Genomic DNA, 144,179 nt, shown 5'->3' with positions numbered 1-144,179 from the left:
TGCTACTCAAAGTATAGTTCAGGACAGGCAGCCTCAGCAGCGCCTGGAAGCTTGTTAGAAATGCAAGGTCTTAGGCTCATTGCAGACCTGAAACTGAATATTTATAGCAAATTAAACAGAGGGGCCTACTGTTCACCTGACTTGACAACAAGTAACAAAATAATTACTTCTCATCTAGTAATAATAATAATTCAGTGTTTCCAGGCAATGGTATTTTTAGTCCAACAGTCTGGACTTAGGCTATCTGCAATTCTAACGTGGTCTCTAATTTATGTAATATATTTTCATCATGGTTGGTTTAAGGTTTTTCTTGCCCTAGTGTCATTGGTTTCTAACTGTCAGGAGTAGAAGTCTGAACATCTCTGCCCACTGCATCTTGGTAATGGAGTGGCCAAGGAAAACACATGCAATCAAGCACAGGGTGGAATACGGCTTCACTCACACAGAGAAGAGAGCAAGATCAGCTTCAGTAGTGACCACAGGCCCCCAGGGCCAGGGGGTCTCCCTGGCAGCCGATGCAGGGGAATTGGCTGGCATGCACCCCTCATTAGCTGGAGCAGAAAGGCTCCATCCCTTCCCACAGGGACAGATACAGCAGTGGGGTTGGCCAGGGAACATAAGGCACACAAATGTAAGCAGAACAAAGGAGTGTACACTGAGTGTGCAGCAGAAGAGTATTCCCACACAAGGTGGCAGGTCCAGCACAGGCTGGGATGGCCTTTTATCTCCTTGAAAGAAAGTGTTCCAGGCTTGAGGTCCGTTCTTACCTGTCTGCATGGAGGTTGAAGGACTGCATGCATGAGATTCTGTAATTTCAGTATCCCTCTGTCTTACAGGAACTCTGTATAAAGCCATGGCATTTAATGGTGCCCTAAATTGAGAAGGTTCACATACTGAGTTAAATTCCATTTTCCCTCATTACCTTGGCCCAGGGTTACCATTTCTGTTTCTCATGAATTCTGACCCAAGAACTACAGCCTTTTGAGATAAAGTAATGGACTAAAAAGACTGCCTGAGTCTTTCAATGCCATAAGCCTTATACTGGCTCTAAGAAGGGAAACAAGTGAGTTCTTTCATTGAAATCACATGCATCATTCTTTGACCAAAGGTTAGGTTTTGCTTTTAGTCTTTCTTCCACTGGGTGGGTGAAGTAGGACAGTAACTGCTGCTCTTGGCATTATGAAATATCCTCATAGCATTTCCGATGACTGGGATCTCAGGGCCCCAAGTCTGTTGCTGGAACACTGGCTCCGCCATGGCCTAGCCATGTAACCATGTAACCATTGGTGGCACTGAATGGCTACACACGTAGAATAATTAACCAAGAAAAATAAAAACAAACTGGCAATTGTAATGCTTCCAGTGGGATGTAACAAATCTTACCAAATTGATCTTACTTTTCACACACTTACAAGGACTCTAAGGATAGTATGATTGTGCTGTGTACCCTAACTTTGTCGATGAACAGAAATCCTTAATTTTATTGTAATAAATTTATCAGTTTGGTCTGTAGTTTTGAAGTTGTGTTTAATAATTCCTTTTCCATCTCTTAGTTCCAAAGATGTTCTCTTGTACCATTTTCTATTATCTTTATACTTTTGCCTTTCAAATGTAGATATTTACCCCCCACCCCCAGTGTCCTTTTGTATGGTGTTATACAGAAATAATTTACTTTTTCCATAGTAAACTGGTTTTTCCAACAATTTAGTAGTAAGTAATCTGTCCCTTCTCCATTAATTTGTGGTACCACTTTTATGGTATATTTGGGTACCATATACACACAAGTCCATCTCTAAGCTCTCTCCTCTGTTCTATGGGCTATTTATCTGTTCCTTGGCTACTAATACCATTTTAAAATTTATTTCTGTGGTTTTGGAGTATGTCTTAATATCTGGAAGGGCAATTTCTCCCTCTTTTCTTTTTAAAGATGGGCTTAATTATTTACGGACCTCTATATAAAGTTTAGAACAAGTTTATCAGTCTCTCAACAAAAAAATCCAATTGGAATTTGGTTTAGGATGGGGCTAGATTTAGAGATTAATTTGGAGATAATTGATACTTTTGTAATGTAAAGGTATTCAATCTAAAATCATGGGCTATCTTTCCTTTTTTTTAAATTTAAATCATCTTTTATTTAAGTGTACATCCTTTATCTCATGTCCTTCCCATATAGTGTTGGTCAGGACCTCAAAATACTGTACTAAACAGTAGCAGTGATGTTGGGCATCACCTGTCTTGTTTACTATCTTAAAGGGGATCTTTAAAAATTTTCCATTAAGAATAAGGTTTGCAGTAGTTTGGGTATATAAACTTTATTATATAAAGGATGTTCCCTTCTATTCTTAATTTGCTCTGGGTTTTTTTCCCCTAAATCACAAATAGCTATTGAGTTTTAATTTTTTTTACTGCATCTACTGATGATTATATGGATTTTCTCCTCAAGTCTGTTAATATATTGAAGTTTATTAATTGATTTGCTTAACGTTAGTCTGCTCTTATATTCCTGAAATAAACTCAACTTTGTCATCTTCTTTATATGCTGCTGGATCCAATTTGTGAATATTTGGTTTAAGATTTTTGACATCTTATTCATGAGTGAGACTGGCCTGCCATTTTCTTTTATCTAACTGTCTTTATCTGGTTTTACTATTAGGTTTATACTAGTTTAACAGAATGAATTAGAGATTTATTTCCTCTTTTTTTTCCAAAGGAGGTTTTATAAGTTTCAAGTAATCTATTTCTTTCAAGTTTTGGGGGAACTTGCTTTTAAACTGGCCAGATGCAGGTATTTTTCTTTACTTAAAAAAAATTATATATAAGAAAATAGATATGTATATGTATATATATATATATATATATATATATATATATACTTACTGAAGTATAACATACATCTGAAAGAGTGTAAAGGCACAAATATGTACCTTTATTTTCACAAAGTGACTTCACCCATCCTCACCTGACCTTAAACTACTTGTAGTCACATGATAGAGAAATGAAACGTTACCTGGGCACCCCTTCCCAATTTGTTTGCTATTATTGTCTTTTTAAATTCATTAGACATTAATGTTATTTAAAAAAATACAGATAGTGTGTGTTTATATTAGTTTGTATTTACTGATTTCTTTACTTATTCTTGCATCTCAGACTTTCATTTTCGGGTATCATTCTGTAAAGAAAATGAAAGTTCCTGTGGCTGGGATTCTCACCTGACCCTGGTCGGCTTGCCCACCGCACACATGTGGGCAATATGGTGTTATTGACTCTATATAAAGAGGTCCACCAAGTGCTCTGGGCACACAGCTGTAGGAGAGCAGAGGCTGGAGTGATGGCACATGGCACACCAAGGACAGAGACTGAGACAGTCATGGCGACAGAGAGGCCCAGAGGCAGAGACTGGCTTGCTGCATGCAGAGCTGCTCTGAGTGGATGGGTTTCTAGCTTTTGACTTGCCACTGTGGGAATAAAGTTGGGTATAAACATTTCACCTTAAGAACAATCCATTGTCATTTTTCAGTCTCACTAAATCAAGAGTGAACTTGCCCAGAGCTGAAACCCACTGGCAAGACATTTTGTCTATGAGTTCTTGTTAGTATTCATTAGAGATAATCTCTTTGGCTTTAATTAATATGGAAATGTCTTTATTTTTGCCTTTTTTTGAAAGATAGGCTTGATGGTACATAACTCAGGTTGACATTTTCTCTCAGACTTTGAAGTTGTTTATTCCACTGTCTTCCAAATGGTTGCATCAAGAAGTCTGCAGTATATGGAATTGACATGTCTTCAGAGAAATGATAACATGATCTGCCCTTTCTCTATGGTTGGTTTTAAGATATTTTTTTCTTGGATTTCTGTGGGGAAAATGGAAGTTCCTATGGCCAGGATCCTCACCTGACCTTAAACTACTTGATGATGTAACTGGCCTACTGCTAGGTTAATGCTTCCACACCTGTAGGCAACAAGCTATTACTGACTGAGTCACTATATAAAGAGCTTTGCCCAGCGCTCTGGGTGAGGCAGAGATGGAGGTGAATTACCGGCCTGCGGACTGTTGGATGCTGATGTGGTTCTGGTGCTTGACCTACTGCCAGGAGAATAAAGCTGGGTATAAATCCTTTTACCCCAAGAACATTCCATTATCATTCCTCTGTCTCACTGAATCCATAGTGAACTTGCTGGGGGCTGAAACCCTGGGGCAAGATAACTTCTTACTCTGCAATTTCACTACAAAGTGTCTACATGTAGATTTCCTTTACTTCATCCTGATGGAGAGTCACTGAGGTACTTAAATTTATGGATGGGTATATTTTATCATTTCTAGAAAATTTCTGCCCATTATCTACTTGAATGTCACTTTCTTCCATTTTCTCTTTTCTCTCCTCTTGTATTCCAGTTCAGTGTTTGTTGAACATCCTCCTTCCAGATTTCATGTCTCTTACCTCTTTTCCATATCCCCTATCTTCTAGTGTCTATGCTGAAATCTCAGCAATTTCTTTAGAACTATCTTCCAGTTAACTAATTCCCTCACCTGTGTCTAGTTTACTTTTTAATCTGTTTTATTTTAAATATCCATGGTTATATTTTTCATTTAAAAATTTTTTGTATGTGTATTGTTTTTTATATCAACTTCAATTGTCCCTTGTTATTTTTTTAATTTGGTCTTCATTTGATTACATTTTAACTATATCCTAGTTATTTTATATTCAAATTCTGATGAAACCTGAGGCTTAAATCTGTTATTTGTTGTTTCTATGACTCTTGATTGCAGATGATTCCTGTGCGTTTGGTGAATTTTTTTTTTTTTCAAAATTGAGAGTTCATATTTGACTAAAGTTAACCTGTGGGAATCCAGAGTGCCTAGTCTGGAGTTGTTTTCCTCCAAGAGGGCGTTTGAGTTTATATCCACCAGGAACAGGTGTTACTACAAACAGGAAATCACTTTAGTTTGGTTTGAGGTGCTTGGCTAAATGGGGGAGGGGAGTGCTTAGGTTGGACTACTTCATCATGCAGTGGGCACAAGCTAGGCTCTGAATCATAGTGATGTCATTTACTATGTACAACTTCCCTTTGTTTTCTACTCACCAGTCAGCTTTCAACTCACTATCCTTTTAATATCTTTATTTTCCTTGGTTCCCAGTTTATTGGGTGGAATAGCTTCCTCACAGTATAAAGTACAGGACCGTTTCCTCTTCCTCACAGGGTTAAGACCTTATTCTGCTTTGTTTTGCTTTGTTTTGATTACATCTGAGTTCTCCAACCATGGATTGAGAGAGGGTACTTTCCCCTTCCTCTGGAGGAAAGAAAGGTGGGGTGGTGAGGCAACAGTAATATAATCAGAGTGCTAATTCCTGGTAGGAGCTCCTGTCCTCCATCAAGGAAAACAACAGAGGGTTGTTTTTGTTACTGTTTCTGTTCGTGTGAAAAACATGGGAAATTAAGCCAAAGGTAACCACTAGTGATGTTTGATCTTTTGTTTCAAAGGTCTGTTTATTGTCGTAAGGATGCATACATGATTACTGTAAATGAGAATCCCATCCCAGACTATAAACACAGGTTGAAAGAATTTAGAGACTGACCACCTCGCCATCTCTGGAGGTACTGACTTAATGGATGTAAGGGACTGGTAGCTGATAAGTCTATTTAGGATTTTTGAAATATACCTTGTGTGTAATATGGATCCTCTTTATCAAGCTCTTTTTATTTGTTTTAATTTTTCTTGTTCTGTTGCAATGATCCTTAATAATATAAAATCCTCCTGGGTATTGTCAGTTGCTTACCACATGTTTTGATTCAATAGCAAGGTAAACTGAAATATCTGACTTTTAGGGCTTTTATTGAGGCTACCGCACCATCCTCAGTCTAGTAACTACCCCCACCCCCACCACCTCCCTTAGCAGTATTCAATGAGTCTTGAGTCCTTATTATAACAGTAACAGCTAACATTAACAGTCCTTATCCCAGGCTTGATATTATGAATGAGGATCCAGTAGTGAACAAGTCAGGAATGGCCCCTCCTTATTCTCACTGAGCTTAATATTGTCTCTTCTTTTTGACAATCCCGCTCTCTTATTTAACCTCACTAGAGGTACTCAAAGTAAAAAATGTTTGCCCCAATCTTACTATAAAATACTGCCTTTGAGAAATCAGACTGGCCCTGAATTGAGGGGTAGGAGAAAAGGCAATATTGCAAATGGAACACTTTTTCATGAATTTCTATGAAACCTGAGGACCATAGATATCGGCTGGGTTGTCTCAACCAATCTGCTCCCACCCTCTCCCAAACATTGTGGCAGCTGCCTACTGTCTGTTCTGTTCAAATAAAGGCATCCAGGTTTATACAAATACAGTGATTCTGGATGGGTACCTGGCTCAGGCAGGTTCTGATCATTTAGAATTGGGACCAAGAGACTATATTCTCATTCTAGAAAGGAAGAGAAAAAAATCAGAGAAAGGGGCTGCCGTGCTCTGCCTACATGGACTGATAGGCAAAGAAAGCTGCTGTGCTGTGAAAAAGAAACGTTGGCAACCAGGAAAAGGTGGGAAGATGAGAAACACTGAGGCTCCTGTGGAATTGGAGCCACTGATTCTGGTTTATTCCTGTAACCTTACAGCTTCCCTGCTCTGATGGCCCCTGAGTCACTCCTGCATCCTTATAATATGTTCCTGCTTCAACTAGTTCAGGTAGATTTCTATTAATTCTGCACTAAGACATAAAGCTGGAATAGGCAAGTATGCCTAAGGGAGATGCTTTTCTGTTTGCCAAAGGCTTAAAAGAAGATTAAAACTAGAAACATTTGTTTCTTGATCAATTATGGACCCTCTAAGAACCATTAACATGCTTAGTAATTTTGGCAAAAGTCCCTGCTTCATGGGTCAAAATGACCTGTGCAAATATTGCTTTTCTGCCTTACTCTATTTGTATGCCCACCAGATGAGTCCCTACCCTGAGAGAACCCAAAGAAGAACAATAGGGAATAACTAATCACTTATTGCAGAACAACTTATACAACTTAGGGTTAATTAAACCTATGTTATGCTTAATACATTTTGCTTCCTGAGTCTGAACCAGCAATGGTATAAATATCTTGGAGGATATTTCCCTTCACATTCTCCTGCTACCTGGAGCACCAGAAAAATTATTCACGGTTGCTTTCACTATTCACCTCTACTACACTGTTTTTACTATTCTAAACAGGAAATATCTTATCCTCAGCCAGGGCAATTGTATTATCCTAACTGCTCACAAGGTGATTTTTGTAACAGGATTGTAGGACATTTTGCATCATGGGTTAGAAAGTGCTTGGCATAAAGTCTACACTGTCATTTATTTGTTCAACAAATAGTTATTAAGTGATTACCATGTATCAGGTGCTATACTTTGTGCTGAGGATATAGAGGGGACAAATCAAATGAATATTCTCACCCCCATGGAGCTTACATTCTAGCTGAAAAGAAAGGAAATAAGCAAGACAAGTAAAACATGTAATATTTTAAAATAATACTAAAGAGAAAATAAAGCAGAGAAAGGGGAGAAGTATCAGGGCAAAAGGGATTACAAGTCTGGACATGGAAGGTGTCTTGCCAATGGATTTCAGCCCCAGGCAAATTCACTATGGATTCAGTGAGGTGGAGGAATAGCAATGGAATGTTCTTGGGATAAAAAGGTTTATTACCTAGCTTGTTCTCCCGTCAGTAGGTCAAGCACTGGAAGTACGTCTGCATCCCGCAGTCTGTAGGTCTGTAATCCTCCTCATCTCTGCCTCTGCCCAGAGCACTTGGCAGAGCTCTTTATACAGTGACTCAGTCAATAGTAGCTTATTGCCTGCAGGTGTGGAAGCAGTAGCCTAGCAGTAGGCCAGTTACATCATCAAGTAATACAGGTTCAGGTTAGGATCCTGGCCATTGGCACTTCAGTTTTCCCCACAGAAGGCTCATTGAGAAGTTGAATTTTGAATGAGTATCTGAAGAAGGTGACGGAGGAAGCCATGTAGATACTGGAGAAGAGAATGCTAGGCAGAAGACAGAAGTTGCAAAGGCCCTTGGTGGAAGCTGGCTTAGTACTTTGAAGGACAGTGTCTTGCCAATGGGTTTCAACCCTGGGCAAGTTCGCTATGGATTCAATGTGATGAAAGAAAATTGACAGCAGAACGCTCTTTGGGGTGAAAGGGTTTACCCAACTTTATTTCCAGGTGGCAGGTCAGTCACTAGAATCCCATTCACTCAGAGTGAGTTTGTATGGAGCAAGCCAGTCTCTGCCTCTGGGCCCCTCTGTCCGCACAGCTGTCCTCTGGGCTTCTCTGCACAGCCATCCCACACAGCTGTCTTCTGGGCCTCTCTGCCTGCACAGCCATCCTGCACAGTCATCCTCTGGGCCTCTCTGAACAGCCATCCCACACAGCCGTCCTCTGGGCCTCTGTCCTCGGTGCTGCCACCACTCCAGCCTCTGCTCTGATCTCCTGCAGCCTTGCAGCCCTGCCACCATGTCATGTCATGCCCAGAGCACTGGGTGGAGCTCTTTATATAGACTCAACAGCCATGTATTGCCCACAGGTGTGCAGTGAACTAGTCAACCAGGGCCAGGTGAGAATACTGGCCACAGGAATTCTCATTTTATCCACAGACAGCAAGGAGACAAATGTGGCTAAAGATGAATGAACCAAGGAGAAAGTAAATGGAGATGAGGTTAGGGAATAAGGGAGTCGAGTCCATAGCCTCACAGGTCACTGTAAACTCTGGGGCTTTTATGATGAGTGAGAAGGGAGTCCTTGAAGGGTTATGAACAGAGAAATGACATGATCTAATGTATGTTTTAACAAGACTACTGCAATTGTTTTGTTGAGAAAAATTAAAGACAGGTGAGGAAAGAAGCAGGAAGACTGTTAGCAGACTCCAGATGAGAAAGATGGTGGCTTGAACTACCTTAGTGGTAGTACTGAAAATGGTCAGGGGTGATCAGATTCTGGTTGTATTTTGAAGAAAGAGCCAGCAGGATTTTGCTGTTGGATCAGATTGGGGTGAGAGAGAAAGAGAAAAGACTATAAAACACTGATGATCGTGACTTAAATTACCAGAAGAAGGGAGTTGCCATCTCCCGAAATGGGGAAGATGGCAGGAAGAGCATATGGGAGCTCGGATATTCATTGGATATCAACACCAGTGTGCCAAGCAGGCAGGTGGACAGGTGTCTGGAGCTGAATGAACAGGTCTAAGCTGGAGATATAAATTTGGATGTCACTCACATATAATGGCATGTGCAGGGACTGGAAGAAATCGCCAAGGGAGTAAAAGCATATGACAAAAGAGAAGACTGTCTTTAGAGGTCATGGAGATGAGGGAGAACCACCAAAGAGCCTGGGAGGGAAGAACCTAAGGGGTGGGAGGGACAGCAGGGGAGCAGTGTTCCGGAAGTCAAGGGAAGAAAGGGTTTCAAGGAAAGAGTGTTCAGCTGTGCCAAATGCAGCTGTAGGCCAAGTACATGAGAACTGAGGCTAGACCTTTGGATACAGAGTGATATAGAAGTCAGCGGTGAGGTTAAGAGTAGCTTTGGTCAAGTAATGAAAGCAAAAACTTCATTAGAGTGGGTTAATGAGAGAACAAGAGAAGCAGAACTGAATATAGCAAACATAATTATCTCGATGCATGTTCTGTGAAAAGACATGGCAGAAATAGGATCAGGAAAGTTTTTTAAAAGATGTGAGTAATTGAGGGGGAGCCAAGATGGCGGCGTGAGTAGGGCAGCGGAAATCTTCTCCCAAACCACATATATCTATGAAAATATAACAAAGACAACTCTTCTTAGAATAAAGACCAGAGGACACAGGACAACATCCAGACCACATCCACACCTGCGAGAACCCAGCGCCTCGAAAAGGGGGTAAGATACAAGCCCCGGCCCGGTGGGACCCGAGCACCCCTCCCCCCAGCTCCCGGTGGGAGGAGAGGAGTCAGAGCAGGGAGGGAGAGGGAGCCCAGGACTGCTGAACATCCAGCCTCAGCCATCTGGACCAGAGCGCAGACACAGTGCATGCGTGGGGTCCTGGATACTAGGGAAACAGGGCAGCAGGACTAGTGAGCGGGTACTGGAGGCCAGCGCCGGAGGACAAAAGAAAAGTGAGCGGCAATTTGTTGTTGTTGTTGTTGTTGTTTTGTTCTGGCGAGTGCTTTTTGGAAGTCTTAAAGGGACAGGGACCCCAATACTAGGGAAACAGGGCAGCAAGACCAGCGAGCAGGTATCGGAGGCCAGCGCGGGAGAACAAAAGAAAAGCGAGCAGCCATTTTTGTTGTTGTTGTTTTGTTTTGGTGAGTTCTTTTTGGAAGTCTTAAAGGGACAGGGACCGCAATACTAGGGAAACAGGGCACCAAGACTGGTGAGCAGATGCCTGAGGATGGTGCCAGAGAATAAAGACAAATGAGGGGCCATTTTTTTTTTTGATGGGCGTTGTTTTGTTTTGGTGGGTGCTTTTTGGAAGTCTTAAAGGGGCAGGGCGGGACACTTAGTCCAGAGGTAGGGAATCCAGGGATCTCAGGGCACTCTAATACCCTGGGCTGCAGGGAGCACGGAGGCTGCTTACGGAGATAAATAGTCTCCCAGCTGCTCCCCTCCAATGCGACTCCACCATTTTGGAGCAGCCGCCCGAGCCAGGCCACGGCCACAGCAACAGCAGAGATAAACTCCATAGCAGCCGGGCAGGAAGCAGAAGCCCTGTCTGCGTGCAGCTACCCAGAACTAGCCACTAGAGGTCGCTGTTCTCCCAGGAGAGGAAGGCCACAAACCAACAAGAAGGGAAGTTCTTCCAGCCGTCACTCATCCCAGCTCTGCAAACTATTCCTATCGATGAAAAGACAAAATTACAGGCAAACCAAGATCACAGAGACACCAGAGAAGGAGACAGACCTAACCAGTCTTCCTGAAAAAGAATTCAAAATAAAAATCATAAACATGCTGACAGAGATGCAGAGAAATATGCAACAGAAATGGGATGAAGTCTGGAGGGAGATCAAAGATGCCAGGAAGGAGATTACAGAAATGAAATAAACTCTGGAAGGATTTATACACAGAATGGATAAGATGCAAGAGGCCATTGATGGAATAGAAACCAGAGAACATGAACACATAGAAGCTGACATAGAGAAAGATAAAAGGATCTCCAGGAATGAAACAACATTAAGAGAACTGTGTGACCAATCCAAAAGGAACAATATCCGTATTATAGAGGTACCAGAAGAAGAAGAGAGAGGAAAAGGGATGGAAACTATCTTGGAAGAAATAATTGCTGAAAACTTCCCCAAACTGGGGGAGGAAATAATCGAACAGACCATGGAAATACACAGAACCCCCAACAGAAAGGATCCAAGGAGGACAACACCAAGACACATAATAATTAAAATGGCAAAGATCAAGGACAAGGAAAGAGTTTTAAAGGCAGCTAGAGAGAAAAAGGTCACCTATAAAGGAAAACCCATCAGGCTAACGTCAGACTTCTCCACAGAAACCCTACAGGCCAGAAGAGAATGGCATGATATATTTAATGCAATGAAACAGAAGGGCCTTGAACCAAGGATACTGTATCCAGCACGACTATCATTTAAATATGATGGTGGGATTAAACAATTCCCAGACAAGCAAAAGCTGAAGGAATTTGCTTCCCACAAACCACCTCTACAGGGCATCTTACAGGGACTACTCTAGATGGGAGCACTCCTAAAAAGAGCACAGAACAAAACACCCAACATATGAAGAATCGAGGAGGAGAAATACGAAGGGAGAGAAGAAAAGAATCTCCAGACAGTGTATATAACAGCTCAATAAGCAAGCTAAGTTAGGCAGTAAGATACTAAAGAGACTAACCTTGAACCTTTGGTAACCATGAATTTAAAGCCTGCAATAGCAATAAGTACATATCTCTCAATAGTCACCCTAAATGTAAATGGACTGAATGCACCAATCAAAAGACATAGAGTAATAGAATGGATAAAAAAGCAAGACCCATCTATATGCTGCTTACAATAAACTCACCTCAAACCCAAAGACATGTACAGACTAAAAGTCAAGGGATGGAAAAACATATTTCAGGCAAAACAACAGCGAGAAGAAAGCAGGGGTTGCAGTACTAATATCAGACAAAATAGACTTCAAAACAAAGAAAGTAACAAGAGATAAAGAAGGACACTACATAATGATAAAGGGCTCAGTCCAACAAGAGGATATAACCATTCTAAATATATATGCACCCAACACAGGAGCACCAGCATATGTGAAACAAATACTAACAGAACTAAAGGGTTAAATAGACTGCAATGCATTCATTTTAGGAGACTTCAACACACCACTCACCCCAAAAGATAGATCCACAGGGCAGAAAATAAGTAAGGACACGGAAGCACTGAAAAACACAGTAGAGCATATGGACCTAATAGACATCTATAGAACTCTACATCCAAAAGTAATAGGATACACATTCTTCTCAAGTGCACATGGAACATTCTCCAGAATAGACCACATATTAGCCCACAAAAAGTGCCTCAGCAAAATCCAAAATATTGAAATTCTACCAACCAATTTTTCAGACCACAAAGGTATAAAACTAGAAATAAATTCTACAAAGAAAACAAAAAGGCTCACAAACACATGGAGGCTTAACAACATGCTCCTAAATAATCAATGGATTAATGAACAAATTAAAATAGAGATCAAGGAATATATAGAAACAAATGACAACAACACAGCCCCAACTTCTGTGGGATGCAGCGAAAGCAGTCTTAAAAGGAAAGTATATAGCGATCCAGGCACACTTGAAGAAGGAAGAACAATCCCAAATGTATAGTCTAACATCACAATTATCGAAACCGGAAAAAGAAGAACAAATGAGGCCTAAAGTCAGCAGAAGGAGGGACATAATAAAGATCAGAGAAGAAATAAACAAAATTGCGAAAAATAAAACAATAGCAAAAATCAATGAAACCAAGAGCTGGTTCTTTTAGAAAATAAACAAAATAGATAAGCCTCCAGCCAAACTTATCAAGAGAAAAAGAGAATCAACACAAATCAACAGAATCAGAAATGAGAACGGAAAAATCATGACTGACTCCACAGAAATACAAAGAATTATTAAAGACTACTATGAAAACCTGTATGCCCACAAGCTGGAAAACCTACAAGAAATGGACAACTTCCTAGAAAAATACAACCTTCCAAGACTGACCAAGGAAGAAACACAAAAGTTAAACAAACCAATTACGAGCAAAGAAATTGAAGCTGTAATCAAAAAACTACCCAGGAAAAAAACCCCTGGGCGGGATGGATTTACCTCGAAATTTTATCAGACATGCAGAGAAGATATAATACCCATTCTCCTTAAAGTTTTCCAAAAAAAAGAAGAGGAGGGAATACTCCCAAACTCATTCTATGAAGCCAACATCACCCTAATACCAAAACCAGGCAACGACCCCACCAAAAAAGAAAATTACAGACCAAAATCCCTGATGAATGTAGATGCAAAAATACTTAATAAAATATTAGCAAACCGAATTCAAAAGTATATCAAAAGGATGATACACCATGACCAAGTGGGATTCATCCCAGGGATGCAAGGATGGTACAACATTTGAAAATCCATCAATATCATCCACCACATCAACAAAAAGAAAGACAAAAACCACATGATCATCTCCATAGATGCTGAAAAAGCATTTGACAAAATTCAATATCCATTCATGATAAAAACTCTCAACAAAATGAGAATAGAGGGCAAGTACCTCAACATAATAAAGGCCATATATCATAAACACACAGCCAACATCATACTGAACAGCGAGAAGCTGAAAGCTTTTCCTCTGAGATCGGGAACTAGACAGGGATGCCCACTCTCCCCACTGCTATTTAACATAGTACTGGAGGTCCTAGCCACGGCAATCAGACAAAACAAAGAAATACAAGGAATCCAGATTGGTAAAGAAGAAGTTAAACTGTCACTATGTGCAGATGACATGATACTGACATAAAAAACCCTAAAGACTCCACCTCAAAACTGCTAGAACTGATATCAGAATACAGCAAAGTTGCAGGATACAAAATCAACACACAGAAATCTGTGGCTTTCCTATATACTAACAATGAACCAACAGAAAGAGAAATCAGGAAAACAACTCCATTCACAATTGCATCAAAAAAAATAAAATACCTAGGAACAAACCTAACCAAAGAAGTGAAAGACTTATACTCTGAAAACTACAAGTCACTCTTAAGAGAAATTAAAGGGGACACTAACAAATGGAAACTCATCCCATGCTCATAGCTTATAGGAAGAATTAATATTGTCATAATGGCCATCCTGCCCAAAGCAATATACAGATTTGATGCAATCCCTATCAAATTACCAGCAACATTCCTCAGTGAACTGAAACAAATAATTCAAAAATTCATATGGAAACACCAAAGAACCTGAATAGCCAAAGCAATCCTGAGAAAGAAGAATAAAGTAGGGGGGATCTCACTCCCCAACTTCAAGCTCTACTATAAAGCCATAGTAATCAAGACAATTTGGTACCTGCACAAGAACAGAGCCACAGACAAGTGCAACAGACTAGAGACTCCAGACAGTAACTCAAACATATATGGTCAATTAATATTTGATAAAGGAGCCATGGACATACAATGGCGAAATGACAGTCTCTTCAACAGATGGTGCTGGCAAAACTGGACAGCTACATGTATGAGAATGAAACTGGACCATTGTCTAACCCCATATACAAAAGTAAATTCAAAATGGATCAAAAACCTGAATGTAAGTCATGAAACCATTAAACTCGTGGAAGAAAACATAGGCAAAAACCTCTTAGACATAAACATGAGTGACCTCTTCTTGAACATATCTCCCCGGGCAAGGAAAACAACAGCAAAAATGAACAAGTGGGACTATATTAAGCTGAAAAGCTTCTGTACAGCAAAAGACACCATCAATAGAACAAAAAGGGACCCTACAGTATGGGAGAATATATTTGTAAATGACAGATCCGATAAAGGCGTGACGTCCAAAATATATAAAGAGCTCACACGCCTCAACAAACAAAAAACAAATAATCCAATTAGAAAATGGGCAGAAGAACTGAACAGACAGTTCTCCAAAAAAGAAATACAGATGGCCAACAGACACATGAAAAGATGCTCCACATCACTAATTATCAGAGAAATGCAAATTAAAACTACAATGAGGTTTCACCTCACACCAGTAAGGATGGCTGCCATCCAAAAGACAGACAACAACAAATGTTGGCGAGGCTGTGGAGAAAGGGGAACCCTCCTACACTGCTGGTGGGAATGTAAATTGGTTCAACCATTGTGGAAAGCAGTATGGACGTTCATCAAAATGCTCAAAACAGACTTACCATTTGACCCAGGAATTGCACTCCTAGGAATTTACCCTAAGAGCGCAGCAATCAAGTTTGAGAAAGACAGATACATCCCTATGTTTATCACAGCACTATTTACAACAGCCAAGAAATGGAAGCAACCTAAATGTCCAACAGTAGATGAATGGATAAAGAAGATGTGGTACATATACACAATGGTGTACTACTCAGTCATAAGAAGAGGGCAAATCCTACCATTTGCAGCAACATGGATGGAGCTGGAGGGTATTATGCTCAGTGAAATAAGTCAAGTGGAGAAAGAGAAATACCAAATGATTTCACTCATCTGTGGAGTATAAGAACAAAGGAAAAACTGAAGGAACAAAACAGCAGCAGAATCACAGAACCCAAGAATGGACTAACAGGTACCAAAGGGAAAGGGACTGGGGAGGATGGGTGAGTAGGGAGGGATAAGGGGGGGAAGTAGAATGGGGGTATTATGATTAGCATGCAGAATGGGGGGGTGGGAGAAAGGGGTGGGCTGTCCAACATAGGGAAGACAAGTAGTGATTATACAACATTTTGCTATGTTGATGGACAGTGACTGTAAGGGGGTTTGTTGGGGGGACCTGGTATAGGGGAGAGCCTAGTAAACATAATGTTCTTCATGTAATTGTATATTAATGATAAAAGAAAGAAAGAAAGAAAAGGGAGATTACTCCCTGATAGGATAAAATTAACTGCAAATCACTGATTAATGCATGCTTTAAATATCCTTAATTTTGATCACTTAAAGGGTGTCAGATGATCAGCTATGGAGGTACACTTTTCTGATAATATTCCTTTCTCTTAAAAAAAAAAATAAGCAGTTCCTGTGTGGTGATCTCCAATAAGTTCTACACAATGGTATAAAGGGCATATCAAAGTGTGGGCAAAGGGTCTGTTTGTGTTTATACAGAGGATCAAAGCCTGATTTGGCTACCCAGAAAATGAACTAAGATATGATATGAAGAAGAACTTCCAACAACAGCACTCTCTGGAAGAGTCATACCAGAAGATGATCATCAAAAAACCTCAACAAAGATCCAGGCGATGCTGCAGTGGTAGCTGCATTCATCCCACCAGTTCCTGGACTTGCCATTGGAATGAAGAAGGAGATATCTAAGCTGGCCTGTGCATACGGTAAAACAACACATTTGACTGGATCTATACTGTTGGAACTCAACGAAGAATTAGGAGAAGTGCAAGTTGTAGCGCTCCAAAATCTTACAACTACAGACTATCTACTGTTAAAAGAACATATGGGATATGAATAGTCCCCAAGAATGGGTTGTTTTAATTTGTCTGATTTCTCTCAGACTGTTCAAGTTCTGTTGGACAATATCCACCATATCATAGATAAGGTTTCACAAATGTCTAGGGTGCCTAACTGGTTTTCTTGGTTTCACTGGAGATGGCTGGTAATTATAGGTCTGCTTTGGTTATGTAACTGTATTCCTATTATGTTAATGTGTGTACGCAATTTAATTAGTAGTTTAAAACCTATACATGCATAATTTACTCTACAAGAAGATATGTCAAAGAAATAATCAATCTTCCCATGTTTTCTTCCATCTGCTACTCCTATAGCTTTTCTTCTTCCTTCCTAATTACAATCCTTAAATAGAATTCATGCCTCAAATCGAATTTACTGAGTATAATAATTCTTCCAAGTGATAAAGATACCTCAAGACAAATACTGGACATAAAAGCCACAGGGCATAAATCTGCAAAGAAGTAAAAAGCTAACCTTTTCAAACAATATTGCCTCTCTCTCACTTACCAACTTTACATTTCCCTGTATGGCCCCGGAAGATGACTGGTTAGCCAGAGACGGGTAAGATTCGTCAAGGGAGGAACAACCTAAGACAGGCACAGTCGCAGGGGGGCCATCAGGTGAGAAATTGGGGATCAACAGAGGTGAGGCTTAGAACCTCACCCCCCTGTTCTGAGAGAAATCTTCTGCATACGTGGATGTTTTATTGCCCTGGTCTAGCTTGGATTAACACTTAGTCTACAGGCACACACCTGATCATCTACATTTGCTCTCTTACAGCACTAAACTATGTTTTCTACCTTTATCTTGCATCTACCTACCACTTCAGCATTTTATTTAAAATAATAATAATAATAATAAGGGAGAAATGTGGGATTCACATATAAATCAAGTATAAAAATCAAACAAATATCCATATTTGACCTGATTGTTTATAGTTCATAATGCATGATCAAAACCAAAAGTTTCTGTGATGACTGCGCTTGTACTGTTCACCATGTAAGAACTTATTCACTATGTAAGAATTTGTTCACCATGTAAGAACTTGTTCGTTATGCTTCAGAAGATTGGAGACTGATGAAAATTAGGCTTGGGGCAGATTAATGATTGTGCATTGAGTATTGACTCCCCTATACAGAATTTTATTGTTGTTAACAACCATTTGATCAATAAATATGAGAGATGCCCTCTCAAAAAAAAAAAAAGAATTTTGATGTAAAACTTATAAAAAAATAAGCCTATTGACATTCAAAAAAAAAACGAATAATGAATCAAGCAGTATAAGTATTAAATAACGTAAGCACTATTTGTCTTCCATTCCTATAGAAATGCTTAAATGCAGGAAGGCACAGAGTTCTTCACAATGTACACCATGGCCCTTACAATGCATCTTTAACTTGCATATTTAAGCCAGTTGCCACTCACCTCAAAACAAGGCCAGTGAAGTCAATATTCACAGCAGTCCTTCCAGTTCTTAATTCCTCTCTCTGTTAATTCATTTGCTATCCTATTTCAGCCCCATTGGACTTGATGGTTGCCTGTGGGATCTTCAGCTACTCCTATTTCTCCTTACTTTGAATATCTCTGGTAAACTTGTTCTCATCAACTACTTGGGAACCACATGTCCTGGCTCATTTTGAGGCCATAGAGCAGTTCTAAGATGAGGAGGCATATCAGAAGTTCTTAATAATGCTGGCATAAATTACCCCAATTACAGAAAAAGAATCAAATGGTGGCATAATTTGTAATGAAAATAATGTAAAAAATAACAAAGAGATATTACCAAAAGATTGAAGCCCAAACGATTACAAAATATCTGCATAATAATAAACTGAATAGTAATTGTTTTATTTTCTATTGTGTACTAGGTACTTAGGATATAGTTCTTAAAAAGAAAGTATTTGTTGAACAAATGAATGCAAATAAACTCCAGCAAGGGCAGATTTAAAGGATTTGCGCTTAGAATATAATTAGGAACCAGTTAGGCATCATCACGAATTTTCTCAGTACTTAAAATTAGTCACTGAAGGATCTCTTTCTTAGGAATAGTCTCCAAAGTGTGGAAGAGACTATTGTGTAAATGAAATAATTAAAGCTATAAAGTTACCAGAATGGAATTAGCTCCTAAAATTGCAATGTTCCCCCCAAGAAAAAAAGAAAAAAGTTTAAAAATTCCAGAAAGGATGGAGAAATTAAAATCTATCTTTAAAATTAAAAAAAAAAAAAAGATGTGAGTAATTGTGGCATGTTTTTATATATTGATAGTATAAGTCCATAGAGCAGGAAATTAATCATGCTGGGAAGAGATGAGAGAATCTTTAGAGCAATGCCCTTAGTTGGCAAAGGGAATAGGGCTGGTGTGTAGGGGAGGAGTGGAAAACCGGAGGGAAGGCCGGGCACATGAGCACAGGTGTAGGCTGGTAGGTAGACGTGGGGGTGAGAGACATATGGCTGTATTTTGTTTTTTGTATGCTCTTTGCAAATGACAAAACATTTTTGGTTTCAAGTGTGATGGCTGAGATGCTCATTTTGGAATGAAAAGATTGTCTTTAAAATTTGATAAGTTCTAATGTTGCTGCAGTGAACACTGAGACGGATGGTGTACTGGTATACCAAGACAGTCTTGAGACTTTTCTCCCAATTAGTTCTCTCTGACACCACTATCTGGATGTTTTAAAGTGTTTTCTGAATAATCAAATCTATTAAAATAGCTCCACAATAATTAGTTCCCTTCATTTAAACATCAGCTATTTGTTAGTTTGGAACTTTGAGTCAGAAACTTTTGCTTGTTATTATTTTTGTCAGAATATACTACATTTCTATTTCTTGGGCATTATTATATGTAGTCTAGTCTATTTTAAAAATTGGTAAAGTATGGTTACTGATTGCTCCATTTACTCAATTTGCAATTTATAGCACTTTCCAGTTTAGACTGTTAAATGTGGGAACACAGGATAATGGGCCATTTATTGAGTTGCTGACATCGATGCTCATATTGAAAATTGGGAGGGATAATTCTAAAATTTTTAAAATATGTTAGAAAAAAGGCTTTTTGTTGGTTGGTTTGTTGGTTAGTTGAAGGCTTCGTACAGCTCTGTTTTTTAGGTGGAATTGATGAAAGTCAATATTGAGAAATTCTTAAAAATCATCTGGCCCAATCATTAATATGATGCTCAAACTCCCCCATCACAGCCCAGTTAAGTGCTTTTTCTTTGCTATGGTGCCGAGGAAGTGACTACTTTACTCTTCTACATCATGGACATCAACAAACAAGAACACATTAGTAGGCTGCTATTTAAAATTACAGTTGACCCTTCAACAACATGGGGCTTCAGCTCACCAACCCTCCTCAGTCAAAAATCCACTTATAATGTTGGACTCCCCAAAATTTAACTAATAGCCTACCATTGACCAGAAGACTTACGTTTAACACAGTTGATTACCACATACTTTATAAATGTATTATATAGTGTATTCTTACAATAAAATACCGAGAGAAAAGAAAGTGTGTTTTCAAACTGTTGCAAATCTTCAAAAAATTTTCCAGTTTATTGGAAAAAACATGCATTTAATAGTGGATGCTCACAGTTCAAACCCACGTTGAAGGGTCAACTGTATTATGAACTTCAGGTAACTTTTCAAGACAGTTTCCAGTTGTTACTCAAAAAATATAAATCAGAGTTAAACTTTTTGTATAGATGAAAGTGGGGACATCCAGGAGGCATAAATACCTGTGCCCCAGGCTGAGGTACAGAGAATCCCAAGCTAATTCTGGTCTTTAGCACTAGTCACCTTGTAGGTGAGGATACAGAATGATGTGGGAAGTCTGAGCTGTTGGATGGTGTTCCAAAGCTACCCAAGGGAGGTCCTGTATTTCAATTTTCTTCCATAATCTTGTGGTGCTACAGACACTTTCTTTTCTGACTGAGTCCAAGATACCTGGATTGCTGCCAGATTTAAAATCCCACCCTCCTGGTTCAGAATTTCAGTCAGCAGATTGAGTTGACAATCAGTAATGTTTAATAAGTTTCCTGGACATCACTATGTATCAATTTCTTTCCCTCTTGAAAGCACATCATGCAGATGGAGTGAAGAGAAACTGTTTCAGGTTAATGAATATGATGTTTCATTTTGTTTTAATCTCCGTGGTTAGAATTAATTCCAGCTGATAATGGACTTCTCCATTTATGACATAAACCTTAGGGCAGCAAAGTGTGTTAAAAAATTACTTCACTGGGGAGAGAAGAATGAACAGGTGGAGCACAGGGAATTTTTAGGGTAATGAAACTATTCTAAGTGATCCCACAATGGTGGGCACATGTCACTACACATTTGTCAAATCTCATAGAAAGCATAACACCAAGAATGAAACCTAATATAAACTATGGACTTTGGGTGATGGTGCTGTGTCAGTGTTGGTTCACTGATGGTAACAAGTGTCCCATTCTGGTGGGGAATGCTGATAAAGTAGTGTAAGGCTGTACATTTTGGTGTGTGTGTGGGGGTAATATGGGAATTCTGTATTTCCCACTCAATTTTGCTGCAAACCTAAAACTGCCCTCTAAAAATAACTTCACAAAGCTTTCAGGTTGAAATGTAAGTTTTTTGATAAGCATGACTTCTAATTTCCAAAATGTTCTTTTGTTATTAAAACTCTCAGAGCCATTGTTGATAAATTAGTAAATTTTTATACATGGCAATTTAAAAACTACAATGAAGGCATTTGATAAGAGAACTCCTTTGTTATTTTGTACAGTGAAATCACTCCAGTTTACTTGTATGTAAATCCAGGAATGTCTGAAAAGAGCACCACAGACTAGAAGCATCAGATTTTAAGACATTTTAAAGAGAGAACCTGAACACTGTGGGGAAAGATACTCTAAGTAATTGAAAAGTAATTTCTGAAATAACAGTATTTTCTCTGGGCTTTCTGATTGCTTTAACCCAGTGGCAATTGCAGACTGGTAAAAATAAATAGTGTTTCCTAAGATATAGCTAGTTGATTTTATTATGTAGCAGAATGGAAAGCGAATCCCTGGAATTGTGGAAGAAAGAAGTGTAAATGACCTGTTTCGTTCTTGGGGGACTAGAAAAGTGGAAGAGCCACCTGCTGGTGGTGACTGCTCCTGGAGGTGACTATAGACAGTCACAAATAGTGAGAAATCTGTGGGATTCCAACCCTAGGAGGCATTAGGTAAGAAGCAGGTAGTGCCTTTCAGAGTGTATGCTATGCTTATATTCTTTTTAGAAAAGAGCACAGTGTTCTTAGGTCACACTCTAAATGCGGGATGGTCATCCTGCTCCAGTAGAAGATCCTTGAGGAATTATGCATCCATCAGAGATCATCCAAAGTCCCTAAGTAGAGCAAAGGAAAAATAAAAAATGGGAACCAGCAAGTATGTGATACTTTTAAGGCCAGTGGACTCCAGAGCTAAATCAAGATGCAGGCGAGTGAGAGAGAATGCTGCTCAGCAGGCCCCAATCCTGCCCAGCTGAGGCTGTACAATGAAAGGCGGACTCTCCTGGGGGTCGGTGCAGGGAAGAGGGGGCAGCAGGGTGGCAGTGGAGAAGGAAGTGTGAATGTGACCCTGGGAGAAGCAGCACAAAGCAAGAATGAAGCAACTGACTCTCTACTAGACTCATACTAGACTGAACTCAAGAAAGAGCAACTCAATTTGGAGAAACTAAACTTCTGAGGTTCCCAAAGATTGGGGTACAGACTGACATGAGGGAAGAACACAGTCCATGCCAGCACAGAAACCCCTCCAGCAGCCACTTATGCCCAGCAGTGACCTCTGCCTGTCCCCATCTGCCACCCCACCTCCACGACCTTGTCCCTCCCATCTTGTGATATTCCTATTTACACTGTAAACACTTCCTCAGTGTTAGCCCTCCCTGCTGTGTGCCCTGTGCCCCGTGTGGAGTGGGTTGAAGTGGGAAGAGTGAATAGAAGTTGGATAGTCTCCGTATGCAGAGTCGCACAGACCTTTGTGACTATGTGAAGTCTTTTGCATTATAGATATTAGATGGGAGGATGAAGTTGGCAGAACTAGGATTCTAGCTTTCCCAATTATTTAATTTAATAGAGTTTTCCCTGATCACATTATATACTAACTTCTAGCATAATTCTATAATATATTATATAAAAGAAGGCTTTATCCAAACTGTATATATCACTATGTAAACTCCCTTAGAAATGGAAATAATTCTTACTCAAGCTTTCATGCTGTTAAGTGGAAACACTTAAGACTGTCACAGCTGAGTAAATATTAAAGAAAAACAAGTGCTTTGGGTAGGTAACTAAATAGCAGGCCACAGGCCAGCCACGTTCTTTCATTTTAATTACTTTTAATCCCTATTACTTGTCAAAAGGGAAGGGAAGAAATTCCCTCTGAAAAATTCAGAAATCCTATGATCAAGCCAAAATACCCTTTATAACTAAATTGCAGGTGGAAATCCACTTTTAAAAACATTGCTGTGGCCAGTTGTTAACACATCAATGCTATCTACAAATAGCTGTTTAAACATTTTTAACAGACCACCATTACTCAGCAGGTTCACTGATCCCAAGTCAGCTTGCTATCAGAGTGAAAACTATTGGTGTTATTAAGTTTCCACCCCATTACCTTGACTTTTATTTAGAACCATTCATCAAGGATTTCCTCCTTTATTGGAAGTCACAAGTTAACCAAGCCAAAAAAAAAATTTTTTTAATCAAAAAAACACAATGCATTTTATGATACCTTGGAAATTTAAATAGTGCCATTTTATTAACTCACAAAGTATCTTAAACATTACAGTCATCTACTCAAAACAAATTTCCAGCCTTTTTTCAATACCATTCTTGAGAAAAAAACAAAAGTCCTGAAGTAATGGATTTTCAGTCATTGGTCTCCTGTAACTTCCTGTGTCTTTCTGATGGTGCCCAAATACACCTCTGTTTAAGGAACTGTAGTCCCTTGCCTAATGACAGGCTGCCAGTTTAATCCTATAGCCTTCTCCAGGAATGTTTTGTCCAATGAAGCCACTTCCCAGTTGTCCACAGAAAATGTTCAGGGACACCACATCCTGGATTGATTCTGAGATAGATGTCTCCTAAGATAAACCGAGATCCTAAATAATATTAACCAGTCAATCAACAAATATTTACTGACTACTGTTCATAGGAACTGAAAGGACCACTAACAAGAATATAGTTTAAGAAGAGAGAGTCCTCTAAAATCTTATACTTAGATGTCCATGATTCACATATACACAGGAAAAGCTAACTCCTAATACAGAGCAGCAGATTGTTAGAGTTAAATGAATGTCATAGGCAAGAACAGCTACAGGACTCTGGATGACTCCCTCTGGAATATGGGATGAGACAATTAAGGCATCCTCTTAGAGTAGAGGAAGACTTAGTGGAAAGGAGGGGAGGGGAAACAAAGGGGTGAAGAGGGCAGGGGAATCATTCATATTTGAGAGCAAAATGGAGTGAATCTTCAAAAATATGTCTGTTTTTGTGCCAGTGTGACCACATTTCAAATATAAATAAGATTGCTCTTCATTTAAGAACATTTTGAAAAGGTGAAGCACCCTGGGTCATCCAGGGCTGATTCTGTTTGTCTCCATTAAGAAACACGGGAAATACAGTCATGGCTGGCCCTAGTGGAATTACCATCTGTGCTAAGATAGTTTCTCTAGGTTAACTCCCTCCTTTAATCTGTCCCAAGCAAATCCATTATAAATGATCATTGTTTGCAGTGAGGGAGTTATGCTGGTTGACTTAACAGCTGGTCCTGGTCCTTCTCAGATTAATAGTTCTGCAGGCCCATAAATACTTCCATTGGAAAAATATAATTAGTTTTTCCATAATGTATTTTCAGGTAATTAGGCTCATCTCATCCAGGTGTTGTTAGTAAATCATAAACTATATAAGCTACATTAGGCATATCATTGCTTTTTCTGGGCTGCCAGTGTCCTGATGTGTGCTTTTCAGTGTTCCACATTCAGGACATCTGTGATGACTTAATGAACGTGTGAATATAAGCTGAGCTTAAAAAAAAAGTGTGAACAGAGTACCTGAATAAAAACACGTCTTCCTGAAGCAAACATCTGTTGCTTTTGTCTGACCACCATCCCTTCCCTTTGTATTAGTAACTGGAGGTTGCAGCACTCACTATTCATTAGTGTAACTACCTCTTGCTCATTCCCTGTGGTTCTGTAGGTTGTCAATCAAGGTCTTGCTCCCTCCCAGCAAGGTAAACTCTGAAGGAATATGAATTTTGATAGAAGGGACAAAGGACTAAATGCAACTGTAATTGATCCGTCTGATGGCAGTGCTCTGGAAAAGACTTTACTTAGAGTCCCTGAATGCTGTCCTGAGGGACTCACCTTTCCAGAGTGAAATCTTCTTGTTACTACTGTAAGCTATTCCACATTCTCTTTTTTTAAAATTTAGCTAAAGTTGGTTTTTGTGGCTTTCAATGACAGGCGATTAGTGTATGAACCTTCTTTCCTCTGTTACAACTTCCAACCACAGTGTTAGGGATAGAGAGGTTTAAACTGAGCATTACCAAGGAGCTCTGCAGGAAGCAGGGTGACGTCACTTATTCTTTTAACAGCACTGGTCAGTGTAGCTGATTTTAGGGAAAGCAAAGGTAAAGAAAGAGGCCAAGGTGAGGGAACAAAGAGGAGAGCAGTCTGTTTTCAAAGGAACAATCCCTTCATACTGCTCACCACAATTAACACCAAAACAGATCCTGACAAAAATAGAAAAGTAGAGAATACTGCCAAACTCATTCTATGAGGCCAGCATCACTCTAATACAAAACCCAGACAAAGACAGTGCAAAAAAAGAAACTACAGACCAATATCCCTGATGAACATAGATGCAAAAATCCTCAACACAATATTAGCAGACCAAATTCAAAAATATATCAAAAGGATCATCCATCACCACCAAATGAGATTTATTCAAGGGATGCAAGGATGGTACAATACTCATAAATCAATCAATGTGATATACCACATTAACAACATGAAGGATAAAAAACATGATCATCTCAATAGATGCTGAAAAATCATTTGACAAATTTTGATATCCATTCATGATAAAAACTCTCAACAAAATGGGTGTAGAGGGAACAAAAATCAACATAATAATGGCCATATACCACAAACCCACAGTTAACATCATAGTCAATGGTCCAAGGCTGAAAGCTTTTCCTCTAAGATCAGGCACAAGACAAGGATGTCCACTCTCACCACTTTTATTCAACATAGTACTGGAACTCCTAGCCATGGCAGTCAGACAAGATAAAGAGATAAAGGGCACCCAAATTAAAGGAAGAAGTGATACTGTCACTATTTGTATATGACATGGTACTATATACAGAAAACCCTAAAAATGCCACCAAAAACTATTAGAACTAATAACTAGATTCAGTAAGTCATAGGATACAAGAATTAATATGCAGAACTCTGTTGCATTCCTATACATACTAATAGCAAACGACCAGAAAGAGAAATCAGGAAAAAACTTCCATTTACAATGGCATCAAAAACAATAAAAAACTAGGAATAAACCTAACCAAGGAGGTGGAAGACCTGTACTCTGAAAACTATAAGACACTGATGAGAGAAATTGAAGAAGACACAAATAAATGAAAATCTAATCTATCCTGTGCTTGTAGATAGGAAGAATTAATATTGTCAAAATGGCCATCCTGCCCAAAGCAATTTACAGATTCAATGAAATCCCTATCAAAACACCAATGGCATTTTTCAAAGAACTAGAGCAAATGATCCTAAAACTTATATGAAATCAAAAATGATTCTGAATAGCCACAGAAATCTTGAGGAAGAAGAATAAAGCTGTGCGTATTATACTCCCTGACTTCAAGCTATACTACAAAGCTACAGTAATCAAAACAGTACAGTTCTGGCACAAGAACAGACCCATAGATCAATGGAACAGAATAGAGAGCCCAGATATAAACCCATGCACATAAGGTCAATTACTATACAATAAAGGAGCCATGAATATACAATGGGGAAAAGACAGTCTCTTCAATAACTGGTGTTGGGAAAATTGGACAGCTATATGCAAGAGAATGAAACTGGATTACTGTCTCACTCCATACACAAAAGTAAATGCAAAGTGGGTTAAAGACCTTAATGTAAGACATGAAACCATAAAACTCTTAGAAGAAGAAAATATAGGCAAAAATCTCTTGAACATAAACATGAGCAATTTTTTTTCTGGACACATCTCCCTGGGGCAAGGGAAACAAAAGTGAAAATGAACAAGTGGGACTGACTATATTAAACTAAAAAGCTACTGTACAGCAAAGAACACCATCAACAAAACAAAAAGGCAACCTATAGTAGGAAGAATATATTCATAAACGATTTATCTGATAAGGGCTTAATATCCAAAATATATAAAGAACTCATACAACTCAATGTCAAAAAAACACATAACACAAATAAAAAATGGGCTGAGGACCTGAGTAGATATTTTTCCAGTGAAGACATAGAGATGGCCAACAGGCACATGAAAAGATGCTCCACATCACTAATCATCAGGGAAATGCAAGTCAAAACCACAATGAGATAACGCTTCACACTAGTTAGATTGGCCGCTATCCAAAAGACAATGTTGGCAAGGATGTGGAGAAAAGGAAAACTCCTACATTGTTGGTGGGAATGTAAATTGGTGCAGTCACTATGGAAAGTAGTATGGAAGTTCCTCAGAAAACTAAAAATAGGAATACCATATGACCCAGTAACTCCATTTATAGGAATTTACCCAAAGAAAACAAAATCTCTGATTAGAAAAGGCATATACATTCCTATGTATATTGTCACATTTTCACAACAGTCAAGCTATGGAAGCAACCAAAGTATCCATCAGCAGATGAATGGATAAAGATGAGGTAGTACATAAATAAAATGAAATATTATTCAGCCATAATAAATAAAGAAATCCTGCCATTTGTGATTGGCCAAATTCATTTATATGTGGAATCCAAAAAAAAGACAAAATAAACAAAACAGCAATAGACTCACAGACACTGAAATGTGATGGGTGGTTACCATGGGGATGGCTTAGGGTAAGTGAGTGAAATAGGTGAGGCAGATAAAGAGGCACAAAATCTCAATCATAATACAAACTAGTTGTGGGGAAGAAAGTACAGCATAGAGAATATAGTCAATAGTTCTGTAACATTTCTCCATGTTGACACTAGTTGTGGTAGGCATTTAATAATGTGCATAGCTGGAGTCGCTATGTTGTATACTTAAACCCATATAATATTGTGTATCAACTACAGGTCAATAAAAAATTTTTTAAAGAATATTAGTAAGACTTTTATTAAGTAATCTTTCTATAAAAATTGTTCCTAAAATATTTAGCTAAAAAAAGTAGATCCCTTCCTATATACTAACAATGAACTAATAGAAAGAGAAATCAGGAAAACAATTCCATTCACAATTGCATCAAAAAGAATAAAATACCTAGGAATAAACCTAACCAAAGAAGTGAAAGACCTATACCCTGAAAACTACAAGACACTCTTAAGAGAAATTAAAGAGGTCACTAACAAATGGAAACTCATTCCATGCTCCTGGCTAGGAAGAATTAATATCGTCAAAATGGCCATCCTGCCCAAAGCAATATACAGATTTGATGCAATCCCTATCAAATTACCAACAGCATTCTTCAGTGAACTGGAACAAATAGTTCAAAAATTCATATGGAAACACCAAAGACCCTGAATAGCCAAAGCAATCCTGAGAAGGAAAAATAAAGTGGGGGGGAGATCTCACTCCCTAATTTCAAGCTCTACTACAAAGCCACAGTAATCAAGACAGTTTGGTACTGGCACAAGAACAGAGCCACAGACCAGTGGAACAGAATAGAGACTCCAGACATTAACCCAAACATATATGGTCAATTAATATACAATAAAGGAGCCATGGACATACGATGGAGAAATGACAGTCTCTTCAACAGATGGTGCTGGCAAAACTGGACAGCTACATGTAAGAGAATGAAACTGGATCACTGTCTAACCCCATACACAAAAGTAAATTCGAAATGAATCAAAGACTTGAATGCAAGTCATGAAACCATAAAACTCTCAGAAAAAACATAGGCAAAAATCTCTTAGACATAAACATGAGTGACTTCTTCATGAACATATCTCCCTGGGCAAGGGAAACAAAAGCAAAAATGAACAGGTGGGACTATATCAAGCTGAAAAGCTTCTGTACAGCAAAGGACACCATGAATAGAACAAAAAGGTATCCTATAGTTGGGAGAGTGTATTCATAAATGACAGATCTGATAAAGGGTTGACATCCAAAATATATAAAGAGCTCACGCACCTCAACAAACAAATAGCAAATAATCCAATTAAAAAATGGGCAGAGGAGCTGAATAGACAGTTCTCTAAAGAAGAAATTCAGATGGCCAACAGACACATGAAAAGATGCTCCACATCACTTGTCATCAGAGAAATGCAAATTAAAACCACAATGAGATATCACCTCACACTAGTAAGGATCACTAACATCCAAAAGACAAACAACAACAAATGTTGGTGAGGTTGTGGAGAAAGGGGAACCCTCCTACACTCTTGGTCGAAATGTAAATTAGTTCAACCATTGTGGAAAGCAGTATGGAGGTTCCTCAAAATGCTTAAAATAGAAATACCATTTGACCCAGGAATTCCACTCCTAGGAATTTACCCTAAGAATGCAGCCGCCCAGTTTGAAAAAGACAGATGCACCCCCTATGTTTATCGCAGCACTATTTACAATAGCCAAGAAATGGAAGCAACCTAAATGTCCGTCAGTAGATGAATGGATAAAGAAGATGTGGTACATATACACAATGGAATATTATTCAGCCATAAGAAGAAAACAAATCCTACCATTTGCAACAACATGGATGGAGCTAGAGGGTATAATGTTCAGTGAAATAAGCCAGGCAGAGAAAGACAAGTACCGCATGATTTCACTCATCTGTGGAGTATAAGAACAATGAAAAACTGAAGGAACAAAACAGCAGCAGACTCACATAACCCAAGAATGGACTAACAGTTACCAAAGGGAAAGGGACTGGGGAGGATGGGTGGGAAGGGAGGGATAAGGGCAGGGGAGAAAGAAAGGGGCCATTACAACTAGCATGTATAATGTGTGGAGGGGTACCGGGTGGGCTCTACAAGACAGAGAAGACAAGTAGTGATATTTCAGCATCTTACTATGCTGATGGACAGTGACTGTGAAGGGGTATGTGGGGGGGGACTTGGTGAAGGGGGGAGCCTAGTAAACATAATGTTTTTCATGTAATTGTAGATTAATGATACAAAAAAAAAAAAAAAGATCCCAACAGACATCATTCTGAATGAATTTGGATACATGGTGTCTCATGAAAATCACCTGTGAATTCCAATTGCACTCACTAAGATAAAAAACCATTTATCCCCAAAAGTTGTTTGTCAGGCTTGTGAGCTGAAAATAGAGGATATTGCTGCTGTTACTTTCTGGATTAGGTAACCAAGAGGACAGAAGCTATCTGACCCTGCATCGGAATTCTGTGCCTGCTTACTTTCCATCAACTGACCACTCAAACTATTCTTCAATGACACATCCTGAAGGGCTCTAACTATAAGCCATGGATTCTGCACTTGATATCTCAAGCACCAGAGGACCTGAGATCAAAGACCCATTAAAGGACCTGAGATTTTATAATAAGAAAATGTATAATCCACTCTTTTTTAACAACAAAAAATTCTCAGGATTTTTAATAACGCAATCCCAGAATGTGTGACCAGTAATTTCAAATGCAGCACACAAAACAAGGCATCTTGAGAAGAGTCCACTACACTGGATTTGACAGGAAAGAAACTTCAGTAGAACGAGAGAAAGGGGAATGGGAGGATCAAAAGCAGAGGTTTGGCAAAGAAGAGAGGAGACATGGAAAGGTAGTTGGAAGAATCAGGCAAAAATTCTATTTGTTTTTAAGCTAGGAAAGAGCTGCTTAAGAGGAAAAGGACTGACCAGACCTGCAGTCAACCAGGGCTCTGTGCCTAGAAGGGCACTGCACTTGGTTTAATGCTCTGTAGTCACTGTCTTGACATTTTTAGAACCAGGACCCTGCATTTTCATTTTGCACTAGGCCCCATAAATTATGAATAAGTGCTCCAAAAGGAATAAAGCATTATGTGTAGGCTGATTAATGTACCCTCACCAAAAAACCCCCATAATCTGTGTGTTACTCTTTATGGCAAAAAGGATTTTGCAGATGTGATTACCTTAAGTATTTTAAGATAGGGAGATTATCCTGGACTACCCAGGATATGGGTACAATGAGATCACAGGGTCTCTATATCTAGGAGCAGTAGAGTTAGGGCCAGAAAGAAAAGGCATGTAACAATGGAAGCAAAGGGGCCAAGAGGTGACACTGTGATGCACAGTCGTGACCTAAGGATGCAGATCGTCTCTAGAAGCTGGAAAATGCAAGGAAACATATTGTGCTGGAAAGCCTCTTGAAGTAATGCAGCCCTGCTGATCCAAATTGGATTTCTGGCCTCCAGAACTCTAAATTTGTTTTGTTTTAAGCAACTAAAGTTGTGGTAATCTGTTATAGAGGTGATGGGAAACTAATGTACACTACATTAAGTGTAAGGTGATGTATTACTAGTTTTCTAGAAATCAAGGATATTAATAAAACTAATAGCTATCGTTTATTTAATCCTTCCTTTGCGCTATGTAACATACTAGACGCTTTAGTATATAATCTTACGTAATCATAGGACAATTTTTGAGGTATTATGGTACTCACAGATGGACAAAAATGAGGTTCAAAGACGTTAACTAACGTGTCTAAAGCCACAAAACAAACTGGAATGTTTTAGAGTTGAGAGCTGAACCCAGTCTATAGTCAGGCTTTTTTTTGTTCATTTATCCCCACCCCGCTATTTCATTAAAAACTTTGGTGTTTCTTCCCATTCTTTAAAGTGCTTTGTACCAACGCGGGAGTGGGACAAAAAAGACGATAACATGCACGTCGGGCTGTAAAAAATCAAATAGCTGAAGCCACCTCTCCAAGTCTCAGGTGGTTTGCGTAGCCACCCGCAGAAGATGCGAGGCTACAGAACTGTGAATGAGACAAAGAGCTTCAGATTGAAAGGGGAAGATCCCGCAACATTTGTTCTCAGTTTGCGTAGGTGCTGCACCAACTCTGGAGCCGGGCGGCCTCAGAGAACAGCCTTGATTCCAGGAGCAACTGCCCGGGGAGGGAAGCAGCGACCGGGCCTGCTAGAGGGAGGCCGCCCCGTCCCGCAGTTGCACCTCCTTTCGTTTTGGAGGCCTGCGTGGTTCTGCCCCATTGGCCGCCGTGGAGCCTGAGGACCAGGGAGACGGAGCAGCCTCCGAAGCCTTAGGCTCCCGCGTTTCTCGGCCCCAGCCCCGCCTTCCTGACGCAGGCGCCTCCGCGGCGGCACTGGACCACAACTCCCACAAGGCCGCGCGCCCGGGGGCGTGGCCGAGGAAAGGGAAGCCGGGGGCGGGCCGCCTAGGGGATGAAGTGGGGGCGCTCGGTGCTCTGTCCTCACTCGCAGCTGTCGGGAGCCGGGGAGCGTGCTCCCCGCCTCCAGTCAGGCGCGCGGACCTCGGACCCTGGAGCCTCGGCCGCTGGGAGCCGTCCCCAGGGGTTGTCGCCTGGGCCAACTGCGTTCTCCGGCCCGGAGGGGCCTGGCCTGAAGCGGTGGGGGAAAGGTCAGCATGAGCCGGGGGGCCCGGCGGGCTGGCGCAGGGCAGGTGGCCGCAGTGCAGCTGCTGGTCACCCTGAGCTTCCTCCCGAGCGTCGTCGAGGCCCAGGTGAGCCCGAGTAATGGTGGGGCGGGGCGCCAGGCCGAACCCCCCGGCAGCCGCGAACGGGCCACGGCGGAGGCGCGGGAGGGCTGGCCGGACCCCGAGGTGGTTTCTGGCCAACTGAAAGGACAGAGGGCTGAAAGCTGACAGCCAGTCGCCTCAAGTATGCGAATCGCTGGCGGTGTGCGGGGATGGCGACGCTGTGGGGCACGCGTGGAAAAAGGGAAGATGGTGACGGTGCCCTGAGGTGTTTTCGTTTCTCTCTGATTTTATGAGCGGCCGGGAGTGTGGCGGGAGATGGGATGGGAGTGGAAACGTAGGCTGTTTTGCGAAGAGAGCCCTCCTAGATATGGTGAAGCTCTCCCCTTCTGGAAGGGAGGTGGCGAGCAGGTGACAGGCCCCGGGAGCCCTGCAAACAGCGGGCAGACCGGGAAGGGGGACGAGACTTAACTTCCTTGGACTTCTGGACTAGAGAGGCCCTCGGCTTTTACCCTTCCTCGAGCACCTTCCCCTGCTCAGGACTGCTGCATTTTCCCCAACTTGTACTATGTCTGCTAAGTGGCATCGCCAGATGAGCCCATGTAAGAGACTTGGGGTGGGGATGCGGGTCTGTGTCTGGAATCGTGGCTCTACCAGTAGAGAGGTGAGGGCTGGGGAGTAAATTAGAGTTGGGGATTGTCTTTCTGAAACGTCTATTACAGGAACATTCTCAGTTTGCTGGAAATCGGAGGCTTCGCAGACCAGAGGCTTTAGCCTTAAGAGAGATGTTAGCTTCTTTTTTATACAGTAACATTTGAATAGACTTTCAGGTGCTGCTGTGTCTTGTCTGCACCTGCTGCAAAGTGGCAAAACAGAGAGAGAGAGAAAAAAAGAAAGTGTCTCAGGTGGCCCAATAATGAGGGGAGATGTCATTTGAAGCAATTAATGCTCATTGCTAAGAAAACTTGAAGCCAGCTGTGAGTGTAATCAGTAAACATGTTTTTAGAATTCTATTTAGTCACTTTTTTCATGGCATCTTGGTGTTCTGCACTAAATCCCAGAATGCCTGTATATTCTATTTGTGTCCACCTTTGACTTGTTTTTAAATGAGTGATTTGACAAAAGTCAAAGGGGCAAACTTTTGGTTTTGGTATTGTAGAGCATGTTAAAATGTAGATTCTTTGGGCCCACCACCCGATATCCTGATTTAGTGAATTTGGATGTGACCCAGGAGTCAGCATTTTAAACAAGCCTTGCAATTAGTTATCCGTTGAACTACCTTCTAAACTGCACTTGAAGAAGGTAGAGGAAATCTGGGTACTGTATCTACCAGATTTAAGAAAAGTAAATTTTCCAAATTGTCTTTGGCAAAATTATTTTCTAGTTACTAGTTGGTTGTTTTTGGGTGGAGTTTTACATTTAGGTATTTTTCTAAAATGAGATTTTTCTCATTTCCTCTTTTTCTTTTTATATAACATATATTAATTATATACTTTGTCACCAATCTAGAAACTTCATTTTAGGTTTCTTCACCTACCCCTAATTATGTATATTAATGTTTTATATGTGTCTTAAATTTTATTATATCCAGATGAAGTATGTCATTTTAATTTTATGATGTCCACATGAATAAAGATTTGTGCATATTCAAAGTAGCATTGGCAAAGGACCCTCAAAAGTGAACACATTTGGTTTTTGTTTTCAGTGATGCTTTCTAATACAGTGTTTGTATTTTAGATAGTACTTTAATTGGTAACATGTTTAAAAATGCATTTTCCTTTTATTTGATAGATCTCTCAGAAGTGGGGTTAATGAGGTAACTGAATTTCAGAGAGCTTACATGACTGTCACACTTGTTCAGTGAACAAGTTTACTTTTGGCCCCTTTCTGGTCTGTACACATGGCAGTATGCTTGCTTCTTTGGTATAGAAATAAAGCAGAGGGAGACTCAAGAAAATAAAAAAGTGGAACTAAAACAGTTCTTTCACTTTTCTTTCAAATATTAAATTGGAAAAAACCCAGTATGTCATAAAGGGAAAAATTAGATTTAAAAAAAACCCTCTGTTTACAAATAAAGCGTTTATGGAAGGGATTGTATTGAGTATATGTCCTTGGAATAAAACCATAAATTATTTTTGAGCACAGAAAGTGATAGGCATTTGTATATGTCATACCTATTGTCTTACAAATAAAATACAATACTTTGGAGTATGGCAGAGCATTAGGAACTAAAGACGTAACACTCACAGTGATATGACAAGTTACTCTTCTTGTAAAGAAGGAATTTCAGTTGGATATATTTAAAAATCTTTCTAAATGTATTACTGATGTGGCAGGAAATCAAGGAATATATAGTCTGTCCCCCCACCTCCCCCAAGCCCCTGCCAAAGCCAGATCCTTGACATCCTAACAGTGCTGTTTCCAGTCCATTACCCTGAGGATTTTTCTCAAACCCTGAGCTTATGCTTTCACAGGTGTGTGGGGTACAATGGGAAAGAAATGGGCCCTATGTCTGCCCAAAAGAGGAAACTGAAAGACCTCACCACAAAGGTTGGATCCCACAGAGCTACATCTTTAGTATCAGGGTGAATAAAAAATGAATCCCACCACAAGTAAGGGGAAAGTAAAGAAACTTGATAGGGGAGGGGGAAAAACCACCTTGAGAATTTGTAATGATGAACCAGTTCTTGTACACGTTTACTGGCCAAATTCGTGCCACCCGTGCTGGGAAAAGCTTCAAATGGAAAATTTCATTTTAGCAGTCCCAGGCTGATAGGCCCCCAGCTTACTGATAAAAGTAAATATTCATCTCTTTTGGAGGAATTTACTTTTGACCCAAGCCCTAATGTATTCTCAAAGATAATGTGCCAAGAAGAATAAGCAACTAATAGTAAAATATCACAAAGCGCACAAGGCATCATGGATGAGGTACTAGAAACATGGACAATAGAAATAGACCTGTAATGACCTTAGATTCTGAAAATATCAGACCTATTTTAAAAATCCCTATGTTTAATGTATTTAAATAGAAAGAGGAAGAGAAAAAGGCAGGCACTGACTTCAGAGTGTGGAAAAGTCAAGAGATCTTAAAGAATAACCAAAAAGATGAAAACATAGTGACATAGTGAGACTGAAGTTCTGGAAATGAAATTACAAACTCAGTAGATGGTTTAAATAGCTGATTATTCACAGCAGAAGAAATGTTTATTGAATGAGACAATCATTTTGTATCCTCCACATGATAAATATTCCTTTTTTTTTTCCTTCTCCTGTAAGAATGGAAGTTCCTGGAGGGCAAAGGTTTTGTCTTTCTCTCTTTATCTCCTTCTCTCTCTCCCCTCTCTCTCTCCTTCATTCTCTGTCTCTCTCCCCTTCTCTCTGTTTCTCCCCCCCATTCCCTCTGTCTCTCTCCTTTCTTTGCCCTCTCCTCTTGTCTCTCTTCCCTTCTCTCTTTCTCTCCTTCTCTTCCTTCCTTCCTTCCTTCTAATTCTGTATTTGCAGCACTTAGTCCAAGGCTTATGTTAGGTCTTCAATAAATACGTTGGATGAATGAATACATAAGTAAATGGAAACTAAATGCATGTAAGTTATTCAAATGAAGGCCAGCAAGATAATAGGATAGTAAATTTTAAAGAGAGCTTAAGAGACATGGAGAATAAAGTAAGAAATCTAATATGTCTTATTGGAGTTTCAAAAGAATAGAATAGGGATACAGCAGTATTGATTCCTCCATGTCAATATGGAAGAGATAACCCAGTAGAAAAATAAATAGACAACATAAACAGACATTTCACACAAGAAACAAACATAAAACATAAGAACATTGCACCTCTTTGGTAGAAAAAAATCATACCCATTTATGCTTACTAGAGTGGCAAAAATTAAAACAGATTAATAGCAAATATCGGTGAGGATATGATTCAACAGTAACTCCCATCCACTCTTGGTAGGATTGTTAATTGGTACAACTGCTTTGGAAGCAAGCTATAGTGATTTCACTTGTCAGCATATAACCTGGAGGAATTGTTACATATATTTATCAGAAAATTGTACAAAAATGTATATAGAGCATTGTTCTTTAGCTAAATCTGGGAATAACCTAAATATGGATTGTATTAGTTTCCTATTGCTGCTGTACCAAATAACCACAACTTAGTAGTTATTCACAATGCAAGTTTATTATCTCATAGTTCTGTAGGCCAGAAGTCTGAAAATGGGTTCTACGGGGTTAAAATCAAGGTGTCAGTAGGGCTGCAGTTTCTTGTGGAGGCTCTAGGAGGGGGAATGGTTTTCTTTCCCAAGAGGCTGCTGTGTTCCCTGGCTTGTGGCCTCTTCCTCCATCTTCAAAGCTATCAGTGTACCATCTTCCAGTCCCTCTCTGACTCTGACACTCCTGTCTCCTTCTTATAAGGAACTTATAAATATTGGGTCCACCCAAGTAATCCAGTATATTCTTACCATTTCAAGATTCTTACTGTCATCTGCAGAGCCCCTTTTGCCATGTAAAGTAACATATTCAAGGTTTTAGGGCATGGACATCTTTGAGGGGGCATTATTTTGCTTACCATACAGATCAACAGTAGAACAAGTAAACTGATATATCCATATAATGTACTCTTACAGCAGGGAAAATGATTGAAAATATTATAAAACATCTTGGATAGCTGTCAAAATGTATAAGAACCCTATCACAGTTCACACATTAGATTCCACCAATATTAAACTTCAAAACAGAAAACCCTCTATAGTGTTTAGGGATATATCATATGTGATGAAATTACAAAGAAAAGTAAAGGAAACAAAAATAAGATTTTTTACCTCTAGGGGGAGTGAGATAGATGTAATTAAGGAAGGACTTGGAAGATATTGGCAGTATTCATTGCTACTTTTGTAAATTTTGGTGATATACAGGTTTTTGTCTTAGTAGTAGTATGCCAGGGTTAGAAATATGTGCACACATAATTCTGTAGACCATGCCCCAGCCCCTACCACAATGAAAATGTGTGTGTGTGTGTGTGTGTGTGTGTGTGTGTGGTTTACTGTTAACACTTAAAAAATTATAAGAAATAGCAATCACTGGATAAAATATTTTTTAAAACCTAGGAAGTTTTTTGCTTTGTATTTTTTTCCTATTATGTGGAATTTGAAGTTTTGTAAGTAGTAAGCTAGAGAGCAGTGAAAATACATTCAGTAGAGTGACAGTCTTAGTAATTCATAAGTAGGATACCAAAGCATATGGAATTCTAGAGCCAAAATTCTTGCCAAGATTCCTTGTTCTTTATCTTGAGATAATAGAGCTCTGTTTGTTGTAGGCAGTTTGGGAACACATTTATGCCCCTAGGGAAAAAGTGTGAAAGAGAAACAACTGGGAAGGACTGGTTTCCATTTTCTGACCATCCTTTGCATATATTCCTCTTACGGATCACATGAATAACCTTTAACAGGCTGGGTCTCGTTTTTGTTTATAAATTTAAATTTTAATTGATATAATTGTAGTTTCTATATCTATACACTTGTAAGAAATAACAGAGAAATACCCTGTATCCTTTATCCACTTTTCCCCAATGGTAATATTTTGTTAACATATAGTGCAGTATTATAGCCAGGACATTGACACTGATACAACCCGTAGATCTCATTCAGGTTCCTTGGTGTATATACAGGTATTATTTCTGTATGCGTTTATCACACGCATAGGTTGGTGGACCCACCAGCACACAGATACTAAAGACTTCCATCACACAAAGATCCTTCTTGTTGCCTTTTTATAGCTACACCTACCTCCCTTCCGCCCCACTTCCTCCCTGCAGCTCCTACTCATCCCAGGTAACCAATAATCTGTTCCAATTTCTAAAATGATATATAATTGAAATTGCGCAGTATGTAGCCTTTTGGGATTAGCTTTTTTCACTCAGTGTAATCCCCTGAAGATTCATCCAAGTTGTGGGTGTCAATGAGTCCCAGTTTAAAATTTAGCTGAAGGATGTTTTATGGAGTTTTTAGACTAAGAATTCACTTTGCATACGAGTTTCTCTTCTTTGATTAGCGTACACTTTGAATAGTGGGTAAAAACTTGTATTTTAAAGTGCGATGGCCTTGGGACTATTCTACTTTGGAAAAGTTATTTTAACCTTGGTAAACCTTAATTTCCTTATATGTAAAATGAGGATAATAATACCTATTTCACAGAGCATTTAAACAATACATGAAAATATAATATGTTCCATAAATGGCAGTCTGAAAGAAAGATAGGGTTACTACGGCAGTATCACTGTGCTTTGTGACTTCTAGGTTAGTTTTAGGAGAAACTGTTTTAGCATTCTAACAACTACTTGGATTTTATATATGTTGAGGTAATGGAAGGAACATTCAGTATCTTTCTTTTTGACCACTAAACAAGAATATTTAGTTCTTCAGAATGGGTATATCTACTCCTACTGTTTTTTATTTAATTGACCATAGTAAAAAGTATGATTGCTTTAATGTATCTTAATCAGCAAATGCTAGCTAACTTGAGTGAATAAATTATATTTCTATGTGATAGTACAGATTTGTTAAGATTGAAACATCAGTAATTTACATATTTAAAATTTTATGTATATATTTTTTTCTAGGTCACTGGAGTCCTGGATGATTGCTTGTGTGATATTGATAGCATAGATAACTTCAACACCTTCAAAATCTTCCCTAAAATAAAAAAACTACAAGAGCGAGACTATTTCCGTTATTACAAGGTATAGTTAATATTTTTTATAACATTGGTACCAAATATTTTTATTAGTTGTTTACAGATGTGACTTTGTGACCCTTTTGAAAGCCCATTTCAACTCTTCTAGTACCCTACGTATGTTTTTTTAATCATTGGCATGTATTAAGTATTGTAGTGAAAAACTTCAATATTTTTGAATGCTGAGAATCTGAGCCCTCTTCCTATGCTTGGGGAATTCTTCATCTTTCAGTTTTGATTTTGAAGCACACTCCTTCCTCTACAGAAGGTGAAAATGCCAGGAACTTGCTTTGTCAGCCTCCCTTGTAACTTAAGCTCTGCACCTGGACACCTGCCGAGGTTTTGAGTTTGCTGACAGCCAGCGACATATGCTGGCATAATGTTAACAGGTCAAAGTACCACAGTGGCAGACATTTATTGGGTAGCTCACTGGAAGGGCTGGCAGATCAGGCCGAGGATACAGGCAGAACACCATCCATAGTAACTGCAGAACTGATCCTTAAATCTAGCAACAGCCTGCTCTAGACAGTTACAGAAAACCAATGGTAATTTAAAAGCAGCAGCAATAAGGCAGTATTCACAAGAACAATATTTTAAGTTTAAGAGCAATGTTTCAAAATTATGCTGTTGTGCTTTGCCTCCACTCTTGCTCTCAGTTAAATTGGGTTTATAATTTCTTTGATTTTCATTTTTAAGTTTATTTTAAAAATTGAGCATAATTTCCTCTTCATTCTGATTCTGTATAGGCTATCTTAGAAATTTAAATATTTCTGAGGATTAAAAAATTAGAGCACAAACTAATGGCCATTCTCTTTTGGTACCACCAAAATTTTGGATCAAATTGACCATTTTCCCATATCTTTGCAACACTTTGTACAAGAGTCAAGTTTCTGGAAGAAAGGGTTTAATTGCCTCAGTAGGGTCATCTGATCCCTTGACCATAAGAGGGAAAGACTTTGGTTAACAGTCCTATTTGCATAAATGTAAGGGGAGTCATCATTTCTCAAAGGGATGTTAGAGAAGAAGGAAGAATTGAAAGTTGATTAGGCAAAAATAACAATGTGGTTTTTGGCTAGCCAACATACAATTTGTCCTTCTTATACATTCAGTTAAAGAAAATCTTCCAACTGACTTAATGAAATTACTCCATGTGTCACCAGAATAGAGTCACCCTCTCCCAAAGGAGGGTAATGCAGTGATCTAGTTAATGCAGTTACCTCCAAGTCTTGGGATATCTGGTGACACCTATTTTTCTAGTTCTGTCAACCTATGAATAAATGAAGAGGAAATTTAACTACCACCAGTCTACTTGTGGCAGAAAAGGAAAGCTAAGAGGTTAATTAAAAACACACATACATACTTATGATTCTTCAAGCAAGGAAATATAGGTAGAAACAACAGTCTACTTCTGTCAACTGGTCAGTTGGTCGCTATAGCTAATGTTTATAATTTCACTCTTGTATAGTGCATTCCATTCCTTTATTCACCAAATATCTGTTGAACTATTATTTGTAGCAGGCCCTGTCCTACCTAGGTGCTATGGATGAAGCAGTGACTAACACAAAGAGCATACAGTGGAAAAGAAATCCCCACTTAAACTAGCAATGAAAAAAGATATATAGGAGTAAATGTATCAAAAAACAAGCAAAACCTAAAGGAAGAAAGCCTCAATACACTCCTGAAAGACACAAAAGGAGGCTTAACAAGTGGACAGATGTCTTTTAGCACCAAGATATTAATTCTCTCCAAGTTAATATATAAATTTAATATCCTAATAAAAATACCAACAGGGTTTTTTTTTCTTTTTCTGGAAACGGACAAGTTGTCAGGGCTTAATTTCCTGGGGAAGTAGATTCTGAGACAGTGATTAGTGCTCAAGAGGCTAATTAGGGACTACCCTTAGAACCAAGCAAGGGAAGGAAGACGAAGGAAGGAAATGAGGATTAGACAAAGGGAGAAGTAAAGACGATGCAGCCTTAGTGGAAACCTCAGGTGACCCTTTGGAGAGTTCTTAAGATGAGATGACCCTCCAGAGCTGTCTGCCCTTGAAGAAAAGGTCTAGTCCTCGGATGAAAGCCATGGGAAGGGGTAGTGTGACCTTGGGCAAAGGGGCTCTCTCCAGCTGAGGTGTGGCAGCCTGCAGGGAGCTGGAATGATAAGGCCTTTATCCAGAAGGGTGATCTGGGATCATGGGGCAGTGTCCACCATGGTCCACAACTTACACTGTTGCTAGTTCTTTATTGCTGCATAACAAATTAGCCTAAACTTCAGCAACTTAAAACAGCAAGTGGAGAAGGCAGCATTTGAGGACAACCTAACGAGAATGAAAAAACCATGTGGGTATCTGCAGAAAGAAGAAAGAGGACAGCGAACGAAGGGCAGAGAACAGGGAACCCAACTATGTAAGGTATTCTTGGCCATTATCAGGACTTGGATTTTGAACTGACCCAATTTTTAGAGGGTATAGTACGTGGAGTGAAAGAGGAGTCAAGGAAGATGCCAAGATTTGGGGCTGAAGAATGAGAATAAAAGACTTGCCATTCCTGGGATGACTGGGGCAGTTTTGGACCTGGTAATAGTTTGAACTGCGTGTGGCTGTCCCACTGACACATCAAGGAGTCAGTTGGATTTATAAGCCAAGAGCTCAAGGGAGCCTGCAGTTCCCAGATGTGCCATGCTGTTTCAAGCTGCTTTGTCTGTAGATATCCTGATCCCTCTGCCTAGAAAGCTCTTTCTCTAGGAAACTTCTGGTCACACCCATTTTACATGTTACTGACAGGAGGCCTTCCCTGACAAGTCTGCAGTCAGAATTGACTAGTCTCTCCCGTGTTCCCAGGCTGTATCTATTTTTGTCTCCTCCACTGTGATGTAGGTATTGTTTACTTCATTAACACATTTATTGAGGTGTCTGTTGTGTGTTCTAGGTGCTGTGGATAAAATAACGAGCAAAGCAAAAGCCCAATCCTTACAGTGGGGGGTGAGGACAGTAAATAAGTAAAGAAATAATCGGGTAGTGCTAAGTGCTGTAAGAATATAAAACTATGTGTGGGTTGCATCTGGAGCACTAATTAGAGCATCTGGTCAGGGAAGGTCACTGCTCAGGTGATACTTGCGAGAGTCCTGAAGGAGGTGAAGGGAGTAAGCCACGGAAAGATCTGGAGAAGCACCACTACAGGCAAAGAGAGCAGCCACTGTGAAGGTCCTGAGATAGACAGGAGCTTGGTGCATTTCCGGCAGGAAGGCCAGTGTGGCAAGAGGAGTGTGGTAGTAGATAGGCCAGAGGGTGGGAAGGGGCCACATGGTGGAGGGCCTCTTGGAGCTTGCTGCGGAGTCGGATTGACTCTCAAGGTGATGGGAGCCACAGGGTGGTTTTGAGCAGAGACTGATGTGATCTGCCTTGTGTTTCAAAGAGATAATTATGGCTGCTGTGTGGAGAGTAGATGGTAGTGGAAGCAGGGAGACTTGGGACAGTCTTGGTGAGAGATGAGGGGTGCCAGTGGACATGGGGAGAAGGGTGGGTAGTGAGTTGTTTGAAGGGGATACAAGAGGGAGGAAACAAGAATCAAATGATTGATTTGGGGCTTCAGAAATCCCTCTGGAAATCTTACTGAATTACTGTCTTCCTGTCATGTTTACAATATGAAAATCCAGAGTTTTTACTGTGGTTAAAATGATCTGGCCCTTCCCTCTATCCCTCATTCCCTGCCACCCTTCCCCTTCCCCACTAAAAGTCAGCTAAACTGGAGTTTCTCAGTTCCCAGAACTGTTCACACTCTGTCACCATATCTAAATGCACACTTCTTCAGAGGCCTCCATGCACCAGCCCCATTATTTTCTGTCACAAAACTCTGGATTTTCCTTTGTAGCACTTACCAAGATTTGTAATTAAATGAACATACAAATACATCATCTCTGTTCCTCCAGTAGACTTTAAATTCCAGGGGAGAAAGCAGTTTCTGTCTCTTTTTCTCCTGGAGCCTACTTAGTGCCTGATGCCTAGTGGGTGTGCAGTGCACACTTGTTAGGTGAATGGGTGCCTGAGCAAGCCCTGGCCAGTGAGGTAGGAGTATGGGGCTGACACACATCAAAGTAGTCCTATAGTGCTTTCCAGGGGCTTCAAATGGCAGTGTATGTGACTTCATTCCTTTTTGAAGTGTCAGAGGATTAATAGCAGTCATTTATTTTTAAAAATTAATAATACATCTGGGTGTCTGAAAAACTGCTGTAATTTTAAATTCTGAAGTGCATAGGTGCCACAAGATAGGAAGCTGTTCCTTCTTATTCACCACTGTGACACGGGTGTCCAGCGCAGTGACACTTAGAGAACATTGCAGAACTGTGACACACCTTTACTCTTGTTTCCATCAAGGTTAATCTGAAGCGACCATGTCCTTTCTGGGCAGAAGATGGCCATTGTTCAATAAAAGACTGTCATGTGGAGCCCTGTCCAGAGGTAAAATAAATTAAAATAATGGAAAAAATTGCATTCTCTTGGACTTTTAGATAATCATGACTGTATTTTAGGCTAGTGTCAATGGAGTTGGACTTGTCGTCAAATTAATATGCTCTCAGCTCTCTTTTAACCAGGTTATTGAAGATTTATTGTATATTTGTCACCAAAATAGATTTGAAGACACTCTTGTATCTAGTGGTGTTGATGATTGGATGTGGGAGTGTAGTCTGATTCCACAAAATGAATGGGAAATCAGAAGCCTATTCTAGAATGATCTACAACGGGCTGACTCTTTACTTCATGCTTTTTTGAATCTGCATTTTGTTTCATAGGCAAAGTAAAAGGCTCTGAACCTTAAATGTCAACTTTAGAGTTGAAGTGGGGAAATTTCAGGCTTAGAATTAAGTCTTTACTTATATTTTATATTGTTTTTATATTTTATATTGTTTTTTTGACACCTAACATAATTATATTCTTGTTAAACAGTGATTAGTTCTAAGCTATGTTTTCACTTTTTGCTTTTCTTACCCAATTAGTCTAGTTTTTTTGTTCTTAAAAATAGGAAAAAAACCATCTGAACCAATGTCCTTCCTAAAGGGACAATTAAAAAGAATTATCTTCATTTTTCTTTGAGAATAAAATTGTTTTAACTTTTAAGTTTGAAATAATTTCAGACCTATGGAAAAACTGCAAGAATAATACAAATAGTTCCCATATATTTATCCAGACTCCCTAAATTAATGTCTATCTAACATTTGCTTCATTATTCTTTTTATTAGTATTTTCTGAACCTCTTCTGTATAAATCACCAACATGATGATCCTTTACCCCTAAATACTTGAGTATATATTTCCTTAAAAACAAAATTATTCTCTTACCTAACTACAGCATAATTAACAAAATCAGGAAGTTAACTTTAACATAATACTAATGTTTATAGACTTCAATCACATATTGCCAGCTGACTTACTAATGTGCCTTACAGCAAAAAAAAAGTTTCTCATCCAGAATCGTAAATTATATTGGATGTCATGTCTCTAGTTGTCTTTTAGTTGGACTAGTCCTCAGTATTAATTTGCCTTTTGTTGCCTTGACTTAAACTTTTTTTCTTTTCCTTCTTCCCTTCCTCCCTCCCTTCCTTCCTGTATGCCAGTTATTTTATAGACTACTCATTTTGGGTTTTTCTGATGTTCCCTAATGGTGAGATTCAGGTCATGTATTTTTGGCAGGTATACTACATACAGAAGTGAAGTGTCCTTGTGTCCTTCTCAAGGTGTCATATCTGGAGAGGTACATGATACCATTTTGATTACTTGGTTAAGGTCGTGGTTACCAGATTTCTTCACTGTAGAGTCAAAAAAATCTTTGAGACTGTGAAAATATCCCATTTTTAATCGTAATTTCACCGTAATAGTTTTAGCATCCATTGATTATTCTTGCCTGTATGGTTTATATGATGGTTGCCAAATAGTGATTTCCTGAGTTCACTTTTTCTACATTTATTAGTTGGCGTTAGTCTACAAACAAAAGTGTTTTCTTGTCTTTATTTACTTAATTGTATGTTCATGTCACTGTGAAATTGAGTGATTATTTTTTTCATTATCATTACTTTTTTAATTTAGTGAGCATTTACTATGTGACAGGTACCTTTTCAAGAACGTTACTTGTATCAGTCCATTTGATTCTCACAAGCCTTTAAGGTGTATATTGTTACTATTTAAATTTTTATAGACAGGGAGATTGAAGTGCAGAGATGTTGAGTACCTTACTTAGATCACAAGAGCTAGGGCAAGGATTTAATTTTAGGCAGTCTGATTCCAGGTGCTTTGGAGCCAGAAAATGTACCATACTCTCCCCACCCCAAAATAATTGCAGTTAATTTCAGGAGGTTCACAGACCCTTCCCCCAAGCATAACTAGAGTCAGACTCTCTGACTGGGGCAGGGTCAGGGGAAGCCCATGGACACCCCAGATTAAGAACTCCAGGTCTGAATGGTACCTATTCTGCTACATTTCCCCATCCAGACATGTGTACAATGAGATGAGCTTTATTGTTTTTTTATAACAGCTTTATTGAGATATAATTTATATTCCATAAAATTTACTCTTTCTAAAGTGTACAATTTAGTGGTTTTTAGTATATTCACAGATTGTGCCACCATCACCACGGTCAAATTTTAAAACATTTCAACACCCCCAAAAAGAAATCTCTACCCATTAGCAGTCACTCCCTATTTCCTCCTCCCTCCAAAAGCCGCTGCTCTACTTTCTTTCTCTGTGGATTTGCCTGCTATGGAAGGTTCATGTAAATAACACCATAACATCTGTGCTCTTTTGAGACTGGCTTCTGTTGCTTAACATAAAACTTTCAAGGGCCATCCATGTTGTAGCATATATCGGTACTTAATTCCTATTCCTGAATAAATATATCATGGTATGAATATACCTAATCTTGTTTATTTGTAAGTTGATGGACACTTTGGTTGTTAACACTTTTTGGCTACTACGAGTAATGCTGCTGTGAACATGAAAGTGCAGTTTTTGCATGGTCATGTGTTTTCAGTTCTCTTTGAGTATGTACCTTGGAGTGGAATTGCTGGAGCAAATGGTAACTGAGAAACTGACAAACTGCTCCCAGTGTGGCTATACCCTTTTACATTCCCACCAGCAATGTATGACAGTTCCAATTTCTGTTCATACTTTTCAACATTTGGTATTGTGTTTTTTATTTTAACCATCCTTGTAAATGGTATCTCATTTTGGTCAATAATGTTAATCATATTTTTCGGTGCTTATTGGCCATTTGTAGTATCTTCTTTGAAGAAACTTCTATTCAAATCCTTTGCCCATTTTTTCATATTGAATTGCCTTTTTATTACTGAGTTGTAAGTTATTTAGCTTGGTACAGGATGGATTTCTGTATTGTTTTTATGTTAAAATAATCAGGCATGTATTTATTCTAAATTATCCTCTTCAGTCTTAATTTCTAATAAGAATAAATTCTTTATTTGTATGTGAATCCCCAACATAAGAAATATAACACTTACATGCATTTAAAATTCCTATCCCCTTCCCAATCCATTCATTCCCTTTCTCTCCAGAGATAAAAACTATCCTGTCATGCTGGTTCTTTTAAGTAATGTAAGGATATTTGTATTTCTTTTTGGGGGGAAAACTCATTGGGCATTTCATACTGAACTCAAACTTGTTACAATTAAGAGGATCAACCTATGATTTTATGCTTTCAGATATGATTTTTGTTTAAAATTGTCTTTGACAAATCAGTTGTAATTATTGATAGGTTTGCTTATTAAAGCCTAAAACTAATCATTGGCTTTGAAGAAAAGAAAGTTGAACCTACATGCAGTTCTTCTATTGGTCAACTGTAGGTTAATCTTATGGGCCTAAGAGCTTACTAGTATTAACCCAGAATTGCTTACACTTTAAATATCAACTTGGAGCAGAAATTAAAATTGAGCATAATGTATTTCAGATAAATTTGGAAATTTTTAAAAGCTTCTGTTGCTGTGGTAAGAAAGTTTATGGAAAAAGTTATTTAGTTAGGCTTTTCAACCACAAAATTATATAAACTGTTAAATACTGCATTGAAAATTTAAATTAGAGCTGATTTTGATGCTCTGATTTTATCATTCAATTTTCTATAGTCTTACAAGTCTGTAAATTAGTATGACTCTTTACCTTTTACTTAAAATAATGAGTGAATGTGTATTTCTTCTCATAGAATAAAACAGCCTTTGTATTAGAGTTTATAGCATTACTAATTTGTGAAGAAATCAGAAAATAAATACAAAGATCACTTTAAAAATTTTTGTTTGTTACTGTTTTTTTAAGAGTAAAATTCCAGTTGGAATTAAAGCTGGAAGTTCTAATAAGGTGAGTCACTTTCTTCTTTGACTATTTCTGCTTTACATAGCAAAACATACCATTTACTGCTGACAGTCGTTGTAGAAAAGAATCATAACATGGTTAGTTAGGAATGGACTCATCTTGCTCAGAATCCCAAATTATGATTCTTGCAGCAGCAATAGTATATTTATATGATTCGTTTATATAGCTTCTTTTGAGATACTTCAGTTCTGTTTTTGGAACCTCTACAAGAACTATACAGTGTAACTACAGTATCAGATGGACCTAACTCAGCAGGTGTTTTTCATGCACAAATTTTTAGTCTTCTGTTTCAACTAGTCAACCTGTCATATTCAGAATTATGTTGTATGGTGTAAACAATTATCAAAATATTTAAAGCATAGTACTTTTAAATGGCATTAAAATATTCCTTTATTAAAGATTACCCTTTTCCTTTTATAAGCATGCCATAATTAATTTTGCCATTCATGTTTTTGGATAATAATTTAATTCTAGTTTTTCACTATAGTACATACATAATAAAGATGATACCCTCTCTCTGCTCCCTTATGCATCCTCTCTGTTTTCTTTTTGTGCCATTTCCCCAGTGTTGCCTTTGGTTTGTACTCAATATTAAGATCTAGATAAATAAGTAAACAATATAAAGACAGTGAAAATTCCTCTGGACTCCTTCCCAGTCCTATCCTGTTCCCTCCCTCCCCAGAGCTAGCCACTTTCTGAAGTTGATGTATATCCTTCTGCAATACTTTTCACTTGCATTGCACATTTATCCACAAGTAAAATACTGATGTCTTACTATGAAATTTTAAAATATTAAAATATTATATTTTTGTATCTCTTCAGATTAAAACCTTTTTTCAGTTTTTATTTTTACTCTGAATTATGCTTTTGAAATTTGGTCTCTGTTGATACGTGTAAATTTTTTAATTTTAGCAGTTGTATAGTATTCAGTTGTATATCCATGGGTTAGCCCTTTCTCTATTCATGGACATTACAGTTCTCAGTTTTTTGCTAATATAAACAAAAATGCAGTAGCCTCTTTGTGCTTTGTCTCATTTTGCACATGAGTTTCTCTATAGAGTTCTGTGTAGAAGTACATTGCTAGGCCATAGGGTATGCCTATCTCAACATTACAAGATAGTATCAAGTAACTTTAAGTGGTTGTACTTCTCTTTTGTTTTTAAATGTTGCTCGGATATGGTTTCAGCTGTAGGACTGCTCTTTCATGGGCTTAATGCATTTTTACAGCTCTAAATAAATATTGTCACATTACTTTTCCAGAGGGTTTTCTCAGTTCACATCATCACTAACATACCAATGCTAATTTTTTTTACTTTTCCTGTCTTTACTTATTTAGTTACTGGAAATTTGTGACTTATTTTGATTTTCTTAATTATGTTAGGGATCTTTATAATAATAGGTTGTATTTTTTAGTATATATCATTATTAACAGATTAACTATTCTGCCAGCACAACCTGAAATAGAGAGGTAATAATTATTACTAAACTTATTATGAACTTCCTTTCAGTATTTGAAAGTGGCAAACAGTTCCAAAGAATTAGAAGATTGTGAGCAAGCTAATAAACTGGGAGCAATTAACAGCACATTAAGGCAAGTTTTATTTTAGTATTATTAAGAAAACATTCTCTTATTTAGTTTATGTCAGAATCTTCTGTTTGGGTGCCCTGCTGGAAGAAGTTATTCTTTATCCTAGATTCCTTGGTAGCTTTGCTTACCCTTTTTGGCTGCTTTGTTCTTAAATTTCTAAGTGTATCATTAATAGTGACTCTTATAAAAAATAAAAATGTAGATCACTGAACTAGCAGGGCTTATGGGTCCATTCTTCCTGATGTTAAAAAAGGAACTTGATTCTCTAAGTAAATAGATAAATAGTAATTCAATCTATATGTTAACATTTTGAATGATAAAAGTTACTTTTAACATAATCTTTAACTTTCAAAAGTTTTTCTGTTGACTTTTCTATATTTGCTTTAAGTATAAACCTTCCTTTGAAGGCCAACATAAATAATTAATAAACGGTTTCAGATTATGCAGTATAAAATGACTGAAAATATCTATGGTTGGGGAAGGAGAAGGGAATATTACTGAAATTCTTTTTAATTTCCCTATTCAAAATTGTAATTGTTAAAGACTTAATAAAGCTAGCAGTCTTATTTATTGAAGAAAAATTTTCATATAGAAAAGTAGAAAGGAGCTACAAGGAGGCCCGTGTGGCTGGAGTACAGTGATCAGGACAAGCAGTAGAAGACCAAGACAGAAGATGCTAGGATAGGCCCAGGGGTAGGACAAGGTGGAGATCTTGTAGAGCCTTGAAGACAATTATTATGAATATTGCTCTTAAACTGAGTGGAATGAAAAGTCATTGAAGGATTTTGAGACAGTGCATGGACAGAGCCAGGTATTACATTTGCAAGACTGGTTATGTGAATTTTGTGGTAACCCAATCATCCAGTTTAGCTTAGACCAGAGGCATAGCAGTGGAAATGCTGAGTAGTAGTCAGATTCTGGATGATTTTGAAGGTAGAGCTGACAGGATTTGCTGAAGGATTGGATGTATGAGGTATGAGAGAAGATAAGAGCTATAAGATTTGGAACTAGAAAAATGGAGCTGCCATTTACTGCACTGGGGACAACTGCAAGAGGAACAAGTTTAATGCAAAATTACAGTTCAATCTTGGACTTGTTAAGTTTGAGCTGCCTGTGAGACATTCAGCTGGAGATGTTGAGCAGGCAGTTGGATATACAAGTCTCAATTTCAGGGGAGAGGTATGGGCTGGAGTTAATGTGAGAGTCATTCAATGAATATGATATTTCAAAGCTATAAATCTGAATGAGATTACCAAGGAAAGAATATAAGTAGAGAAGGGATCCAGGGACTGGGCCTTAAGTCATAAACTTTTTGAAGTAAGTTGCGTTTTCATATTCTTAATTTTGCTATTGTTTCTCCATGGTGGTGGTGGTCGGGGGGAGGGCTTGCATTTTTAAATTATTATTAATTTGTAAGCATTCTTCATATAATCATAAAATAATTCTTTGTTGGTTATATGGGTTGTTAGGACTTGTCTTTTGATTTTGCTTATAGCTATGTTGTTGAACAGAAGCTATTAATTTTGAAAACCTTAAGTATAACACATATGTAATAAAATATACAAGTCCTAAGTGTGATGGTCATTTAAATTTTACGAAGTGAACCCAACTCTACAGCTACCATTCAGGACAATCTACTTGCTCCCCAGATGATTGCCGTGTGTACTTTCCCAGTCACTACTGCCCTCCAAAGTTAACCATTTTGAGTTATGTTAGCAGAGTTTAGTTTTGCCTGTTTATATAAATGGAATAATACAGAATGTATTCTTTTGTATATGGCTTCTTTAATTCAACATTTTTCTCTGAGATTTATTCATATTCTTTAACTTAACAGCACATAATTTTTTTCATTGGTGTATATTTTTCCATAATAAGACTTCCATGTTTCCATCCTACTGTTGATAGTTGGATGTTTTCTCCTTTGGAGCCATGTCAGAAAATATTTTGGTACTACATTTGGATGGTCTATGTAGAACTCATTACTGCCAAATGGTTTTCCAAAATGACTGTACTAAAATCATGGCCCCTGGTATTGTACAGTAGTTCCTCATTCCACAACTTCTTCAATTGGTACTATAAATTTTAAACAGCTTTCTTGAAGTTTGACATTGTACTTATTCAAAATTTGCAATTTGATGTTTTGACATGTGTGTACTCATGAAAATCAGAATCAATATAGCTGTCATATTTATCACCCCCAAACTTTTTTCCTGCCCCTTATTAGACCCTCTACCCCATTCCTTCCTCCCCCTATGTTTCCCACATCAAAGACTTGAATTCATAGCATCATCTTGGCCCTGGGTTAAGCCCAAGAAATTCTTATGGAAGTAGCAAGGCATCCATCTTCAAACTGACTTATAGAAAAGCTGTACTAGGTAATTGCTAAGGTTCCTTCTAACTCATTTATAAATCAAACTGGACTAGCTCTATTACCAATGTCCATTAGCATTCTGTATCTTCTCCACTACCATGACTTAAGGCAGGGATTAGATTCACCAAAACCTCATGAAAAAAAGGATGCTGAAAGAAGAAAACTCCTTTAAGTTAGTCATATTGCTAACAAGAAAATAGGAGTTTATCACCATTGCTTCATATTTTACTATTTTCAACAGAAGACTTATCTGATTAAATATAACTATTGTTATTTTAGCTGTAACTGAAACTTAGACCTTCTTGTTTCATGGCTTCATACATTGCAACTGAGTCAACTATGATGTAAATTTTTCCATTAACTTTTATTAGTAGGTTAATTATATATCCCCATAGGAGGAAAAAAAAAATCACAAAAAAAAAATCACACAGTAAATCGAATTGGAAAAACTTATTGATAAAGTTGATGTGGTGCAGCCAGACTTATCTACTTCTTGTAATGGCTGTGTTATGCAGCAGTTTCTTAAATACAAAATAAATTCTTGCTGTGACAATACCACATTTAGGAATTACCTGTTTTATACCTGGTACACAAATATTTTTACATTTTTTTTCTTTTGTGTAGTGAAAAAGGAAAGGTAATTAATACTTACAGATGCTGTCATCATATATTTAAGACAGAGAAGGTCTGAATATAGGTTAAAGTAAATGTAGGTCAAAGTTTTTTTGGATGAATGTCATTGTTCCTTTATCAGTTCTCCAAGTCAGAAACCTTGATCATAGATTTTGTTAAATGTGAGGTAGAATATAAAATAAATGATCTACCATGATAAAAATGAGATTGGTGTTACCAGTTAATAAATACCACATTGGATAAGAGATCCTAGAAATGCAATTCTGGGGTTTTGGGTTCTGTAAGTACAGAAACAATTTGAATTGAAAGAATTATGAAAGTAAAGTCCTACTTTAGTAAAAAATAATAAATATTTACTATAATTTCTAAGTCATTGAAATTGAAAAGGCCAGCTTGAATTCTGTGTTTACATCACATATATTTGTAAAATAATTTTCTAGTCAGAGTAATTATTAAACTAGGGCTAATAATTTATAATTAAGAAATAGGCATCACGGAGGCTAATAGCTTTGTTTTTCATATAATTTGTTTTTATAATTCTTTCATGTAACTAACTGAATTTGTGATACCATCTAAATACTATAGAAGTGACTCCAGATTATTTTTTTTTATTTATACTAGCTATAGCGTTAAAATTTTCAACTCGAACTATAATCATTTTTTTTTTTCCTTATTCTTTCCCATAGTAATCAAAGCAAAGAAGCTTTCATTGACTGGGCAAGATATGATGATTCACAGGATCATTTTTGTGAACTTGATGGTAATAATATAAACTATTGTAATTAAGTTATTTTAACTTTCATCTTTTTACAGGACATTAAAGTCAGTGAAAATATTACCAGTTATAGCTTTAATACACTGGATGTTGCTATGGCATTTATTGAGCGCCTGTGTTTTAGGTCCTAGGCTAAGTGCCCTAAATACATTATTTCTGATCTTTACATTTACCTCATTAGGTATGTCTTACTTCATACCTGAGGAAACTGAGTTTCAGAAAGACTGAGTAACTTGCTTATGATCAGTAGCAGGATCAGTCCCACATCTGAACCCAAAACCTATATTCTTTCCATATGACACACCATCTCCTATGGACCTCCAATTCAAGCCACTTAGTTATAGGTCTGTGAACCTATTATGAAGATGTTCAAAAAAAGAAATTGTGAAAAAAAAAAAAGAAAGAAAATGTTCACACTGGAATAGTCTGCAGGTCTCAACAAACTAACATAAAGATGTTTTCCAATGTAGGGGAGGACTCTAATTTGATTTTCCCACAGCTCTTGCTTCAGGAGCCCCCTGGACTAGTACAAACAGAGCACTGCTTGACAGTAACTACTACTCTTCCAACAAGATAATTGAAGTGACTCAGGTTTTTAATCAGTAGAAAAATATTCCCAAGAATTGAGTAGGCTTAAATCATTCATTTGGCCTCTCTTCACCTTTTACCTTAGTATTATTAATATTTTTGGTGGTGGAAAAAAAACAGTTTGGGGTTCAGGCATGCATACTTGGAAATGATGAGTTCTTCTGAACTCTTAAAGCATCTAAAGTGACACTTCATGCTGCTTTCTAAAGCCTTTAAAAAGATTTGTATATCAAATTGTGCTATTAATCCAGTCTGTATTGGAATAAGTTACAGTGAGCTACAGTAGTATGGTAAATTGAAAAGATGCTGTGAGATGGGTTTTTATTATTATAGGTATATGGTTTCAGCAAAAATTTTTAATCTGAGCAAGTTTCTTTGGGTATCTGGATATAATAATAATAACAGGCAATTAATAAAATACCTGCATTATTATAGTTGGAGTTGGCAAAGATTTTATCAAAGCCATTGTACCCAAGCACCCATATCATTGCTGACTCAGTTGTTCTTTGGTTGTCTTTCTAATTATAATTGATTGTTCAACAATCATAGCCATTTCTTCCCAACTTCTCATTTTACCTATTCTTTGATTAAAATACATATTTTCAGTAGTATTCATTTAACAGGTTTTCAGATTAAAAAATCATTTCTATTGCTATATATTCTCATACAGTAAATGTGAATATATATTTCTCTTAATATGTATTTAAAGTATTTAATAAAAAACTTATTAAATCATTCATATGGCCTTCACCTTTTACCTTAGTATTATTAATATTTTTATTTTTATTTAATAAATAAACTCAATTGCAGAGATTACTTGGCATAATTAAATTGATGTGCCTGATTACCTGTCATCAGTATAAATAATGACAACTAATTTTTTAACATTAGCTTTTTAAATTGTAATAGTGGAAGAGATATTCTATAAGAATTAAAATAAACATCCTTTAAGATTTTTAGGATTATATAATGAAAATAATTAGTAATGTTTATATTTTGTGTAGTTCTTAAACTTAAAAAACCATGCTACTAGTAGGATTAGCACTACCCCTGTGGGTAGTAATGTTTATGTGTGTCCCAGTGATGTATATCTGCCAATCTTAAGGTTGTCAGAATAACATTAGAGTCATTGTTTAGTTATCTCAGGTATCTAAAATCATTGGATTAAAATAAAACAAAAAATATGAAGAATATTCACTTTAGTTTATTGGAATATATCCATATGCCCCTGCTCTTTGCTGTTTTGTTGTTCTATCTTTATTTGAAAGGAAAATGATCCTTATAGATCAAATAGTAGGTTTTTAAATAATTCAGCAGTTTAAAATAAGCTGTTCTCTCTACCCCTATTTTTTTTTTTTTTTGGTTGTTTTATGCATGGCTTACATCTTCCTTTGCTTCAGGTTTCTTCTTGAATGTCACATCATCAGAGAAGCTTGCTCTCACCTCTTTCTAACCACACTGCTCACTCTTTGTCTTTGTACAGCTGCCTGTTCCCAGAGCATTAAGAATTAAGAGTGCATGGCATGTTAGTTTTTCCAGTTGTCTGTCTTCTCTACCTACACTGTGAACTACTTGAGGGATAGGGCCTTGTCTTTTTGGTTCACTGCTTGCATCCCTAGTGCCTAGAACAGGGCCTGGACAGGGTACACACTCCATAAATATTTGCTGCATGAAGTAGTTGGTTCATAAAGAACCCAATAGTGTGATAGAGTTTTACTTTTACTTTTTCCTGAAAATGTGTTCATGAATAAATTTAAGTATTCTTTGAAACAGTAGTTTCTAAATCTCACTGTATATCAAATTACGTGGGAAGCTTATAAATTAGATTCTCCTCAACTCAGTTATGTTTTAACAGTGATTTAGTACTAGTAGCAATTTGAGACAGAGTTTGTGTAGGCTTAATATTGAGTCTGTTACTTAATATTTCTGATTGGCATCCAAAAGCAAGTAGCCTACATGCAAATTTGGCCTGTGGTACCATTCTGTTTTAAGAGATTTTTGGGTTAGGAGGTGGGAAGGAGTATCTAAAATATTCTAGAAAATACAGTGTAGCTTCATAACACTAGCATTAGATTAGGACAGTGGAAAAAAAATTCAGTTGGGAAAAAGGTATACTTGAGAAGAAAGAGAAAATATTAGTTCAAGTTCTTGAATTCCCAGAATTAGGTATTTGGATTCAGTGGAAATTCTTTGCATCCTTAGGTAGTGGTTAACATGGCCAGTAGAAAGAACACCTTTAGAGCAGCTTTGTAGAGGGAGGAAGAAAAGAAAACTTTCTGGGAGGAGGATATAATAGGGATCCAGAGATAATTATCTGAATGAATGATACAGTTGTACAAATGGAAATAAGTTAAAGTTTAGAAACAATTGAAATCATGTCAGGTGACCCCTCCAGGGGTAAGAAAGGGCACCAGGACTGGTGTGTTTATAGATGGAACTCAAACTGTGAATGCTTTTTCCCATTCACATTCCTGCCTCCGGATGGCATGAGATTCTTATCTGAAACTCTTTCTTCTGTAAATGGACCGTGGTAAATATTTTAGGCTATGTGGACCATATGGTCTCTGTTGTAACTGCTCAACTGCCATAATAGTTGCTAACTTCTTGTAATTTAACAAAACCCACCTTTTACATGATTTTTTAAAGTTTTTAATTGAATTAAGGAACGACACACTATGAACACTGTGAATACAAACTTTACTTAAGTCATTACAAATTGATACAATCCATTTTACTGTTGTGAATTTCTGCTCCCTTAAAATATATCTTAAGTCATTGTACTTTAGTATCTGAATCTGATTGTTTTTCTTTATCAGTTGTTGCTTTTGTTGGACAAAGAAGTCAATACTAGGCCAGTCTGTGCATTCATAGATGTCCCTACATATGTGTAGGCTTATGTGCACACACACATTCTTCATACATGTATAATTATGTCAGCGAATATATATATGTTTAATACTTATTAAACTTTATAATTGAATCAATTTTTCAAATGAATTTAATCAAGAACAGCTCAAAGAAATTAAAAAATATGTAACAGAAACTAGTGACTTGTAAACTTCTGCTCAAGTTTTACTATAAAAGCCAGACTTTTAATTAATAATTTGAATGTATATTTTTAAATTAAGTTTTTAAAAAAAATTTGTTGTTTTTAAGTCTTAATCTATGTCTGTGGGTAGCTTCTGTTCATCTATCTGTAAATTAACTGTTTTCTGTGCCTTAACTTTTTTTTGCTTTTTTTTTGTTTTTTGTTTTTTTGTTTTGAGAGGGCATCTCTCATATTTTTTGATCAAATGGTTGTTAACAACAATAAAATTCTGTATAGGGGACTCAATGCACAATCATTAATCAACCCCAAGCCTAATTCTCAACAGTCTCCAATCTTCTGAATCATAACGAGCAAGTTCTTACATGGTGAACAAATTCTTACATAGTGAATAAGTTCTTACATGGTGAACAGTGCAAGGGCAGTCATCACAGAAACTTTCGGTTTTGATCACGCATCATGAACTATAAACAATCAGGTCAAATATGAATATTTGTTTGATTTTTATACTTGATTTATATGTGAATCCCACATTTCTCCCTTATTATTATTATTATTATTTTTAATAAAATACTGAAGTGGTAGGTAGATGCAAGATAAAGGTAGAAAACAGTTTAGTGCTGTAAGAGAGCAAATGTAGATGATCAAGTGTGTGCCTATAGACTAAGTATTAATCCAAGCTAGACAAGGGCAACAAAACATCCACGGATGCAGAAGATTTCTCTCAAAACGGGGGGTGAGGTTCTAAGCCTCACCTCTGTTGATCCCCAATTTCTCACCTGATGGCCCTCCTGCGACTGTGCCTGTCTTAGGTTGTTCCTCCCTTGAGGAATCTTACCGTCTCTGTTCTGTGCCTTAACTTTTATAGTGGAATCCATAATGTTAGGGCTAGAAGTAGAGACAGTATTCTTCAAAATCACCTTTCCATTGTCTGTAAGCAAGGTACAACTCATTTAGTAATGACAAGTTGTGGGTATATTTGTACTCTTCTTCCGACATGAAAGTACCATGTAGTTCTTGGAAGGCATGGATCAGGGTGCCATTTTCCCTTAATGATTTTGGATAATCTTAATCTATGGCCAGTGAATATGGTGGCTAACAAGAAAGTACTATCAGGTAATGAAAGGGGGGGACCATATTTGGCTAATGTTTTAAGTTAGGTGTCTATATAGTATTGATTTAATCTCATGACACCAAAAGGTAGGAAGCATATAAATAGGGGAATACATACATGTGTGCTAACATACCTAGCATTTCAGTTTATATGTATTAAGATCATACATTTATGAAGCATAGTCTTTTTCATTTTTCTATAGGTATGAAAGTACGTGCCTTTTTCCATTCAAAATGTTAAGCCTTAATATTAAGACAATTTTTCTTTACTTTATATATGCTTCAGAGATCTCTTAATTAAAATATGCAAATAGTGGAGACCTAGTAAATGCTAATTTAGTTTTCAACACAGAAAATATTAATTTTAACTGCCTTAAGTTCTTGAAGTTGTACCTACTCAGCTGGGGGGGAAGAGCACTTCAATATATTAATAGTGGTAAAAATAAATTCATAAGGTACTTTTTAAACTAAAGCATTATGTAATTCTATAAATGATCAAATTTGAATCACAAAATTAGTGAGCCATATACCTAATAAGTCAAAAGTAGAGAGTAGCAGGGAAATCTCTATTTTTAATATGACCTATGCTAACAAAATAAGCATCTTTCCACATATGTGTTTAGGTAGGTATATGCATAGGCAAGAAATCAAAATATTAGAACAGGTTATGATTTCATTCCGTTAGGTCTTTAAAATTCTGGATGGTTAAAACTTAGGAAATGATTAATAAGGTGAGGGATATTATATTAAGAGAACACTGAGTGTCCAAAGGAAAGGAGGAATTATTGTTTCCTCTTTTAAATGCAAGTTATTAGAAACCCTGGACCAGGGACAGTCACAAGTGTGCTGATCATGCTGCTATGTAAGTTGGAGATTACTTGAAAAGTGTAGCCTTTCTCTAACCTTTCGATAGTCCTGTTTATTTGGTAATGCTAAATTTTAGGTAAATGGTGAAATATGCATGGTTTTTATGAAGTGTTTCTTGTTCAGATGAGAGATCTCCAGCTGCTCAATATGTAGACCTCTTACTGAACCCAGAGCGTTACACTGGCTATAAAGGGTCTTCTGCATGGAGAGTGTGGAACAGCATCTATGAAGAAAACTGTTTCAAGTAACTGGAGGGGGTAGGGGAAGGAGGAGGAATGTCTGAGTGAGGGTGGAGAAAGGGGAGTATGTGTTTCTGTTGGAAAAAGATTACATAAAAAGTCAAGCCAACTTATGTTGGGTTTTGTGCTTTCTTTTTCAGGCCTAGATCAGTTTATCGTCCTTTAAATCCTCTGGCACCTAGCCGAGGTGGGTTTTTTCATACATTTTCATGCTTTTAAAGATTGTTTACAAAGTTTTTTTTGTAACAAAACAGTTGGATAAAATTTTCAACTATTTTATATTTTGCTTAATTTGAATGATCAAAAGTGGAAGATAAATTCAGTCTCAAGACTTCTACATGTTTTATATAATTATTGTCATTTACTGAGGGCCTGATATGTGTCAGGCCCTAAACTAAGAGTTTTATGTAAAATAAGTCAGAATATATGACCAATACTTATATACCAGAGGTTTCCTAAGGAACTCTTAAAATCTGGCTGCCCAGGCCCTATCTTATACCAATTAAATCACTATCTTTGGTTTTAGGCCTAGGCATTGGTATTTTTTAATTCTCCAGACGATTCCCAGTATGTAGGGAAATTTGAGAAATAATGGGACATAACATGTTTCTCAAACCTCAGTGTGCATACAAATCACCTAGGAGCCTTGATAAAATACAGGTTCTGATTGTGTAGGTCCGCGGTGAAAATCAGGATTCTCACAAGCTCCCAGGTCATATCCAGGGTGCTGATCCATGTACCATACTTGGAGTCGTAAGGCATAGAGAGGTTTCAGAAAGCTAATTTGCCTGCAGCAGTGCTCCAAACTTGCACTGGCCAAGAAGGTAGCCACTTGCCACATCAGACTATTATGCACATGAAATGTAGCTAGTGTAGCTGAATTTTATGTTTTATTTGATTTTAGTTTATTGTCATTAAACAGCACTTTATTATTTCAGCAGGACTATTTTATCTCTTGCATCACATACCGTTGAATTTTTAGTACTTCTTTAAATGTGGGTATTAGAAATAATTTTAAATTACGTATATGGCTGACTTTAGATTTCTGTGAGACAGCATTGTAGGCAGTTGGAGGTTCACTCAATATGTAACTATGGAGCATCCCCTCAATCTGTTCTTAACAAGGAGCCAAAAAGCCCTGTAGTCGACTTGGCATTCTGATGTTCTCTTTAGACCAGGATTGACTTAAGAACTTGAATTTCCTGGTGTAGATTTGCATCTTTAGGCATCTCTGAGAACCAAAATGATGCAGAAAGGTTGAATGAATGGACTTCTCTTAGATGCTCCCTCTATCACCATGTGGCAGATATCTGCCACATATTCTTCCCCAACTTCATTCTGACACTGCCTGGAGAAGAGAATTGGATAATGAAAGAGGTGTGCATGGCTTATCCTTTGTCTTTACTACTTTTACCTCATAACTTTTCTATTCTCAACTTAAGTATTTTTATTACACAAGATTTTATAAAACTTGAAATGATATAAAAGTTATACAAAGTAACTCCTCTCACCCTACCTCCACACACTGTGTTTCATAAGTACAGAGTTTGGAATGTATTCTTGGAGGACTTTTTATGATCACTTTATTTTTAAGGATATAAATTAAAACATTTTTGTAATTGAGGTATAATTGACATACAGCATTATATTAGTTTTAGTTGTACAACCTAATTATTTGATATTTGTATATGGTGCAAAATGATTACCACAATAAGTCTAGTTAACATTTGTCCCCATATATACAGAATTTTCTTTCTCATGATGAGAATTTTTAAGATCTACTCCCTTAACAACTTTCAAATATGCAGTACAGTATTAACTATTGTCACCATGCTGTATGTTATTTATCTAGGACTTACTTATTTTATAACTGGAAATTTGTATCTTTTGACTTCTTTCAGTCCACCCCTAACCCTGCACTTCCCACAACCACTGATCCATTCTCTGTATCTGTGATGTTGGTTGGTTTGTTTTTAGAGATCCCACATGTAAGTGAGATCATACAGTATTTGTCTTTTTCTGACTTATTTCTCTTAGATAATGCCCTGAAGGTCTATCCATGTTGTCACAATGGCAAGATTCCATTCTTTTTTATAGCTGAATAATCTGATCACTTTTTTTTTTTAAGTACTTTTTTTTTTACTTTTTTAAATTGAACTATAGTTGATGTGCACCTGAAACCAATATAATATTGTATAATATAGTGATTTGACAATTATATACATTATGAAATCTCACCATGATCAGTATTGTTACCATCCATCAACATAGAAAGTTACTACAATATTATTGACTATATTCCTTATGCTATACTTTTCATCACCATGACTGACTTATTTTATAATTGGAAGTTTGTACTGCTAGATCCCCTTCACCTATTTCACCTATAGTCCAGGCCCTTCCCCTGTGACAACCACCAGTTTGTTCTCTGTATTTATGAATCTATTTCTATTCTGTTTGTTTGTTTTATTTTTTTAGATTCCATATCTAAGTAAAATCACATAGTATTTGTCTTTCTCTGTCTGACTTAACTTCACTTAGCATAACACCTGCTAGGTCCACCCATGCTGTCACAAATGGCAAGTTTTCATTCTTTTTTTGTTTTTGTGGCTGAGTAACATTCCATTGAATATATGAACTACATCTTCTCTATCCATTCATCTGTCGATGGACACTTATGTTGCTTCCTTATTTTGGCCATATAAATAATGCTGCAGTAAACATAGGAGTGCATTTATCTTTTTGATTAGTGGTTTTGTTTTCTTCAGGTAACTATCCATAAGTGGAATTACTAGGTTGTATGCTGTATCTATTTATAATTTTTTGAGGAGACTGTATACTATTTTCTTTAATGGCTTCACCAATTTATATTCCCAGCAGCAGTGCACAAGGTTTTCTTTTTCTCTACATCCTTGCAAACACTCTTTTTTTCTTGTTTTTGATACAAGCTATTCTAACTGGTGTGAGGTACTATCTCATTTGATTTTGATTGGCATTTCCCTGATGAGTAGTGATTTTGAGTGTCTTTTCATGTGTCTTTTGGCCATCTGTATGTCTTCTTTGGAAAAATGTTCAGGTGTTCTGCCCATTTTTAAATTGGATTATTTGGGGGTTTTTTGGTGTTAAGTTATATGAGTTCCTTATATATTTTGGATATTACTCCCGTATCAGATATATCATCCAGTAGGTTGCCATTTCATTTTGTTTATGGTTTCATTCACTGTGCAGAAGCTTTTAGTTTGATGTAGTTCCACTGGTTTGTTTTGCTTTTGAATCCGTTGCCTGGAGAGACATATCCAGAAAAAGAATTGCTGATGCCAATCAGCAGGAGTTTGCCTATATTTTCTTTTAGGAGTTTTATGGTTTCAGATCTTGAATTTAGGTCTTTAATCCATTTTGAGTTTATTTTTGTGTATGGCTTAAGACAGTGGTTGGGTTTCATTCTTTTCCATGTAACTGTTCAGTTTTCCCAGCACCATTTATTGAAGAGACTGACTTTTCCCCATTGTATATTCTTGCCTCCTTTGTCATAAATTAATTGACATATATAAGCAAGGGTCTATTTCTGGGCTGTCTATTCTGTTCCATTGATCTGTTTTGTGCTAGTACCCTACTATTTTGATTACTGTGGCTTTGTAGTATAGTTTGAAATCAGGGAGCATGATACCTCTAGCTGTTTTCTCAAGAATTGCTTTTGCTATTCGAGGTCTTCTGTGGTTCCATACATACAAATTTTAGGATTATTTGTTTTAGTTCTGTGAGAAATGCCATTGGTAATTGATAGGGATTGCACTGAATCTGTAGATTGCTTTTGGTAGAATGGCCATTTTAACATTAATTCTTCTAATCCATGGGCATAGAATATCTTTCCATTTATTTGTGTTCCCTCAATTTCTTTCATCAGTGTCTTAAGTTTTCAGAGTACAGTTCTTTCACCTCCTTGGTTAATTTATTCCTAGGTATTTTATTCTTTTTGGTGAAATTATAAATGGGATTGTTTTCTTAATCTCTCTTTTTGCTAGTTCATTATTAGTATATAGCAATGCAACAGACTTTGGTATATTGAATTTGTATCCTGTAACTTACTGTATTAATTTATTCTAATAGTTTTTTGGTCTTTGGGGTTTTCTATTTATAGTATCATGTCATCTGCAAATAGTGACAAGTTTACTTATTTTTTACCAACTTGGAATGCCTTTTCTTTGTATTTAGTGTCTAATTGCTGTAGCAAGGACTTCTAGTACTAGTGGACTTCCAGTATGTTGAATAAAAGTAGTGAGAGTGGGCATCCTTTTCTTGTTCCTATACTTACAGAAAGGCTTCCCACTTTTCATCATTGAATATGATGTTAGTTGTGGGGTTGTTATATGTGGCCTTTCTTATGTTGAGGCATTTCTCTGATACCCACTTGTTGAGAGTTTTTATCATGCATGGATGTCAAATTTTGTCAAATGCTTTTTCTGCATCTATTGACATGATCATAAGGTTTTTTTTTTTCCTTCCTTTGTTAATGTGGTTTATTACATTGATTTGTTGATGTTGAGCCATCCTTGCATTCCTGGGATAAATTCCACTTGATTGTGATTAATGATCCTTTTGATGTATTTTTTATTTTGGTTTGCTTATATTTTGTTAAGGATTTTATAACTTTGTTCACAGGGATATTGTTCTGCAATTTTCATTTTTTTGTAGTGTCTGCCTGATTTTGATACCAGGGTAATGCTGGCCTCACAGAATGAATTTGGAAGCATTCTTGGCCCATATTCTTATTAAAAGGTCTCATTTGCAGGATGACTACACAATGACCAAGTAAAATTAATAGTTTAACATACAGTAAATTTTAAATTAATCCCAATTAAAATAATTAAAATAAGTAGGATTAGAATTTTAACTGTGTAAGATTTTTTCTAAAATCCTGTCTGTTTTCTCTTTCAGGAGAAGATGATGGTGAGTTAAAACACTCTTGTGTTTGTGTTTGCTTCAAGTATAGAGGAAATATTCTTAACTATCAAAAATTCATTTGTCCTTTATTTAATTCAGAAGAAAGTATTTATCCTGTTTTTTCAGATAATAGCTGCCAATAAATGGTGACAGAAAAACAAGAGTTTCTTTTATAATGTAGAGTTATCCTATGTTAAAGTATAAAGACCATTTTGCCTTAGTGTTCAGTATAGAAATCAGGATCACATTCCATGTTCCCTATTTTCTGGTTATTATAATCTACTTGAATATGTTCTGAAGAAATGGAGAGAGATCAAAATAGTTTACCAGGGAATTTGTCTTGTGACTTCTTTATTATCTAGTGGACTCTGAAATTTAAAACCTTACTTCTATCATTATAATGTTTAATCTGATGAATACTAATTTATCAATAATTGGGTACTCCAGGTTACTGAATGAATGAATTTCAGTCATAAGGTGTTCCAAACAGCCAAAATAATTATTTCAAATGGATATTTACTTATCTGTGTTCAACAGCACAGTGATGAGCATTGTGTAGGATAGAAAGATGTATCAAACATAATGCCTTTCCTCTAGGAGCTCACAATATGTAGCAGGGATGATAACACTGTGCATAAATAATAATAAAGAAGTCTACACATAAAGTAATGATAAGGAAGTCCTATGCATACATAGGAAAAACAGTAGGTGATGTAGCTCTTTAGAGGTGGAACAAATCATATCTCACTGGAGTGATCTGGGAAGGTTTACCAGAGGAGGTGGCATTGAGATACATTTTGAATAATGGGACAGATTTAGGCCAGTAGAATTGGATAGTATGTGCTTTTTGGAGGAAATAGCGTGGACCAAAGTCATTGAGAAAGGAAAAATCAAGCATGTTTGGGGGGACCCTGTTATATATAGGGGGAGGAGTTTAAATTAGTTGAACGGAGACCAGATTATTGAGGAGCCCACAGAGCTAGAGTTTTTTGTTAGCATTTGGGGTTTTTTGAATAAATGAGAGAGAGAATGATGAATGATCCTTTTAAGTGTATGTTGAATGATGAATCTGTAGGAAGGTATTTGTGTTGTTTTGCAAAGTGTGGAGACTCTAAGGAGGCAAAGTAATTCTACACTAATTTATCCCCTAGACCCCTTGCTCAGCTCATCTGTGTGTTGAGTTTTTCTTATCATACTTTACTTTTCTAAATTAAAATAAAATAAAGGTAGGTAACTTAGGAAGTGCATTTACTATTTTGATCATTACTGACTGCCTGTTGTTTTTCTTCACTCAGAACAGTATTTGTCTAGAAATAGTTCTTTTAGCATGAGTACACAGAGAAGTCAGGTCCCTCCATATTCAAGTCATTTTTTCTGAAGACTTATCTTGAAAATTAAGGGATTCTTAAATTATCCTTTGAAACTAAGTAATCTTATAATTGAGGAAATATATCTAGCTTGACTGGCTCAGGAAAAATGAAATAATTCATAATTTGATTATTGTATTAATAATTTACTATTTTTCCTGGAATTTTTGAAGAGTGCTATGGTTATCATCAAAAGCAAATTTAAGATTGTTAAAGTCTTTCCCCTCATATTTAACAGATGTTTAAGACTTCTACTGAGTAAAATTTACATAACATTTTGATTTAAGTGTTTTCTCAAAAATTTTACTAGTCAAAATACCATACATAAGAACATTCTCCCAAAGTTGTTAAATTATATTTTAGTTTTATTTTCTAGAACCATGAATCAGTGGACATTTCTAGAGAGTTTTTAATATGTCATAAACAATACTTTATAAACTTAATCTATTCTAATTTGTGAATGATTAAATATTAAGATCTTTAACCCAATCCTGTGTGTGTATGTTTTTGTTTTTTAAGGAGAATCATTCTACACATGGCTAGAAGGTAAACTTCTATGTCTGCATTTTAAATTTATTGGCTTCCTATAAAAAAAGTATTGGTTTATTTAATATTTTGGTCAGTTTTAGGATTTATAATCTAAACAACTAATTTTGACAGTGTTTGAAAGAAAATAACGTGTTATATTATTTTGGGGTATAATTACTTGAAAATTTAAGCTGTTGATCAGCCTCAAACCTCTAATTTTTGGTTTATAAATGGAAATATATTTCCACTCCTTCCTCCTCCCTATCACCTATTTCAGGGCAGGGGCTTTGTGGGCTTTACAAATTTGAATTGCATCCTAGTTTTTCATGTTCTCCTTTTTAGGCATATGAGGCAGATACTGTCATTGGGTTTTCATAACTGGCTCTGTAGTCTTATTTCCATTCTGAGAGTAATTGGTCATCCAAACTGCATTTCTAGTAATGACTATAAAGTTGTTTTTTAATATAGGAAATTGAGGGAAGGTAAATTTGAATTCAAAAGGTTTTAAACGTATTTACACATGTTAATATAAACTAAACTTGTCTAATTAAAGGGTCAAGCAGTATAAATCCCAGTAATTAGATACTTTACATTCTTCTATTTTCTTGTGTTGAAAGTATAAAATGATATTAATAGAAAGCTGAAACATTCTAAGATTTTAACAACTTTGGTTAATAACAGGATATATGATGCTTTTTAAAAATTTACCAAATTGCCATTGATTTATGAAACTAAAAGTTAATATATGTTAATGAAAGATAAATGAGTTGAGTGATACAGGAAAATTGATATTTCATGACCATAATCTCATAGTTCCCACAGAGTTAAACTTAGTTAATTCTATTTTATGTTTGTTAATTGGTCATGTTATCTTTTGAAAATGATTTCTCTTTAATGAACTATGCACATCTTGGCCATGATTAAGGCAAACATTATTGTTATGCTAAAACTTCTGGGAATTATATTAATAAATAGCCTATGTGGAAGAAGATGCTTAGTTTTAATACACTTTATTCTAGAACTACAAATTGTAAAAAGAATATTTAGCTTAAAAGAAATGGTCAGAGACTGAATATTGATAATAGAGGATGAGAATGAATTTTATGGGCAATGTCGGATTCTAGGGTGTACTGCGATAACTACTCTTCTAGTAGTCAACTGGTGGGAGTCCCTGAATATTGATACATAGTATTTATAGGCAATAGACCAACTTCTCTGAGATTCAGTTTCCTCATCTGGAGCGTGAGAGTGGCATTAGCCATTCAGCTTATCTACACTGTGAGTGTAGATGATGCCTGTAAAAATTCCTTTGAAAATCACTAAACAAATAATTAGTCCAAATGCCAGGTAATACTGTTCCCATAAATCTTGCCCTTTTCTGAGAGAAAAAACTATGTATCAGTGTCCTATAAGTTAGTTGCTGAAAATGTTTTTGAATGAAATTAAATCCAAAAGAAGAGAACCATTTTCTAAATTGGGTGGTTGAATTTGATCTGTATTGTTAGAAATAGAAGTTGGTGGATTTTGCATTTGTAAATCAGCTTTTGCAGATGTTACCTAAGAATATGACTGTGAAGACTTGTACTTGGACCTCAGTGTTCAGAGACAGCCTCAGGCCTAGCAGCAGACTGCACACAGGGAAAGCTGTTCAGCAATTTCCTGCAAAGTGTGTTGTGTGTCTTGTTTGTGTGTTCAGTTGACACATATTCTATTATTACCATTTTGCTTAACTTACTGAATTTTTGGTTTATAAATGGAAATATATTTCCACTTCTTCCTCCTCCCTATCACCTATTTCAGGGCAGGGGCTTTGTGGGCTTTACAAATTTGAATTGCATCCTAGTTTTTCATGTTCTCCTTTTTAGGCATATGAATTTTCACCAGCTTTGCTTTGCCTGTTTTCCCTTCTCTAGTCTTTAGGCATTTATTGGGAAGTAGGATGGAAGGAAAAGAAACTCAACTACAAATATGATCATTTTGTTGTTTGACTGAAAGTTTTACTAGAGAAATCAGTACCTGATTTATTCATATTTATTCATATTGTTTGTATCCCTTGTACTGTAAACATTTAAAATTGGCTATATCTTTAGGAGGAAGTTACAAACTGAATTTAATTTCTATCTTTTGGTCTCCATCCATGACCCAGAATATTCTAGCAAGAATTCTGAATTAGGGAATGAGATCTCAAAAGATTATTTTTTCCTATTGAAAGCTACTTGCCTCAGAGCCATCTATGGTAGAACGTAGACAGTAAATTGAAGATAGATACATCTTCACATATATACTCTTAGATTTTAAAATCCCTCAGCAAATAAGTGAGGTTTTTTTCTTAGTGTCCACTATTGAAGCCCATTTTCCCCAGGGAGAGGTAAAAAAAAAAAAAAAAACCCAAAAGGCACAAACAACAAAACAAAAAAATCCTGTTAGATGGGGCAAGGGAGGGAAAAAACTAATGGCTTTGCATCTGGTGGATTCTTAAAACTTGCTTTTTTGTGTTTTTATTTATTTTTAAATTTTTATGTAAAGAATATTTTCTAAAAATTTTTGCTTTTTTTAGTGTGGGAAAATATACATAAAGTTGATCATCTTAACTGTTTTACAGTTTACTATTTAGTGGCATTAGGTACATTCACAATGCCTATATTACTCTTACAGCAAGAGAAAATTACCATATTCAGTTAACTCCTTTCTAAGGTCAGAATCTTACTTTTCTAATGCAAGAATTTTGATCTGATTATTTTATATTATTCCTTGACTTATTTTTAATGTCTTTGAATCTTAATTATAAAAATAAGCCTATGTGATGAATCTTCTTGACTTGGTATTTCTGTTATCTAAATGGATGTGATTTCTTTCTCAACGTTTTTCTAAATAGGTTTGTGTCTGGAGAAAAGAGTCTTTTACAAGCTTATATCAGGACTTCATGCTAGTATCAATTTACATCTGTGTGCAAATTATCTTTTGGAAGGTAATTAAATTTTTATGTAGAAATTTTGCCTTCTGTTAGTATAAAAACTGGGGTGGGGAAATACATATTCTCTATAGAGAAAAAAGTCCTATTTATTAAAAGTATGTTACGTATTTCTCTTTCTGTTTAGAAACCTGGGGCAAACCTAGCTGGGGACCTAATATGAAAGAATTTAAACGCCGCTTTGACCCTGTGGAAACCAAGGGAGAAGGTCCAAGAAGGTTAAAGAATCTGTACTTTTTATACTTAATTGAGCTTCGAGCTTTATCAAAGGTGGCCCCATATTTTGAACGTTCAATTGTTGATCTTTACACTGGAAATGTAGAAGAAGATGCTGACACAAAAACCCTTCTACTGAATATTTTTCAAGATACAAGGTAAGAATTGAATAGTAGTGATCTGAAGTTCTCCACTTTGTATTTAAATGAGGTGTAGTACTTGAAATACAACAAAAACTGACCCTAGAAGTTAGGGAAAGGAAGAATTTAGATCTGAAAAGGAAAATGGTCAGTAAAACAACAGCATTTAATTTTTTTTTTTCTCAAAGTGTTGATTGAAAAGCATCTATGAAGTTTTGTTGCAGAAACTTATAACTCTTGAGAATAGACTATATTTTTAAATGTAACTTTAAATTTTACATAGTATCAAAAATTAATGCTGTGTTTTTTCCCTACTAATTTTGTACTCTTCCAGTTGCTATTTAAATTCAGATGGTATTCTAAGTGCATTAGCATAAGGCAGATATCTAAGGGAACATTAGCCTTACTTGTAGAATATAACCTTTAAAAAAATGCTCAGTCTATAAAACTTGAGTTTACTGGTTAAAATGAGCATGGAGGAAAGTTGGATTAAGTAAGTATTTAAAGTAAATTGCATTAAAATTTTAAAGATGTTTGAAAATGTTAAGAGAGTATTGCACATTTTTCACATAAGTTGTTTTCAGTTAAGTTTTTAAATTATTTTTACCATGTAATTTCTTTAAAACATTAGTCTTATAAATTACAAAGCCATCTTTATCTTGCTTTATACTTTTATTGAATAGTTTACATGTGAACTGTTTGTCCCCTTCCTTCATTTCGAAGCCTTATACGAGTAAATTATAAATTTTAAATATTTGTAGGGATAGAAAATACTCCCAGAGCTCTAATACACTGTACCTGAATTTTTCATCTGTCATTTCCTCAGGTCCTTTCCCATGCACTTTGATGAGAAATCCATGTTTGCAGGTGACAAAAAAGGGGCCAAATCATTAAAGGTAAAAAGTTCTTCTCTGGGGGTCAGGGTGGGGAGCAGTTGACTTGTTTTGATCCTGTCCACCTAAACTGTTCTTCCCCTATTCTCCATCTTGTTGAAGTTGGTCAAATTGGATTTTAGCATAAAGAATACTTAAAAAGCTCCTTCTCTACATATCCTTCTCAATTCTTTTCTCCTTTCTAGTTTGACAAACTCCTTAGCGATTACTCAGTCATTCTGACCAATGAGTGTGGCACCTTTGTAAGTGTCTTTTTAAAGGGTATTATTTTGAGAGAAAGTTTTCTTTAAAATCACAGTGTGTGTTCTTCTGATGCATTTTTTTAGAAATCATGAGCTATTAGCCACTTTGAAGGCAATAAAAGATATTGTTTATATTTTATCTTATGGAATGTTACAGTTTTTGAAATTATGTTTTTTTCCTAATGGACTAATGTAAAAGGCAAAAATGACCTGTTGATCTGTAGTATACAAATTCAACTGTTTTTCTTCACTGTTGAAAAATACAACTTACTCATTAATAAACTTTTAACACTTTTATTCCTTATAATTCAGACAAATACAGTTTAATTTTAAACATCTAATTAGAATGATAATATTTTGTGAATGTTAGGAGGAATTCCGATTACATTTCAAGAATATCTCCCGTATAATGGACTGTGTTGGATGTGACAAATGCAGATTATGGGGGAAATTACAGGTTTGTGTATTGTTTTCTGTTTTGAAACTATTACTAACCTTAAGTTTTTCCACTGAGAAGTTGAAAGTTTTTATTAAAATGTCCTCATTGTTCATTGAATTAGAGATCAAAAGTGTGGTTTTTGTTTTACTGATGAAAAAAATTAATAGTAAACTCTGTGTGTTATATCCTTACGTGTAAGGATGTTTTCCTTATTACTCTATGTTAATAATTTTGGTTTTATTGTATCTGTTTCTGTTGGTACAATCTGAGATTCATTTCTGAAATTGTTATAAATGGAGCATATTAGTATTTTACATACCTATAAAAAATATAAAGCATAATAATCTTAAAAGACTCAATTATCAAAATCTGGCAACTGGATTTGTTTAATTATCAAAAGAAGGCCATCTGGTCACAAAATTGGAAAGTTCTACCAAGTAGGCCTGTTTCCCTATATATTCTGTGTAAAAGGGATTGATATTTTACCTCTTATCTTTTTTACAAAGATGTTAATAAATCATAGAAAATGAAGAGAGAATTATTTTTAATGGAGGCTTAACTGAAATCAGATTTTTATTTTTCTCTAATGCTAACAATTGAGAAATTACCAAGTGTAGTTATCTAAGTTTTGAATTGCTAGGGGCTATAAAGAATTCTTTCAAGGTTACATTAATGAACGTTGTAATCCTAATGTGATATTTTCTAGGTTAAAGAAAAGATATATCGGTGATTTGGAACAGTATGATATGAGTCCAACAAGTGTTCACGTTTCCTTAACAGCTTAGATAATTTTATCGTATGAATAATCTGAGCAAGTAAAAATTGAGTCCATATAGTTTAACCTTTTGGTAAACAGTTCAGATTAATTCTTTGATTCTTCTCCCTGTGATTGAGTAATCCTTTAAACCTTTATAATGGTTATTATTACATGAATTTAATTATGAATTTATCACTATTTTCTCTAGACTCAGGGTTTAGGAACTGCCCTGAAGATATTATTTTCTGAAAAAGAAATCCAAAAGCTTCCAGAGAACAGCCCATCTAAAGGCTTCCAACTCACGCGACAGGAAATAGTTGCTCTTTTAAATGCTTTTGGAAGGTAAGAACTGTTTTCAGTGAAGACTTCTGATTCCCCTGCTGGTTTCAGCAAACTGCTAAGATCATCTTCTCTGCTAAAATAGTTTGTTTTGTTTTGCTTTGTTTTGTTGACAAAGAGAAAGAATTATCATATATTGTCATTCGTGTACTCATAAGCTGATTTCTCTACCAGTCATATGAAAAATTAATAGTTTTAGATTGCTGGTATTTCTCAGTTTGTCATCTTATTTTTGAGGGGAGAATATTCCAATAATACTGTCTTCAGCTGTATATAACTCACTCAGGTACAATAGCAGGAGTAAGGAAAGCTCGGTTGAGAAGGTGATGAAAAGGAGATTAGACCTTTTAGCTGCTCTTTACTTCTTAAGCTGAGGAGGCATTTTTCTTCCACTCATTCTTACTCCATTTTTTTCTGCATAATAGACATATAGTTTGCTTTCTTTTTATACCACAGATTGTCTCAAAAATACTTTGAATTTGCCTAACAGATATATGCAATACCAACTAACTGAGAAATAAGTTAGGAAAAGAACTATAGGAAAAAATTATAGAAAATAAGAGAAAATAATACTGTGTTGCCCTGGGAAAAAAAGACGAAGTCAAGAAAGAATTTTTGAAAATAATAGGGAACCAAGTGAGAGATTATTTCTTATGCTTTCTTAACATGCATCTTTAAGTTAAAAAGTGGAAGTTGAATTAAATTAATTGTTCCTTCCCCATTTTAATAGCATAGATTTCACCTGTTGTTTCCCTTATCTAAAGATGACTGTATACATTGAGATTTCAAACATAAGATAGACATACAATAGACACATGAGTAATTGATATTTCATGAAAAATTCAGTCTACTCACTTATGAGGCCTGTGGTAAAACAAAACCAGAGAAACCTAATTAAATTATTCAAAATAAAATGTAAGTGAAAAAGATTTCAAACACTTTAAACATTTTAAATGCAAATAAAATTAAACTGAGGAAAAAGCAGATGTTAACCTCCTAAATCTCTCTGAGTCTCAGAAAAAATATTTGTAAGTGCAACACTTCCAGCTTCAGTTCTGTGTCTAAAGTCTGGTGTTACCTTTTATTGTTCTCTAGACAATATTGGACTCAAAATCAGGGATCCTAGTGTTGGAGTCCTGGCCCTGCCATTTACTAGTAGTGTGAGCTCAGGCAAGTCATTTCTCTCTCATAGCTTGTTTTCTTTCTCTGTAAGATGAGGATGATAAAAATCGTTCACACAGGTTGCAGTACTAATATCAGACAAAATAGACTTCAAAACAAAGAAAGTAACAAGAGATAAAGAAGGACACTACATAATGATAAAGGGCTCAGTCAAACAAGAGGATATAACCATTCTAAATATATATGCACCCAACACAGGAGCACCAGCATATGTGAAACAAATACTAACAGAACTAAAGGGGGATATAGACTGCAATGCATTCATTCTAGGAGACTTCAACACACCACTCACCACAAAGGATAGATTCACCGGGCAGAAAATAAGTAAGGACAGGGAAGCACTGAACAACACAGTAGAGCAGATGGACCTAATAGACATCTATAGAACTCTACATCCAAAAGCAGCGGGATATACATTCTTCTCAAGTGCACATGGAACATTCTCCAGAATAGACCACATACTAGGCCACAAAAAGAGCCTCAGAAAATTCCAAAAGATTGAAATCCTACCAACCAACTTTTCAGACCACAAAGGCATAAAACTAGAAATAAACTGTACAAAGAAAGCAAAGAGGCTCACAAACACATGGAGGCTTAACAACACGCTCCTAAATAATCAATGGATCAATGACCCAATCAAAATGGAGATCCAGCAATATATGGAAACAAATGACAACAACAACACTAAGCCCCAACTTCTGTGGGACACAGCAAAAGCAGTCTTAAGAGAAAAGTATATAGCAATCCAAGCATATTTAAAAAAGGAAGGGCAATCCCAAATGAATGGTCTAATGTCACAATTATCGAAATTGGAAAAAGAAGAACAGATGAGGCCTAAGGTCAGCAGAAGGAGGGACATAATAAAGATCAGAGAAGAAATAAATAAAATTGAGAAGAATAAAACAATAGCAAAAATCAATGAAACCAAGAGCTGGTTCTTCGAGAAAATAAACAAAATCGATAAGCCTCTAGCCAGACTTATTAAGAAGAAAAGAGAGTCAACACAAATCAACAGTATCAGAAACGAGAAAGGAAAAATCACGACGGACCCCACGGAAATGCAAAGAATTATTGGAGAATACTATGAAAACCTATATGCTAACAAGCTGGGAAACCTAGGAGAAATGGACAACTTCCTAGAAAAATATAACCTTCCAAGATTGACCCAGGAAGAAACAGAAAATCTAAACAGACCAATTACCAGCAACGAAATTGAAGCGGTAATCAAAAAACTACCAAAGAACAAAACCCCCGGGCCAGATGGATTTACCTCGGAATTTTATCAGACATACAGGGAAGACATAATACCCATTCTCCTTAAAGTTTTCCAAAAAATAGAGGAGGAGGGGATACTCCCAAACTCATTCTATGAAACTAACATCACCCTAATACCAAAACCAGGCAAAGACCCCACCAAAAAAGAAAACTACAGACCAATATCCCTGATGAACGTAGATGCAAAAATACTCAACAAAATATTAGCAAAGTGAATTCAAAAATACATCAAAAGGATCATACACCATGACCAAGTGGGATTCATCCCAGGGATGCAAGGATGGTACAACATTCGAAAGTCCATCAACATCATCCACCACATAACAAAAAGAAAGACAAAAACCACATGATCATCTCCATAGATGCTGAAAAAGCATTTGACAAAGTTCAACATCCATTCATGTTAAAAACTCTCAGCAAAATGGGAATAGAGGGCAAGTACCTCAACATAATAAAGGCCATCTATCATAAACCCACAGCCAACATTATATTGAACAGCGAGAAGCTGAAAGCATTTCCTCTGAGATCGGGAACTAGACAGGGATGCCCACTCTCTCCACTGTTATTTAACATAGTACTGGAGGTCCTAGCCACGGCAATCAGACAAAATAAAGAAATACAAGGAATCCAGATTGGTAAAGAAGAAGTTAAACTGTCACTATTTGCAGATGACATGATACTGTACATAAAAAACCCTAAAGACTCCACCCCAAAACTACTAGAACTGATATCGGAATACAGCAAAGTTGCAGGATACAAAATCAACACACAGAAATCTGTGGCTTTCCTATACACTAACAATGAACCAACAGAAAGAGAAATCAGGAAAACAACTCCATTCACAATTGCATCAAAAAAAATAAAATACCTAGGAATAAACCTAACCAAAGAACTGAAAGACTTATACTCTGAAAACTACAAGTCACTCTTAAGAGAAATTAAAGGGGACACTAACAGAGGGAAACTCATCCCATGCTCGTGGCTAGGAAGAATTAATATCGTCAAAATGGCCATCCTGCCCAAAGCAATATACAGATTTGATGCAATCCCTATGAAACTACCAGCAACATTCTTCAATGAACTGGAACAAATAATTCAAAAATTCATATGGAAACACCAAAGACCCCGAATAGCCAAAGCAATCCTGAGAAAGAAGAATAAAGTAGGGGGAATCTCACTCCCCAACTTCAAGCTCTACTATAAAGCCATAGTAATCAAGACAATTTGGTACTGGCACAAGAGCAGAGCCACAGACCAATGGAACAGACTAGAGAATCCAGACATTAACCCAGACATATATGGTCAATTAATATTTGATAAAGGAGCCATGGACATACAATGGCGAAATGACAGTCTCTTCAACAGGTGGTGCTGGCAAAACTGGACAGCTACATGTAGGAGAATGAAACTGGACCATTGTCTAACCCCATATACAAAAGTAAACTCAAAATGGATCAAAGACCTGAATGTAAGTCATGAAACCATTAAACTCTTGGAAGAAAACATAGGCAAGAACCTCTTAGACATAAACATGAGTGACCTCTTCTTGAACATATCTCCCCGGGCAAGGAAAACAACAGCAAAAATGAGTAAGTGGGACTATATTAAGCTGAAAAGCTTCTGTACAGCAAAAGACACCATCAATAGAACAAGAAGGATCCCTACAGTATGGGAGAATATATTTGAAAATGACACATCCGATAAAGGCTTGACGTCCAGAATATATAAGGAGCTCACACGCCTCAACAAACAAAAAACAAATAACCCAATTAAAAAATGGGCAGAGGAACTGAACAGACAGTTCTCCAAAAAAGAAATACAGATGGCCAACAGACACATGAAAAGATGCTCCACATCGCTAATTATCAGAGAAATGCAAATTAAAACTACAATGAGGTATCACCTCACACCAGTAAGGATGGCTGCCATCCAAAAGACAAACAACAACAAATGTTGGCGAGGCTGTGGAGAAAGGGGAACCCTCCTACACTGCTGGTGGGAATGTAAGTTAGTTCAACCATTGTGGAAAGCAGTATGGAGGTACATCAAAATGCTCAAAACAGACTTACCATTTGACCCAGGAATTGCACTCCTAGGAATTTACCCTAAGAACGCAGCAATCAAGTTTGAGAAAGACAGATGCACCCCTATGTTTATTGCAGCACTATTTACAATAGCCAAGAATTGGAAGCAACCTAAATGTCCATCAATAGATGAATGGATAAAGAAGATGTGGTACATATACACAATGGAATACTACTCAGCCATAAGAAAAGGGCAAATCCAATCATTTGCAGCAACATGGACGGAGCTGGAGGGTATTATGCTCAGTGAAACAAGCCAAGCGGAGAAAGAGAAATACCAAATGATTTCACTTATCTGTGGAATATAAGAACAAAGGAAAAACTGAAGGAACAAAACAGCAGCAGAATCACAGAACTCAAGAATGGACTAACAGGTACCAAAGGGAACGGGACTGGGGAGGATGGGTGGGTAGGGAGGGATAAGGGGGGAGACAAAGGGTGGTATTAAGATTAACATGCATGGGGGGGTAGGAGAAAAGGGAGGGCTGTACAACACAGAGAAGGCAAGTAGTGATTCTACAACATTTTGCTATGCTGATGGACAGTGACTGTAAAGGGGTTTATAGGGGAGACCTGGTATAGGGGAGAGCCTAGGAAACATAATATTCGTCATGTAAGTGTAGATTAGTGATACCAAAAACAAAGCAAAAAAAAAAAAAAAAAAGGGCAGTTCCTGTGTGGTAACCTCCAACGAGTTCTACACAAGGGTATAAGGGGCATATAAAAGTGTAGGCAAAGGGTCTGTTTGTGTTTATACAGAGGATCAAAGCCTAATTGGGCTACCCCGAAAATGAACTAAGATACGATATGAAAAAGAACTTCCAACATCAGCACTCTCGGGAAGACTCATGCCAGAAGATGATCATCAAAAAACACCAACAAAGATCCATGCACTGCTACAGCTGTAGATGCAGTCATCCCACCAGTTCCTGGACTTGCCATGGGAATGAGGAAGGAGATATCTAAGCTGTCCTGTGCATACAGTAAAACAACAAATTTGACTGGATCTATAGTGTTGGAACTCAACCAAGAATTTGGAGAAGTGCAAATTGTAGCGCTCCAAAGTCTTACAACTACAGACTATTTACTGTTAAAAGAACATATGGGATGTGAACATTCCCCAGGAATGGGTTGTTTTAATTTGTCTGATTTCTCTCAGACTGTTCAAGTTCAGTTGGACAATATCCACCATATCATAGATAAGTTTTCACAAATGCCTAAGGTGCCTAACTGGTTTTCTTGGTTTCACTGGAGATGGCTGGTAATTACAGATATGCTTTGGTTATGTAACTATACTCCTATTATGTTAATGTGTGTGCACAATTTAAGTAGTAGCTTAAAACCTATACATGCTGAAGTTACTCTACAAGAAGATATGTCAAAGAAATAATCAATCTTCCCATGTTTTCTTCCGCCTGTTACTTCTATAGCTTTTCTTCTTCCTTCCTAATTACAACCCTTAAATAGAATTCGTGCCTCATTTCAAATTTACCGAGTATCATAATTCTTCCAAGTGGTAAAGATACCTCAAGACAAATGCTGGGCATAGAAGCCACAGGGCATAAATATGCAAAGAAGTAAAAAGCTAACCTTTTCAAACAATAAGGCTTCCCTCTCACTTACCAACTTCACATTTCCCTGTATGGCCCCGGAAGATGACTGGTTAGCCAGAGACGGGTAAGATTCCTCAAGGGAGGAACAACCTAAGACAGGCACAGTCGCAGGGGGGCCATCAGGTGAGAAATTGGGGATCAACAGAGGTGAGGCTTAGAACCTCACCCCCCCTGTTCTGAGAGAAATCTTCTGCATACGTGGATGTTTTATTGCCCTGGTCTAGCTTGGATTAACACATAGTCTACAGGCACACACCTGATCATCTACATTTGCTCTCTTACAACACTAAACTATGTTTTCTACCTTTATCTTGTATCTACCTACCACTTCAGCATTTTATTAAAAATAATAATAATAAAGAGAGAAATGTGGTATCCACATATAAATCAAGTATAAAAACCAAATGAGTATTCATATTTGAACTGACTGTTTAGAGTTCATAATGCATGAGCAAAACCGAAAGTTTCTGTGATGACTGCCCTTGTACTGTTCACTATGTAACTTATTCATTATGTAAGAATTTGTTCTACATGTAAGAACTTGTTTGTTATGCCTCAGAAGATTAGAGACTGACGAAAATTAGGCTTGGGGTGGATTAATGATTGTGCACTGAGCATTGACTCCCCTATACAGAATTTTATTGTCGTTAACAACCATTTGATCAATAAATATGAGAGATGCCCTCACAAAAAAAAAAAAAAAAAAAAAGGACAGTCTTCCAATGGTAAAATAAATAAGTAACCGGGATGTAATGTATAGCATAAGGAATATAGTCAAGATATTGTAACAGCTTGGTAGGGTGATAGCTGGAACCTAGAATTATGTATATAAATGTTCTACCACTGTGTTGTACACTTGAAACTAATGTAATGTAATACTGTGCGTCAACTACCCTTCAATAAAAAATAATTATTTAAAAAAAAAAAATCGTTCACACAGAGTTAACATGAAGACAAAGATTATATTATGGCAGAACTTTTTAAACTACAAGATGCTACCTAAATTCGATGTCATTGGGGATGCAGTGATGGTGATTTCTAAACACCACTGGATGTTTACTGCTCTTATTTTTCAGTACTTAAAACATTTTCATTTTTTTTCTGACTAAACTAGATGTGAGAAGCCTTTCTTCTCTTAAGGGTAGTAACACGAAGGGTTGTGATGGTTTTACACAAATAAGGTGCAGTCTAATCTTTGTTTTCTTCCCAAGGGCCAAACAAATAGCAGTTTATCCATCTGCTTTTTTAAAGCTCTTTTAAAATATTCATCTTTAACTCCCCAATTATGAAAGTAATTCATGGTCATTACAGAAAATGTGGAGTAACAATGAAAGTGTAATAAAAAAATTAATTTAAAAATCACTCATATCCCTACCACCCAAGACTATTTCATCATATGATGTATATTTAACGTGTATTTTCCCACTACTTACAAATAAAAAGTTTACATATATAAGTGTGTGTATATATATGTATTAATAGAGTTGAAAGCATACTTTTTGTATACTTACTCTCTTTTACTTGGTATTATATTGTGATTTCTCAATGTAAAAATTCTTTCATAAGCATTATTTTCTTTTTTTATTGAGGTATAATTGGCAAACATATGGCTTCAGGTGTACAGCATAGTGATTTGATTTTGTATAGTAAAATAATCACCACGGTAAGTCTTGTTAACAACTGTCACCATACAGAGCTACAGAATTTTTTTTTTCTTAAAAGAACATTAAGAATTTAGCAACTTTCAAGTACATAAGCATTATTTTTAATATATGTCCATATTCTGCTTCAGTGACATACCACGATTTAGTCATTCTCCTTTTATATCTTAATTGAGTTTTAGTGTTTCCTTCATAAGGCTTCTATACATTTGTTAGTTTTTCCTTAAAGAGTATTAGTTTTTCTTAATTTTTAATGAGGTCTGTTTGGTACATCTTACACCTGATTATCAGTCCATTTAAATAGTAAATGATTTTGGCTGCATCGATACACACAAAATGATTGTTTCAGGTTGGGGAGTTGATGAATGCATCAGTGCAAAAGTAACGAGTTTCTCCTAAATGAATTGGTAGTGTTCCGGCAGTCTGTTTAATACAGTTCCACCTCAGGGCACCCAGCACAGCGTTGCTTTTGTGACACTAGTAGGTAGGGACATGAAGTGAGCATTGTCTTTGGTTCTGACCACTGAATCCTGGAAAATGTGATTTCTTTCTCTTGAATATTCTGCAAATGTCTTTCCTACACTAACAGCCTTTTTTCTTTTTTTTTGATAGTTTCAACATGAATATCAAATGGTTTATTTTCCAGGGAACAAATAGATATGGCATTAATATACCTGTTGGATATTAGAATATATCTTAGTTTGCCTCTGAAAGGGTAAAGCATTAGGTAGATGCAGGAATGCACTGTGCTTTCCTGTTTGTCTCTTAGAAAAATAATAGAGAATATGAGAAGTGGTCTCAGGTAGTAAATAGTGAGGTCTAGAATGCATCTCCATAGACACTATGCTATAATGGTCCCATATAGTACTGGTCACTGTGTGCTCTGCTAGTAGAAGGGACACACCCATAGCAGTTTGTATGTAACCTTTGAGTTTTCTCATCCTCTCTATTTTGTATCTAAATCAGACTTTGAATGGGCTTTTTTTACTCTCAACACATCTGCTATTTACTCAGCTCTCTGCTCTTGAGTCATGGACCTTGGTATTTTCTTCATCATGTATGTTTTGGTAGGCTTTTTTTTAAAACAGGTACTTTGAGCTTTGAGGTACAGAATATGATTTTACACATTTAATTAGCATATTTTCTCTAGTAATTAAAAACCATTCCAATCCATTAATATTCTGGATTAAATTCATTTTTCTATTAATCCCACTATTTATAAAAGCATAAAGAAAATGTTTTTGAACCATAGAGAGCATAGTTTTTTTTGAGAGGCCATATAGTTCTGAGATTTGAAGAACTGATTAGAACCCACTTACTAGCTGGGTTATCTTGGGGAAATTACTTGAATTATCTGAGCCTCAGTTTTCCTAAAATGTAACATCAGGGTTAATTTTATGTACCTTGTAGTTTTGTTTTGTTTGTTTTTATTAGTGAGATTATGTATGTGATATTCTTAGAATATTGTCTGACGTATCCTGAGCTCTTAATATAAGAAAAGTTATTATTTATTAAGTACTTAAAGAAATTAACTTAATACCACATACGAAATCATCCTAAGTTACAGAAAGAAAAATGGTAGCTTTTTATAGTCTCAACCCTGAATTGTACGTAAGGATAATTGACCTTATGGAGTTATTTTTTTGTGATTCCCATTCCAGAATTTTACTTCTGGATCTGAGCCCAGAAACATTTCATTGATTCATTCAATAATTATTTATTGAACACCATAAATATTGATGGGTAGAGGACACAGGGATTATTCAACAGTTGATAAACAGAATCTTTACTCTCATGGAGCTAACAGCATAAAACAAATTAGTGTGTTTGGGGAGCAAAAAGAAAGGGCAGACATTTGGAGTGTGCATAATGAATTTGTAAGACCAATTGTAAGTGATTTGAGTTTTGTTATCGTAACTAATTATCATTGCTCCCGTCATTAGAATCTGTTAATAGTAAGGAATAACTGGCTTCCTTTTGCCACTTCGAAATCAAGACTGAAGAACCATAGCTCTGTGTTTTGTCAGTCTTTGATACATAATTACAGCATACTCATCTAAAATGGAAGCTTCAACGTTCAGTGTTTTAACATTCTTTTATTTTAGATTTTTCAAGTTATAGCCTATGTTACAATATCAATAATTTGACATATGTACACATATTAGCTGTACTAATATGCCTTTTTTTTCCTCCAACAGGCTTTCTACAAGTATAAGAGAGTTACAGAATTTTAAAGTCTTACTACAACACAGTAGGTAATGAAGGCTTTTATATGTCTGATTAGAGACATTAAGAGACTCTGTGGGGCCTTTTAGTCTTGGACATTTAGCAGGAGACTAATCTTCAGACTTGAAGAATTCTGAACTCTTAGAGAAAATGCACACTTGAATATTTATGATTCTTACTAGAATATCATTACAGATATTTATAAATGAAGTATATACTTTTAAAACATGTAAATTAAAACTAATCTGTTTAATTTCATGTTTCCATCTGTTGAATATTCTACTATTTTATTTGTTTAGAATTGGTTTTGTTGTCATCCTTTATTTCCAGTTGTCAAACTTAAATGACCATCCTAATAATGCTGTTAACAGTCTGCTGTGGAACAGGAGAGCGAAAGAACAAATGTTGCTTAGAGCTGATTATCTCTGATAAAAGTTTATTATGGCTTTTAAATGTATTTTTAGCCTTGGCTCTGTGTCACCTTCTGTAATATGAAAGCGTCAGCATGACGAGTGGCCTTTCAGTGTATAGTTACAGAAGTTACTTGAGAGTCCCCAGGGCTTCAACTTCAGTTTCACTGATTTTCATTTAAGGATTTTAGTTGCTGTTGTTTTGTTTTGGTCTAAAAGACTGCTTCTGTTAAAGTAAGTGCTGTCCCCCATGCGCCCCAGCCAGGTGTTGTGTGTGTGTAGTGTGCTGGCTCAAGAGGACTCTTAGAACCTGTAACTCAGTTTGTTTTGGTTTTGCATTTCTTTGCCCCACTCCAATTTTAGAAGTTCTCATTTAAAGAAACAAAAAAATTGCTTAAATATTTGACAGTTTCATCTTGAAAAAACTTGAGTGGGCTTATATGTATTTAAAATGTCAGTTTAAAACATTATATACATAGAATTTACTATTTTAAAGTAAGCATTTTGAAAGGATTTTATTTTAGAATACAGTCTATGCAATATTATCAATCTGATTTTCTTGGGTAGGATGTTTAAGTAGGTAGATCTGTTCAAGCCTTCTTTAAACTTCCCCTCTCCCCACCTTTTTTCAGTTCATTGTAGTAGTACTTTGTGTGAATTATACCAACAACACTAATTCCTAAACTGTCATTTTTTTAAACCTGGGGTTTAAACATCCTGAGTGTTTAAAATATTGATTCTTTTAAGAGCTGTTAGTAGATATTAACAACTCTCAAATTAGATATTATATGACTAATTTGGAAGGTTGTATGTGTGAAGTAATGTACAAAATACAGAGTTGATTCTTAGAGTCTTCAGTCTTTTATGAGGTAAATAAATTAAGTGCTCTTAAACCCATATCTTATCTTGCCATAGTCTGAAATGTGTTCATTGGTGATTTAATGGTATGTTTTGAATTGTATTTGGTTGGTCACCCCTCTTTTAAAAATAGCTAGCCATCCCTTAGAGGGATATGGTTGGAGGCAGTAAAGTTTTACTAGCTAATAATTTTCTTACCCAAATTCTAACCTTTATAGATGCAGGGTTTTTTGTTGGTGATGTTGTTTCTGTTAAGTCAGATTAAACAGGGTGGCTTGATTGGAGCCTCCTCCACTTTTTCATTTTTAGGAATGTAAGTATTGTAAGGGGAGAGGGGGACCTTAAGGTAAATCTATATAAAAAGTGAGTAAGTAATCTTGCTGGTAAATTAATAAGAATTATTTTTAGTGTTCAGAATTTAAGAAAATGGGAACATTTTACACTTTGTCTATTACTACTGTAAGTTTAAAAATCTTTTTGGTAGAGTTACTTCACTGTTAGCTCCCACTGCTAGAATAAATGCTATTATTTAACCTCTATACAGGAGAAAAACCCTTGGTCATTTCCATTTACCACTTGTACTGTGTTTTGTTTCAAGCTTAGGAAAAACTGTATATTATAGTGAGATGTAGGAAATTAAAAAGTCTAGGTAGGTAAAAAGTTCTTTTCATTGTTTTAACGGATTTTTTCACTACCAGGAAAATAAATCAAGTATTCTTAAGCTGAAGTTTATTTGATTAACTTTATTTTGACATAAGTTGGATTGTGTGGTGGGGGGGCAGGGCAGCTACATTTTTCTGTGTGTTATTTCTTAAATGATTGTGTAAGCTATAGGAATCTTTGTTTTATGAGCCTGGTGGTGTTTTATGGTTCTTGTGATACACTTTTTCCAGTTCACTTGCCTTTTGTTGTGAAGTGATACTAGAATACTGATAGCATTGTGAAAATGCTTGCTGGTAATTCCTCTTGGCATTTTGTCTTTATCTCATCACCTAGTTTAAAAATCCAGCACTTGATAATATTACTGACAAAAGTGATTATATCAGCTGATGAAGTAATGAAAAGGGACATATTCCTTCCTTCAATGTCATGAATTTATTTTTTTTCTTAAGTGGAAACTATGTGTTTAAAATACTGTTTATTAAAATTGGTAAAATTTGGATGTTTCTCCTGTGTTGATTCTTGGATTAGGAGGGTAAGACAGAACAGTAAAAGTTTTCACAATTTTGAAATCTGATAAATGTTTTGTTTTGACATTTTAACATTGTGAATTACTCAATACTTGTAATCTCATATGTATATGAAACACTGTGCCATATTTTCCAACTTTACCTAGGTGCCATTGTGTATAAGAAAGGACAGCTATTTTGATTTTCATCAGCATTACCTTCCACTGGAAATTTGGGAACAGTTCACAGTAAACCTCTCAGACGTTTGCAAACTGAAGTACCTGCAGAAACCATAGCTATTCATCAAAGTACAAAGACTGAGCGCATGATATCATGGGAATTATTTGGTAAAACAAAACACAGAACGTACACACATACATATTAGTACTCTATTGTTACATCTACAGGTACCACTTTGATTTTGAACATAATTCCAAATAATTTACCATTGTACCCACCAAACTGTAGAAAATGTGAATTAAAGAATGTTTCTGTAGTCTCTTGTTCACTCCCTCCCATTTCAAATATTTCCTTTTATGAGACAAGAATCTGATTACCATTTGTAGAGGAAGGGGAAAATATATAGTCTGAGATTGTTTCTTATAGTGGAAAGCATTGACAGCCTGGTGTTAGGGCTTTGCATGGATTATTTAGTCTTCCTGACAGCACTAGTAAGTAGGTACAATTACTTCTCTGTTTTATAAATAAGAAACCTGAGGATAAGAGAGGCTAAGTAATTTGTCCAGTTAAAATTCTATGTTGAGGGAACTGGAATTTGAAACCAGATAGTCTGACTCCAGAGTCTCTGCTCAGAATGTGGTGCATTTGTGTTATTTCATAAGTTGGCTTGTTACCATTCACCTGAAAATTGGGGACTTTTTAGCATCTTTTAATTTGTATTGAATCATAAGACTTTTTAAATATACTTATTTTATTTAATCTTTTGAATAGGTAATACATTCACATGGTTCAAAAACCAAAAAATATAAAAAGCTATACAATGGAATGTCTTCTTCCTAGCATTGGCCCAACTTCCCATACTGCACATCCTCCTCCCACCCCCACTGCATTTAATCTCTGTTACTGGTTTCTCATTTTCCCACCCATACTTTTTAGGCATATACAAACAAATAACAAATGTAAAGTCTTTTTTTTTTGTTTCATTTTTACCTAAGGGTGTCATCATATACATGCTCTTTGCTTTTGTTCTTAAAAGTCTTTCTTCCCATATTTTTTTTTTAAAGTAACTGCTTGATATTCCATTACATGAATGTGCAGTCATTTAATTAATCCCCTACTAATGGACATTTGGATTATTTCCAGACCTTGTGTGTATGTCATTTCACACATATATAAATTGTACTTCTAAAATAAATTCCCCAAAATTTGGTTACAGACCATGTGTATTTGTAATTTTGAAAGATACCAGAATACTGCCCTCCATGGGGTAGTTTCCAATTCAAATACCCACCTGTAGTTAAGACTATGCCTGCTTACCCACAATCTTAGCAACATAGGTGTTATTTAAAAGTTGGTTTTTTGCCATTCTGATAGATGCAAAATTATGTATCAGTGTGTTTTAGTTTGTATTTTTATTACAAGTAAGGTTGACTACCTTTAATATATTTAAAAACTATCTGTATGTCCTTTGTGTTCCCATCTTTTGCCCATTTTTCTACATCTTTTCCTTATCAACTTCTAGGAGTGCTTTGTTACAGATATTAATCCTTTGACTGTAAAGAGCTGAAAAATTTTTTTTTCCTATTTGTTTTCTGTCATCTTATTTATGCAATCTTATTTATGAATTTTTTAGTGATTTCTAGATTTTGAGCCACAGTTAGAATGCCTTGTTCATTCCACAGCAATAATTCACCTATGTTTTCCTCTAGAATTTTGTGTTTTTTTATTTTTTAGATCTAAATTTTGATTCCTTTGGAGTATGTTCTGGCAGTAGGTATGAGCTGTGGATCCAACCTAATTTCTTTCTGGATGATTACCCAGTTAGTCCAACACCACTTATTGAACACTTCATTTTTTCTTCACTAGTTTGAGTTGCTATGTTTATATCTAAAATCCCATTTGAATTTAATTCTGTATCTGGGTTCTCTATTTTATGGACCTATTTACTTATACACCAGTACCAGATTGTTTTAAGTACTCAGGCTCCTTGTTTTAATATCTGGTATGTTGATGATCTCTTATTCTCCCCCACTTTTTTAAAAATAATTCTTGTTAGCTGTTCATGTTTATTCTCTATGAGCTTAAAAAACATCCTTTAACAGATGGATCATGCTAACATTCTGCTCAACTCAAGTGTTTTCTCTCAAGGGTTATACTTTTAACCACTTGATGTGTCACTATTTTAGTTTGATATTTTACCTGATAAAGACCTTTTGCTACCTGTTGTGTTAATTACTTCAATATTTCTATTTGCTAGTGTCCCAGCAGGTGAGGGCAGAGCAGAGGACGTGTAGTGCCTGTGCAGACACAACTTTATCTCAGTGCTTCTATTTTAAGACTTAGCCTCTAAGAGTGATTTGAAATCTTCATATAAAATGATTTCCTTATTCCATTATGAATTCTTTATCCAAAAGTTTGGATATTTGTCAAGATTCATAAGAATGCAGGTAGGAACACAGTATGGAGGTTCCTCAAAAAACTAAAAAAAAAAAAAAAATGCCATCCTGCCTAAAGCAATCTACAGATTGAATGCAATCCCTATCAAAATACCAACAAGCATTCTTCAACGAACTGGAACAAATAGTTTTAAAATTCATATGGAACCACAGGAGACCCCAAATAGCCAAAGCAATCCTGAGAAGGAAGAATAAAGTGGGGGGGATCTCGCTTCCCAACTTCAAGCTCTACTACAAAGCCACAGTAATCAAGACAATTTGGTACTGGCACAAGAACAGACCCACAGACCAGTAGAACAGAATAGAGCCCAGATATTAACCCAAACATATATGGTCAATTAATATACAGTAAAGGAGCCATGGACATACAATGGGGAAATGACAGCCACTTCAACAGCTGGTGTTGGCAAAACTGGACAGCTACATACAAGAGAATGAAACTGGATCATTGTCTAACCCCATACACGAAAGTAAATTTGAAATGGATCAAAGACCTGAATATAAGTCATGAAACCATAAAACTCTTGGAGGAAAACATAGGCAAAAATCTCATGGACATAAACATGAGTGACTTCATGAACATATCTCCCCGGGCAAGGGAAACAAAAGCAAAACTGAAAAAGTGGGACTATATCAAGCTGAAAAGCTTCTGTACAGCAAAGGACACCACCAAGAGAACAAAAAGGCATCCTACAGTATGGAAGAATATATTCATAAATGACAGATCCGGTAAAGGGTTGACATCCAAAATACAGAGAGAGCTCATGCATCTCAACAAACAAAAAGCAAATAATCCAATTAAAAAATGGGCAGAGAATCTGAACAGACACTTCTCCAAAGAAGAAATTCAGATGGCCAACAGACACATGAAAAGATGCTCCGCATTGCTAATCATCAGAGAAAAGCAAATTAAAACCACAATGAGATATCACCTCACACCAGTAAGGATCGCCACCATCCAGAAGACAACAACAAATGTTGGCGAGGTTGTGGAGAAAGGGGAACCCTCCTACGCTGCTGGTGGGAATGTAAATTAGTTCCACCATTGTGGAAAGCAGTGTGGAGGTTCCTCAAAAAATTAAAAATAGAAATACCGTTTGACCCAGGAATTCCACTCCTAGGGATTTACCCTAAGAATGCAGCAGCCCAGTTTGAAAAAGACATATGCACCCCTATGTTTACCACAGTACTATTTACAATAGCCAAGAAATGGAAGCAACCTAAGTGTCTATCAGTAGATGAATGGATAAAGAAGATGTGGTACATATACACAATGGAATATTATTCAGCCATAAGAAGAAAACAAATCCTACCATTTGCAACAACGTGGCTGGGGCTACAGGGTATTATGCTCAGTGAAATAAGCCAGGCGGAAAAAGACAAGTATCAAATGATTTCACTCATCTGTGGAGTATAAGAACAAAGAAAAAAACTGAAGGAACAGAATGGCAGCAGACTCACATAACCCAAGAATGGACTAACAGTTACCAAAGGGAAAGGGACTGGGGAGGATGGGTGGGAAAGGAGGGATAAGGGAGAAAAAAAGGGGGCATTGCTATTAGCAGACATAATGTGGGGTGGGGGCATGGGAAGGGTTGTACAACACAGAGAAGACAAGTAGGGATTCTATAGCATCTTACTATGCTAATGGACAGTGACTGTAATGGGGTATGTGGAGGGTACTTGTTGATGTGGGGAGTCTAGTACGATAGTGTTCCTCATGTAATTGTAGATTAATGATACCAAAATTTAAAAATTAAAAAAGAATACAGGTAGGGGCCCTTAAATGAGTATTAAACTTGTAAAATCAATATACAATGTATAAAAGTACAAGTGAAAGAAGTTAACTTAAAAAAATATCTACCAAAGGAAAAGGATTTGACAGTTCATTCACTGTTTGAGGAGTTCAGAATACAGCAGTGAACAAAATAAATATCCCTGCCATTGTGTAACTTAGGAAGTCCATAACCTAACTAGGTTATATCTGGTTTATAGTGAGACTGCATCCAGAGAAAGAATCTTTCAATTGAAGAAGAGTAGCTAACATAGAAACCTGTCTATGAAAAGATGTCCTCAATGCAAATGAATTTTAGTGTCTCCTTGACAGTGCCATTAAGTTGTCATAGATGGATTAAAAGCAGTTACATCCACCTAACACTACCTTTGGTCAGAACAGAGTCAGCATTCAACTTGCAACATTCTGATAAATGATTTAACTTTTCATGTGGATTTCCTCCACAGAATATACCTCCAAACAGGTAAGTGTTCTGTTCCCTTTGACAAGTTTTAAGTCTGCAAACCTGAAGCCCAGACTCTGGGTTAGTGAATTCACTAAGAGGATAGCACCAGGGATACTCAGTATCCAAACTGAATAGCCTTGGTTAAAGCATTGTTTGTTTATTCTAAATGTACCCTTTTTACACATCAATTAATGCCTTCAAGCAGCACCATGCTTTGGGACTGCAGAGAGACTGGAGGGACTATTGTAGGTTGGCAAGGTTCACGGGAAGTTGGGGTTCAAGGGCAAGAAAAGTCATAATAATAGGGATCAGGAGAGAAAGGGAGGGATTCTGAGGCTCATAGAGGCCAAAGACAAGCTAGATCTGTGACCTAGCTGAAGAGAGCAGGCATCTGATCTTCGGTTTTGACTAGGCTGACGTTCAGAGGCAGAAAATCCATTCTGGAGATGGAGTCCAGTGTTCTCAGTGGTAGGGCAGCCAAGGTCCAAAAGAGTAGACCAGATTTGGAAGCTAAATAAATGCTGGAAAGGTATTAGAAGTTTCTGGGAAAATAAATAGAAGCTGAGTCCCAGCCACAGTCAAGGAATAGAGGTAAGGAATCCAGCTTTGAAGGAACCAGGTAGTTATCGTTAGGAACTGTAGAGTCACTGGATTTGGATCCAAGGATTTTGAACCCCTACTTGATGACACATGCAGCCAATCTCAGAACCCCACACTGAATGACCCCACCATCAGTACCCAGGTGCAGAGGAACTGAACGACTGGCATGGGGAATCAGCACAAGAGATCTAGGTTGGGGGCACAGGGACATCATTAACAGACTTGAAAGTATTTTGACCCTTTGGTGCCGGGGCTCTTCATATACCCCTGCTAGGGCAAAGAGTAGGATTAAGGTAAGGGTGGTGCTAAGTTTATAGGGTGGCCCCAGAGACGCATGACAAGTACCTAGCCCGGTGTCTAAAACATGATAGGCACTCAGTGGACACGGACTGAATTCCATTTCCTTATCCTCACTGTCCTTTTTTAAATAAATATTTCCTCTACTCAGTTTGTAGTCTTTGATGAGGATTCCATGTAGTCTTTGATGAGGAGTCCACTAATTTTAGCCTGATCTTTCTAACAGCTCCTCTATCTGGACTTTCCATATTGAGAAGTCTTAAGTAGCATTATGCACAATAAATGGTTTTAATTAAAACAGTTCATTGCTTCCATGGATGAAAAATGGAAATGTATATTAGCTGTGTGTCTGATCAGACCTATACTAGTCTATATTCTATCATGCAGTACTCAAATGAAAGCAAGGTATTTTTTTAGTTTCTTTAGTTGGAAATCTTTATAGTTCCAATCAGACCCACTTAGTTCTAATATATATTCACCTGTGTGAAAAAAGCAGAAGCAATATTATAGTCATATCCACTATGTAAATACAGATATCAAAGCACTTAGCACACTCTAGGGTTTACTGACACATTCCTTTCCTCTTAATAGAGCTTAGGTGTTCAGGCCAACAAAGAACAGTTCTTCTGGATTGGGGTAAAAGGAAATCTGGGGATGCAATGCACGTGTGCCTGATCTAAGCAGCTAAATATGGTGGCCAGGATAGTTACTAATGTACCTGATATACTACTCAAGAGACAACTGGCATGACTAAATGTGACTGATGTAAATGCTGTAAGAATCAAAACTTGCAGTCCACAGTTCTGCATGTAACACACACTGGGTATTTTCATCTTGGACACAGTTAAATGGCTCAATTATATAAAAAGGAAAAAGAGCCAACTAAAGATACCTACACAGATCAGCTGGAATTTTTAAACAAGTAACTGCAGAAGTGGACACCCATTATTTCAATAACTACAGAAACATTCTCCTACAGCCTTATAGTGTTCAATCATGAATGACAGTACAGAATTTTCATTGATAATTGCCTCTTAACCATTTTTAACTTTCAAATGATCCAGGTTTTAATTTCATCATGTTGCCATAAAACAAGACATTTGACTATTTTACAACCTGTAATCACCATTCTTTGCCTTCTCTCAGCCTTTAGTGTTTCACATATGAGGTAGCTTTGTTAGCATAGTCAGCAGCACAAGTAAATTAGGAAGCTAAAAAGAATCTGTTTTCCTTTCCACACCATACCTGTACAGTATTTCACAGGGTATATGTGGTCATTTACTATGAGAGGAAGGTAGTTTGATGCAGTTTTTTAGAGTCTAGATGTGTTTACAGTAGTTGTGCTCTGGCATCATGTTTTTAAAGGGAAAAGTGAGCACTAAGAACATCTTTATAATCATTCAAGTAAGTACTAGCAGTTTTATCATAATAAATTGTGGTTTTTTTCAGTTAATGCTAGGTATTTCAATTTTCCTGCCAGTAATAACAAATAATAAAGGTTTATGCATTATAGGATGAGTGTAATAATTGCATGATTTTAGTGGTACTTTCATCATTGTATTTTGGAAGATACATCAACCCTTGAATGACCTAATATTGAAGAATTGCAGGGCTTTTCTGAAAGCATAGTTTTAAACATATACTGAGTCTGCCTTTAAATTCTCCTGTTTTAGTAACAAAGTGTGACAAGTAGGGGGTCCCTAAAGCTATTGAGAATAACAACTTACAGTATTTTAAGGCAACCTGAATAATCTGTGCAAATTTCGCTTCAGTGTAGAATTTTTCCCTGACAGTTACTATATTAAATGATACATGATCCAAATCCTTCCATATACTCAAAGGCAATAATGTTGTTATAAAGGATTATGAAGGGTAAAGATGTTTTGTATAAGTGAAAAATCCAATTGGGACTCATTTAAAAATTGAGATCCCAATATATCCCAATTTTTAAATACCATCAAGATAGGAGGAGTAGACTTGATCTCTGTGAAATAACACCAGAGAGCCAGTTGTTCCTGAAGACCAAAATCGGAAGTGAAAGACAGTTAAAATGGATTTCATCCTGTAGATAGATAATAAGTTCCTTTCATCTGCCCCTCCTTTTGTCCTGAGATGGGATTTCTTAGGCAGAGCAGAATGACCCTTTCTCTGTGGTAACAGTACTTCCTCTAATATCTTATCTCTGTTTTACAGAAAATCAGAGCTTTTACCTTCCCTGACAAGAACCATATGCCACAGTCTCCTATAATAGGCAGTTTACAACCACAGAATGCATATTTATTTATTTGTATATATGTATACATAGTTATATAAATTTTATATGTATATGTAAATAATCTCAAGTTTTAGAATGGCATTTATGGTTGCAGAACTAGTATTTCATGACATGTTTCACTTAAAGACGACCTAGAAGCAGTTGTCTGGAACCCATCTTTGTACCTGGCTGAGACAGGAAACATGCTATATAGGGTTGCAGTGCTAATCCCATTTTAAAACATGCAGTTTCCAGCAGGCTGCTTTCAGAGCTACTTTCAAATACAGGACATTATTTTAAATATGGCTGGAATTTACAGGAAAACTGTTAGGATACCACATAGTCTGGATCAAGTGCCAGGGGTATTTATTATTAATACCCTTTGAGAGCCTCTTTTTTGTTCCTTGAATGTAATGAATGTTAGTGAGGTGGGAAAGGTGCAGTCCTGCTGAAGTCCTGAGGTAATAGATATTAGATTTCATTGGGTTGGAAACTATGTAAACTCTCTGAATATAGCAGAGGACTTTTAATAGTATAAGTTAAGTCAATATTTTTAACATCAACTTATCATTGAAGTGTATACATTAGTGCCCTGTTGACCGGAGTACCACACTTTGGCAAAATTTAGAGATTCTTTGAGGGATCAACCATCTGGGCCTTACCTATGTAAAGAGCCAATTACCTTGCATGTAGTCTCTTGATATTCTTGCTACATTATAACTTTGAACACTGGAGGTGCAACTGGCTTTCTAGATGTAAAATATATTTAGAGTCTACCAGCATGGAGCGCAGAATCTGAGTGACCTGAAGAGGTAAGGATTTGAGGAGCATTTTAGTCCAAAAGCCTTAAAAAACCATCAGACCATATATTATATACTTTTAAAGTGAATTATGCATAAAAATCTGTGCAAACTACAACATATATTGCAAAAACATTCTCAAAAATCTAGTATATTTTAGCACTGTTATACAAAATACATCTTTATAAAAGTACAGAATTTTTTTTAAGTTTAAATTATACCCACTGATATAGGCAGCCAGGCTCACTATTTAGTACTAAAATAAGGTTTTATCAATCCAAATTATTGCTTAGTACTGTGGAGCCTTTAGAAACCTGTAACAGATAAAAATATCAAAAGTCCTATTTCTTAAGGAACAGTGCCCTAGAAGTTCAGCTTGTCATTAAATTAGTCTTCTGAAGCTTTTCAGCTGAGGAGTATTCCATAAAACTGTTAACTGGTACTACCCATGGCTGGTTTTGTCAGGATCCAAAATCGAGTCTGGCTGTAAAGTTCCTACTTGTGCCAGGAAGCTGTTAGGTGGTTGTCCCCAATCATAGTAGTCTGGAGCGAAACTTAAAAAGAAAAATAGGTGTTTGAGTGATCTGAAGCATTACTCTTACTATTGACGCCTATTTTAGATATATAGAACTGGGATTTGGTATAAACTACAGACACTGAAAACCAAAGTTTTTAAAAGCTTCTCAAAGTCCATTTTCCCATAGAACAGTGCCATATGCAAGGGCAAGAAATCTTCCCACAAAAGTCTACTGAACTCTATAGGTCCCAGAAGTATATACTGTTACTTATCTAATACTACTAGAACCATAAACCAATCACTGTGTATAACAAAATGTTTTAGCAACAAATTATATCTGAATCCTAATATAGAATATAACTCACTACTTGTGTGTCTGGATAAATAACTTCGGTGCCTCAATTTTATCATCCGTAGAATGCAAGTAATAGTATAATTACCTTATTAGGCTTTTGTGAGTTAATACTTTTAAAGTGCTTAGAATAGTATAAGATATAGTTGGCACTCAATAATGTACATTATTATTACTGCTATTTTCCCCTATGCAGTGAAAAAAGGATCTTCCTTCACATGGATAGTGAGGACTCCTTAAGCTCTATGTCACTTCTGGCAGGTGAGGGGTGAGGGCTGCTCTGACAGGGATGTACATAGCTAGTAGGAACTGCAGTGGGGTTAACTGTAAAACAGAACGGTTTTAGGGAAGAGGGTTAGGACAACTTCTTACCTTATTTATCATTCTAAATGACTGTTCTTTACTTCTGCTGGCTTGGTGGTGGGTTGGTCTGCTTGCTTTTATTCTATCTACCAGGATTTCTCTGTTCCCTGATCCACTAGGAAAGCAATGCATAACTTTTCCTCAGTGCTCCTGTCCCTAAAACACTTTTCAGAGTTATTTTAAGGTTTCTAAGAACTTTTACCATTAGTAATAAGGAATAGAAAAGCAAGCATATCTTCTCTCATTCTGTCCCAGAGGAAAAAAGGTTTTGTTAAAATGTTAATGATATGTCTGCAAATTCACAAAGGATTGTGTAAGATAAGCTTTCACTTCTAAGAAACATCCTGAAGTCTCCCTCTCCAAGAAACAGTACAGGGGTCCTGGCATGATAAGCAGAGAGAAGAGGAGAGAGAAAGTTTCAGAAAGCACTAGATCCACTGGTTTTTGCTCCTTCCTTCCCTACTGGTGTTCAAGTACCAGATCCACAGCCTGAAAGAGGAGTCCTGATGGTTGGGCAGTGGAGCATGGCTGAAGCATCAGCAGGTTGAAGAAAGGGGAGGGAGGGCTCTCTTGTCCCCTTCTGGTATGAGCCAGGAGCTCTGTCCTCTCACTGTTATCTCTCAGTAAAAGTCTCTGCCCTGATTCTCCTACCTTGACTGTTTGCTAAGTTCATTCTTCAATTCCGCAAACAAGAACCCCGGCATCATTTTTTGGGGGCTTGTCCGGGATAACCTCAGAGGTGAGTATTGGCATCTAAGCCTGCCTTTTCTTTCACTGTCCTTATAGAAAGAAGCCGTCTAAAGCACACATTGGGCACTCGTCAGCCACTTAAATGGGACTAGCCCAGCTGCCGTTCTCAGTCTTGAGTGACATGTTCCCCTGCGTCTCTCTCAGTGGATCCCCCGTCTCCCTTGGGAACTGGGAAAGTCACTTGAGTGGAGGCCAGGATTCCCTTTCAGAGGCTCTCCTTGGATGTGAGGGACTGAGGAAAGCCATGGGCAACTGCGAGAGTCTAGGCTGAGGCTACACTTCAGCGGCTTCTCAAAGGCCTGTGTGTCTGGAATCAGACCCCAACAGCCTGACTGGGTATCCGTGAGGAGTGTCTCCCTCTGTCTCTGACTTCCAACCTGCTTCTTCAGGCTGCCCTGGCCTCTGAGTGAGGCAGGGGGCGTCCCGAACTCTCTTCTAACTTCATTAATTTCACGAAACCCGATGCTCACCACCACAAGGTAGGAGACCTATGCTTCGCTCTTATTCCTGACTAAATGCTGTACTTTTTATCTCACAAAAAAGTGTCTGGGCACCTGTTAGCCACTTAAAAGACGATTAGCGTCGACTACCAGTCTTAAGTCTCGGGTGAAAGGTTTCCTGGTGTCTGCTGCTCCTTGATCCCCTGCCTCCAGATGGATGGGAATGTTGGGGAGTGGCTGAGCCGATTTCCTACTTTCCTATCCTAATCTGCGGACTCCAAGAGCAGACCGACTAGTAGACAGTGGTCCTGGATCTCAGCACCGGCTGATCGATCCGATGGTGCTGAACCTATGGGAGAGTTGCAGATGACCCCCCAACCTCTTGTCCCACAGATCAGATTTCTTACAGTGGGTGACTAGCAGTATAATTCCAGGCAGTGGCAGAAACTGGTGTTTAAAAGTATAGACTACCCCCCTCCCCCATAAATGTCCGTGGCAGCCTCTAAATTTTATCTTCTGGCCTTGGAAAAAGTTCCCCTGCTTCCCATTCAAAGCAGTCCTCTTAGGCCTACACCACTTTCTCCGGTGTAATGTAAACGACGTCTGGAAAGTAACCAAGCTGAAACCTGAGACCAACATGTAAATGGCTCTATTCTATTGATCTCCCCTCCTTAGAGGCAGTCATCCTTGGGCTAGTTTCCTTTTCTGTGGCCCCAAGGAAGTGAAACAGGATTGTGACTGACCAAGGCTCTGGCAGCGAGAGATCACACAGACCCTGCACTTATTGGACAGGCAGGGGGTCCTCAAGGAATGACTAAAGCTCGTGTAGAGAAAACTAGGAAAACTCCCAAAAGCCGTAAAGTAGGAGCACACTGGTAAGGTCCCACTAAATCCAGAGCTCCGAGGCGACTCTTGCTGAGTGGGAAGGCAAGAGGGGAATCAAGGCAAGGTGCAGGCCACGCTGGTAAGGAGTGGTTAAATCCAGTAGGCCTGGAAGAGGAGGTGACTGACCATTGTCTCTAGGCTCCAAGGCAAGGGGACGCCCTCACAGAGAAGGACCGACCAGGTTTCGCACAGCTGTCTTTCTTTCTCTTCTGGATGGGAGCTTCCTCTTCAAGTTTAAAGCCAGACACGCCTCTGGCATGCATTCTGAGGAACTGGGAGCAATTCGATCACTAAGCTGTAAAAGGGGGTAGTGCCTTATCTTCTTCACACAAGTGTGGCTTCAATACAAAGTCTCATTAGAGAGGCTTGGCCCCTGAAAGAAGTATATAATATAATAAGGTTATGCAGCTAAATATATTTTGCCACAAGGAAGGAAAATAGTCAAAAGTCCCATAGACTACTACAATATGGTACTAGTTTTCTAAATTTTTTTTTTTTGGTTAAAATCTATTCTGCTTAGTGGGTTCATCATTATCCTCAAAAATTGGGAGGTTTTTAAACTAAACTCCCTGAAACGGAAGAAATTTATCTTCTGCAATACAGCCTGATTTTAAATAACTGGTGCTAAAATTATACTTGCATTTCATTTCCAGACACAACACACACAGTCCCTATCAGAACAGAGCCTTCATTGTTTCAATAATGCAGCCTTATCTATACGATCCTAATACTAGTCATTGGGACATAGACTAAATCCAGAATTCTAGTTTCCCCAAGATATCTGGCTATGATTCTTCAGATGTTTGTTTTCTCCCATAAATTCAATTAGAATCTTACTATTCTTAATCCTCATATTTAGCCATGCATTCTTAATCTCCTTGTCAAGTTCTTCCACAATGAAAAATCCAACTCCAGATGTTGCTACTTAACCTAATAACACGATTTGTTCTATCTTGCCTAGAAGGGATAAACCTGCAAATAGTAACGGAAATGGAATCTGTAATAGAAGTGCCCATCTTCCAATGCCCTCTCAACTGACCAGTGATGGAGACCTAACTGCACCCTTTACTGTGCCCCTTCTCAGCATGAAGCAGCTAGAGCGGTGGTCGCCCCCTTTCCCTAGCAGCGGTCGCCCCCTTTCCCTAGCAGCAGCTAGGGTCTCTATCTGTAGAGGGGGGAATGAGACAGGGACCAAGAGTAGTCAGAGTAGGGTGAGGGCCTCTGGAAAAAGACCTCTACCAAAACTCCGTATTAAACAATTAAGCAAAGTCAGCATCACATTAATTCTCTAAAGTAAAGTATCAAACTAGAAATATAAGCATTCTTCAGTGAAGATTAGTTAAAACTAAAAAGCCAAGAATAACTTGACCTGGAATGGTTGAACATCTCCCAGATAAGAAAATGCCTCAGCATAGCCCATGTCTTGTTTGTGTCAAGTAAATGAGGCTATTTTAAAATTTACTTTAACCTGCTAAAAGGCCCAGTTTATCTTTAACTTTACCCAGATGCTGCTTTTCTTCCTCCAACCCCTAATCAAGTAATATGTAACCTGGGCAATTAATATAGCAGGCAGGCCCAGGCGTAAACAACATAGTGAAGGACAGGAAGGATTCCATCTTAAAGATCAGATTGCATTTTAACACCCAGGAAGTTTAAGAAGTAAGATTCTTAACTTACTCTTTAGCAAACAGACAAGACCTCAGCCCACCTTGGGCAGCCTTTTGATATGCTCCCAGACCAAGATGCAGGTATCCCGGGAAGAAATCAAAGCAGGAAATTCCTTATGTTAAGTTAATTCTAAATATTCAGGGACCACTTAACAAGTCGACACCCATAAGCCTTTTTTCACATTCCCAAAAATACTCAACTGCCTATAAAACCCCTAGACAATGCACCACCATGGGCTCTCACATCCGCTCCTGGTGTGAGCCAGGTGCTCTGTCCTCTCACTGTATCTCTCAATAAAAGCCTCTGCCCTGGCGCTCCCAGAAAAAAAAAAAAGCAGGTGGGAGGGAAATCCCAGTAGCTAATCGCTCCTGTTTTTCAGGCCATGGCTGTGGCCAAAGTATGCAAAGTGCACAATCCTGGGACTGGGTCTCCACTGCCTGCAGTTAGTCCCATATACCCAGGCCCTTACCCTCCTCTTCCCATTTGCCTCACCCTACTGCCAGATCCAGGGTTTTTACATAGGCATTTTCTTCTACTTTGAATCCATTTCATTGTTGCAGCCTCATCCTCCCAACCATACCTAACATAACTAGGACTATGGTCTTACCTTCCTTGAAGTCCCTGAGGGGCAATGTTCCAGGCAAGGTCATCATCACTGTCATATCTTCGAGGGTTGTCAAAGAAATATGATCTGGGACTGAATCCATGGCTGGGGACCATTCCAGGGTTGGTCTAGAAGGACAGTAATTTGTTTAGTACACTTTCAGACAGGGTGCCTCCCATTTAGACAAAGATCAATCTCTTTCTTGCAGGAAACTAAAGATGTTCTCATCTGGATGGAGGCTGCCTGTTCAGCTGGAGTGTTCATTTCAGTTGCTTTTATATTTAAGAGGTATTAACTTCTCTTACCAGTATGGACAAAAATCTTCTTACAAAAGAATTACCACTGTTCTAATCCCTTATTAAAAAACCAGCCAATGTCCAAATTAGCTAAACTTAATAATCCAAAATTGCATATAAATCTGCATCATAATGTGGACATTCACAACAAATTAAAACAATAATAATGAAATAATTTTGAGAAGCTTTCTAAATCCAGTTTCCATCATCCTGTTTCTGTCCCCAAGCTGATTTCACCTCTCAGTATATTTCAAATGATTTATTTTAAGTAAGCATAAGATCATAACTGTATTATACAGCAAAACAAATGTGGCACAAAATCCAGCATTTGTCATCCTTGTACTTACATATCATTAATGGTTTATTTATAAAAGTTAACTGATAAGGGTATAAAACAAAGTTGTTTTATGATGGGTATTTGTGAACTCCTGCTTTTCTAAGACTAATATAGCCAAATATAGGAAACCAAGTGTAACTTACATAGTGTGGAATGCCTTGAAATTTGCTATTGGTAGCACTTCAAGAATGTCTATGCAAAAGAATGAAGTTGGACCCTTAGCTCACATATACACCAAAAGTAACTCAGAAAGGATCAAAGACCTAAATGTAAGAGTAAAATCTGTAAAACCTTCAGAAGAAAATATAGGGACAAATCTTCATGACCTAGGACTGGACAAAGGATTCTTAGATATGACACCAAAAGCATGAGCCACAAAAGAAAACAGATAAAGTGCACTTAAAATTTAAACTTGTGTTTCAAAAAGTGAAAAGATAGCCACAGAATGGGAGAAAATATCTGTAAATCATCTATCTGACAACCCATTTATATAAAGAACTCTTAGAACTCAATTTATAAATGGGCAAAGGAAGATCTTGGGAAGATAGTAGAGGAGGTCTTGAAGCTCACCTCCACTGACATATTGAGGCCACAACTACATATAGTGCAACTCACTCTGAAAACAACCTGAAGACTAGCTAAACAACTTTTCCTCTTTAAAGATGTAAAGAGAAGGCTACATCGAGAAGGGTAGGAGGAACAGAGGTGCACTTGGAACCAAACCCCTGGCAAGGTGACCCACAAGTAAGAGGGATATTAAAGGTGTGACGATCCTCCCTGAGGTGCAAGGGGATCAAGCCCCACATCAGGCACCCCTACCCTGGGGACCTGTAACAGGAAGATGAGCCCCCATAGTGTCTGGCTTTGGAAACCAACAGGGCTTCACTCTGGTAGAGCAGGAGAGCTATAGGAAACAGACTGCTCTTAAAGAGCCAGAAGACTGTATCACTCACTCTGAGGAACAGCATGGAAGAAGCTGTTAGAAAAGCCTGGTCTATACAGGAAGGAGAATAACTGACAAATTTTAGGGTGTGTGCTAGAGGGTTAGGCATCTATAGGAACTTTGTCCAGTAATGGAAGTGCTGGTGTGCACCATTTCTCTTGCCTTCCTTTAGCCTAGCTGGCCTGTTGCTGGCAGGTACCGGTTCTGACATTATCTATCTTGTTAGCACTGTTCACCTCACTGCAGCATTCCTCTGTGGACCCAATCCAACTGCCCTGGCAGGTGCCCCTCCAAAACAGCTCCCACACTACCACACCCAGCAGGCAGCCTCAATTAGAACCAGTGTCCCCAAAAAGCTACTAGTGCCCTGCCACACCAAGCAGCATGAACTCATGCCCCTCCAAAGCAATTTCTGAGAAGGGAGCAGTTCAGCCCAACCCCTCAACATATCTGCAGCAGTTGTGGCTGGGTTTCTCAGCCCTAGGGGCTAATCCCACCAACTAGTAAGCCCCCACACTGCTGTCAGTCCTCTCTGCCAGCCAGCCTACCCACCAGTGCACACACAGCCCACCCAGAGGGTACCCCTGGAATGCCTGGTTATGGTGACCAGAAATTGCACTGCTGGGCCCCACAGGATGCCCTCCACACAAAGCCACTACTTTCAAGGCCTAGAGACAAAGCTGACCTACCTAATACATAGAAACACAAGGAGCAGACAAAATGAGGAGACAGAGGAATAAGTTCCAAATGAAGGACAAGACAAAAGAACTAAGTGAGACAGATAAGCAATCTACAGGACAGAATTCAAAGTAACAGTCATGAAGATGCTAACTGGACTGGAGAGAATGGATGAACTCAGGGAGGACTTCAATAAAGACAAAATATAAAAACCAGTCAGAGCTGAAGAATACAATGACTGAAATGAAAAATATACTAGAGGGAATCGATGGCAGATTAGAGGATGAAGAATGGATCAGCAACCTGGAAGACAGGATAGTGGAAGACAAGCTGAATGGAAGAAAGAAGGAATTTTTAAAAAGGAAAAGATGCTAAGAGATCCTCTGCAACAACTTCAAGTGAAACAACATTCACATAATAGAGGTCTCAGGAGAAGAAAGAAAAGGGCAGAAGACATTTGGAGAAACAATAGCTGAAAAGTTCCCTAACCTGGGGAAGTAAACAGACACCTAGGTCCAAGAAGTAAAGAGAGCCCCAAATAAGATGAACCCAAAGTGATTTACACCAAGACACAAAATAATTAAAATAGCAAATATTAAAGACAGAATCTTAAAACCAGCAAGAGAAAAGCAGATGGTTTCATACAAGGGAAATCCAGAAGGGTATCTGCTGACTTTTCAGCAGACACTTTGCAGGCCAGAAGGGAATGACATGATATATTCAAAGTGCTGAAAGGAAAAAAAAAAAAAACAACCTACAACCAAGAATACTCTATCCAGCAAGGTTATCGTTCAGAGTTGAGGGAGAGACAGTTTTCCAGACAGACAAAAGTTAAAAAGGAATTCACCATCACTAAAGTAGCCTAACAAGAAATGCCAAAAAGGAGTTCTTTAAAATGAAAAGGCCATAACTAAAAGAAAATTATGAAAGGGAAAAAATTTCATTGGTAAAAACAGACATACACTGAAGGGGAAGATCAATCACTTACAAAGCTAGTATGAAGTTCAAAATATAAAAGTAAAATCATATACACAAAAATTAGTCAAGGGATATACAAAATAAATGTAAATTATGATATATATACAAGACATGGGAGAATAATTTTTTTAAGTGCTCTTAGAATGTGTTCAAACTTAAGTGACCATCAAAGTAATATAGATTGCTGTATGTATAGGATGCTATATATGACCCTCATGGTAACCACAAACCAAAAACCTCTAACAGGTACACAAAAAAATAAAGCAAAAGGAATCCAAACATAATACTAAAGAAAGTCGTCAAATCAAGGGAAGTGAGCAAGAGAAGAAGAAAGGATGAGAGAACTACAAAAACAACCAGAAAACAATTAACAAAATGGTAATAAGTACATACCTGTCAATAATTACTTTAAGTGTAAATGGACTAAGTGTTCTAATCAAAAGACACAGAGTAACTGAATGGATTAAAAAGCAATACCTATCTATATGCTGCCTACAAGAGACTCATTTCAGACCTAAGGACATATAAAAATTGAAAGTGAAGGGATGAAAAAATGGAAGCAAAAAAAAAAAAGCTGGAATAGCAATACTTAAAATGGACTTCAAAACAACGAATGTAACAAGAGACTAGGGCATTACATAATGATAAAGGTGTCCAGTAAGAGTATGTAACAGTTGTAAATAGTTGTGCTCCCAACATAAGAGCACCTAATAAAAATCAAATATTTACAGAGATAAAGGAAAAATGTGACAGCAGTACAATATTAGGGGACTTTTAACAACCATTTTACATCAACGGATAGATATTCAGACAGATAATAAGGAAACAGTGCCTTCTAATAACAAATTAGACCAGATGGACTGAACAGATATATACAGAACATTCCATCCAAAATCACAAGAATACACACTGTTTTTAAGTGCACAGGAAAGGTCCTCCAGGACAGATCACATATTAGGCCACAAAACAAGTCTCAATAATTAAATTTAAGATTGAAATTGTATCAAAAATCTTTTCCAACCACAACCGTATGAAACTAGGTATCAATCCAACAACAAAAACTGGGAAACAAACAAACATACAGAGGCTGAATAGCATGATATTAAACAACCAGTGGGTCAATGAAGAAATCAAAGGAATAAAAAAATACATGGAGATAAATGAGAACAGGGACACAATGGTTCAGAATCTTTGGAATGCAGCCAAAGCAATTCTAAGAGGTAAGTTTATAGCAATACAGGCCTACCTCAAAAAAACAAGAAATATCTCAAATAATCTAGCCTTACATCTAAAGAAATTAGAAAAAGAACAATGACTAAAGTAGAAAAAGGAAAATAATAAATATCAGAGCACAAATAAATAGAGACTAAGGAAAAAATAGAAAAAATCAAGCTAAAGGCAGGTTCCTTGAAAAAAAAAAATTAATAAACCTTTAGCCAGATTCATCAAGATTAAAAAGAGGACTCAAATAAATCAGAAATGAAAGAGAAATTAAAACCAAAACCACAGAAATATAAAGTGTTATAAGAAAATTCTATGAAAAATTATGTGCAAAAAAACTGAACAGCTTGGAAGAAATAGATAAATTCCTAGAAACATACAGTCTTCCAAGACTTAATCAGGAATAGAAAATCTGAAAAGACCAATTGCTAGTAACACAATTGAATCAGTAATCAAAAAACTCCCAACAAAGGAAAGTCCAGGATTATATGGCTTTAGTCCCTATACTATGGACTACCAAACATTTGAAGAAGAACCAATACTTACCCTTCTCAAACTATTTCAAAAATTAGAGGAGGAAGGAATGCTTCTAAATTCAAATATGAGGCCAGCATTATCCTGATACCAAAATCAAAGACATTACCAAAAAATATTAGAGACCAGTATCATTGATATACAAGATATAAAAATCCTCAATAAAATATTAGCAAACCAAATTCAAAAATACATTAAAAGGATCACTCATCATGATCAAGTGGGATTTATACCAGGGATGCAAGGATGGCTCAACATCTGCAAATCAATGTGATACACCACATTAAAGGAAAAAGACCATACAGTCATCTCAATAGATGCAGAAAAAACATTTGACAAAATTCAACATCCATTCATGATAAAAATCTCCACAAAGAGGGTATAGAGGGAACATACCTCAACATAATAAAGGCTGTATATGACAAACCCACAACTAACATCACACTTAGTGGTGAAAAGCTAAAAGCTTTTCCTATAAGTTCAGGAACAAGACAAGGATGCCCACTGTCACCACTTTTCTTCAACTTAGTGCTGGAAGTCCTAGGCACAGCAATCATATAAGAAAAAGAAAGAAAAGGCATCCAGATTAGTAAAGATGTAAAACTGCCACTATTTTCAGATGACATGATACTATAAATAGAAAATCCTAACTCCACCGAAAAACTATTAGAACTAATAAATGAATTCAGTAAAGCTGGAAGATACAAAATCAACATACAGAAGTCAATTGCATTTCTATCTAGCAGAAACAGAAATCAAGAATACAATCCGATTTGCTACTACACCAAAAAGAATAAAATACCTAGGAATAAATCTAGCCAAGAAGGTGAAAGACCTGTACTTTCATTAATGAAAGACACTGAAAACAACATAAATAAATGGAAAGATATACCATGCTCATGGATAGGAAGAATTAATATTGTTAAAATGGTAACATTACCCAAAGCAATCTACAGATTCAATGCAATCCCTAAGAAAATACCAATGACATTCTTCAAAGAACTAGAACAAATAATCCTAAAATTTGTATGGAACCACAAAAGACCCCAAATAGCCAAAACAATCTTAAGAAACAAGAACAAAACTGGAAGTATCATGCTTCCTGATTTCAAACTATACTATAAAGCTATAGTAATCGAAATAGTACTGGCAAAAATAGACACATAGATCAATGGAACAGAATGGAGAGCTCAGAAATAAACCTTTGCTTATATATGTCAATTAACCTATGACAAAGGAGGCAAGAATATACAATGGAGAAAAGATACAAAGCCTCTTCAATAAATGATGTTGGGAAAACTGGACAGTTACATGGAAAAGAAAGAAACTGGATTACTTCCTTAAACCATACACAAAAATAAACTCCATATGGATTAAAGACCTAAATGTAAGACCTGAAACATAAAATTCCTAAAAGAAAACACAAGCAGTAAACTCTTGGGCATTAGCCTTAGCAGTTTTTTTTTACTGGATATGTCTCCTCAGGCAAGGGAACAAAAGCAAAGTTAATGGGACTACATTAAACTAAAAGCTTCTGCATAGTGAAGGAAACCCTCAACATAATGAAAAGGCAACGTACTGAGAATATATTCACAAATTATATGTCTGATAAGGGGTTAATATCCAAAATATGCAAAGAACTCATAACACCAAACAAATTAATAATCTGATTAAAAACTGGGCAAAGGAATTGAATAGACATTTTTCCAAAGAAGACATACAGGTAGCCAATGGACACATGAAAAGATGCTCAACATCATGAATCATCAAGGAAATGCAAATTAAAAGCACAATGAAGTGTCACCTCACACTGGTCAGAATGGCTAGTATCAAAACAAGAAGTAACAAGTGTTTGCAAGGATATGAAGGAAGGGAAATCATACACTGTAGGTAGAAATGTAAACTGATGTAGTCACTATGGAAAGCAGTATGGAGGCTTCTCAAAAATTAGAAACAGAACTACCATATGATCCTGCAACTCCACTTTTGAGTATCTAATCAATGTAAACAAAATACTAATACAAAAAGATACATGCATCCTTATGTTTATTGCAGCATTATTTATAATTGCCAAGATACAGGAAGCAACCTAAGTGTTCATCAATAATTGAATGGATAAAGATGTTTATATACAATGGACTATTACTCTGTCCTAAAAAATAGTGAGACCTGCCATTTGAGACACCATGGATGGACCTAGAAGGTATTATGCTAAGTGAAATAAACCAGAGGCAAATACCTTATGATTTCACTTATATATGGAATCTATGAAGTTAACACATTCAAATACAGAGAACAGTCTGGTGGTTGCCAGAGGGAAGAGGAATGGGAGGATGGGCAAAATAGATGAAGAGACTTAAGAGGTACAAATTTCCAATAATAAAATAAGTCACATGGATGAAAGTACAGTATAGGGAATATAGTCAATAATATTGTAATAAGTTTGTATGGTGACAGTAACCATACTTACCATGATGAACAAATGTATAAAATTGTCAAATCATATCATACACCTGAAACTATTACAATATGTCAATTCTACTTCAACAAAAATTATAAATTTAAAAATTAATACAAAACAAAAAATAATTTATCAGTGTGATATGTTCTGAGACCAGTTTGAGAACCACACTCTAGGTAATATCCTAAACAATAGATATATTCAAACACAATAGCCAAGTAACTCTATATACATATAGAGATGTTAAGGATGACATGTTTCCCTGGATAATGAGATCTGAGAGTACAGATTAGGCTATCAATATTATTCTGTATTCATTTAATAAACTAGTACTTTGAACAACATCACATTATCCTTTCACTCCTTAGACTGCCATGGGTTTAGGGAGCATAGTTCCTAAGCCTCTGAAACACTAGATGATGAAAACAGAAGTGATGAAAAGGCACAGGGAGAGCCTCCATGTAGCCTCAGTAGGCACTGGGATTTTTGCTTAAGACTCCCCTCACTTATCCCTTAGTCAAACAAGGTTCCCAGAAAACTTGAGCTTTCTTTCTTCAAAAGAGGGAATAAAAACAAGGCAACTGGACTCATGGCCCAGAATCCTCTGCCTACTTCTCATGTTTCTTTGCTAGTGATGAGAAGATAAATAGGGTTTGACTTTACAGAAGCTTCCAAGTCTTCCCACTGCAAGTAAAGGTCAGACAAAATGCAGAACCACTGTTCTGAAGGTAATAAAGGGGAGGAAACTGCTCCTGAGATCTAGACAACATCGCTCCTTGCCATTGTCTCTGCAAGGGCCCGATCAGTCTGTGCTTCTCTTACCACCTGCTGCCCTGCAGTCTTACTTTTTTCTTTCCTATTCCTGACTCATTAGTGACTTCCCAGAGATGAATAAGAAAACAAACAAAACACAACAGGTTGATTACTGTATCTATACATTCCTTACCACCCACACTTTTCTCACATTGGCCAAAAACCACTCTACTCTTCTATGGGTTTCATAGATCAGTGATTTAAAATTCTACCGCTAGTTAGTGTGGATGGAATAGTTTATGGATCAAAGCTCACAGAAGCTTCCTCAGTCTACTGAGTTTTGCGTTTCTGTCCTGCCCTCAAAGACATTTATATAAAGATGGTTGAACAGAAATGTGACCAAACTAGGGGAGGTATTTAGCATTTTCACAATGTTTTTATTTCCCTATCACCCCATTTCCTGATTGCCATCCAGCATAATACAAGGGTGAAGAACTGAATTACCATTTTCTATTTTCCTTTGCCAATGTATTTGGTTCACATCAAGTCAAAGCTCAAATACTAGTGAGCCTATTGGTGCATTAAGGAAAATGGTTAATCTCTATCCAGGCGTTGATATGGAACTTACTTTCATTTCTTTTGTAAAACAAAGCTAAACTGAAAAATAAATTTCTCTCAAAAAAGAATTAGGGGAAAAGCAAGTCTCAGTAAGTAAACAAGGGACTCTATATAATAATAGGATGGAACAGGCTCTCTACTGAAAATCTAAGAAAAAGTTCTAGTTGTGTTTATGATTAGAATTAGGAGATATTTTCTGCAAATATAAAATGGTTTACTCACAAGGTCCTTGGTAGAATTTCTCGGAAGAAGTAGAATTAGGAGATATTTTCTGCAAATATAAAATGGTTTACTCACAAGGTCCTTGGTAGAATTTCTCACTCGGAAGAAGTAAACTACTAACGTGGTAGGTAAGAGCTCCCACACAAAAAGGACCACTCCAAACACCACATATCCGGCATCACCCAGCTGGTTCTTCAAATCAGCCTATTGAAAAGAGGGAGAAATGGAGTCATTAGAGGGCAGAGGAAATAAATATGATTTCTTTCTTATGTGAACTGAGACTAATTCTAATGTCATACAATTTCCCTCCCCTAAAATGTGCATGCTGAAGCCAGATAATACTAATGGCCCAGACCTCAGGTGGGGAGTTATTTAAACCATACAAGATAGATAATTACCATCCTCAAAATATTCAAAGGCAGAAAGCTCTGATGTTTTTTTTACTTCACCTACCACAATTTCCCATATGCCCAAATTATCTCTCAAATTTGAGATTTTCTTCTCTTCAACAACTGAATAATGACTTTAAACTGATTTTCTTCTCTTCAACAACTGAATGACAATGTTATGTTGCACTCCTCCATATTTTTGAGAGCAGCATATTTCTGTTAGCCTTAGTTTTATCCTAGGAGAAACAGGTCAATTTTTAAACTTTTCTTTACATGAATCATATTCTACTCTTTACCCTTTAAAGCTTGTTGCAGGCCAGACTAAGAAAAAAATTCTCAGCAAACATGTCCAGGATGTTTGGGTTCTGGCCCACTGAGATGGTCAAACAGACATCATGTAGAGTGTTCCCTGTCTCTGTCCCTGTTGGGCCCATTTTGGCTTACTGTCCTTCTTCAATAGGACAACCTTATTGATAGGGTTGCCTAAACATAACTTCCTCACACACAAAGCACCAAAGTCAAACCATCAAGGGCTAGTCACCTCAACTTAATCCTTTTGTCTTCTCTATTACATTGTATTTAAAGGGCAGTAACCAAAGCTAATCACACTACTCTTTGCTAAGATTGCTCTCACAATTTACATCTCATATTCCACCTATGATATGTCTCAATAATACAGTTCTTTTTCCATTCTACACAAATTAACACATGCAACTTGGGTCCATTTGTTTTGCTTGCTCCTAGATTATTTTGGTTGAAACAGAGTTTTGATATATATCCATAATAAAATACCCCTAAAAGCAAAAGAATTCTAAAACTATGATCATATTTTAAACTCATGATAAATATGAGCTCTTAAAATGGAAGGAAAAATTGAAATAATTATTTTGTTGAAACCAATCTCTGTTCTTTAGTGGGAACAGAGTTTTAGTTTGGGAAGATGAAAAAGTCCCAGAGATGGATGGTGGTGATGGCTGCACACTGTGAATGTACTTAATGACACTGGAACTACACACTGGAAATGGTCGGAATGGTAAATTTTATGTGTATTTTACTATAATAAAATCTTCTGTGTGTTACATTTCTAATTTATCATTGTTTAAAAGTTAAGGCTTTTATATATTTGATTTTCTCAAAAAACATCCTTACCAATGTCTTCCCCAATTCTGTCCCATCCTATATTTGAGGTGCTGGTTTGCATTAGGACTAATGATGGTTACAGCTGTTGTCTTAATCCTTTCTAATTATACTAGCTTCCAGGTGTCTCTTCTGTACTTCATTTGTCCTCACAGGTTTAATGTATCATGGTCATTTTATTCTTTCTGCCAGAGTCTTAATTCAGTCCAGGTTTGAGCACTGTTGGGATTTTACAGGTGGATTTGTATATATATAGGTATCCAGTATTTTTCTAGGAAAAGTTAAAGAGTTTTTACAATTCAATCCAATCGACTCCTATCACAGAAGTTCTATTTCTTTATTGTAATAGCTTCTTGGTGTGTCTCTTTTCCTCGGTGGATATGAACTCCTACAGGCAGGGAGTGAGTACCCATTTTTGTATCCCCAGCACTTTGTCCAGGTCTCAAGACAAGGAATCGATCTCTTTCAAATGAGAGAATCCTTACTCATTCTCACTCTTTCTTATTTTGAGCTTTTGTGAACATGGTTGCCAGATGATATTTCACTCCCTTTGATCATTTGCTTAATAATTTATGATTTGTGATTTCTAGAATACACTAAAAAGGAGTATCATACTGATCCCAGAGGTAAAATGAGCTTTTACTAACACCTTAATACCATCAGTCACTTTTGTTGAGACTTCTGCAAATGCTATTAGTTTATGTGCTCTATTTAAAAAAGTCATGGTTTTTATGTATTTTTTGAAACCTGAATATAATTTGTTTTTACTTGTGCAAGTTCGACCCTTTAAATAAGAACATTTAATATTTCTATGGAAGCACTTAAAAAAATTTAAGAAATGTTTCACATGAGCCCCAGAAAGTATGAAGAAGTGTATGTGTGTATATACATAGAATATATATATATATGTGTATATATATATCCTAATCTTCTCAAAAGACATGTTAGCTGGAATAAGGCAGGTACTATGATCCCATTTTATAGATGAGGATGCAGATACCACATGGTAAGTGACTCTCAAGGCCACCCAGCTATTGAGCACCAGAAGCAGGGGCATATACCTCTCTGTCACACGGGATGCTGCAGAGTCACTGTTCAGGTGACACCTCATCAGCACCGACTGACCTGGTCTGATACATTGTACCAGTCGTAATCAAAGGAATGGACGTTCTTGCTCTGAGAAAATGACAGGATGAACAGGTTGTAGCAGGCTCGGGAGGTGTAAAGCAGAATGACAGTCACCCCAATGGCAGTCACTTGGCACACGGAGGAACCCTGGAAAAACAGGAGCCGTAAGGGATGCAACCATTCTAGGTCCAGGACACGGGCCTCCTCCCAGAATGTGGCCTCTGTTCGCACCTGGTAGGGGCTCTGGATCTCAGGCCCCGCAGACTCCCCCTGACTCCTGTCAGAACTCTCCACCCTCAGACCTTAAACCCAACCTTCTTAAAACCTCCTCATTCCTATCCCTTCCTGAACTTTCAAATTATCTTCATACAGACACTTCAAAGCCTGGGACTTGGTTTGGAGATGTAAAATAGGGGTTATTTGCCTAAGGCTGGGGGGTAAAAACAAGTCAATGCTTATTCTGTTAAATCTTTCAGTGCCACACTGCTCAGCTCCAAGAGAACCCTCTTGGTTTATGAGCCCAATCCCAGCCTCTGGCTTGGTGACAATCTCAGAGGGATGGTGGCTGGGAGAGAGCTATGAGGCTGACAGGGGCTCAGGGCAGAGAGCCCTTTCTCAAAACCCAGAATCTTCCAGGCCTGGGAGCACTGGAGGCCGGGAGCACTGGAGGCCCAATGTGACCCAAGGCGTGGAATTATGTGGAAACCAGTGATTTGTGCCCCAATTTATAAGCTACCAATTTCCAAAGCCAGTTAAAGGACTCCTAGCTAGAAACAGTGAACATAACCAAAAAACTGAAATTGATTTTTGAAGACACTAAATCCAAGGTATTATTTTATTTTGCCAATAGTAGTTCTTTAGCTTGCTTGCCACAGGGGTAATCCAAATGGCACAACAATCTAAAATTAATACCTCCTGTTAAAACTACAATTCTGTTTTTAAAAGCCTTGGAAAGCCATTATATGGGAGGCAATATAAATAATAGAGAAAGTTAAGGTAAAATAAGTCTAGAAGTCATCGAAATTTATAAGTGAAAAAACTACTCTGCCACACCAACTTTCACGATTTGGCAAGAACAGCCAAATCACAGGATGTCCTGGCCAAGTTTTGTATTTTTAAGACAGAGCACATATGCTAATCTCATCATGACTAAAGACATGCCTCTGTGGGAGACGGAGCTAACCCATATGACCTGACTACCCCACGGGCCACCTGGCAAAGCAGACAGACGGTGGGTGTTCACAGGCCATACAGTCTCTGTGTTCACAAGCAGAGGACCTCCAGGAATTAGCTGTTTTCAAGTGAGACAGTCAAGGCCCAGAGAGGCAATGTGCCTGGTGGGGCTGGGGTCCCTCGGCCAGTGAGAGCCCAGGGCACCTGCTCTCCGACCTCCACAGGTCACCAGCTTCTCACTGACAGGAGAACTGAGGTCAAGCTGACCCGGGGCACTGGGGCACTACAGCACCATGCAGCGTATCTGCACTTCTTTATAACATGAAAGGAGAGGAAAAGACAGAGATTCAATGGAGAAGGCACAGCCCCCAAAAGGAGGCCAGGCAGGAGCTTTCTTCTCATGTCATGTCGGGCTCCATCTCTGAACAACTGACATGATGGGAATGTTGTCCTGAACTCCAGGGCAGGGCCCACTGTCCAAGGGAACCCTCTCATGGCACGGACAATCTGGGACTCAGCCTGAACTGCAGCATGAGAGGCGGGAAGGAGGACAGGCCCCACAGTCAGAACAAGTCCACATCTTGGCTCTGCAAGTTGCATAGCCTGGGCAGGCTTCCGACCTCTGCACCATGGCTTCCTCATCTGCAAAGTGGGGGAAATACCTACTCCCTAGAACTGGGAGGATTCCATTTATTTATACATACAGAGTGCTTATGACATGCCTGGAACAGAGGCACAGATGTGTGTTTCTATTAACATTATTAGCACAATCAACCCCACTAATCCTGTAAAAGGGTAAAAGGTTGGCTAAACCAGAGACCTAACTCTGCCAGTAATTCTGCACACTCCAATACCCTCTGAGGCTCCTGGGATGGAACTCTTCCTGCATACAAAGTTCAGTAAATTCCACACCTCGGTTTCAGCAACCACAGGATGGTTAATCATTTGCAGGAGGTCAGGAGTGAAGGGTATTTATTGAGTTCTATTTGCAAACCAGGACACTTTTTAGAACATGTTTAATGGAAGGATCTTGGTCACAGTTTCCACCTTACCTTAGACTCCAAGTAAATGTTGGCTAAGGACATCTTAGAGATTTTGTAGAGACAGATGGAAAGGGAGATGGCACACAGCACAAAGAGTGTGTCATTGATGGCCACTCGCACGGAGACGATAGCCCTCCTCTCCCAATCTCCTGTCTTCACCAACACCGCGCAGGTGAGATTCACCAGCAGGAAAATGAGACTGATGGAGAGCGAGGCCAGGTAGAGGGGTAACCTGGAAAGGACCAGGGCGAAATTTAAGGCACCATTCCCTGCATGTTGGTGTACGTTCAGGTCAAACCAGAGTAAACTGTGATATTCTGGGATTAACTGCTAGACGCAGAACACACCAAAGTTAACAAACACTGAAGATTCTGGAGGTGGCTGTGCCTGGATTAGAATGACAAATTAACTACAAACTGTGCCCCTAGGAAGACTCCACCCTGTGAGCCTCACCTTCCCTGACTGGGGGCTGGTGAGGACCCAGACGAGTGCATACTGGCTGCAGCTCCCACCAAATGCTCGCTACTCTCAAGGACACACTGGCAGCAAAGGGCATGGGCTCGGAGGCAAAGCTGGGTTTTGGTGAGAACAGAACAATTTTGTACCTGTGACCTTGGGCAAAATCAACCCTTTTGAGCCTTAGTGACATCATCTGAAACAGACTTAAAAAGTTGTCTTTAAGGATTGTGAGCATGTTTACCCCCAAAAAAGGCACTGAGGCAGTAGGAGTCTGGGCAGTGCTCGCTTCTACCCAGAACACTCCTTGCCCAGCCCAGGGCCTGGCCCAAGGCTGCATGGACACAAACTGTCTATATATCACGGGCCATTTCTAACTTGTAGTTTCCCCAAGCTGCACACTTCCTAAGTGACCTTCCTGTGCAAGGTCTATAGAAAGACTTCTCAGACTTATAACAACTGAAATCAGCAGCCTCAGATTCTCATTGGGACTGTCCATGCCACATTGACTGCAGGTGGACATCATCCAGTAGACATGCATATAGGGAACAGGATGGCTAAAAAACAGGTTTAAGTTGCATACATCTGTAAATCCAAAAGCAGAAAGCTGCCAACTAAAAGTTGCTTTGAAGCTGAGAGTGATGTCAACATCTTCAAAAGACATCACAGGTGGGAACACGGAAACCTGGATTCTAGCCCAGCTTCAAAAAGCAAGTAGTTGACAGGCGCCTGCATGATGAGGGAGGGGATGGGAGTCGGGCAAGGTGCAGCTGCAGTGTTACTTCCCTGGTGTCAGGACCATAAACCCCCACTCATCCAAGCTAATCTGAATGGGATTTTATGTCTTGCAATTAATAATTTACTATCGTTGGCAACGTCATTTTCAGAGCTCACATTGTAGCAAAGGAAGAGTGCCTACCTCTCTCCTTACTCTTCAGATCTTCAACAAAGCCTCTCCTGCCTCTCTCCTGCAACCCCCTGCATGCACACACGCACATACATACTGGCCACCAGACCTCTCTGAATCTGCTTTCTGGGTCCAGTCTTTAACTTTGCAGGTTTATTACCAACTAATAAAGATAATAAACCACATGGACACTTCAAAAAAGGGCTGGCCAATGCCTGCTTCTACCTAGGCAGTGACCTCCAGGAAGATCCAGACTTTGGCTCTTTCCTTCACCCCCTCTATCTACAGTGTAGATAGCAGGCACTCAGTATGCTTAAGAGGGAGGGAGGGAAGAAGGAAGAACCCAGATGGTGTGCAGTTTGAATCCAGAAAGCATTACATTAGCTCTCTAACAAGGGCTGTCCTTTTCTTCCCTATAAACATTCTCACAGCAGCTACTGGATCTTCTGCTTTCTTGGGGACACAACCCAAACTTGAAGAAATGCATCTTTCAAGGCTCTGCCTCAGCAGTGTTCCAACCCCATGTCCCCAGCCCTGGGATGCCTGGCTGAGCTCACAGTTAAGTGCCTAGTACACCCTCCCTACTGTTCAAGGCCAGGACACTGCTTCATTTTCAGGTTGCTAAGATCAGGATCATCTACCAGTGGTGGAACACTGCACATTCCACACAGGAGACTTCTCTTCCTGAAATCTGAAAAGCCCAGGGTGTGCTTAGGGAAGGCAGAAGGTCAGCATAAGGAAATCATGAAATCTGCATGTGACCTTGGGCCAGGTACCTCTCCTGGCCAAGCTGCAGCTCCCTCCTCTGTACAAGGCACAGCAGTTCTGTACCTTACCTGCAGGGCTGTTGGGGGGGCCATGCAGAATGCATGTGGGACAGTGAGTACAGTACAGTATTTGGCTTGTGGTAAATTACTAAGGCATTTATCTTTCTTCGCCATGTTCTCACAGTGCTGGGGGCAATCAGTAGCATGGAGGGAGAGACAAAAGCAGGATCATTTGGGAGTCACCAGAAGTCTGCATTCTGGTTCCTTGAAAGCCCCATTTTTTAAAATATCATTTTATTATTGTCTGCTCTGCTTCTGTGAAGAACACAGGCCGGGAACATTGAGAGCCCTCTGGAATCAGCCCCATTGTTCCTGGAGCCTTGCTGGTACACACATACTTTCTATGACTCGCCACCCTGTCAGCTGCTAGCATGGCCCCTGCTGCCCCTTCCAGCTGGAATTTTCACACAGTGGCCAGCAGGCCACCTCCTTCCCGGCCATGCTTGGCTACCACAACCTCATCTGTAAGGGAGACACCGACTCCTACCTGCCTCAGAGCTGCCAGGACACTCAGTGAATCCTGTGCCTTCTTGTCTTGTGTCTGTTCTGTCCTCACCCCCCAGAGCCTCAAGCCCCCACCGTAGCTTCCCCTTCCATCTACAGCAACTTCTAGAAAAAGTCTCACTTGCTCCCTTCCTTCTCTCCTTCACAGGGACTCCCCTGATGGCCCATGACCTCCTCCCTGAGCCCAAAGCCTGAACTCTCCTTGCCACACCTGCCTCCTTGTTTTCCTGTCCCTGGGGAGCCTCTGTTCCTCTCCCTCTTCTTCCCCCAAGTGACGGCATCCTTGGCTCTCTATATACCCTCTTCCTTGAGAATATGTTCACCCCCACAGCTTCAATGACAGCTCCTGTACAACCGAGTTTAGAGAGCTTGTCCAGAGCCACTGCTTGTCTCATGTCTGGACTCACATTCCCAACTGCCTGCTGTCAAGACAGTCATCTCACAAAAATTAGGCTTGGGGTGGATTAATGATTGAGCATTGAGCATTGACTCCCCTATACAGAATTTTATTGTCGTTAACAACCATTTCATCAATAAATATGAGAGATGCCCTCACAAAAAAAAAAAAAAGGATAGACTTCCAATGGTAAAATAAATAAGTAACCGGGATGTAATGTATAGCATAAGGAATATAGTCAAGATATTGTAACAGCTTGGTAGGGTGATAGCTGGAACCTAGAATTATGTATATAAATTTTTTATCACTGTGTTGTACACTTGAAACTCATGTAATGTAATACTGTGCGTCACCTACCCTTCAATAAAAAATAATTATCTAAAAAATAAAAAATTAAAATTAAAAAAAAACAACCACAGAAAAAAAAAAAAAAAAAAAAAAAAGACAGTCATCTCAGACCACATCCAAGCTCAATTCCTGATGTCCCTCCTCCAGCACTTCATAAATTTCCATTTCTGTTAAAGGCACCAGTGTTTTTAATAGCCTTCTAAGCTGTGAAGATCTTTGATTCCACCCCAATTTAATCAGTTGTCAAGTTCAGCACATTCTTTATAAACCAGCTCTCCTATCTGGGCCCCCTTCCGCAACCTCACCACCACACTGCCTTACACCTTCTGCCCAGAACTAAACTGACAGGGTCCTGATTCACCCCCACCCTAAAGCTGCCTGTGCTCCCTCTATCCCCTGCACTGCCAATCAATCAAGGATTGAGCCCATCTACTCGTTGTCCTCAAGCCCATCCAGGTGTCCCCACCTCCCTGTCTTCACACAAGCTGATCTTTCTGCCTAAAATCTTCCTGCTCCTTGGTTTCTATAAAATCCTACTCTCCAGGCCTACAGGACCACCTGCTAAACCAAAGACCATTACTGTCTTAAAAGAAAGAAGCTGGGTTGTGAGATGTGAAACAATATGGGAAAAGTACTTATCATCTAACATTAAGATAAAAAGTCAGAAGGCAAAAGCAGTAAAACAACAACTCCACCTTGGAAAATGTGTGTGAAAACCTACAAGGGACTAAATACAGCATTGTATTTCCTGAGAGTTGGAGGGGATTTACAGAGGTGGGGTAAGGGCCAGTTCAGTGGATTGGGTTTCTTTCTTTCCACATGTCTGTATTCACAAATTCTCTCTTTTCCTATTTTATACTTTTTTCTAATGAGCTTACATAACTTATAATAAAAAAATAGCTTGCAAAATTTAGCTCTCCCCACTTTGCCTGCAGCTGTGGAAGAAAGGGAAAGATTGGAGGTGTGGAGAGAGATTTAAAGGAGGAGGCAGAAGAGACCATATCACAAGGGAACGTGTTTTTTTGATTAAGTGAAAAAAGCCAGTCTCTCTAGAAGGGAACATATCAAAGCATCTCAAGGGATAAACCATGGCCTGAAATGTCTACAGTGGCATCTGGCTTATGAAAAATGGGGAATTAAATAAAGGGCACTGAAGATTTCCCCAAACACGAATAACTCCAAGGATTTCTTTACACTCGGCAACTAAATTATTAGATCTGATTCAACCCACTGGAATAACCCCCCACAGCTTCAAGAAACTTGCACTTTTTCTCATCCCATTTCATTTCTCCCCTTCTTCTCTCTTCATCTCTGCAAATCCCCTCCCAATAAAAACAGCCCATCTTGCTATTGGTACTTCGGTTCAAGGGTCAGATACCACCCCACGCACGTATCTTCTCACCTGACAGACCTCACTCCAAGTGCCAAGAGGTTACACGTTTAAAACTGTCTTCCTTTCTGACCATCGCTATCATATTTCACTCCTAGAAGACACCTCATTTCCCCAGCCTCAGCCAACCATTTTCAAGGGAAGATCAGCTCCATGATCCAATCAGAATGTTCCTCACCCACTCCAGTCTCACTCATTCTTGGCTCCCTAGCCCTGGCCCCCAGCTGATCTGCAGAGGATGGAGGATAGAGACTATGCATGCAGAAGAAAGGCTAGCTAGCTATTGTGTTAGCAAAGAGGGGAGGGAATGGTCTGCCCAGACTTGCTACTTTAAACTGTCTTCCTCCTGAGGACCAGCATCATTTGTAGTGAACAGAGAGCAGATACATTAAAACTAAAAGTTATATACTTTCTGAATTTCAGTTTCCTTGGGTATAAAATTGGGGATATAAACATGTACTTATATATAATTATATTTATTAAATGTAAATATATATATAAAGATAGATAAAACACACACTTTCAAGATCTTCTAAGTTCTCACCACAAGAAAAAACAGTTTTTGAAAATATGATGGATGTTGGCTAGACTTACTGTGGTGATCATCTGACAACATACACAAATTATCAAATTATGATGTTGTACACCTGAAATTAACATAACATTATATCAATTATATCTCTAAAAAATTACTTAGAGAATTCCAAATAAAAACTCTTCATAAATTTGATTATGTGTATTTAAAGAAGATATGTACACATTTTTACATATTTTTTAAGTAACAAAATAATTAAATTTTCATTTTGATTCAAGAAGGTTGATTGGCCAAAGTTGCCTTTCCCCTGGCAGTGGAAGTCTCCTGGGCAGGAACCTCAGAACACCTGCCTCATGCCTTCTGGTCGCCTTGTCTCCTGCCTCTTCTGGTCAAGTCTGACCATGCGGAAAGCCACTGGCTCTGCTGCTGGAAAGTCACAGACCTCTCTGAAAATTTGGGGAAATTTATGAACCCTCTCCACAAGAAAAACATGCATATCCACCTCTTCCCATAAATTCAGCATGCCATTTCAGGCCTTCCCTTCCAGACTATGAGGCTTTCCTGTGCAGCCCACTACAGAACTCACTTCCACAAAGTACCTGAGACTCTCACAGTCCACAGGCGGCAGCACAGACCACCCATGCTCCTGGAAGCATGCTACTTGGCCTGATTCTGCAAGTATTTGTATGGTTCAGGACATCTTTACAGAGCATGTACCTCTCAAGGACACAGACTACATTTCTGCCTCAGGTGCCTGACTGAGTACCCCATGGCCAAAAACACATTTGCTGGATGTGGATGGAGATGCAAATAAGCAGCCGTGTAACGAGTCACAGTAACTGCACAATGGACTGTGGTGTTACAGAAAACCCCTGCCAGCAGTCGGCAGCTACAGATGAGATGGTCAGGCCAGCAGGTGGAGGGCCAAGCCCCAGAGGGACAAGGCTCTCCCACAGCTTCACGGGCACCTAGGGGGTGACAGGGACACCTGGCCATGAGCTGGCATCTTCGGGGAACCTTCTTCCTTCTGCTGAGACCCTTAGTCCACATATTGACACTGAAAGGTTTCGATGCAGCATGCATCACTTCACTCCCCTCCGCTTTCTTCCTGGTTGTGAAAGATGCCCGGCTCTTATCTCTAAACAAGGTAAATATGCTGCAAGGCCTCAAAGTCGGGGTTCAGTGCCTGCTACAGCCTATGGATATGACGCTTGCAGTCCAACAAAGCAGGACTGTTTGGGAGCTGCTCGCAGAGGAGTGATGTGTGCAAACCCCACCTAGAGAAACAGTTACTCTATGAGCCTTCCACCTGTTACGGCAGAGAAAAATGCCCTGGATACTTACCGATATTTGAGTAATTCTGGAGAATACTTTGACTTGGCTTTGAAAATCACCTGCAATGACAGAAAAACATGGCAGGTTGGGGATACAATACAATGACACCAACACAGTCATCAATGCTTGGAATAGCGTTTTCCCTCTATGCCCAGGTGCCAGTGCAGTTTCTGAAACTGAGATGTCTTCTTTGCAAGGAAGTTTGTTAAGCTCAAGACTTTTTAAGCTGTGTGTACATTTTCAAAAGTAAAGGTATCTTAAAATGGTTAAAATGGTTTAAAAAAAAAAAAGCAAAAGTATTACTGTTCTACCACTGCCAAGACTCTTAGTTTAAGATTTGTATTTGAGCCCGTACTGCCCTTGGGATAAACAGCCCATTCTCACACTTTATGAGAATTTTCACTGGCACCAAATTAACATTGAACGTAAGTGTCCATCTACCCAGGCCTCAAACTTTGCAGCACACTGAAAACGTCCCCGGATGATGGAAGTATCAAAGTCAATCATCATCCACAGGAGAAATGCTGCATGTTGGCGTCCCTCCAGATCTCTAGCAGCCTGCCAGACCGCCAAGGTGTCCATGCAGGGCACAGTGGCTTGCCTGGCAGAGCCTTGGAGAGGGCACAGAAACAGAACGGAGGGGTCAGATGGAGCTCCAGTCCCAAGCAACACGGCTGCTGTGTCCACAGTGTGTGCACTGGAGCTTCAGGGGCAGTCAGGAGGACCACAGGGTGTCAAGGCCTGGTTGGGAGGGCAGGGGCAGCAGTACAGGAGTGCATAGCTTTGCATAGGATCTCTGGTGTTTGGGGGGGTGACAGCAGCACTGAAGGAAGGGTATGGAGGACTGCAGAAGTGAGGATAGTTTTTCAGAGATGATCTTAATAGGGATGGAGAGTATCAGATGACTTGAATATGCCGCTGGCCTCAGCCTTTCATGGTGGCCCTACAAGCTGCCATGAGTCTTTGGGAAACCCACCACTCTGACATCCCCTCCCACCTCTGCCTCTCCCCCGAGCCCTGGCAATGCATGCTTGCCCCTCTTCTCGGCCTCTTCTCACTTGGCTCTACTCTCAGGACCTGCTCAGCCTCTGCAGATTCTGAAGAGAACAAACGTACCAGGTGGACTCCCCTGAGTTGTAGGAATGACAGACAAAGGGGAAACAAGGTGGGGGGAGTCTGAGTATGTCTCTGCAGGGAGGGGAAGAGGGGACAGTGGCTCTGCCACCTGTGGGAGGACAGGAGTTGTCTAAGAAGGAAGCAGTGAGAAATCCATTTACAAGAGGGATATTTGAAAATGACCCCAGAAAATCCTTCAGGGGATCCCAGGTGCCTGACTAAGTCCACTAACACAGGCACAGCAAGGGCAGGGGACCTCCATGGCAACTTGATGGGCCAAGTCCTAGGACACGCAGGCACTAGGAGAAGCCCTTTCCCTTTGGGGCCCTTTAAAAGACATTCTTCTGAGGATCTTCAGTGGTAATTCTGACTTACACATATTTAAGAATCACCAGGGAACTTGTAAAAGGTGGAAATGGCAGGTCCTCACCTTCAGAGATGACAACCTGTTGGGTCTGGGATGGACCAAGGAATCTGCATTTTTAAAACCTTCCCATGAATCTGTTTCTGCTGGTCCACGGACCGCCTCCTGAGAAATACTGACCTAAAGAGAGGGAACTGCCAAACCTGATATTCTTTTTTATTTTGTATTTTTTTATTTTTGTATCATTAATGTCCAATTACATGAGCAACATTATGGTTACTAGATTCCCCCCATTATCAAGTTCCCACCACATACCCCATTACAGTCACTGTCCGTAAGCATAGTAAGATGCTACACCAGACCTGATATTCCTGAATAGCTTTGCAATCGTTCTTTTAAAACACACTGAAATAGGCAATCACAAGTCAGATGACACCTCAAGAGTCAGGGTGTAGTGCTAAGAGCAGAGATGAGGGAAGCTCAAGTCCACAGACAGCCCCACACACATACACACACGTTCCACCTCAAACTTCCAATGTGTGGCTGATGGCAGACCCCAACCCACAGACTCCATATACAAGGGCAGGGGAGGCAAGGTATTCCTACAGATTTTACAATAAGCAATCCACCTCTCTCTCTTTTTTTTTTTTTGGTATAATTAATCTACAATTACATGAAGGACATTATGTTTACTAGGCTCCCCCCTTCACCAAGTCCCCTCCACCTACCCCTTCACAGTCACTGTCCATCAACTTAGTAAGATGCTGTAAAATCACTACTTGTCTTCTCTGTGTTGCACAGCCCTCCCCGTGCCCCCCACCGCCACACTATGCATGCTAATCATAATGCCCCCTTTCTTTTTCCCTACCCTTATCCCTCCCTTCCCACCCATCCTCCCCAGTCCCTTTCCCTTTGGTAACTATTAGTCCATTCTTGGGTTCTGTGATTCTGCTGCTATTTTGTTTCTTCAGTTTTCCTTTGTTCTTATACTCCACATATGAGTGAAATCATTTGGTATTTCTCTTTCTCCGCCTGGCTTATTTCACTGAGCATAACCCTCTAGCTCCATCCATGTTGCTGAGAATGGTAGGATTTGTTTTTTTCTTATGGCTGAGTAATATTCCATTGTGTATATGTACCACATCTTCTTTATCCATTCATCTACTGATGGACATTTAGGTTGCTTCCGATTCTTGGCTATTGTAAATAGTGCTACGATAAACATAGGGGTGCATCTGTCTTTTTCAAACTTGGTTGCTGCATTCTTAGGGTAAATTCCTAGAAGTGGAATTCCTGGGTCAAATGGTATTTCTATTTTGAGCATTTTGAGGAACCTCCATACTGCTTTCCACAATGGTTGAACTAATTTACGTTCCCACCAGCAGTGTAGGAGGGTTCCCCTTTCTCCACAACCTCACCAACATTTGTTTTTGTCTTTTTGATGATGGTGATCCTTACTGGTATGAGCTGATATCTCATTGTGGTTTTAATTTGCATTCTCTGATGACAGGCGATGTGAAGCATCTTTTCATGTGTCTGTTGGCCCACCTCTCTCTTTTTTAAAAACATACTTTCAGAGCTTCACAGGTTAGTATTCTGAACTTAAAGCAGAATTGTTTCTGCTATGAGTTTTGTCTCTGTCCTAAATCCTTTTTGGAAGGAGGTAGGAATTAGGGGTTGAACATCATAAGTAAATTCAAATATCTGGTAAAAATACAAAGATGGCCTGAGTACAGTGCCTTACTTTAAAGCAGTCCTGAGTTCAGCTTTATCTGACAACCTCCATGGGATTTTAGGCAAGTCACATCACTCTGGTTATTTCTCCACAGCCCAGAAGGAGAAATGTTCCAAAACAACCTCTCTTAGGAATAGGAATGGATTACATTGACTCCAGGTTCTGTTACAAAATATAACACACATACATGTGACACTTAAGAGTGCTCTGGGAAAAATGCTCTCAGGTTAAGCAGTTCTTGGGGAGCTTCCTTTTAATAACAGAATTCTTCACAGATGTTAAAGTGAGAAGAAACTACAGTATTTTTTAAGGCGTTTGACCTTGTCAAGAGATATACAAATCTTGTTTTAATACTCTGCCACACTTCAGGACCCTTACTCAGCAGCAAGTACCTTCAGTCCAGGTCACTCGGTTTGCTCTTATACACCAGGGCCCAGCGCAGGGCTCCCCGGCACCACCCATGGGGCACTCTGTGGGATGGCGTCTCCAGCTGGAGCACAACCAGGTGGCCCTGTCCTATGGACTCAGCTCTGTGCAAAGTGCTACCAGGAATGAAAAATATGACTAGTCCTGCCTTCAACAGGCCTGTACCCCTACCGGACATGTAGGCCTCACACAGAGGAACCAACAGAGGAGATGCAAACCAGGAGGGTTCTGGGCTCAGCTGATGTGCAAGACCTCATGGTGGGCATATCGGCTCTTCTCTGCTCCTTGGCCATATACCACCTGATTCTGCACATGAGTTGCTGGGCATGCAACAGAGTACAGGTGGATCCAAATCAAGCCAAGGCTGATAAGGTCCCCAACTGACTCCCACCACCCGGCCAGTACTGGGTCTTTGGGGCCTGAGACCCAGAGAACAATATTCCTAGCCAAGAACTGCAAAGGCAGCAACAGTCCCCACTGCAAGAACACCCACCTACCCACCATCCTCCTTTATAAATAAAACAGGAGACATTTCTTTACCTCCCACAGCCCCTGGCCCCTGCAGCTCCATCAGCCCACATTCAACGGGGGTGGACTGAACAGAGTCAGGTGTGGGAGGACAGCCTCTCAGACCAGCCCGGGCCCAGAACACCCTTCCTGGACAAGGTTCCCACTAATGACCATCAAGTATTTGGTCCAGCATTTGAGCCTAATAAACAATAATAAGCTTTGCCCAACAGTTCCACTTGTAAGAATTTATTCTGAGGCAGGGATACTCCAGGAGTTCTCACAGAATTGGGAAATTAGTAAATGATATTAGAATAAATGCCATGTAATCAAACAAATTTAGAAACTGCTGCTAAACTGTTTTTTCCTGCAGAAATTGCCAGCGACTTTAAAAGCCTGACACCTATTGTAAATCTTCAAGAGAAACATATGTTAGGCAGGAGTTTTTCAAACCTACTTAGCCACTTAAGGTCCTCCTAGTAAGTGTTCCAGGGAACAGAGTTTGGGAAACACTGCCTATGGTGCTACGTATACATGGAATGTTTACTGCAGCCTTAGTAATAATGAGAATAATAATAATACCACACACAAACAAGAAGCAACAGCAACTTTAAAATGATGCTCAGCCTTCACCCCTATAAACATGGACAGCAATCAAATAGTGCTCCAAGTATGAGGGGTACATGGATTAGGCATTCCACCCTAAAAGGGACCCATGGACCCACCCTATAGAGTGACTTGTGTGATAAAAGATGAGAAAACCCCACAAAACTTTCCTTTCATCGTTAAGTCCAGATCTCTGTCCAGGGGAAAATGCCATCACCAGGTAAAATCACTGTCTGATATTAAATAAATCACTTCATCTCTAAGCTGAAAGGAAAGGTGATAACCACATAAAATCATACAGAAGCCTTGACCATGATCTGTAAAAGTTCCATCGACTCTGTGATTTGTGGCAATTACAGGTCTTGAATTCCTCTGGGCCCGTCCGAGCTGCGCTTCGGAACTCCTCCTTTAACTGTCAAGTTAATCCTTAAACTGCAGCTCCTTAAAGCTGTATTTCAATACCTAGCATTTTAAACTGCAGTACACATATATATATATTTACAGTAGTTTTTGGCATCATTAATTAAAGTGTATAAATGTCTGGACCATGTTTTTAAGTAAGTAAATAAATCCAAACTCTCCTCCCCACTGCACCCCACTCTGAGTTCCAAGAGACTTCATTAAAGACTGATTGGTGCCCAGAGCTGGAGCTAAGCCTCCTGGGTAACTCCTGCTCTCTGGCCTGCTGCGGACCTCTTATCAGGCTGCCCATCTCCTACAGTCTGTGCTGGCTCCCACTGGCCTCGCAGGAACTCAGCTAGAAGGAGGAGATGGCTTCTGAGCGGGAGGCAGACAAAGATTAATTACTCTTTCCTGCTTCACAGTGCTGCTGACAGGGTGAGCTCTGCCTGCCCAGTGCAAAACTGGACTCACAAAACTGGAGAGGAGGCGGGCAGACAGTATGAGTAGCTAAGGAACAAATGAGGCCTGATAAAAATTGTAATCATCCCCACATTCAGATTAGTGCTGTCCACCCACATCATGTCAACTGACACAGAGCACTGAATTAAGGCTCAAGAACTGTGAAAATAAGGAAAAGTTGGTTCCTGATCTTGGGAAATTCACAACAAGACACACATATGCCAGTGGTGTGAGGAAGATGAAGGTGTGGGGAGGTGTGAGGTGGTGAGAAGAGGTGTGGAGAAGTATGAAGTGGTATGAGAAGATGTGGGCAGGTGTGGGGAGGTATGAGGTGGTGTGAGATGGTGTGGGCATGTGTGAAGTGGTGTAGGGAGATGTAAGGCAGTATGAGGTGGTGCGAACAGGGGAGAGGTGATGAAGGCAGATGGGAGGTGGGAGGTGGTATAGGGAGGTGGGAGGTAATGTGGGCAGCTGGGAGGAGGTGTGAGGTGATGTGAGGGGATGGGGGAGGTACAAAATGACGTGTGGGGAGGCACAAGGGAGCATGAGCAGGCGAGGGAGCCTGAGTTTCACCTGGAAGCCCTGGGGCAGCAGTGTGAGCAGCAGAAAGGCCAGGCTAGGAAGCAGCACCTTGACGCCAGGTCCAGGGCGTGCGACCGTGTGTAAGAGGGCACAGTGGAGTCAGTAGTTCACACAGTTAGAGCTCAGGTCTGTGCTCTAAGAGAGGTAGGAGGGGTGGTAACTGTGGGTTGAGAGAGAAGGTGAAAACCAAGGCAAATGTTTAAAGGTAAACTGAAGACAGAACGTAGATGAGCGGCTGCCTGGGTTTGGGGGAAAAAGGGGAGCAGCTGCTAATGGTGACAGGGTTTCTCTCTGGGCCATAAAAGTGTCCCAGAACGGATGGTGTTGATAGTTGCTCCCTGAACACCATGCACTTTAACAGGGCAACTGTATGGATTGTGAATTGTGTATCATCCATAGGAAGGGGCAAAAGGAAAGCAAACAGGCCAGGCGGGGGAGCAGCCAGGGTGGTCAGAGCCCGAGGCAGGCAGGGTCAGGCACGCAGGAGGATCCAGGCCACACCCTGCTGCCCTCCCAGAAGGCAGAGTAGCTGGGCGGATGGCGCTGATTGTCACAGCCCGAGGAGTGGGCCCGGCGAATGGGACACAGGCAGGAGGTGGCAGGGTGCATCAATTCCACAGCATAAGCTGCTCTTTAAAAACTCACCTGTGAAATGAAGCAGAGGCTCCTCCAGGGAGCTAGGACCTCGCTGGGGAGACTGGGAGAAGGAGCCTGGGTCCCAGGGCAGCTGAGGAGGGAAAGGAGAGGCCGGGGGCTGAGAGAGGGAGGGAAGGAAGTGGCTGCCTGCTCTTGGCCCAGGGGGACCTTAAAACAGGATGGTGGCTTTGGGAGAAATGAGCAGGAAACAGAAGGGGGTCGGGTTCCTTTCCATCCCCTCCCGCAGATGTCTACACAGTCTGGAAAACACCAGGGCTTTTCAGGAGCCCCTGGGGTGGTGAAGGGATGGGGGTATGGGGCAGGGCAGCAGGCTGAAGAAGACGGGACCAGGACTGAAGCAGCCATGTCCATTTGGCACATCCTGGAAGTAAAGCACCACCCCCGTCACAGGTCTCCTTGGGTCTCGGCATCATCTTGACGGCTTTGAAAAATCCTACCTAGAACTAATGCCAATGAGAGGAAAGCTAGGTCCTCCCCAAGACAGAATTCAGGTTTTGGGGTGCCGCTATGAGTAATCTTAGCCTCTCCCCTTCTTATTTTAAGATCCAGCCCCTGTGGGCATGAGGCAAAGCAGGATGCCCAGCCAGGCCAGGGGCTGGGGAGGGGGTGGTGCCCACACTCCTCCCACCCAGCTCTCTCCACAGGGTTGCCTGGCCCTCACCTCCCCACCGTGGGCGCTGCCTGCCCTCTTAGCCACCCCAGCCCGACCCACCGCCATCAGATGACACAGAGGGGCCCAGAGATGGGTGGATGACGCACTGGCTTCGACAGAAGCAGAAAGGCTCCAGCAGCTGTTGCTGACCTCTGCATCCCAATAAATTACAGCCTTTCACATCCCACCCATTCTGCTCCCCCGCTCTGAGCTCCTGCCTGCCTGTTTATCCCCTGCTAACTCAAGTTGGCATCTGCTGCCTTACAATCATTTTCCCTAATGTCATGTTAGTGCTTCTGGCAGAAATGTCCCATCTATCCTTTGTGGGTATGACAGTGTCCCTTGTGCATTCAGTGACACCAAACAAAAGGAACCTCTTCTGTCCCCAGAGGCAGTGTCTGTGATGACTAAATGAAGCACTATGCTTCCAGACTTGCACTTTATTCAGAATTGCTCTGTGTCACCATTAGTGAGGGGACACCCAACCACAACCTGCGTCCCCGAGCCTCCCCTTCTGGGCCACCACCCCCTGAAGTGTTGCCCCCTTAGAAATATGCAGGCAGAGTGGACACTTCACAGCCCTCCCACTTTCACTGGCTCCAAGCCCCAAAGCCCCTGCTGGTGTCATAGCTCCGCCTAAGGGCTGGGGTCCCTGGAACACCCTCAGAGTCCCTGGGCAGGTCTGACTCTGTGCACACAAAGCGTAGAGTGAAAGAAACCAGTCCATCGCCTGTCTCTCACACATGCGCTATTTTAAGTACAGCTACAGAAATTCATTTGAAAATGTTACAAATTTACAGTAGGTCTAAACTTTATTATAATAAGTCACCTACACACAAGGAAACATCACAGCCAATACTCACATACCACCTCCCAGTGCAGTCAGCCCTTACACCACTGCCACATTTGTTCCACTGGTGTTTTCTTAAATAAACAAAAAGACACCATGGAAGCCCCCAGCATCTCTCTCGCTGCAAGTTCTAAAGGTTCTAAAGCCTGCCTCCCTGCAAAGGTAATCACTGTCTGAATTTGGTGCTGTTATACCCAGGCACGGTTATACTTTGTGTATGTATGTATGTATTCACAAACAGCACACAGGACCATCTTGCCTGGTCTTTCACTTTTGAACCACCTTCCATACCCTTATGCAACTTGTTCATTCATCCATCATGATGCGTTTGTAATGTACAGATGTTGAAACACACAGTTCTAATTGATCCATCTTCACAGAGGCATAGCGCTCCACTGGATACAGGCCACAGTTGTGTGTCCATCTCCACCACAGAGACATTGAACAGGTGATTTAAGAGTGTGGACTCTGGAGCTGGCTCACCTGGGCTTGCATCCTGGTTCCACCTATTAACAGCTGTGTGACTTTGGAAAAGTTACCTAACCTCTCTGTGCCTCAAGCACTTCATCTGTAAAAATGAGATCAAGAATAGTACACACTTTATCAGTTTTTGCAGTTAGGTAAACTAATACACATAGAGCACTTAGACAAATGCCTGCCACTAAAGAGACACTATGTAAATGTTCAGGTAAGTGTGCCACCTCTGCAGCAACCACTGTCATTACTATTAGTCCAGGTGTATGTTCTCAAACTGAATCTAGATGCACAATTACTAAACTGTGATCACAGGTGACTCGTTGACCATAAAAGGAACTTTGGGACGAACAAGGTCATGAATCACTGACACATTCACACTTGGCTGGTGTGGTCCCTCTGCACAGCCCACTTCCTGGTATGTTGGGGAAATTTGCAAACCCCAGGGCCCTGGGCTCCCCAGGGGAAGTCATTAGTCAGCAGCCTCAGGGCACTCAAGTCAGCTCTAAGAAAGCAAGGACCAGGAGAATGTCTCTGTGTTTGCAGAGACTGTCCATGTTTGTAAAACCACAGGACCCCATGTAAGAAAAAGGAGTATGCTGTTCATGTCACAGAATTTTGGGTGCAGTAGCCTGAAGCCAGGGTGTGCTCTGTGTCCCAGGCTGACCAGGGTTGAGAGGCCCAGGGAGATGTCTGGGTTCCAGGGTCTGGTCTTCAGGCTGTCAGCTCCTGCCTTTGCACCTGAGAGGCACAGGGCTCAAGGAGCAACACCTGCTTACTGCCTGGCCTCCTGCTGCCCTCAGGACACAGCATGCCAGCACTTAGGCAAGCTGTGATCTCGGGGCCAACAATGATACTACCTGTCCTCTGAACTTCCTTAAGGCGTGGAACTCCCTGGAAGTACTCCCGGCCTTCTCCCGCCCTCCTGAGAGCTCCATGTACTGTCCTGTCCAGTTGACCTGGCACACGCACGTGTGTGGGGGGGGGGGGGGGGGCACACGCATGGGTGTGTGTGTGTGTGTGTGTGTGTGTGTGTACCTGCTTCCTCCACCTCCCGGGTGTGTGTGCTTCCTCCACCTCCCGGGTGTGTGTGGGGGGTGTGTGTGTGTGTGTGTGTGTGTGTGTGTGTGTGTGTGTGTGTGTCTCCCCACAGAGTGGGGACCCCACAAGGCAGGTGCATTACTCTCAGCCTTCATTTAGTCAGTGAATGACGGACGCAAAGAGGTCTCCCGTGAGAAAGGTGGCTGTACCTGCTTCCTCCACCTCCCAGAGGGCTCCTCCCCTGTCCAGTTCCCACCAGTCCAGCCAAGTTTCTCTGCCTCCTCCATTAGTTCATGAAAGCCTCCCTGTCTGTCCTCATAAACTGAACTGTGACTCCGTCCAACAGTATCAATGCCAGGCAGGCAGCCCCGAGGGCTGTGGGCCCCACACTGAGCAAGTCACAGCCATGCGGAGCAGGGTCCTGGGACAGCACGCCTCCACCCAAAGGCTCCAGGGTCAACCTGGCCCACACCCAGCCCAGCCTTCTGTTCCCCTGCTTTTCCACATCATCCTGTCACCTGAGAATTCAGATGTAGGGGTGCAGCTGGCCAGACCACCAGGTACCCGCTCTGCTCACCCCTGATGAATGCCCTTTCCCTGCCTGGGCTTCAGCATCTTTCAGTACAATAAAATGGTTGGTACAAACATTCATTGAGGGGCTGTGTACTTTTAAAACTTTCAGGAAGTGCCTTCCCAGAAAGCAGCCTGTGTACTCCACGCTAGAAGTGCCACAGGTAGTGATACTGAGCTTCCTGCTGAGCGGGTGGGCCCAGCAGGTCACAGGAGGGACAGCAGGTGGTCCCAGCCTAGTCCTGCTGCCCGGAGGCTGTGTCGGGAAGCCCCTGTCCTCTCATGGACAGGTGGAGACTAACAAGGCAGGCCAGCCTCACTGGCAGGATTCCATCTTCAGTCTCATGAGTGGAAGGGCTGTGGCCACACAAGTTACTATTATGAGGATTATGTTTCCAAACAGCTCTGGCCACAATTACAGTCCATAGTTGACCAGGCAGGACCCTGCCCATCACTGTTCCAACAGGGCTCAAATAAGGCCGCATGTGAGTCACTCAGAGGACAGGGAGGACAAGTTCTCAGCAAAGGAAGCTCAGCTGGGAACCAGCCGGCCAGGCCCAGAGGCCTCCCTGAGGGAAGGCTTCTGTGCTGCTGCAGCCGCAGGGCCTGTCTTACCGCGCTACCCAGATCCCGATCCTCTGGCAAATTATACAAAATCTACAAAGTAAGTTTGCAGTGAAAATGCCTCCATTTTCTCTCCTCCCCAAATAACTTTCTGCCTCAGAACTGAGAATTCTGAGTTGTCCTGGGACCTCGTACCCTTACTGGAGCCACTCTAGCATTTTCTGTGGACTGCATGTTCACACTCCCCTTATTCACATGGTGAAACCCTAACCCCACACGTGGTGGCATCAGGAAGGTCAAGAGAGTGGAGCCCCATGAATGGGATCAGTGCTTATAAAAGGACCCCAGAGAGCTCCCTCTCTGCTCTCCACCACATGAAGACTGCACAGGGAGAAGCTGGCTGTGTGCACCAGGAAGAAGGCCCTGGCTAGAGGTGGGCCATGCTGACAACCTGATCCTGGACTCCATCCTCCAGACCTGTGGGCGATACATGTCTGCGCTTTAATGGCACAATGGAGATGCCACGTATGTACTCTGTTTTCCCTGGTCTATGCTAAGTTCCATGGAAGAGGGAACCATGCTTGACCCTAATCCAGTCTATACAGCATCCACAGAATGGCAGGCAATCAAAAACACATGATGACTCAACCTATCCATTAATGGATGGGAGGGAAACAAATTATAGTCTAAGCTTTCAATACAATATTATCCAAAACAGAATGATGCAGCAATATACACCACATCATGGATGAAGCTCAAAAATATTATGCTGAGAGCAGCCAGATACAAAAAAGCCACTTACTGTATGATTCCTTTGATGTGAAACATCAGGAAAATTCAGAGACAAAGTAGACTGGTGGTTTCCAGGCTGAGGAGGGGGCAGGAAGAGTGACTGCTTAATGGATTTGATGTGATAAAAATGTCCTGGAGCTAAAAGTCTGGAGTAGAGGTGGCAGTTGCCCAACAGTGTGAATATACTAAATGCCACTAAACTGCACATATAAAGTTGGTTAATTTTATGGTATGTGAATTTGACCTCAATTATAAACATGCACTTTTTGAATCAATGACATGAGTCTCCAGGTTCCAACTGAAACTTGTGTTATTGTGTGAACCCTGGGAGGTCCCGGGCCTCTGTGTGGACAGATGTGTGCCTTCTCATCAGGACAGAAGTCTGGTCCTGACTGGGCCCTGGCCTGTTGGGAGCCTGTGTTGCTCACATTCTGTCCACTTCTCTGTCTGCCACTGGTCATGCACCGCAGATGGACCATCACATCGCCTGATGGGCAACTCAACTTCTGACAGCTTTTAGGTCTGGAAGCTGGGGTGCAGCCCGGGGAGCTGACTCCATCATGCATATGGGCTTCTACCCTGTGGACTAGAGATTGCAGAGCTTCACAAGTGTGTCTGCCATGAAAAGGTGGGAGGGCTGTGGACAAAATGACTGTCCATGCCTCTCCCTGTAGCCCGGCCAGCAGGCAGGGAAGAGGCTCCCTCCTAGGGTGGCCGTGGCTCCTGGCATTGCCACTTCTATTTATGTCAGTCCTTCCCACGGACTGAATACTGTGTGGCCCTTCAGAGAAAAGACCCCAACATGCTGTCTCTGTCCCCAGGCACCTGTGTATAGGTGACCAGCAAGATTTATTCAGATGGAATGATACTCTAACCACAAGACAAGAAGCCAAAGCCTGTTTCCAACTTGTCCCAGCAAAAATAACAGAATAAAGGTGGGTGGGGGCTTGGTGACAAGCCCTGGGTTTGTCCTAATCTTGTCCGAGGACCATGTCCAGCCTGCAGCCTGTTTTTGTATAGCCTGTAAGCTAAGAATAGTTTTTATCTTTTAAAAGATATCTTTAAAAAATACATATGCCAAAGAAACCATACGTGGCTCACAAGACGTAAAACAGTGACGCGGCACCCGTGGCTACTTCCTCTCTTGCAGCTCTCCACACGTAAGTTTGAGGAAATATCCCACTTGTAGAGTAAAACCCCTTGGACTTCATCTGTCCTCACAGGCTAACAGACTCTAAACTTTAGCCACAGGACAAATAGAAAGTAAAATATTTACAAGCCTCTGCAGACTTCTGTGAATGCCTCTGTGCCAGGTACCGTCTGCACTGTTTGATGAGCTGAGACCGTCCTGAGAAAACTGGCCTTCCAGAATGTCAGGGCCAAGGCAGACCACCCACCCTGGAGCAGCTGCTCTCCTCTGGCTGGAATGGCAAGGCACACAGGGACCAATGGACAAGAGCAGCTCGAGGATCACATGATACGCTGTTTTTAAAAACCCAAGAATCTTCTGGTGATGTTTCGGGATGAGCAGCCTTCCATACCACCAGTGCTCTTCTCCGGCCAGCCTGTCCCGTGGCTCCAGGTGGACATGCTCCCAGGCACCGACACCTCGATGAGAGACACATCACTGCCCTCTGGGGGGTGTGCTGGGGAGTATCTGCTGTGGGACATGGCTGCGGGCGACCCACCTGAGTAATGTCACAAGGCTTAGACAGTGATCTCTCTCTGCCTCCTGGCTGGTCCCTGCTGATCTGACTCAGGGAATGACGACAGCAAAACCCTGCAGGTAGTGGGGAGTGTGGGACCCAGAACTCAGGCTCTCGATGGCGACAGGAGCTGCAAGTCTGTGCTCACTGTCCAAAGGCGAGGCTGGCCATGCTCACCTCAGCCTCTGCTGTGGGGAAATCAAGACTCCGTGGCCAGTGGGGTCGGAATTCAGATATGCCGTGAAGGTCTAATTGTTCCTAAGAGTGCTGAGGGCATCAGCAAAATCTGGGTGGCCTTAAGTTGGCAAGTGGACCCCTAGGCAGAGAGGCAGCAATGGTGCGGCAGAGAGAACTGAGAAGTAGAGCTTGGAGGACAGATTCCAGGAAGCTGGGCTGTAGAATTAAAAGGCTGCTTCTTCGGGGAAATTTTTAGAAGTAAAACTAGGAAGCTACTTCCGAGGAGGTGCTGGTGGTGGATGGATGGTAAACTGAATGCAAATAAGGAAACTTCTCTTGGGTTCTGAGTAGGCATGAACTCACACAGGCACCCACCAGGTGCACACACAGGCACACACGGGCACACCCACTGAGCAGGCACACACCTACACACACACATCTTGGCGGCTGTGAGCCTACTGAGTGCCCAGGAGCTGGGGCCAGGGGCCAGGAGGCCATGGGAGGGTACACAGAGGTGAGGCTGAGCATATTCCCTGCCCATGTGACAGCTTTGAAATGAGGCACTTAAAGACTGGCAAAGACTTGCCTTTTATGTTCCTAAGCTTCTTACTTCTTCATAATCACCAAGAGGCCTAGACACTTCCCTCTTCACGACTCCTAGATTAGGGCCTGACACACAAGAGGTATGTGGCAAACATTTCTTGATTACATTGGCTGCCAAAAGCCATATCGAGACCCACTGGTTCCTACAATCACCACCTGCCTTTTCCTGGCAGGGTGGACAGAGGGTCCCTGGATTAGGTTTCTGACTGCCTCCTATTTCCCAATCAGCAGGCATGAGGAAATGATGCATTCGAGTTGGGGGTGGAGTGTGCAGCCAGCACAACTCGGTGGCGCCAGGCATCGTCCTGGCTCTGCATGCCTGGCTAGCAGCCGTGGACAAGTCTCCAGAATTTTCTAGGTCTTGGCTGGCCCACCTGCAGGATGAAGGGCTGGGCTGCTCCAATTTCCTCAGCCCTCACGTCAGGAGCTGCAGTTGTGAGGAAGGGTGATTTCCATGCTGGACTAAGGGTAAGCTGAGTGTCACTGCCATTTTACAAATACAGCTATTGCAAATTGGTGGTAAAAGTCATTTTGATGACACAGTGGGCTGATAAAGGGCAGAGCCAGCGCCGGAGCCGGACCTTCACGACTGTGGTTTGGTGTCTGAGCAAGAGCCTGAGTTGCTGCCACTGGGAGATGCAGGAAGGGCACCTTAGCTGAGGGCCAAGAGGAGCAAAGGGGCACAGCACAGTCGACCCTGACCTGCTCGAGCCTGGGCTGAGCAAAACAGCTGCCGTTTTCCTGGCAAAGAATGTCAGTACTGCCTTAGGAAGGTCAGTAACTAGTCGCGGGAGCCCCACTAGGGGCAAAGCCAAGATTCAAACTCAGCTCCGCCCACAGGGGACCTGCTCCTTCCACCCCTGGGGCTGCCTCCAGATTCACAGGCCTTCAAGGCCCCCAAGATGAGCTCCAACACCCACCACGAGGCCCTGCCCCTGCCACAAGCCCCAGGCCCCAAAATAACCCCTGGAGCTTCCCAGCTATCCTCGGAGGGGGGTCCAGGTCCTGGCTCCTGCGTCAGCATGCATCAATCACACTGACTCTTCCCCCGCTGACAGGGCTCACTTCTCCTTTCTCCTTCCGCAAACTGCCCTGCTAGAATAGCAGGGATTTGTCAAAGGACTCAAGAAGCTGAACCAGAAGCTGAGCCTGTTTCATTCAACCAAACTCAGAACTCCATGAATCTAAGGTCCAGACTCACAATTCTGAATGAGAACGGCTTCTGAAGGAAGCACGGCTGCCCAGGTGTCCCCGAGCCCACTGCCACACCTGACCCTCTGCCCTGGCTCTGCAGACAGACCTGCCTTGCCCAGGGGCAGCCCTGGCATGGAAGCTGGCAGCCTTTGCTTCTAAGCCTCTGCTCTACAGTATGGTGGTGAAGAGCACTTTACCACCTCATGCACAGAGACCCCTGTGTGCCTAGGTCTCAGAGTCCTGCCCTGCTCAAAAACCCCACTTAAAAGGCAAACTAACACCGTGCTAGAAGAACAGGTGCTGCAAGAAAGGCCTGGGTTCCAACCTTGGTTCTAGCATGTCCTAGGCAGCAGGGAGCTGACTGGGGGTCTGCTGTTCCCCAGAAACGGTCCTAGAGCCCAGAAATGGAAACAACAGGTACTCAGTACTCTGTGTTCCAACGAGAGCTGCAAACATTTTGGGTGAGCCATACACACACCACACACAGGCTGCTTAAAGTTAGCAGGACCAGTAGCTACCACTAGCTACCTCCCCACCTTCACAGATTTCTGTAGATGGCAAGGCCCTTAGGCAGGCAGAGAATGAAGAGGGGCAGGTAGAGGCATAGGAGGAAACAATGGGTGGATGCCAGCCCATCACCTGTGTGGTCCCACCTGAAGGAGGGATTGGGCAGAGGGAGCCAGGATGAAGTTGATCCTATGATGTAGACACAGCCACATGGCAGAGCCAGAGAAAGAGCAAGACTGGGAGGTGGACAAGCAGAGAATCACATGAGACAACCCTGCCCCCTCCCCAGGCCAGACCCAGATTGCAAAGATGGAGGGGGAGAGGCTAACAGGATATCATCTCCTTCTACTCCAAACCCTGGAGGGACTGGCTGGTGGCACTCCAACAGCAGGGGCAGGGTCACTCCACACCCGGCTCAGAGGTGCCACACTGGGGGCCGAGCAGTGTGGGCAAGCTTCCTCACCTCTCTGAGTCTCAAAGGAGAGAGTCATAATAACCTCCTATCAGAGAGGCTTACCAGAGATGGGTAAGTAAGCCCCAGGTGCTAGGCCAGGCATAAAGGACATGACACCAGTAAAAAAGCTTTCTTTACTTCTGGAACCCCCTTCCAGTTCATTCCCAACTTCACACTTCTGCCCCATGCTCCCTCACTGCTGCCCTTTCCTCCTTTGCACCCAGCCCCTCGGCCTCAGGAGCTGGCGCAAACCCACCTCCTTCTCTGAGGACTCAGGTCCAGCTCAAGTCTCCTGAAAATTAAATATACACTCCCTTGATTCCCTGAAGTTACTACATAACTGTGGCATTTGTAAACTTTGTATTTCCCCACTTGGTGTTCAGCGTCTGAAGAAGAAGGTGTGACATTTGGAGTAGGGTATGTTTTCTCACTGTAAAGGTTTCAAATGCTAGGCCAGAAAGGTAAGCCTTACACACAGGTGTCACAGATGGGGATGTGACTCCTAGCTTCTCTCTGCACTGACCATGTGGCCTTGAGCAAGACATTTAACCTCTCTGACCTTCCTCTATAAAATGGACACTATGGGTGTTTTTTTCAGAGGCATCTTCTGAAGAATAAATAAGACAAACCACTGAGAACTGTGCCTGGCACATAGTACACGCTTCTTAATTGTTAGCTGCCACCTCCTTCCCTCCAAAATCAGATTTACTTGCTCTGAGATGGGGCCCAGATAGCAGTAAAAAGAATTAGTGGAAAGAAAAAAAAAAGAAAGAAAAACTTAAAGTAATTCTTAAAGTTCTTATACGGTTAGGAACCTTGTCTTAGAGCAGGTGTGTGGGAGGGGAGAGGAAGAGAGAGGTAAGCAGCTGGGAGTCAAAGGGTGACCCCTTTATAACTCCCAAAAGTCTCAGATTATTTATCAGGAAGCCAGGGAATGGCTTTGCTCTGCCAGGGTCTGAGATGGCAGCTCTTAGGTACCGCGTTGTCCTGCTAGCCACCCTGGAGATATAGGGAGAAAAAGACGCAGGAGATGGAAAGTCAGCCGTGGCTTGCAGCCTTCGGGCTTGAGTGACCCTGGCTGCCTGGTCACTCTCCCTCACTCAGCATTTACTTGCCAACCAGCAGATGGTGCAGAAAATGTACAGCCCTGCCCTTAATCCAGCTGAGTGCAGATTTGCATGTGATTAGCAGAGAACTATAGCAGTGCCCTACATTTCCCCGTTTTTTCTCAAAAAAAGAGACACACAAATAAAAATTTCAATGAACTGTGTGACCACCGTCACAGGTCTGGAAGTAACATCAACCTACCTGACCTGTCTCTGTCTTGTTGGGACCACCCCTTTTGATCCAATTAAAAACCTGGAGTATCTGCAATGTAGCTGACTGCCTGACCTGGTTTTCAGGCTTAAAACTAGTATTTGGACAGACAATATGCATTACTCGTGGACTGCAAAATATGCTGATACATTTGATGTACAAGAAGCCTTTGTGTGTAGATATATTGAGTATAATAGCTACTAAATAGTACATATGCTATTTTTTAGCCAAAAGTATTTCCTCCACATTTTCAGCCAGGGGCTCCCACTATACCAGGACAATCCTTTTCTACATTTTCTTATCTTCCTTTTTCCAATCACTGACATTTTCTTTAGAGAAAGAGACAGTGTTAAAAGGAATGGAATTCTTGTTTGCTCGAGGCGCCTCCCCACGTGACAGCTCTTACATGACCCTCCCCAGGTGATGGGATTAATGCCTTTCCCTTGGGCACAATCCTGGTGAAATGGACATTTTCGAGCTTGGGAAGCTAATGGAAATAAGATGACGACAATGGTAGCCGCACTGTGTTGTTAAACCTTGACACAGCACTTTATACACCATTTGCAAGTACTTTACAGTTAGTGTGCTTTCATTAAGTCAGTGGTCATGGCGACCAAGGCAACTTGAACGTTCTCCTATTAGCTTATTAACAACACGCATCATAAAATGAGCGCCTGCCTGTAAAAGAGGTCCAGTAAACCTTCATGGCTTTTTCCTGGGGCCTCTGAGATGAGCTCAGACAGCAAGCCTGACCTCCTGCCGCAGCAGCTTGGGGGCCGGGTGTTACCCCAGATTTGTTTAGCAATCCTGTGAAATGAGTTAGAAAGTCTTAGTTCAGCAGAGTTCCTAGGCAGCAGATTCAAAACATCTCATCTGAAGCAGGACAGTCCCACCCAGCCATCAGTCAAAAAAGTGAGCATCTGGCCCAAATCTGGAGGCCAATGTGCAGATGCCCTTGCCAGGCTGTGGGTCTGATGCTTTGGAACGAGAGTACTTAGGGAAAGAGTACAAGCCTCCCTGGCAACCCACACCTCCCTTCAGCACCAATTCTGGCGCGCGCACAGATGCCGCAGGCCCCTGCGCCGGGAGGCCCACTTCCGATTGGATGGTGTGGTGCTAAGCGCAGACTGGAGGGACCCCCAGCACTCACTGTACTATTCCTCTGCCTCTTTTAGGAATGGAAGGGAGGGCGTCACCTGAGAGAAAGGCCTGCAGGTAAGACAGGGCTCAGGTGAGCACGGACCAGTACCTCTTCCCCACACTCTCAGCCCTGGGGCTGTGAGACCGGCACCCGCGGCGGCCATCGCCCCCGGATCGGCGCTGTGCTGGCGCCCACGGCCAGGTGAGTGCCCTCCAGGTACCTCCTGACCGCCGTGGCTGCTTCCGCGACTCACCTGCGTGAAATACAAGTTCATCAGCGTCAGGGTGAAGAACTGAAGGCACACGGGGAAGCAGTAGAGTAGCCAGAAGACGAAGGGGCTGAGCGCATTGGCCGCCACGAAGTCTTTGAAGTAGAAGGAGAAGAGGACAGTCCGCAGGGAGGCCCAGAAGAGGCAGAGGAAGAGGAAGACGCTCTGGTAGCTGAGCCGCTTGTGCCGGTAGCGTAGCACCAGCCAGAGCTGGACGTAGATGAACACGAAAAGCAGGGAGTAGAACACGGTGTAGACGATGGTGAGACCGAGCTTCACGTAGGGGGGCACGGCCGGGGTCAGCGTCGGCTGCAGCGAGTCGTTGCGCAGAGGGTCCCACGGAGGGACCTCCATCGGGCCGGGGACGCTGGAGCGCGGCCGGGGGCGCTCGGGCCTCATCGGGGCTCGCGGCCGCTGCCGCCCCCGCGAGGGTCTCCGCGCATCTCGCTCCGCCCGGAGCCCGGCGACTGGAGGAAAGAAAACAAGCCGCACTTCCTCCCCGGCACCACATGATTCACTGGGGCGGCCTTTGTCTGCGATTGGCAGCGCCGCGCCCGTCGCCCCCGCGCGCCCGCCAGCCCCGCGCTCCCCCGCAGCACCCTGAGCCCCCTCGGACACCCCACCCCTGCTCCGCGCCGCGCGCCCACCCTTCCAGCGCGCCCGCGCCCTGCGCGTCCCCGACCCCGCGCCGCGCGCCCCGGGTGCCGCAACTGGGCTCCGCGCCGCTCGCCCCGGGCCTGGAGTCCCCAGGGTCGTCCAACCCGCGCCCGGAGTTCTCAGGAGCGCCACCCCGCGCCGCCTGCAGCTCCGACAGAGCTCCGCGCCTTGGGCTTCCTGCTAATGGGTACTTGTTTTGCAAAAGTTAATTCTTTTATTTCAACAGGAACGAACGTTGCAGGCCCTTTTTCATAAAAAATAAAACTTTACTGATCTGTGGCTATTGCTCTGGCTGGCGTTTTTTCTTGGACATCTGCTCTGGTGATGTTTATTTCGAAATCCAAAATGCCAAAGACATGGTTGTTTTGAGGTTGTTTTACACTGAGAGTGAGGAAAGGCATGGTCTCTGGCTGCCTCCCGGTCCCGGTGATAAGCAGGAACTTTTTCTCCCAGGATCCACGCAGCGCGCCCCACGCAGTCGCTGCACCCCTCACCTCCCAGCCAGTGCAGCCAGCCCCTCAAGGAGCGAGGGGGCGCGTCAGTGGCCGAACCTACAGGACTTCGGAGTGGCGGGACGTGTGACCGCCCTCGGCGCCCTGCCTCCCACTCCGATCCACCCAACCCAAACCGTAGGACCTTCTGTCCACCAGCCCCTCGCTTCCCTGGTTCGCTGCGGCTAAGCGAGCCGCTCTGCAGAGGAGCTTCGGGCGCCTCTCCAGCTTTATCCCGGGGGTGCTGCGAGTAGTAGGGCGCTCTGGGCGGAGTCCGGACGCCGAGCTGCCATCTAAAAGCATTTTTAGGCAAGCAATTTGGGTAGACAGAAGGGACCCGAATCTCCAAGGCTTCAGTAATTTCTTGTTTTTTTTCCTCATCGTAAATTAATAGTCACCTTCATGACCAATCGTGTGTTCTTTTTCCTAAAAAGGGCCCTGTAGAGCCTGGATCCAGTCCTGTTTTTCCTTAAAATTGTTTAGTGTTTGCACCCTCCCAGTGTATTTCAGTGCTTCATCAGGACCAAGTGGCCGTTGGTGTCAAACTTTCCCTCTCCCTACCACTATTTAAAAGAGAAAATATGGAATTGGTCTATCCACCTCTGATCTTGTTCTCAATCCATTCTGCACAGAGCAGCTGGCATGATCTTTCTTAAGACTATTTGACCACATCATTCCCATGCTTACATTTCTTTCACTTGCCTCTTGTTATGAGGATAAAGTCCAAACTCTTGCCTTACTTATCTCCCTGACTTGTCTCTTGGGAGATGTTAAGGAGTCCCCAAGGTCAAGAAAGCTCTTTCCACCCCTTCCTCCAAAAGCTGGCCAATCCAATTCATCTGGAAGGGTGTTACTTCCTCCAGAAAGTCTTCCCAGACCACATTACCCACCATCTATTCAGGATTAGGCTAGATGTACCGTGCGTATTTGTCAGTCACCCCACTTGTTTATAAGTTCCCTTAGGATAGAAATTATGCTTTGTTTACCAGCGCCTTCCCTGTAAAATAGATATAAAAAATATCTATATGCATTTTAATATAATGAAAAGGACAGTTTGTCATCAGAAACCCAGGCTCTGATATTTGTCCTCTACCGTGCAAGACTTCTATTCACAAGATTACTTAAGATCCAAGACAGCTGCTGGCTCTCCAACCATTGTGTCCAGCTCCCAGACTGGTGCTAGGAGGAACATGGAGGTCTAAAGGGTTGTCCCTATTTCCCGGAAATATCATACAAAGCATTCATGTTCGCATTCGCATCATAGTTAGAACTTAAGTACCTTAATAAGGTTACTGCAAGAGAGATTGAGAATTCTAGTCTTTATTCCATTTGGCAATATGCACAGCTAATAAAAGTCACAGTTTTGTTATTATGCATGAAGAGGAAATGGATGTGCAGAGGAACTAGCAGTCTGCTACACTTCCAAAGCAGCCCAAAGGAATGCCACATGTCATCGACAGTCTGTCCCTTTGACTACTCAGCATCATATGTGCTTCTTACTATTCTTAAAATTCTGAAAATAAAAACTATATATAATAAAAATATTCCCACTTGATATAATGCAACACCCCTTATACAACTGAAAAATAACCTCTGCTCCTCCCAAAGGGATCCCACTAAAGGATCATTTTCTGTGTCTGCTCGAATTCCAGAATCTCTGGGCAATATTCATTCCTCCTCTAATTCTGTCACAGTCCTATTTTGATATTTTGATCTCATTGATTAAATTGTTAAGATATCTATCACTAATTTATCCTATTTAAACAGAAGAAAATTAAAAGTAAAGAGCAGTTAGTTAAAAGATATGTAAATATACATGTGACACAGCAGGGAAGAAAATAAAAGTAGAGATTAGAATTCTTGTTTTTGACTCCTCTCTTTAATGCACATTACAAAATCCTCCTTTCCCTTTACCAAGCATCTCAGCTAGCCAGGGGATAGCTCACAGGTCAGGTATCTGAGTATGTTAACTTTTTTAACAAAAACATTTTCTACTGAGCATGCCAGTAGCAGAGGCACCACTATGGCTGAATTCTCTCTATTTGTCTCCTATTGCCCATCATACAACAGCAACTTTAAGTCCCCTTGATTGTCACCATCATCAGAGCCAACACTATAACACTCCTTTTTGAAATCTTACCCACTGGCGCAAGGGGCCTGAAATAGCCAGTGTCTCCATTTCAGTCTCAAGGGAACTATGCTTGAGTTCTATGGTGGAAGAATTCATCGTTGGCTGGTAAGGTCTTCGAACTAGCAGATCCCCAAGGTGAAGGGAACAGAAACAGAAAATGTGCAATTGGCCTTTGGGCATGTTAGAGATGCCTTGCTCTTGGGGCCTGTAGCGCTGCATTCTGGGGAGGAGAAACGCTACCATATACTGACCTTGAGATCAAAAGGTATTCTACATTCTGCACAGGGATGTCTTCCAGCTGGCACTATAACTAAGTCTAGAGTTGGTCACTCCATCATTCTGTAAGGCCAACTGCTACCAAGGGACAGAAATCATCCTACACATTTAATCATTCCTCCTACTGAGTTGACCTTGCCTCTCCTGGGGGCTGTGCTACCTCTGGCCTCTGAAACCTGGGGTCCTTGCAAACAGGAAGGAGTCTGTTGAGCTTTCAACAGCATGTGTGATACACATAAAATAGCCACAACAGTGCTTTGGAGAGGTGGTGGCACTTTCCTCTACAATGTATTTCTCAATGCCTTGATGAAGGGAATGTCTTCAGGTCTGTCTCAGGGTACAGAGTTAGGAGATGGGTGGGTGAGTCATACACAATCAATCCACAGCAACCTTCCTATTTCCTTAGATGTTTGCTTCTACATTAAGCCATAGAAATTCAGGCATATAAACGTCTCTTGGTGTGGGCCACCATGTTTCATTCAACCAATCAAGCAAGCCAATGCCAGAACCAGTCCCCCTGCTCCAGGAAGCACAAGGAGCTAGAATCTCTTGGAATCAATTTGGTTCTGAGGGAATCAATTCCCACATGCATTCCCAAGACTTTTCCCAATATAAAGGTTAAAATGATACCAAATATTTTCCAAATCCACAAGTCTCCTCCATGCTGGTTTGGCTTCATAATGAAAGGGACATGTTGGTATCTAGCTCTGGTTTCGGAATGAAGATAATGAGGGGAAGAGAGAAAAACGGGCCTGGATTCCCCTTGCAAGGTGACATCTTAAGGCAAAAACATTATAGACTTTCAAGCTGGGGAAGAAGAGCCTCATACGGGGGAAGGGGTTACTTCCTGTGACAGGGAAGCTGTGTGTGCTGAGTCATCAGTCCTGTACATGCCAATTCTCACTCTTCCCAGTCAGTCTCCTAACTACCAGTGAGAGGTAAGAGAAGGTTGTGAATCTAACAGATGTTGTAAAGCAGGAACCCAGAGAGTCTCCCTTTTGGTTTAGTTGTGGTTGCAAAAGATAAGATATTATTTTAGCAAGGTCATTGATAGTCCCCTGTTTTCAGACTGTACCTTGAACTATAATTTAAGACCAGCCAAATGTAAGGCTGGAGGCACTGGAGGGAGGGGTGAGCATGTCAGATGAGCTCAGCTCTCACCAAATAGGGAAAGGCGGCAGCAAAGCCCCCAACCCCAGCTTAGTAAGGGAAAGAGACCAGCAGATTCTGGCCTGATGACATGCCAAAATCCCCAGCTGCTGCCCCCTCAAACCTGGAAAAGGAGTAGTAACTTTCTACTCCTTTGTCTACTGTAAAGGCCAATGACACGTGCCATAGGCTAGCCAATCCTCACGCCACTGTAGACCTATGCTCTCCCTCCCCCTAACTTCTTTATAAACTCACTGCCTGCCCTGCTGGGCATGACTTCTTTGGCCTGTGATTAACCAGACCGGCAAACATTGCCCAGGATTGCGCCCTATTAAACTTTTGGCTCCTTTGTTGCCTCCTCACCTGGTCATTTTGGCTTGATTTTATCTCACATCTGGTGCCAAAACCCGGGAAGGAGATAAGGTGCGGGGCTCTGGCCAGCACCGGTAGCCCTCACCCCTCCTTCCCCAATCTGGGACCTCTGCCTACTCTCAGCACCTCGGATGGTGATTTAGTGAGTCCCTCCTTTCCCCTGGTCTGTTTTCCTAGTCCTGTCTCCACCTGGTTCGGTTAACGTCCAGTTTCTCCGGGCATTAAGCCTGTCCTGGTCCCAAGACAGAGGAGACGTCCTCATAAGGGCTCCCAGATCTCCGGGGAAGAGTACAATACTTCCCTATCTTCTCCTAACCTGAACGAGTTTGGGACGCTGGGCTCTCCAGTTTAGGGGCTCCGGGAAACGGGCAACAGACATGGGGAACCAGTTCTCTAAATCAAAGGCTCAGACCCGTCTGCAGTGTCTCATATCTAATCTGGTGGTCCTAGATATATAGTGGAGGAGATCTGTAAATGGAAACTGGCCCGACTCTCTTTTCAGACTTGGCCCCAGTATCCTCTGGACAATCAATCTCACTGGCCCCCAGAGGGAACTTTTGATTTTAGCCTCCTCACTGACCTAACTAACTTCTGTCACTGAACTGGGAAGCGGTCTGAAGTCCCGTATGTCCAGGCCTTTTGGACACTGCACTCCCACCCTGACCTTTATGTTAAGTGTTCAACCACCCAGGTTCTCCTGGCCTGATCTCCAGTTAAGGACTCTCAGCCTCTTACTCTTCCCAGTCCTTCCTCCTTTTCAGATCCGCCAGAGGACCTCGGTGGCCTGCCTCCCTC

General features: G+C 39.8%; 2 protein-coding genes across 5 annotated transcripts; one reads left to right on the top strand and one right to left on the bottom strand.

The window, feature by feature from the left end:
* Positions 1-32,203: 32,203 nt before the first annotated feature.
* Positions 32,204-84,624, top strand: ERO1B (endoplasmic reticulum oxidoreductase 1 beta). Of its 2 annotated transcripts, XM_036919311.2 has the most exons (17): positions 32,204-32,536; positions 39,124-39,243; positions 43,606-43,689; positions 47,541-47,582; positions 49,106-49,188; positions 52,876-52,949; positions 58,702-58,822; positions 58,958-59,004; positions 63,753-63,764; positions 65,645-65,671; positions 68,529-68,621; positions 68,752-68,998; positions 69,807-69,876; positions 70,486-70,572; positions 71,520-71,653; positions 81,664-81,720; positions 84,296-84,624. In XM_036919311.2, exons 1-17 carry the CDS (start codon positions 32,441-32,443, stop codon positions 84,309-84,311), a joined length of 1,410 nt encoding a protein of 469 aa, XP_036775206.2. In that variant the 5' UTR covers positions 32,204-32,440; the 3' UTR covers positions 84,312-84,624. The 2 variants fall into 2 exon arrangements, with proteins under 2 accessions (XP_036775206.2, XP_036775207.2); XM_036919312.2 differs by lacking the exon at positions 47,541-47,582.
* A 1,284-nt stretch (positions 84,625-85,908) lies between these two features.
* Positions 85,909-138,834, bottom strand: GPR137B (G protein-coupled receptor 137B). 3 transcript variants are annotated; one of them, XM_057505743.1, is made up of 8 exons: positions 138,294-138,755; positions 120,691-120,804; positions 119,154-119,203; positions 112,455-112,677; positions 110,227-110,376; positions 107,651-107,779; positions 98,538-98,662; positions 85,909-93,509 (listed from the first exon to the last, which is right to left on the bottom strand). In XM_057505743.1, exons 1-8 carry the CDS (start codon positions 138,705-138,707, stop codon positions 93,398-93,400), a joined length of 1,317 nt encoding a protein of 438 aa, XP_057361726.1. In that variant the 5' UTR covers positions 138,708-138,755; the 3' UTR covers positions 85,909-93,397. The 3 variants fall into 3 exon arrangements, with proteins under 3 accessions (XP_057361726.1, XP_057361727.1, XP_057361728.1); XM_057505744.1 differs by lacking the exon at positions 120,691-120,804 and having other exon boundaries at positions 138,294-138,754; XM_057505745.1 differs by lacking the exons at positions 112,455-112,677; positions 120,691-120,804 and having other exon boundaries at positions 138,294-138,834.
* Between the last annotated feature and the right edge of the window lie 5,345 nt (positions 138,835-144,179).

This window comes from Manis pentadactyla, chromosome 8 (genome assembly GCF_030020395.1).
Source record: "Manis pentadactyla isolate mManPen7 chromosome 8, mManPen7.hap1, whole genome shotgun sequence".
NCBI classification, from domain to species: domain Eukaryota; kingdom Metazoa; phylum Chordata; class Mammalia; order Pholidota; family Manidae; genus Manis; species Manis pentadactyla.
The sequence above is the reverse complement of the archived record's forward strand: the minus strand, read 5'-3'. Positions and strand labels throughout refer to the sequence as shown.

Coding starts and splice junctions, on each gene's coding strand:
- ERO1B (XM_036919311.2), top strand. CDS start 32,441: ATGAGCCGGGGGGCCCGGCGGGCTGGCGCAGGGCAGGTGGCCGCAGTG. Junction 47,583..49,105: donor AAGCTGGAAGTTCTAATAAG/GTGAGTCACTTT, acceptor ACTTCCTTTCAG/TATTTGAAAGTGGCAAACAG. Junction 70,573..71,519: donor GATTATGGGGGAAATTACAG/GTTTGTGTATTG, acceptor TATTTTCTCTAG/ACTCAGGGTTTAGGAACTGC.
- GPR137B (XM_057505743.1), bottom strand. CDS start 138,707: ATGAGGCCCGAGCGCCCCCGGCCGCGCTCCAGCGTCCCCGGCCCGATG. Junction 110,377..112,454: donor ACATTTACTTGGAGTCTAAG/GTAAGGTGGAAA, acceptor CTGTTTTTCCAG/GGTTCCTCCGTGTGCCAAGT. Junction 98,663..107,650: donor GAAATTCTACCAAGGACCTT/GTGAGTAAACCA, acceptor CTGTCCTTCTAG/ACCAACCCTGGAATGGTCCC.